Below are 144,179 nucleotides of genomic sequence, written 5' to 3' on the forward strand. Positions count from 1 at the left end.
TCTTATCATTATTAGTATTAGTATGAGTATTAGTGAAATTTGCCTACTGCTCTTTCCTTTAATAAGTAATTTGATTAAAATTAACAAAATTTCACCAGATCAAAGAGCACGTTAAGAACTCAGTTTCATTCAAGAGCCCTATTTGTTGCAACAAAAACGCTTCATGATGGTAGATGTGTATAAATTGTAAAAGTTTTGTAATAATGCACAACCAGGAGTAAACGACTAAAAGGCACATAAAAAAAATGAGTGCAGACTATTAATTTTTATGAATAATTACAAGTTTTATTTTCGAATTATTCTTTTTTTTTTTTTTTTAATATTCACAATATTCAAATTTCTCAATTTACATTTTTCACACGTTCGAGAAAAAAAAAAACGGTTTCGTTACTATTAAAACTAACCTAATACAAAGATTTTTGTTATTTTCCCAATTTTTACTGGAAAGAAACCAGAAAGACAAACGGTTTTTACCAGCAGGTTCAAAATTTCCAGTAATTTTACAACACTATTGCTAACAGGGGTGGACTGGCCATAATCAAGTACCGGCCCGATGGCCGCTGCGCCCTCCTCACATCAGTGCCTTTGCGCCCTCCCCGGGAGGGGCTAAGACCCGTCTTAGCCTCGGGAAGGCGCACAGTTTTCTCTCTGAACACATCTTTTTTTAAAAAAAAACAAAGCTACAAAATTATTTTATAAATTTGCTAGCTTTTGGCCACCTAGGGCTCCACCCCAGACCCCGGTATTTGCTCGGCCTGCGGCCTCGCTCTTTCTGTTTTCGGCGTGGGAATGCTATTAATGATATTAGATTTACCCCTAAATATATAGATTTGACTCTAATATCGGTCATTTTGAACGATTTTTACATACACCCTTACCAACCCCACTCTCCGCCCCAAATCCCAGTATTTGCTCGGCCTGGGGCCTCGCTCTTTCTGTTTTTGGCTTTGGGGATGTCATTATAATGATCTTAGGGACCCTGAAATTTATAGATTTAACTCTAATATCGGTCATTTTGGATGATTTTTATATATCAACCCTCCCACCCCCACTGCTCCGTCCCCAGATCCCGTCCTTACTCGGCCTACGGCCTTGCCCTTTCTGTTTTAGGCTTTGGTGGTACCATTAATGATCTCAGCGACTTCGAAATATATTGATTTGACTCTAATCTCGGTCATTTTTGCTTATTTTTACATGTCTCTCCCTCCCACTTCCGCCGTTAGAGGCGTTACATAAAAACAAGACTCCGTTCAAGAGTTACAGATGAACATCTGGAATCATTGTTCTTGATGAACTCAGAAAGAGACATTCTGACCAAAATAGACAACAATCTTATTATTGACAAAATGTGTGAAAAAAGGCTCCTTCAAGCATAAAACAGTGGCTACTTTCATTTTCCAGTTTTGTTTTTGAATTTCTTTTTTTCGCTAGGTAGGTATATAATTCTAAATTTACTGTTGTTAATTTGTAGTAAATGTTTCATACATACTTTTTATTAACGGTTTTAAGGACAGAATTATGAAAAATAGCATAAGCCCCAAACTTAACTCAAGTCTTCAGTTATAATTAGGCTATTAACAAATGTAGCCGAAGAATTTAAACAACTGGTGTGATTCTTGTAGTCTCAGTTACAGTGTGCAGATTTATATAGGCCTAATATACGAGGCGTGTTTTTTTTTTAAGTAAGGCCGTTTGAACGTAAGTACACAACGAAAGGTTATTTCAAAAAAAGTAAATGTATTTTCAGAAAGTACATACTTTACTCTATTTTTCGACATAGTTTCCAAGTTTGTTCAAACACTTGTCATACCTCTCAAACAAATTCAAAATACCCTGTTCATGAAAATTTGCCGCCTGCTCCGATAACCAAGAGTTCACTGCCGTCTTCACTTCGTCGTCATCATTGTAACGGTTGCCACTGAGGTGTTGTTTGAGGTGGAGGAACAGATGGTAATCGCTCGGCGCAAGATCAGGACTGTAGGGTGGGTGGTCTAAAACTTCCCAGCCAAAACTGTCCAACAAATCGCGGGTCTGACCTGCAGTGTTAGGTCTTGCATTGTCATGGAGAAGAACAATGCCCTTTGTCAGCATGCCGCGTCGTTTGTTTTGAATCGCTCTGCGCAGCTTTCACAGGGTTTGGCAGTATGCTTCTGCATTGATAGTGGTTCCTCGTTGCATGAAGTCGACCAACAAAACACCATGCCTATCCCAAAACACCGACGCCATGATTTTGCGCTGGGACAGAGTCTGTTTGGCCTTCACCTTTATAGGCGAGTGTGTGTGTCTCCATTCCATGCTCTGTTGCTTCGATTCGGGCGTGATATGCGAAACCCATGTTTCGTCTCCAGTTACGATCTGACTGAAGAAGGCGTCACCTTCTTCGTGATAACGAGTGAAGAACTTCATGGCACGCTCAATTCTTTGGTTTTTGTTGTCCTCTTTAGGAGTTTCGGGACCCAACGGGAGCACAGTTTAGGTGTTCAGAAACAATTTTGTAAGGAACTGATCTCGACACGTCAGGAAATTCGTTTGAGAGACCTGTTATTGTGAAGCGCCTGTTCTCACGAACCCTCGCTTCAACTACAGCCACCAAATCGTCTGTAATCGAAGAAGGGCGACCGGAGCGGTCCTCATCATGGACGTTGTCACGGTCATTTTTGAATTCTCGTACCCACTTAGGCACTTTGCTTGCACTCATAACAGTATCACCTTACACTTCGCAAATCTGTCGATGAATTTCTGCAGCAGACAGGTTACTTGCTGACAAAAACCGTATCACTGAGCGAACCTCACACACGGCGGGCGATTTGATAGTCTTAAACATTGTGAAAGCACAGAACACAACCGTACAGGTCAGCTACAGAGTTGAAACTGAGCACAGTTGTTCCCGAAGCATGCCGGTACACGACGCATACGCTATTTGCGGTATGCTCGCGAACTACTAGTATCTACAACAAAACGGACCTTACTTAAAAAACATGCCTCGTATTTAGTACTCAAAGTCTCTTTGTTTATGAAAATATTGAATTTGTATAATTCTATCGTGATTAACTGCAATAGCTACTTAATCTTTTGTTGTTTATTGTGTACTCATTTTCCGGGGGAAGCCCCCCGGCACTTTCTTTTATTAGCAGGGGGTATTCCATACAAGCAAAAGCCTCAGATGGACGGCGCCCTCCCAGAGTATGTGACCGCGCCCTTTTTACATAGCCAGTCCACCCCTGATTGCTAACCAAGATTGAATTTCATTTGCAAGTTCTCAGAACCCTTCCGCGTTACGAGAGGTCTACAAAGGGTGTGGTAGGGTATATAACAAAATTTAAACGTCTGAAGTATATTTTGCGATATTTATTATTGAAGTATATTGTGTGATGACTTGCGTATTTCTAAATATTAATAAAATGTTCTTGTTCGTTCAGCTACCTTATCAATTTACAGTATTTAAACTGTGTATCATGAGATCTCAGACTTGGGTGAACTAGTATTGCCTACGAGACTCGAAAAACGTCTCGTCTCGTCTCGTCTCGAAAAAGAAACGAGAATTGTCTTGTTCCTCGGCACGTCACGAATTTAAAAACGTACTTCCGATCTCGACTCTCACCTCGTTTCCGACACAAGAATTGAGACGAGAGGAGAAATGTCTCTTTCTCATGGGCAACACTACTTGTCTCTTATGCAGAACATGTTCTTTAAGAAATAGCCTAACTACAACAACTCCATTTTGATCTTGCTCCCCTTCCCGGACAAATTTTTAGGAAAATAGCCTGACGTCATTATCACATACGTAACTTTCTTTGACCATGTAGGAGAGGGAGGACTTCAAAAAGGTATAAATACAAATTATCGATGTCAGTGCTTGCTTTCATAGAAATCGTTGAAACATTTGGAAAATTTCCGTGAAAGTTATTTCTATGTCTATTGTAAGGTAAGTTGAGTTGCTGCTTCTATATAAATGCACTCTATATGCAAATTACATTAACTGAATTAAGTGAGACTCACGTCTGTTCTGAGTAAAGACCGAGTCTTTGCATGTTGCTTTATGATTAAAAGTGGAACTGCAGAAGCGAAAATGACCCTCCATAACCAACCATTGTTACGTGCTGGAACGTGATTCTGAATAAATATTATTTTCAATTGTAATGCTTTTTGTTTATTCTTAACCCTCATGTTGTTTGCCGCTAAAGAATATGTATTTTTGTTAATAGAACCCCTACATGTATATGGATGAAAAAATTAAATGTTACGTTCCACGGTTATGCCGGCTAGGCTAAAGGAGACAGTGATCATGAGTAGTGAATGAAATTGTGGAATGAAGAAAGTGGGAGGAAACGGGAGAACCCCGAGGAAACCCACGCACACGGTGTTTGTCCACCACAAAGTTCACTTGGCGAGGGTTGAGATCGAGCCCGGGACCCCAAGGACCAGAGGTGAACGCTCTACTACTGAGCCACCGCGGCCCCCAAGTATATGGATGAGAAAGTAACTTCAAACGATTGAGAATTTGTTAATTGTTAAACCAATGTAAAGTATCGTTTAAAAAGATTGGTCACTCATCTTTCCTTCAAAGACTGTATATTCTTGTAACTGTATGTACAAAATTTAATTATTTTGACTGCAAATAAATAAATCAATTGGCCAAAAAAGATATGTTTGTCCTAATAATTCTGCCTATGGATAAAAGAAAGGTGGCGTGTTGTTTGCCATGATTTTGCCACAGTATTTGAATTCCGATCTTAGTCCTCATTATCGTGAAGATTCACACACACCTGTATATAAAAAAAAAAAAAGAAGAAGAAGAAGAAGAAGGATTGCCAGACCTCTGCTTGTGATCTGCTGGATCAAGTGGTAAGTGTTCTCGCCTTAGGAAGGACAACATACAGCTCCTGAAAGAAACACAAAGCTCCACACAAATGAACACAATTAATATCACAATAACTTGGTAAATCGATATAATAGCGTTTTATCGTTGATATAATTGATATATAATATAGGCCTATGTAATTGGAGTATATATAACCTCCTGTTATATAATGTTCTGTTTCTTGTTATGCTACGCGACTAAAGAACTGGATTTTATATATTTAAAAAAAAGTAAAATAAAATATTTTTTTTTTACATCCCACGGTTATGTCGTGTATGCTAAAGCATATGATAATGATGAGAATGAATGAAAAATTGTATATTGAAGAAAGTGGGGAGAAACAGAACCCCGAGAAAACTCAACACATGGTGTTAGTCCACTTCAAAGCATTCTAGATTCTTATAGAAGTCGCCTAGGATTATGAGGCAAATATGATGTGACGTTATAGTATAGTCATCACTCTATTTCATGCTTCCGGCTGCATAAATTCTACTCAATAGTATATTAAGTTTATAGAAAGCCTGCTGCGGAATATTAGAAATGGGTTAGAAACAACAGAGAGCTATATGGCATCAACTTCGAGCTTCGTAAATTAGTATATCCTTGTGTTGCGGTTGACATTTTGTAACTTTTCCTATTTGCGACCGCCTGAACTACTAAGTATGTAGGAGCAAAGGTAGCTCAGTGGTAAAGCATTCACCTCTGGCGCTTGAGGCCTCCGGTTAGATTCCAGCTCGCGCGAAGTGGGCTTTGCGTATATCTCATTAGAAAATTAAATGAAATCTTTCAGTTTTGCGTCCTACAGTTATGCCGGCTAGGCTGATGGAGACAGCGATGATGAGAAATGAAAGCAATAGTGGAATGAATAAAGTGGAAGCGGGAAAACCCCGAGAAAACCTACGCACACGGTGTTTGTCCATCACAAAGTCCACTTGGATCGAGCAGGGATCAAACCAGGGTCACGTGCACTAGAGGTAAACGCTTTACTGCGTATATCTCAATAGAACTAGCCTATACAAACTCAATAAAACATAAAGTAATAAGCGATAGAGTACTGTATAATGTCACAATAGCAAAAACATAAATCTATTAAAATAGCTAACGGTCAAAGGATACGAAATGAAATATTCAGTAATTTAAATTTTGAGAGTAAATTAATACACTCCTAAAATACTTTGGGACAGAAACGTCTAATGAATACTAAAAAATATGGTTACAGAATAGAAGAAATAACCGTGTTTGGGACTTTTGTATTGTATGTATTCTGTTTATAAATATAATAGATCTGATTATTATAATATAGGCATCTGGCAACCCCCAGTTGATGAGTCGATTTTGTATAAATCTTTACGATTATAAGATAAATCAGACAGAACAATATCGTGGCAAACAACACCAAAATCGAGTCGTGGCAATCAATACGTAATCAAAAGAAAGTACAGTACAAGGTTTTTAAAGGGAGCTGAGTGGTCAGGGTGTTTCGTTTCTAACAAGATTGTACGTGAAGCCAAGTAGCTTACACTCAGTGTTGGGTAAAAATACGTAAAAATACGTTAAATACCTATGGGATGCTTAAAAAGTAGAAATTCTCATATTGAATTTGTAAAGTAGCCTTGCCTTGCCTGTAAATAACAAACAGGTATTACGATTTGTGTCGCGCATGATTATGTTTAAAAAAAATAATAATGTTTTATGGTGTAGAGAGAATCTCGCGGCTGAAGCCTTGGTGCCCAAAATCTCCCCTGGCCAAAACTTCGCGATCCAAATTTCACTGGATCTAAACTCGTAGAGTCAAATCTCGTACGGATAAAACTTTATCATAACAATAAAATCATAAAAGTTTCTAAGGTTAATAATAATAATAATAATAATAATATTAATAATAATAATAATAATAATAATAATAATAATAATAATAATAATAATAATAATAATAATAATAATAATAATAATAATAATAATATGCCTAATTTAGACTCTTCGGTTCAAAAAGAAAATATATATATAATCTTAAAATAAACCCAAATTAGAAAAAAATATCTTTAGAATCTATTTTAGTTAAATTATTTGGTGAGAGTGAACTGCAAGTTCCACCGGGAGTTCAAAATTGTCAAGAATCTATAAACTCCTCATTGAAAATAAGTGAAAATGTGTCAGGCTTTTCGAAAATTCAGATTTTAAGGGGAAATGAGTCAATTTCTACAGTTTTCTCTACATTTAAATCGACTTTGCCTGTGTCACCAATGTTGAAAACAGCTGAACCCTTTTATATGAATTTTCTGTCTACTGTACTGAACGCAGATTAATTTTTAAAATGCATAAAGGCGAACTTTTCTGTACTAAATACGTGTGAATTGAGAATAGTTCCTGTTCGTTATAAAATAGAATGTTAGTAGCTTGTTGTGGGCGAAAGGGTAGGGGAAGAAGACTATTCATGTCCATGTTGAATAGTGCCGGTAAAATGGAGGGATATGTGTCCGTTATAATATATATATAATCTTGCCGGGCCAAAAAATCTGTGGGTATTATGGAGTTGTACATTAATAGAAGTTTAACTGTATGAGCCAGAGATGGAGTGGGTCAGTGGGTCGGTGGGTCAAGTTTTCTGGGTGGGTCAGTGGGTCGTGGGTCAACAGCATGTGACCTACTGTGACCCACCACCCACCGTGACCCACTGCGACCCACCACCCACCATGACCCACTGCGACCCACCACCCACCATGACCCACTGCGACCCACCGACTCAGTATGATCTACCGACCCTCTCTCCTCACTGCATTGTAGAGAGTATCTTCTGAAGACTGGTAAATTTTTCTCCGTTTTACTTTCAAGACCTTCATTTCCCTTTCTTTTCCCCTTGTTTCTGTCTACTTACCTGAGGTGAGTATATCTAACCAAGTGAGAAAAGAACTTCAGGCACTTTTGGATTTTGATATTTTTAATAGTAATAATAACAATAGGAGTTACACCAGTGGTGTCCATCCCCCCTTATGTCCATGACGCACCCCTCCGCAATTGTCTATCAATAGGTGTTCTTCCATGAAAAAAAATCTTTTCGATTAATTTTTACACCCCCTCAAACGTATTTATATAGATTTTTACCCCCCCCCAAATATTTCAATGACGCAGTTTGCGTCATAGCTCCCCCTTGTGGGCACCCCTGGTTACACTACAAATTGGCTTTCGAGACCTATGGGTTTTTAGAGCTAACTACTGGAAAAATACATTTTTGAATCACTGTAATATATACATTATTTATAAAAAAATGAATGTAACTATGTGTGCCTGATCATCACGGTGAAATTGCAAAGTCAAATGAAATTACTTTTGGTATATAGTTAGGCCTTAATCCAAATTGAGATGTTATATTGCTTTTATTATAATGCATAATATCCTAAGGAGGTAGTGAGGATCCGAATTTTTGCGAAAAAAATGAGTATCTCGCAAGCCGTTAAAGTTACGGAGCTGAAATTCAGTGTATTAACTCTTAATTGAAAATAAACAGAATGTGTCTAGCATTTTTTAAAATTCTCCTTTATGTGGGGGGAGGACACTTTCTATATATGGAAAATTGGTAGTGAGTTGGTTTGTAAAAATGATCGAAAACGATCGATGTTATTTCAGAAAAAAATTTAGAAACAAAAAATACAGTGCTTGGCTTCATATATCCATTGTTTTCTGCTATAATAATTGCTGAAGCTTATGTTTATTATATGGAGCGCTCACAGCACAGGGCAATCAACCCATAAAGTTGTGAGAAAATAGGCATAAAATTTGTACTGTAAGCTTAATTACACGGAAATTTGAAGTTTGGATTGTACGCATAATTGTATGGAAAATTTTACACTTTTTTCTTTACGTTGGTCTAAATACTTTGATTTGGAACTCGACAATTCAACAAGGAAATAATTATACTATGATAATTAACTAAAATTCATCGTAATTTGGCACATGGCATACAGCAGTGTGGTAATTGAAGTTGAAGAAGGAGGGAAATTCCCATTCACCTCTAAATACTTTCCAGAAACCTCGTTACCTTTCGCTTTCTAGACGGGGGAAGGAACTTGGTAATGGTATCAAACCTTCATGTGTAATTACAAAAATTAAATTTATAAACAAATAAGAAATCATCAGTTTATCAGGCTTTAATTGATAATTTATTCACAAGATTCCCTATCAAAGGCGTGGTAGATGAAGTTTCTGTTCTACATGGGTCGACATTGCCAACTGACATGGTCGATATGGGAAAGATGTTGTATGGTGATAGAAAGATGATACTTCTTGCTGAGTATTTCAAAACTGACCAAGAAAAATCGTTATCAGACTTAAGTCTAACAAGCAGATTATCGATGAGGAGTTGCAGAATCGGGTAGAAGTATTATCAATTTCCACGATAGAGTGCGAACGGGGATTTCCCCTTATGAATTTACAGATGACATATTAGAAATAGACTAAGTGCTCAAACATTGTCTAAGTTGTTGCTCATCAATGTTAATGGCCCACTGCTAGACAAGCTCAAAGTAGACGAGCTAGTTATTTCTTGGCTGAAGGATGGACATCATTCCGCTGCGGACGATTTACCACGAAAAAGTTACCAACAGGAAATAAATCCGATTTCAGATTTGTTTTAAGGTGGAAAATTACGAGTTACGAAAATGTATACTTGTATTACTAATGGCTTATTTGTGTTATTCAACTTTGTACCTACTTTTTAGTAACTCTCTTCTTTGCTTTAGGTAAACTGCTTTTGAATAAATATTCATAATAATTGCAATTATGCATATTTGTAAATTAAGTTTAACGTGGTGTTTTAGTGATTATTACAATTATGAGCATACTTTATGGAAATGCTCTCACATAAGGTACCCGAGCACCTTTATACCCTATGAACAACTGATTTTTCAAGTCTTTTGTGAGAAAAATACTGTGAACTGAGAAACCATAACCTTTTCCATATTGTACAGGGGTATTTTCCTGCGAATAGAAGTTTCTTTTGGAATGCGTTCAGAAATTAACACTTGCAAGAATACTCTCTTAGTACAAGTATATTTTAGGCACACACTAATTTCCCCCCACCTCGAACTGTTTCAATTTCCTCACTGACAAACACTTTACCATTTTATATTGTAAAGGAGAGATCCACCGTTATTGTAACAGTGGTGCTTGAGCGATTGACTAGAAATTCAAACTCCGATTAGTGACAATTTCACAGTCTTGTTTTATTACAAGTGTAAACTCTTTAGTCAGTTCAGAAGAGGCTGTGGAACGTGTTCAGAGTTGATGACGATGGATTTTGGTGAGTCAGAGTAGGTCAAAGTGGATGAAAGTGGTTCATGGTGGGTGATGGGTCACGGTGGATGGTGGGTCATAGTGGGTCACAGTAGGTGGTGGGTCATGGTGGGCCGTGGGTCAGAGTGGGTCACGGTGGGTGGTGGGTCAGTGGGTCGTGGGTCACGGTGGGTGGTGGGTCAGTGGGTCGTGGGTCAAATTTTCATTGACCCACGCCAACTCTGGATGAGCTATTATAATAGTATAAATAGTACATACAACGATATTCGAGCACACTGAAGAAATTGCTATGGCGAAATTTTGTCCTGCGAGATTTTAGATGGAGGGGTTTTGTCTTAGGGGAGATTCCAGTTCCATTAGGTTCTGGCCAGGCAATTCTGTCTAGCGAGAATTTGACAAGACGAGATTTTTTGACCCGGGAGTTTTACTCTGAAAGTTTAGACTTTGGTTCAGTTGATGCTAGCAAGTTTGAAGAAATTGTATGTTTGGTCCTACTTTTGACTGTCTTGTTTAAAATCGTTTTCTACATCTGCGTAAAAAACTACTTTTCTACGTGACGTAAATTACTAGTAAATTACACCTAATCTATATATAAAACGTAATGAGTAAGTTATCTTGTCAATCCTGCTTACACTACAAAATTTTTAAAATTAATTAACTTATTTAGTTGCTCCTTTCGATAGGTACACTCCTTTCCTAATGTTCAAAGAATCCTAGTACTCGTTCATCGAAATCTTTTCGTTTACTAGAACGATAATGAAAACGCTTTTTCACATACAATTAGCTTTCAGTTGCTTTTTTAAAATACAGGGTGAGTCAAAAGTCCTTGGACACCTGCATAAGTTTGAAAATCGACGGGAAAAGTAAAAAGTGATGATGGGAACAGAGGTTTGATGAGGAGACTTCTGGAGTATATGTCATTCATGGCCGCCATCTTGAAATCCGCCATTTTGGATTTAAGTCAATTTTTTAAATGGGAAGGGGGGTGTATTACACATCAAATAACACTAGCTTGAGCTCAGAAATGTGGTGTAATTTGTTTTTCTTTCTATCTTGCACAGTTTAGAAGTTATTAATGTTCAAAGGTGGGAAATTACCTTGATACTGACCCAGTTCTCTCTTTGTTCCAGACGATCTAAAATGGGTCTGACACGTGAACAGAAGATCCAAATCATCCTTATATCAGGGGAACGCAGCTACCGAACATTGGCAGCTGATTACAACAGACGGCACCCAGACAGAGAACCGGTATCGCACAGCACGGTGGCTCTCACGTGATCACCAAATTCCGGGAGACGGGCTCTGTTCAAGATAGGGCACGTAGTGCGCGACCAAAGACTGCCACCAATGAGGAAACTGCAACGGCGGCTGTTGCGTCGTTTGTGAAAAGTCCTAAACGAAGTACCCGTCGCGCCTCACTAAAAATAATACAAAATATACCATTTTTCTTTTGCTTGTTTATTCATCAGTGAAAGAAGATAATGAAATGCAAGTCACCAGAATCACAGATAATACTATTCTACAACAGAAAATATGAACCTGAAGAATGTTCAGTGTTGCCATCCATAGAAATTACAGTGTTGCCAGAAAAACAATTCCCCTAAAATCTAAGTTAAGGCAGCGAGTAGAGGAACAAACTCAACTGCATTTGGTAACGTATCATATTGTTTTGGTTTCCTGTGAACTACTTTTTAAATAATAGTTGTATTTAGCTTGTAATAAACAAAATAGTTTTAACATACAGTTATTAAAACTAAATAATAATGTTAATTAAAAAGTAGTTCACAAGAAACCAAAACAACACGATACGTAATCAAATGCGGTTGAGTTCATTCCTCTATTCACTGTCTTAACTTAGATTTTAGGGAAATTGTTTTTCTGGCAACACTGTAATTTCTATGGATGGCAACACTGAACATTCTTCAGGTTCATATTTTCTGTTGTAGAATAGTATTATCTATGATTGTGATGACTTGCATTTCATTATCTCCTTTCACTGATGAATAATCAAGCAAAAGAAAAATGGTAAATTTTGTATTATTTTTAGTAAGGCAGGCTCTTAATGTTCAAAGGTGGGAAATTACCTTGATACTGACCCAGTTCTCTCTTTGCTCCAGGTGATCTAAAATGGGTCTGACACGTGAACAGAAGATCCAAATCATCTTTATATCAGGGGAACGCAGCTACCGAACAATAGCAGCTGACTACAACAGACGGCACCCAGACAGAGAACCGGTATCGCACAGCACGGTGGCTCTCACGTGATCACCAAATTCCGGGAGACGGGCTCTGTTCAAGATAGGGCACGTAGTGGGCGACCAATGAGGAAACTGCAACGGCGGTTGTTGCGTCGTTTGTGAAAAGTCCTAAACGAAGTTCCCGTCGTGTGTCCCTAGCATGTGCAATAAGCCAAACCTCCCTTGTCCGGATATTGCACGCCAATCACTGGCATCCTTACAAGCTGCACATGCAACATAAACTGAACGAGGATGACCCTGATCGCCGGTTGGAGTTCTGCATGTGGGCTACTGAACAACACGAACTGTATCCTGTGTTTGTCAAGGGCATACTGTTAAGCGATTAGGCGTATTTCACTTTGAACGGGGAGGTTAATCGACATAATTGTCGATACTGGTGTGACGCAAATCCGAACTGGGTTGACCCGAGTCGAGAACATAGTCCAGCGAAGGTGATGGTGTGGTGTGGCATATGGGACACCCGCATCATTGGGCCATTTTTAACAACACCTTAATTGCACCACAGTATCTGATGCTGCTGCAGGACCTTGTGTTCTCTGCCACACTAAACGCTGACGGCATTTTCCCATCTTATTTTCAGTACGATGGAGTCCCTCCACACTATGGACTTGGTGTCCGTGAATGGTTGGATGAACAACTGCCAGGGAAGTGGATTGGTCGCCGTGGTCCCGTGGAGTGGCCGCGCAGATCCCCTGACTTAACGCCCCTTGATATTTATCTATGGGGACATCTTAAGCAGATAGTGTATGCTGAGACAATCCGTGATTTGAGACACCTGGAGGAACGCATCCAACAAGCCTGTGACCAAATTTCAGGAGACATTTTCATCCATGTGTAGTCAGAGTGGTTGAGGCGACTACAGTTGTGCATTGCACGGGATGGACAACACGTAGAACATGTGTTGTAGCATTCAGTATCAAGGTAATTTCCCACCTTTGAACATTAATAACTTCTAAACTGTACAAGATAGGAAAAAACAAATTCCACCACTAAATTCCTGAGCTCAAGCTAGTGTTATTTGATGTGTCATACACCCCTTTCCCATAAAAAAATGACTTGAATCCAAAATGGCGGATTTCAAGATGGCGGCCATGAATTACATACACTCCAAAAGTTCCCTCATCAAACCTCTGTTCCCATCATCACTTTTTACTTTTCCGGTCGATTTTCAAACTTATGCAGGTGTCCAAGGACGTTTGACTCACCGGTCAGTCTGTATATTTATGATTATTTATCACTGTATGCTTTCGCAAAGAACGATAATAATGTGACTTACAGAGATTTCTAAAGCTAAACTCGAAACTACTGAATGGCCTTACAAACTCCAACGTTTTTACTTCTTTTCCTACGTCTACTAAGTGGTCAAGAGATTGTCGCTAGATATATTATGGTGTTATTATCATTTTACGGAGGATTCTAATTTATGGATCCCTGTCACAATCACACGGCTTCAAGAACTAATAATTAATAATTCAAATTAATAATTACAATTAATAATGCAAAAATTAGGTGCTTATTCCGGGAAAGCTTATTGAAACAGATTCGGACATGATAGAAGTATTCTTTAGCATCTCCCTCCATAAATAAATAAAGAAAAATTGTTACACATTCTCAGAACTAGTAATCAGTTATAATTTCAGGGCGTGGCCTGGGGGAGACTAAAATTTCTGAGAGTCATATTTCCTATTGTTATCAACGTGGATTCTCAGTGTTTACGTAGTATTATTTTTTAAGCTCCAGTGTATTGAAATTTTCTCTGGGTGAAATCTTCTGAAAAAATCACTGTTGGTAATTGTGAACGAATCTGCATAGAAGATTCATTTAAGATTATTGGGGGGAAAGCTGAGAAAAGTGTAATATTGTTTTGCTCCGCAGTGAATTTTGATAGCAGTATTGCAGAGCGATAGTGTATTTTTTTTTAAAAAAAATTACAAACTGATGTATAATGAAAAGAGAATAAACATTTCTAATGAGCATGGTGCTTCCCTATACGCGTACCATTGATGCCCATGTTCCCAAATTTGACTTCTATAGATATATCGCATTGACTTGACATCTAATCTTTCTCTCCAAGCGCTGCTATCGGCTGAAGGAATTCCACTCCTTTTCGCTAAGGCTCTCGCTTAGCAACAGCTCAACACTTATTGGGTCAACGTGTGGATGTGAGCTTTAGTTCGCATTTTTGCCACCGATCAAGATATTTTGGCAGAACTTTAGCAGCGTCGTGAGGCAAGCGGAAGAAAGCCCAAAATAACGGTAGTGAGAGAACCGACCATGGTGACAATACACCAACTAAAGGATCTTCGGCCTCACCTTAACCGTGGTTTTCTATAATATTAAAGACTGAGTTCATAGATACATAGTACATTAGCAAAGTTCTACATACATTTTGTAAGCATAAATAAAGCTTTTACGCAGAATGGAATAAATGCTTCTCGATCCCTTCCTGTGATTCACTTTGAAGGATGTTAATCTCATAAAATTTACAATTTAAATCAGTATGCTTTAAAAGGAATGATATGTTATTTCAAAAAATATTAATCAAAGATATTAAATTCTCTAATTAGAAAGTCTCGTAAGAAGTGACGACGCCTGATTTTATTTCTTGAGGACAGCAGACGGAGAAGCAGAAACATTTTGGGGGAGTAGCTATCTTTTTGTGCACCGGGAATAATAGTTTTATATTACTAGACTTATATACCTGGGGAGCAGAGGTAGCCATTAGGGGAAGGGGAGCCCGTCACTCTCGTTCTCTTCTAGCGTCCTAACTGTTCGTAAGCTCGTCTACGACAAAGCGCTTCATTTCCAGATTTTTTTTAAAGAACTCAATTTTCCAGTTCTTCGTATTGCCGTTCAGTAACATAGACTATGCGAAATATATTTTAGTAGGATATTGCAGTCACCAAACATTCGCGCTAAGAACGTAGCAACGATCTGCGCCACATAGGTTGAGAATCTTTTTTAGGCCTGTTATACACTGCAGGATAGATCCTAGAAAATCTCTTAGATTTTTCATAGAGTCAAAATCTCAACGTGTATGGCATCAGATCGCATGTCGTTCCCTATGTTCTGAACGATCCTATGAGATTTCTCTTGTTTAGAGAACGCTTTATTTCGGAAAGAGAATCCGTAAGATTTCGAATTATGCGACATCAGGTGAGAGAAAGTGAAAGCAAATTTGTTTTCTCCCCGCCAGCCTATGTGGGTGAAAGAGCAAAAATACTCGACATAATGAAGAGTGGTGCAGGGGCTGATGAGGTATGTTTTGCTAATTTATCTTCTGATTTTATGCCTTTTTCTTTCTTTATTTTTTTATTTTATTTATTTATTTATTTATTTATTTATTTATTATTTTTAGAGGTGTGCACTTCAACAATATAGCGCTTGGTATCAATATCAGTAAGATGTGCAGTGTAGTTACGTGTATGCAGAGCCGTAGCTAGGGGGGGGGCGAGTGGGGCGGTCGCCCCGGGCGCTGATAGCAAGGGGCGCCGAACGAGCAAGAAGAAAGAAAAAGTGTTGGAAAAGAGCAAACGACGCGGCGCCCCGTATGAGTATTGGCGCCCTACTAAATCAATATTTTTATCGGTTTGCAAAGAAATAAATTTGTTAAAAATTTTTTTGCTCGCTCCGCTCGCAATTCACACGTTTCAATAACAATCACGACAAGTTTTTACTTATTCGCTGATAGCAAGGGGCGCCGAACGAGCAAGAAGAAAGAAAAAGTGTTGGAATAAAGCAAACGACGCGGCACCCGGTATAAGTATTGGCGCCCTATTAAATCAATATTGTTGTCGGTTTGCAAAGAAATACATTTGTTAAAAATTTTCTTGCTCCGCCCGCTCGCAATTCACACGTTTCAATAAGTCACAACATTTTTTTTTTTTTTTACTTATTACTTTGATTTTTAATGACAAAATGATATACAAAGTGCCGAGTAATGACTTACATTATACGCAGGAGCGATTTCAAAATCGAAAAAGGTCAAAGTCTGAAATACGTGTTCGGCGTCGTGATGGTGATAAGTTTGCTTAGTTAATCATGCTTTTCTTTCCATTGGATAGTATCCAATCGGATTAATCACGATGGTAAGAATGAAGGTATGAAAGTGAGAGGAGTGAAGAGAGACATGCAAGCTGCTTTTTGCGCGGGAATATTAAAAATGATCGTAAACAAGGGTAATAATAACATTTTCGAACTTGTAGAATAGGGGCTTAAGGGGTCAGAACTTAACCCAATGAATTTCGTCTTTTTCAAAGGCTGATTACGAGTGATTTTTCTTTATTCCATTGACATATACAATGCTTCCAATTTAAAGGAATTTATTCGGACCATTTCTCCATCAACTACTTCTATTGCCAGGATACTTTTTCTGTCCATACGTATCTAGTTGTGTTTTGTTTTATGTATATATTATACATACAAACAATATATTTGTATTTATGTGTGTGTGTGTGTGTGTGTGTCAACGTGTATTAGTATACTTTTAATATGTTAATTAATAATAAGTAATCTTAAATTCAGAATCTTCATTCAGAATCTTAACCAATTAAGTAATTACTATAATTTCAAACTATATTTTGGATTTTAAGTACAAACATTAAACATATTCACCTCCTCGAAATTTACAAAGGCTCCCTTTTGAATTTCCATTATACTTCACCATTTTTTTAAACCGTAAAACAACTAACTCTATGTCCTATGGAATCCGGAAGTTCAATGCAGCGATCATAAAGCCTCTACAATGACTTCTATCCTTTCCTAACTGGATCCAGTTCCTACTTTGTATTACTATTTTCGCAAGATCCATCTTAATATTGTCCTCCCATCTGGGCCTAGGCTTCCTGATGAACGTTTTCCTATTGGATTTCAGTCAAAACTTTGAAAGAGTTACTACTTTCTTCCATTCTAGCTACATGACCTGCCCACCTCAGACTCTAACAATGTTTGGTAAAGGGTATAAATTATGCAATTCCTCGTTATGAAGTTTCCGCCATTGCCTATTCCCGTTCCTTTTGGGTTCGAATATTCGACTCAGGATTTTATTCTCAAATACTTTCAGTCTGCGTTCTTCCCTTAAAGTATGTGTATATTTTAAGCTTCAAATTCTTCGACGTAATTCGCGACGACAAAAGATTTTGAACTGAATAATAACACAAATTCCCTGCTTTTAGTTGACATTTCATTTCTTCGTGGATATGATTTTGATCCTAGATACTTAAAAGTATCTACTTTATCGAAAGTATTATTTGATATTTTGATGCATTCATAATTTGCAGTATTACGATCCCAGCAAAATTCCATGTATTTAGTTTTTTTCTGCATTTACTTCTAAACCTGCAAGAGTTTAATAAGGCTTCTGCATTTCTTTCAATTATTGTTCCCTATCATCTCCTATGAGATTCACATCATCAGCATACGCCATAACCTGGTGAATATCGTTTAGCTCTAGGCCCTGGTTACTATGTTTGATTTTCCTTATTGCGTACTCCACAATAAAGTTGAGTAATAATGTCGACAACGCATCTCCTCGTTTCATACCATTCTCGAGGTGGAAGCTCGAGGACAAGAATTTTCCTACTCGAACTTTATTTTGGGATTCATTTAAACATATCTTAATTATTCTAACTAGCTTTTTTGATATTCCAAATTCTGCTAAAATGTTGTAAATCTTCTTTCCTAAAAGATTTGTAAGCCTTTTAAAAATCAATAAATAATTGATGTACCGGGGTATTGCATTATCATTTCCTTTACAGTATTTGTCGAATGGTAAATATTTGATCGATAGTTCATCGATTTTGTCTAAATCTGCACTGATAGTCTCCAATAATTTCATCTGCGTATGGGGTAAGTCTTGCTAATAGACTGTTTGAGAAGATTTTATAGGATGTTGACAGAAAAGAAATGCCTCGATAATTATTACAATCTACTTTGTCGCCTTTCTTGTGAATTGGAACAAAGAATTATTCTTTCCACTCTTGTGGTAATTCCTCCTTGTTCCTGATAAGGAGAGTGGGTTTATGTATCTTGTTCCATAAGTTTTCGCCTCCAACTAAAATTAACTCAGCTGGAGTTTCATCTATACCAGGAGATTTGTGTTTCTTTAATTACTTTAGAGCCATGGTTTTGCTGTGTGCATTTCCCTTTCTCCACGAACATTAGTTTTTGGCTGCGTGTTAAGCAAATCGTAAAAGAAATCTTTCCATCTATTCAAGATGCCATCTGTATCAGTTAGAATGTTCCGTCATCTCTCTTTAAATTATATGCGCGAAGTTGATACCCTTTCTTAAATTCGGTGATGCCCTTAGTGATTATATAAGTTTCAATCTTTTTACTATTATCTTACAGTTCATTAATTTTAGCCTTCAAAAAATCGCTTTTCTTTGTTCTGTTTTGGATTTGTTTTGTGTCAACGAAATTTTATATAGTTATCTCGTTCGAATTTTGTACCCAAAGCAGTTTTGCCTGTTCTTCCCTTCTCCCCTAGTTTAATATATTTTTGGGTCGAACCATTTTTTGTTCCTACGTATTTCAGCGTACCGCATTTTTCTCTTGCTGAAATTTTACTGCTATCCCTAATTTGAACCCAAGTATCCTCAACACTAGTGCTCTTAAAACCTTCTAAAACCGAGAATCTATTCGACACTTCAATCTGATATTTCTCTATAACCTGGTTTTCCTCTACTTTCTTTAAACTAAAGCTCTTCATTTTTAGATGTAGACTATTTCCTTTATTTAAGGATAATCTCTCCCTTATTACCGCTGCTACCAGATAATAATCAATGTCACAGTCAGGTCCTATAAATGATCGAACATCAATTACGCTGGACTGTCTTTTTCTATCTACTAAAACGTGGTCAATTTGATTGTATGTTCTTCCTTCTAGCGAAGTCCACGTGTATTTATGAACATCGCAATATGGGAATCTTGTACTGTTCACAATAAGGTTTTTGATATTGCTAAGGTCACTATTCTAACGCCGTTGTCATTACTTTCGTTATGCAGATGTTTTTTTATTTTTAATTTCACATTGAAATCTCCTAATAGAATTTTCGAGTTGGACAAATACCCGTTCTATTGTTTCTTCGTAAACACTGTCTTTTATATCGTCATCCTTATCCTTTGTTAGGGCATGAAGATTTAAAACAATCATATCACACCACCAACCCGTAAGAGTAATAAAAGAAAATCTATCATTAACAAATTCAGCCCGTTTAATTGCTGGTGTTAAAGGAATCGAAATTAAAATGCTATTTGTGTGGTCATATACAGAATAAAATTACAAAAGTTTACAAATATTACTGGAAGTTAATGCGGTCACCTATTTCTAACATTTTAAAAGCACATAGTTTTTAATGTATTGACATTCCATTTCACACCGATAGTATGAAACGTTGAAATAGCTGTAAAGTTTCATAACTGTTCTCCGAGTGGATTTGCCTACAACCAAAGGTAGTTTTGTGAAGTTTTAGTCCAAAAAAGCCTCTTGAAAACAGTTCTTACTTGTAAAAGTATAGGCCTACATAATGATCGTTTTTGAATGTTGCAATGGTCTATTCAAGCAGCTTGATAAAAATTCAGCATAACATAACAAAACCTGCTTCTCTTATTAAAAAAAAAAAAAAAATATATATATATATATATATATATATAAGTTTGATATGGTAAATGTAGGGGGCGCCAAAATCTACTTCGCCCCGGGCGCCAAAATCTCTAGCTACGGCTCTGCGTGTATGGCACAAAAGGTTAGGATTTCCTACGAGATATGTCGTAACATTTTTTCTCAGATAAATCCTAAAATATTTCCTAGGACTTATCTCGTAGGATAGTTGAAACCCCTCTCCTTTTCTCGATACATAAACTCCGTGGGTCACAAAACATTCCTTCAGGGCTCACAGCGGCGAACTGAGCCTTAGATTCAGAATTGCTGGCTTTCAAATTATTTTTCTTTAAATTTAGGGTTATACACACAAATTATTTTCAGCTGGATGCCCTTTAAAGTAACAGTATGCTGCTCGCATTCTCAGCAAACTGCACAGAAAGAACAAGAAGTAGGTATAAACTTGGCATTGATAAAAACCAGTGGTAACAGGATAATAAGAATCTTGATGGCGTAATGGAAGGTTTTGCAGATTAGATACTCCAGGTAGACAATGCAGTTCCTCGTATACACTCCAACAGGTGTTTTATTCCATTCCCTTACCTCGCTCCCTCCCCTATATTGGTCTTCCCCTCTTCAAATCGTGAAACTGTCTGTCAGCGGTGCCAGATCTAGCATAATGATGCTAAATCTAGCATAATTTGCATGTCTTTAGCATCTAGCATCTTGCTTTTAGCATCTTGCCCAAATCTAGCATAATTTCAGCAAGTTTATCAAAAAGCCGCAAAACCTGGAGATAAGAAGTTGGTCGTGGGAAGAGCGGCAGAAATGTATCCTCTCCCATTGATTCATACAGTCGGTAAACCCTACAGGCAATCTTATTTTTCGAAGCAAGTGTGAAACTGCGCGGCGGTCATTCCTTTACCGGTGCCTTTAGAGAAGGGCTGAAAATGAGTTTTATTGGAGACGATAATGAAACATATAGCACACAAATGCAGGTGTCTCAAAGACCTTTTGCCATGTGTTTGACCCAGTCCACCCCAAAGATTTTTTTGTAGATCCACCGGGGGTTTTCTAATCCTTTGACTGTGAGGTCATTTTCTTTCAAAATATGTAAACAAACACTTTGCATTTATTTATACTTCATATACACCATTAAGTCTGGCAACGACAGCACTAGTTTAGTTGAGTTAAAGATTTGGTGCGTGAAGTATCGAGTTCTATCCACGCAGTCTTGCGCTCTGCGTATTTTAAGTTACGTTATCGTACCTCAACTTCGTTAAAAAAAAAAAAAAAAAAACTCCTGAATTAGTAATTATGAAGATCTAGCATAATTTGACCGAATCTAGCGTAATTTCCATCAGATTTTGGAATAATTCCGAGCTGTAAGTCTGGCAACGCTGCTGTGTCATACATCGGCCAGTTCGGAAATGACTGATGAAGATGCTCTACTGAGTGAAAGTAGTACTTGATATCTTGTAACGGAGGGATTCTTTGTCACTCATAAAAAGGATTTTCTTAGTGGAGAAAGCGAATTAATTAAAAAAGAAAAATATACAAGGACACGGATACATTAGAGGAGGATCTTACGAAACGAGCTTGGAAAACCCACTCTTTTACCTACGTTACTGCACCACGTGTTGGCATAAATTTTATATAATTTTCCATTGTGCAGAGAGAACAAAAGATAACAAGTTTAAAATATACAGTAAAAAATCGAACGAAGGATAAAGTAACTTTTCAGATTTATGAGGAAGCATATCTTTGAAACGACACAGTATATGGACTCAATAGTAGACACAATGAAAGGAACGCTAAACTCAAATCAACTCAACTTGATAGCAGACACGAGAAATCATAGGCATAGAATCCAGCCTATGATCATTGTGGAGTAATTTTTAAGTAAGATAATTTTTCTAGTAGAAAATACGAAGCCAATTTAGTATTGGGGTGAGTGGCACAAGTGGCTCAATGGTAGAGTACTTGGACGAAGTGTATATAATTCGAAGTAATTTTGTGGTGAACACTATTGCGGTCCTCAGCAATACCACTATCACGGTTCTTCTTCTTCTTCTTCTTCTTCTATTATTATTATTATTATTATTATTATTATTATTATTATTATTATTATTATTATTATTATTATTATTATTATTATTATTATTATTATTATTATTAACCTGCAAATATCGTGATACTGTACATATTTTTCTAGCCAACAGGGCATTATCGCGTGACAAAGTAAAAGATATGTGACTGATCAATTCACGTCACGCCAACACTTCGTAAGTGGCATGTACCGAGTCAACACATAGTTTTATTTAATAAATAAATAAATTATACAATAATATTACCGTTTAACGAATAAAGAATGTTCAAAGATGAGACATATAGCAATCGACAAAATGAGAGGCATGAGTGTAAAACTTCATGCGTAGTTTTCGAGGAAATTGAGTAAAACCAGTTAATTTGTAAACCTAAAAAATAGATGTTATACGATAACCTCTGGAGCTATATCTGGAGCATTAGACTGTATGCTTCAGAGACTTGAACATTATGGAAGTTAGAGAAGAAATATTTAGAGATCTTCGAAATGTGGTATTGGAGGAAGGTGGAGAAGATAAAATGGACAGAGAGAGCAACAAACGAAGATGTTTAAAAACAGATAGGAAAGAAAAGGACACTTCTAGCCAGCATCATTCGTAGGAAGGCCAATTGAATTGGACACATCTTGCGAAGAAATTGTCTTCTTGATACTGCCATAGAAGGAAAGATGGAAGGAAAGCGAGGAATAGGAAGAAGAAGAACACAACTGATCGACGATTTGAGAAACAGAAGAAAATATTGCGTGTTAAAAGAGAAAGCCGAGGATCGAAAAACGTGGATTTCCAGGCCTAAATCTAAAATTGAAAATAAAAACTCTTTAGTCCAAGGACCTGTCGAGAGACAGAATATTTAATAATAATAACTACAACAACAATAATAATACGATAACCATGCTACTTACTGAAGTGGAACAGACACTGAAATACGTAGACGCTAATTAAGCTCTTCATTATGACACTAGCAAGATAACAGTTTCTACATACCATAGTTAATGAGATACAGACTAAAATTATCATTAACTCTTAAATTTCAGTTTGTGTTTAAGTAAAGTATTGTCCAAATAAATAAATAAATAAATAAATAAAAACATATATCAGTAGAAAGATCACTCACAACTGAATAATTTTGATTTACTGGAAAAAAAAGTTTATTCTTTTATATCCTGTATACCTAGTTATGTAGCAAAATACACCGTTAACTAACAGATTTTTGTTTGTATTTTTCTAATGGGATACATATATTGTTTATGCACATACTGCTTGTAAGCTAATGCTAAATAGAATCACTGGTAAAATGAAACCTTTTCAACTGAGTTAAAACGCCCGATTTATTATTTTTTCTTATCAAAGTTGTATTTATTTTCTCTCCCCCTTTTATTCGAATCTGCAGCAGAGCAGTTCCGATAAAAAAAAAGTTATACAGAAAGTAATTAGTACTACACATTTTACCATTAAACACGAACATTTTCATAAAGTTGTCGCACATTCAATATTCTGCCAATGGTCGAATTAGAAATAAATTACTATCATACTAAGGAATAAATAAATTACTCGTATGCATAATTCTGTCTTAGGTACACTCCAATATAGTAGAGATTATATTGAAGGTGTTGGTTTACTAAAACTCCTTTATGTTTATCCCCTCTGTCCGTATGTCCGTATGTTCGTCCGGGAGACAAAAATCTCAACAAGTACTTGATAGATCACCAATATTTTGGGCAGGATGTAGTAGAGCAATACTTAGGAATAGAGGTTGTTGATTAAGGCAATATTCAAACCAAAAGTAACAGATATCAACTATTTAACGATTTCCTATTTTAATTGATCACTACAGAGCAAAAACGATAATAGATAGCGGGAAATGTTTTTTTCTGCAATCGATTAAGCGTCTCGAGATCGCCAGCCATAACTATATAAAAAAGATGGAAGTGATAGAAATCCCTACAACTCTCAGTTTCAATATTGATGTACATGCTGCGGGAATTGATTTCGAGTTCGGGGGGCGAAATTCAAAGATTTTCGGGAGATTCAAATTCAATATGAGGATAAATTATATTAAAGTTTGTAAAATTAGACTAAATTTACAGGAAAATCATATTTTCCTGGGGAATACGGATCCTCAGGACTCTGCGTACGTACCTGTTGAGTATTATAAAGTAAATATAGTAATAGATGGCGAAAGGCGGTTTTCTGCAATCAATTCTAAGCGCCCCAAGGATATAATCTATCTCTACTCTAATTTCTCTACTGAAATTAGAAGTGCTAAAAATCTACTACCACTTCTAGTTTCAATGTTAATTGAGAAAATAGCACGCCTACAAAACAAACTTCTTCATGAAATGTATATTGTAAAATTCTTGATAAGGTAGTAGGTAGAGCAATTTAGCACCAGGATTTAGTTTACTTCCTCAACCTTTTATTACAAAAGTCTTGTTAGACTATATACAAATATAACATAAATGATCACATTAATTGTGGCCCGGAGACCAATACAATGTTCTCTATGTAGTTTGTTTGGGTAAAATAGGTGTCCCAAGCTGCAGACAGCCAAGGGAAAAGATACGTGAGAGCTATAGAAAAGCTTAATGGTTATTGTTAGGACACACGATCACTACAATTGGGATCACTACAAAGTATATTACCTATAGAAGCGGGTGCGCACCCATCAGATCCCACAAACTTAGTAGCTCGACAAACATTTCTACACTTTCTTAAGAAAACTATGGTTGCTCTAGAAGAGAAATGATTGATGTACTTTAAAAGTTTGATCTTACACAACATCTATAATCTTTTCTTTTCTTATAAAAGCAATTTACTTTTATTATTTTTGCTAAGACTGTATGTGGCAGTACTTTAAAATTACTTATTGTCTTATCGAGTTTAGATAATATCAATTCAATACTACCTACACATAGTAACTACTATTGGTGAACCATCCCCAAACTTCGGACACCCCCAACATAAATTTTTGGGTGCGCGCCTGTATAGAGACAACATTAAACTGAAGGGAACTGAACCAGTGCCTTTCACATCACGGCAGTTACTCTATAACTTACCGTGAACATTTTAATACTTGCAACAGTGTTCCAAGTCATTGTCTTGAAACAAAATATTTCAATGTACTCTTATTGCATGCATTAAAAAAAAAATCACTTAACGGCGTTGAATAACTGCGCCATTTTAGCCCACTGATTTAAATAGGATATAATTTTTCTTAGAAATAAGCTGGAATTTTAATGATTTTAATTTTACTGATTTCTTCTTCAAATCTACTTAACTGTCCCTTACTTCCTGAAAATTAACTTTTATGAGGTATAATTTTAATATATAATAACTGAATTTAATTTAAGTAACATCTTATATTTACATGTAATGCAAATTCATTTTGAAAATGCAAGAAATTATTAAAACCACCATAATTAAAATTATTATACAATTCAAAATCTTCTGTTGTCTCGAATTCTGTCGAGGAGTTTCAAGCTTAAAATATATCAAACTATAATCATGCCTGTTGTGCTGTATGGTTGCGAAACACGACAGACTGGAAGTATTTGAGAATAAAATCCTAATGCAAATATTCAGACCGAAGGGGAACGGAAATAGAGAATGGCGGAAACTTCATAACGAGGAACTGCATAGTTTATACAGTTTACCAGACATTGTTCAAGTCATCAGGTCTAGGGAGGATCAAATGAGCTGATCATGTAACCAGAATGGAAGAAAGTAGGAACGCTTTCAAAGTTTTAACTGGAAACCCAATCGGAAAGCGACCATTAGGAAGACCTAGGCGCAGATGGGAAGACCATATTAAGATGGATCACACAGAAATAAGAATACAAAGTAGAAACTGGATCAAGTTGGCCAAGGACAGAAGTGAATGGAGAGCTTTCGTGAACGCGGCATTGAACCTCCGGGTTCCATAGGCCATAGAGTTGGTTAGTTAGTTATCTATGTAATTAAAATTTCAGTTCATTTCATAAAAAACAAAAACAATCTCCAATATAAATCAATGGGAAAAAGAATTTTAAAAAATATACAAGTAGTTTAGAAACACTGGCAAACAGCCTCCAGAACTGTTTATTACATTTTGGAGATAATTATAAAAACCTGAAGTTGTTTGTTTAGTTGAGGTCAATGGATACCACACAAATAAATAGACAATTAAAGTAGTGGGAATTACTAGTAGTTTACAATAGTTAATAAATAACGTTCAACTTAACGTTAAATAAGCTGAAAATAGCAACATGAGCTAAGAAAATTAGATCATACATAAATAAACATTCTTCACTGAGGTTGATCTTTTAATCTTTGTAATGGATGCCTAATGGCTTTTATGTAATTAGTGTAGTATACTTCGTTAAACAATGCTTTTAACTTTACTGCATGATGGATCCTATGAGAATACTTTGCTTTTAAAGAAAATTTTAAAATCATAACTATTGTTGGCTGACAAACATATCTTTCGAAGGTTGCTGTGTTAAGTTTAGAAGAAATTGACTTTATTCTATCAAATTTGACAACTGTGGAGTTTATAAAAGATGGTCTTAATTCCAACAGATGAATGTGGGTCGGTTATTTTAATATATTCCTGGCACTAAGGGTTCCTTGTATAGGACGTGGAAGAAGAACTGAACATGTAATCCGAGCCCAAACGAGTTCCCATTGGATTGGAACCCCGGTGTCCCGAGCCAAAATCGCTAGCGACAAATGACGAAATATCAGTTGTAGGTACGTAAGTTAAGGCCAATTACCTTTCAAATAATAATTTCATCATTCAATTTATGCTTTCATTAAAAGAAATATGTATTATTCTACCCTTAAAATGGAAGCTATGACGAGTGTATGACATGATATTGATGTTTCGTCTCTGAAAAATCATCCAATTATTCATAATTTACTTAATCAGATTTTCTAAAACTATTATTCTTCGTTTCAACTCCTTTGTTGTATGTTGAAACTAATCTCCAATGCTAATTTTCAGTCTGATCAAATTAACTTTAATAATTTTCCAGAGCCTCAAAAAACAAAGAATGTGTTTTAAAAAATATTTTATATAGCTAATCATTTTGTCTATTACTTAAACATATTGGTAATTATACTAATCACTATCTGAGGTTATTAAACATACAAACGTAAAAGTTGTATTATCTGTCAGGAAAGTAAATGTACACCTGTTTTTCGAGTCTGGCATACCTGCTCTCCATTCGTGGAGAGTATGAGAATTAAATCAATCAAATGTTTACTGAGGGGCAAAAAGAAAAGTTTAATCTGAATAAGACATTGCAGAGGGATACGAGCTGTGAATACGAATAGTGCATAGTTAAAATAAATAACGACACCGAAAGAGAAAGTCACAAACAGCTGTTAAATTTAGAAAAAAAGAGTAAAAATTGTTGAAGTGTAAACATAAAACAAAAATACAAAAAATACGCCGAAAACTAAACGTTCACTATGCCATGATCTTGGTGTAGTGGTTAAGGTGCTGGCTTACAAATGCAAAGGTCGCCAGTTCGAATCTTCGGTGAGGACATTTTTAAAAATTTTTTGTTTATAATACATGCAGCTCATGAGAGATGGTAAAAGAGGTCGTATTTAGTCTTTCGTAGCAATTATTATTGGAAAGGTTTAGTACTGATAATACTTTTTGTCTTTGCGTATTGCTTTTATTCTTTTCTTCATTTCAAAAGAGAAAAATATCCGAACAAATGCCAACAAAATTCCTCATATTTTGAATGTAAACGCCATTTGCAATTAGTAAAGAATAAAAATTGAACGTTCCGATGCAGCTGCAAAAAGTAAAAGGAAAAACATGGAAGTAAACCATACTCATGGTTATTAAAAATACAATTTCTACATGCCTTACACCTCCCGACCACGTTTCTACGTTAGCAAGTAAGAGGTTTGTGTTTAGGTTAGGCTGGTCAATACGTTTTGCAAAGGGGCCCGGGTTAGCTCTGACGCACCACAGGTGTGGGAAGGGAGCAAAACACTTTTTCTCTCTCCCTCTGTGTGTCTGTTTATCTATTTATCTGTATATATATAACGCTATTTGTGAATGCCATAACCACCCTAATTTTCAGTGGATTGAGATAAAACTTGGCACAAACATTAATTGTTGAAATATCTTCAGTTCGTTAACCAGAATAATCAGACGAAAGTGTTCAAAATCGCGGCCCTTTAAACTCTTAAAAACTTCGCCAAATTTCGCCCATAAATGGGTATTCAGAAAGTTTGAATAACTTTTCCTCTTTTACTGAAATATTTGTGTGCAGAGACTTATTGAAATATTGGACCGGATTAATCGCATAAAGAATGTTCATGCCCTTTACGCTACGGTCAGGCTTTTTTTTTTTTTTTTTTTTTTTTTTTTTGCAGGAGGGGGTTATTTTCGTATCGGAACAAGATGATTGCTAGTGATGAAATGAAATTACACATTGAAAGTGAAGTAACTTGTGAAACGTGTTATTTGAAAGAATAATATAATAAATGTGCTTTCCTCTAACACAGAGAACTGTAAATCATGTAATTCGAGTTCGGGAGCCTGAATGGCGAAGAGTGTTATTTGATTTGCTTTTTAGTAACACATTGCATTGCAAATAAAGGTAGGCAACATTAGTGGTAAGTAAAACAATAATAATAATAATAATAATAATAATAATAATAATAATAATAATAATAATAATAATAATAATAATAGGTGTTGTTTGTGGAAAGGCAATATCTTCCTCAATTCTTCTTCAAACGTAATAATTGTAACGCCATATCTCCCTTACAAACAAAATATTAGCAATTTATATCGAGAAAACGGGAAACTGTTGAGTGATGGGAGCAACGTTAGACAGTATGCACTCATAGTACTCAGAAAAATAAGCGATTTCAATGAAAAATGAACGAAGACTCATTGCCGTGGGTAGTCATGGAGCCAAGCAGAGCCCTCTTTAGGCAAAATGTCGATAACTTATATCGAGAGAACAGGAGGTGATAGTGAGATGGGACCAACGTTGGACACCGTGGACCCAAAAGGCGCATCGAAAAAATTAGGGGGGGGCGGGCACCAGCCAGCCTTACTTATTTCCACATAATAATATAAAATTATATTGTCGAAATACTCACACGAGTTAGTTAGTAATATTTCATATAATAATAATAATAATAATAATAATAATAATAATAATAATAATAATAATAATAATAATAATAATAATTATTATTATTATTATTATTATTATTATTATTATTATTATTATTATTATTATTATCGACAGCGTCTTTCCATTACGTGTGCATGTTTGACATGAAGCCAAAGAGAAGATCCATCATTCGTAGAAAGAATAAGAATAGCCAGTTACTTTAATTGTGAACAACGGCGAAAAATACGAAGAGTGTGACAACTTTAGCGAAAAGAAATAATACTTTCCCTCAAATGGATAAAAAAATCAAGCCGACATAGATTCGAACTCGCATGGACGGCGCGAACAGCCAGTTCATTGTCCACTTTTTTTCTTAACTGACTCACCGAACGTGTTTCAGTAACTTACTTATTGCTAATTTTACTTGCTTCACTCGTTTAACTTGCTTTTTCTAATAACTTATAACGACAGTGACACGAACACAGAAACATCAAGTACAGTTAAAAATCATAGATGCTCTCCCACCGGGAATCGAACCCGGGACACCATACACCAAAGGCGCACGTGCTAGCCACTAGACCAGCGGATAGGGCCCTGCTCACTCTCTGTGTCGTTAGGGATTACGACCACTGTATTGCAAGCTATCACTTCTGTGGGTTGTTTACTATGATCACATGTTTCTTCTTTGCTGGAAGAGTTAAACCTACATTCTATGTAATACATGAGGTATTTAGACCTACATCATCTTCATATATTGTAATAAAAGTGTCATGCTGGGAATAAGAAAAAGAACATTCCTTGGACAAAACGGAAACTATTGGCATCAGAAATATTTATCTACAAGGCATGCGCAGTAGTATATTTCAAAATAATTACTGTTTAGTTCATGAAACGAAGAAAGGGGTATAAAAAAGCAAATATGTCGAGTCAACGAGATCGACTAGAGTTGACAGAGGCGGAAGCAGATGTGTAGTAATGCAACAACTTCGTTAAATTGATAATTGGTTCTTTATTCTGTAGTAGATCGTATCACAACTTTACGGGAGAGCAGAGAGAGATTTACTAACGCTGTCATATAGTAAGCTTTAGTAACACGATCATACAGACACAAATGAATGTAACTATGAGTACTACAACTTGGATTTAACGAAAGCCGTTTAGATATTCAGTGATTTGCATGGTTGTATAAGACACAAAATCTTAAGACACAATACAATTCTTCATACCTCAGCTTCCGGTAACTAGATACATGCAATTTCTGGATAGATACTGAAACTGCTGTCGGATTTTAATACATGACGTATTGCAGGATACAAAATGCTTTGCATTACTTGATTGTTTGTAAATAGCTACTAGCTTAGTGTTCCAAAAGGTTGTGTATAAACTTGGGATAGTCAACTCCGGAATTATTACTTTTCAGACTCCTGAAAGTAAAACCGGACAAATTCCGGAATTCGGAAAATTCCGATTTTGGAATAATTCCGGAATTCGGAAAAATCCTGAATTTAGAAATTTCTGATTTCTTTAACATTCCGGAAAGACTTTTTTCGAAATCCGGAGTTTTTCTCAATTCCGGAATTTTCTAAATTCCGGATTCTTTCCGAGTTCCGAAATTAGTCTGAATTCCGGAGTTTAACTGAATTTCATAATTTTCCGAAATCCGGAAAGTGAAAGTTCCGCTTCCGAAAAATGAATTTATTTTGGTTAATATAAATCGTGGCGGAAATAAGTCTTTGACCAGGTAATGGCGACTTCTTTGAAAGAAGTGGGGTGTATGAGATTTCAATCTGTCATATGTAGTTTCGTGTGGAGAAAAAGCAAACTTGTGAACCAGCGGTTTAAGAACAACTCAAGTTATTAATGTAAACTTTTCCGACTTCATAAAGGAAATATGAAAGACATTTTGAATCGAAGAAATATAACATACAAGTTTGCAAGCGGAGACAAAGAAACCTTACGTAACCACACTAAAAACGAATCTTTTACCGCATAGTGATCGCGGTTGTGTGGTCAAGGTGCTTGTGCGAATGCACATTGTATGTCTTTTTTTTTTTACTTTACTTTAGGATTTAGGATTTTTGATGGCGATTGATCAGCGATAACATATGTTTTATTATATTCAGATATTTGAATACTCGGATGTTTCAATATTTAAACTATCAAATCTTCAGGAATAATAATAATAATAATAATAATAATAATAATAATAATAATAATAATAATAATAATAATAATAATAATAATAATAATAATAATAATAATAATAATAAGTATTATTATTATTATTATTATTATTATTATTATTATTATTATTATTATTATTATTATTATTATTATTATTATTATTATCTCGTAGAAGATTAAAAGCTAGGAGCTTATTATCGCTCAGGTCATACCATTACAAGCAGAAGCGTGACATTTGGAAAGAATATTTCGGTTTGGTTTAATGTTGCTCACAAGAAGAGGACTTTCTCATCTCGTTTCTAAAACAAATAGAATAACATGAGAATTAACATTCTACATTCGAGACGGGTCAAGGCTAACTCAAAATTTTCGTCTCTCTTTGGAGATGAGAATCGAGACGAGACGAAAAGTATCGTAAACATTTCCCTTCTTGTCTCGATTCTCGAAATAGTGTATGTCCATTCTGTAAGTAACACTTGGTCTGTAGACTGAATCTCATAGGCTATTTCGTTACATTATATTTCAGAGCTCATTGAATTATGCTCTGTGTAGGTATTTTGTAGCAAAGCTTTTATATTTACCTCTGCATATCCTAAAAATTAGTTTATTATACGCCTTACTGTTGCGTGATATTCAGTTATATTTATTATAGTTATTTTCCTTAAAACATACAGTAGAATACTTTCTACATGAAACTTCAATGGTACGTTGTAGTTTTAAATGTTGGTAGTTGCAGAGGTGTGTCTTGAAGCAGTAGCGTAGCCATCAGGATGTGTGTTTTTTTAGGGGGGCAAGTGCTGTTATAGGCACATATAGAAAAATTACAAACAAAAAATATATAAACATAAAAATATATAAAAAATTACAAACATCAAAGTACCAAAGTACATTATCGGACCTCTTTGGGGGGGGGGCTCCGGTCTCCCTTTCCCTACGCCACTGTCTTGAAAGTACGTAACCCTTTCCCCGAAATCTCTACTTTTAAGTAAGTTTTGCCAAATTTCAACGGCAAGTTTAAAACTTTTATTATTATTATTATTATTATTATTATTATTATTATTATTATTATTATTATTATTATTATTATTATTATTATTATTATTATATCAACACCGTGTATAATCTTTAAAAGATATACGGTTTGTATCTGAATAGTAAAAGCTAATTGACTGTCGATCTCGGTCGTCGAGAAGTCTTCAGGAGGGAAGGACATCGGTCACGTTCTGGGTTTGAGTTCCGAAGGGGCAAGTTTTCGGGCTCGAGTCAAAAATTGTTAAAAGTTATAGGCTTCAGCCAAACATGTTCAAAACAGCTGGGACCGGGTTTAGGTTTCTCAACGGCTCGAGCGGCTCGGCTTACAGCTCATTCACTATCGAACCGAACCAAGAAGTGAGCCGAGCCAACAGCTCACCCAACCGAGCCGATTTGAGCCATCGGCTTAGTTGAGCTGAATCGAAACGTGCCGATGGACTAATTTTAACTTAGCTGGCTTGAACCGGTTCACATGAGCCGAGTAGGGGACCCATCCCAACCGAGAAAGCTCGATCCATCGGCTCAATTGAGCTGAGTCGATGGCTCGTTCCAACTGAGCCGGCTCGGGTCATCGGCTCATCCCAACCGAGCCGACTCGAGCTGTTCGCTCAGTTGATACGAGCAGAGCCGGTTGATATAGCTACCCGAGTTGGTCTTTTGCTTGGGCTCAAAAATTCGACAGTGCAGGTCTCAGCCTTGATTTTAAGAACAGTATATACTTATATTGGTGATTACGACATTTGAGGCTGTCTCGTAATAATAAAAAAAAAACCCTTGTCTTCTCGTTATCTAGACGAGACGAGATACACAAAAATTGCCCCACGAGATGCACTAAAATTACGAGACGAGACGCACCCCTGTCGTGAGCAGCACTAAAAAGTATTCCACATTAGTGCTTACATTTCTCATGGCTTTCGCTTTCCAGTCTAATCAGGCCATTATTTAAAAAAGAGTTAAAACGAGCTGAACGAGCGAGCGAGCCATTATCAAACTCGACTCAACTCGAAACTCGCCCTGGAAAACAGCTTGACCTTGATCGCTACGCGGTAAACGATTCGTCTTTAGTCTGGTTACGTTAGGTTTCTTTGTCTCCGCTTGCAAACTTGTATGTTATATTTTTTCGATTCAAAATGTCTTTCGTATTTATTTTATGATGTCCGAAAAGTTTCCATTAATAACTTAAGTTTTCCTTAAACCGTTGGTTCACAAGTTTATATTTTCTCCACACGAAACTACAAATATGACAGATTGAATTCTCATACTCTCTATTTCTTTCAAAGAAGTCGCCATTACCTGATCAAAGACTTATTTCCACCACGATTCATATTAACCAAAATAAATTCATTTCTTCGAAGCGGAACTTTCACTTTCCGGATTTCGGAAAATTATGGAATTCAGTTAAACTCCATAATTCAGAAGAATTCCGGAACTCGGGAAGAATCCGGAATTTAGAAAATTCCGGAATTGGGAAAAACTCCGGATTTCGAAAAATCCGGATTGCTCCGAATTCCGGAATGTAAACGAAATCAGAAATTTCTAAATTCAAGATTTTTCCGAATTCCGGAATTATTCCAAAATCGGAATTTTCCGAATTCCGGAATTTGTCCGGTTTTACCTTCGGGAGTCCGGAAAGTAATAATTCCGGAATTGGCTATCCCTAGTTTATACACAACCTTTTGGAACACTAAGCTAGTATAGGAAAGGGGGGCAAGAGTACGCAAATTTTAATTAAACTTATATATTTTGGTAAACAATAGTTACAACGGAAAACTTTTACATGGAACACAAAACTTGAACTCTCCTTTACAAAATGTGAACTCAACTTTTATATACCTCTATTCTTAGAGGAACTAGAACTCATAAAGTGAAAACATTCATATTCGTACTCTTGCCCCTATATGTGGGGCAAGAGTACGAAATCAAAGGGGCAAGAGTTCGCACCCAAAAGAGCATTAACAATTATCACAGATGAAGGTGCCTTCTCCTTTATATGATGTGCATTGTTCATGCCACCATTCATGGCATCTTGCGCACTTGATCCAGTCTTCTATTGGTGGGTCACTGTAAATGATATTGCATAATGGACACTCGTACACTATTTCCTCACTGACCTGAGGAGTTGTAGTTAAAACTTCGGTTGTAGCTTTCCTGGTGCAAGATGATGATTGCCTTTGCTCTTTGGAGGGCGCCGTTTCGAAAGTAAGTTCTGCTTGAAAGGAGAGGATGTCAGAATCTCTGATTGACTTCGAGATTCAAGATCTACTGGTTGAGTGCTTGGTAGCAGTTGGAGGAGGACTGACAACCACCAAAGGAGTGCATGATGTAAATGGTCCACATGGGCCCCTGCTTACCTCCAGTAAAGATCTAGTTTACTGTTGAAGGTTTGGTAACCGATGAACGAGCAGCCAGCAGAGAAGTGTTTGATGTGGATAATCCGCAAGAGCTCCTGCTTGCTTCTAGTGAGAATCCAGTGTTACTGGTTGAAGATTAGGTAACAGATGAATGAGAACGAGCAACCGGCAGAAGAGTATTTGAAGTGGACAGTCCGCATGAGCTCTTGCTTGTTTCTTGTGAGGATCTAGTGTTACTGGTTGAAAGTTTGGTAACAGATGAATGACAACGAGCAACCGGAAGAAGAGAGTTTGAAGTAGACAGTCAGCATGAGCTCTTGCTTGCTTCTAGTGAGGATCTAGCGTTACTGTTTAAAGGTTTGGTAACAGATGGAGGAGGACGAGCAACTGGCAAAGGAGTGTTTGATCTGGATGCACCGCATGGGTCCCTTTTTACTTCCAGTGAATCATCCGATGAACGATTTTGGTCTCTATTCAGGTCTGATGCTTGATTTGTTGCTTCAGGAATGCTTTCGTCTTCAGACCTGGCTTCTACATTTAAGTCTATCACATCCACAATAGAAGGAAGAAAATCTTCTTCAGCGAACACATCTGGATTCAGTAGGACAACTCCAGATTCTTGAAGGCTGGATACCAATGGTTGCAGCTTTGTAGTCATCATCATCATAGGTATTCTGCCTTTATTGGCAGGTCACTTGCCGCAGCTGAGAAGCTTCCATGTTCCACGGTCCTCCGCTAACTTTTTCGTCTTCGCGTATGATCTTTCTGTTTTTATATCATCCATTAATCCTTCGCCCCCTCCCTCTCTTTCTCGCCACCATACCCTCTAGAACGTCCCTCATGATACAATATCTTCTTAGGCAATGTCTCAACCAGTTTCTCTTCCTCTTCCTAATAATATCTAAAAGTGTTCTTTTCTCGCCCACTATTTCTAACACTCTCTCATTCGTTTTCCGCTCGACCCAACTAATTCTTTCCATTCTTCTCCACACCCACATTTTGAAGGCTTCCAGTCGATTTTCATCACCTTTACGTAATGTCCACGTTTCCGCCCCATACAGTACAACACTCCACACGAAGCATTTTATGAGTCTTTTTTGTAGTAAGCCTCAGTAAACAAACTCGCAACTTGTAATAATGTGGGATGGATGATTCCTCATCCATTTATCACACACAGTTGAATACCAGGATTTTATCGGGTCAGAAAAAGGAGCGATCTAATAGTTTCAAATTATGACTGGGATTTGGTGGTAAATTCAACATCACTATCCTATTTTGCCTGCAGAAATCAATCGCTTCGATTGAAATGTAAGAGGTCTGATTGTCAACAAGTAAAAATACCATTTTCGTAACCGAATTTGATCGCACATGTTGGTGTAAATAATATAACCATTCTACGAAAAGTTGTGAGTTGATGAACCAGAATCAGATATCATTCCCACAGAACCCGGCGGCGAGCCATCAAATAATTCTTGTTTCATTCGTTTTCTGGGAAATATCTGGGGAATAAAGGAACCAGATGCACTCACCATGAAACAGTTGTTACGTTAACTCCAAAATCACTAGATACAGTTTTATTCACAACTGATTTTTAGTCGACTTTTGGAACTTTATGAGGAACCGTATTTATTCCAGTTTCGTACATGTTGTAGATATCCTGTGGAGAAAAGCCGTTTTGTCTTACAAGATCTTTTAGACAATTAAAAAAAAAAAATCAACTTGTGGCTTGCTAAATCCACGAGCTCTTCCCAGACCAGTCTTTGAAGGCTGTGGCAAAGCAATTGTTAAATGTCTACGACGGAAAGACTCTGTCCAATCTCTTTCTGCCATTCGATTCACACGGCTAAAGGATATGGGGCACCTAGTTACGTTCAGCAAAATTGTATGCCATTCTTCTTAGATCTTTTAAAGTCAATTCATAGAAGAATTGATCCAGTAATGTGATATATTGCACTAATTCGTTCTCCATTTCTTTGGTAAATAGGCCTACTGGCTTTACTGTACCTAAAGACGTTGCAGATTCTCATTCAAAAAAAAGAAAAGAAAAATCCTTAATTCTCTTTATAACAGTAATGGGAATGCATAGGATACAAGAAAAAAAATCAGATAATATTTAGACCCTTTATAAAAATATATTTCCAGCTTATTCCATCAGCTACAGAATGCTTGCCACCTACGAGGGTAACTTGAAAACTTCTCGACCTATCCTTGATGAAGCTACATATTGTCAAATGTTAGGTTAGGTTAGCTTCATATATTTTTATAGAATCCCATACCAATCATTGGACTGATACCGCCTTATTCAGAGTCGTTTTAACGTATGATTACTAAAGAACTGACTACTACAGGAAACATACGGTAGTCGAACTTTTTAGTATGGCACTAATCACGCGGCAGAACGACTCTGCATAAGGCCCATTGAAATTTATTACTGAAGACTACTGACATTTAAGATAAAAGAGGACAAAGCGTAGTATTTCTGAAACTTGAATAAAATAAGCAAGCATAACATTATTCAATAACTGCAGATGTCACTATCTCACACGTTTATCTGTTTCGAAAACTCAAACACCACCTTAGATACTGTTATGTAAGGAATGGTATTTAGAATAAAAAATTATCCCTCGTACATAAGAAAATATCAGGATTCTTAAGAATACTTAACGTTAGAGGCTACATATGGGAACCAGTATTCGTAAAGTTTGCCGTCACTCTCTATTACAACGGAATCTACATTCTTTTTGATTGTTAATTCTAAATCAAATTGGATTCTTTTTCATAGAACAGAAGGGGCAAAAGTACGCACGCGTACACTTGCCCCGTAGGTATCTGCGTACTCTTGCCCCCTCACTACACAATTGACTTTCCCGTGATGTTGTACAGCCAACTGTTGGAAGAAAGTCAATTTACTCCATCCTGTCAAACAATGGATATGTTAGAAACTAACGTTTTATAGTACTTTGAAATCGTTATAAAATTGTATAAGTTATTCATTAACTACTTATGTCCCAATATTATATCAAACTATTAGAAAAACATAAATACTAACCTAGATAGCTTGTAGTTTGCCGCAGCACACTCAAACTTGTTTAGGTTCTAGACGCCATTAACATCAAACTCCACGTGACGCATTATTGCCATACGCGAATATATTCACCTGATTTTAGGGAATCGTATCCTTACCCCCCACGTACTCTTGCCCCCCTCTACTCTAGCTGTCTACAAACAAACAAGTAATGCAAAGCATTTTGTATCCTGCAATACGTCATGTATTAAAATCCGACAGCAGTTTCAGTATCTATCCAGAAATTGCATGTATCTAGTTACTGGAAGCTGAGGTATGAAGAATTGTATTGTGTCTTAAGTTTTTGTGTCTTATACAACCATGCAAATCACTGAAAATCTAAACGGCTTTCGTTAAATCCAAGTTGTAGTACTCACAGTTACATCCATTTGTGTCTGTATGATCGTGTTACTAAAGCTTACTATATGACAGCGTTAGTAAATCTCTCTCTGCTCTCCCGTAAAGTTGTGATACGATCTACTACAGAATAAAGAACCAATTATCAATTTAACGAAGTTGTTGCATTACTACACATCTGCTTCCGCCTCTGTCAACTCTAGTCGATCTCGTTGACTCGACATATTTGCCTTTTTATACCCCTTTCTTCGTTTACTGAACTAAACAGTAACTATTCTGAAATATACTACTGCGCATGCCTTGTAGATAAATATTTCTGATGCCAATAGTTTCCGTTTTGTCCAAGGAATGTTCTTTTTCTTATTCCCAGCATGACACTTTTATTACATTATATGAAGATGATGTAGGTCTAAATACCTCATGTATTACATAGAATGTAGGTTTAACTCTTCCAGCAAAGAAGAAACATGTGATCATAGTATACAACCCACAGAAGTGATAGCTTGCAATACAGTGGTCGTAATCCCTAACGACACAGAAACTGAGCAGTGCCCTACCCGCTGGTCTAGTGGCTAGCACGTGCGTCTTTGGTGTATGGTGTCCCGGGTTCGATTCCCGGCGGGAGAGCATCATGATTTTTAATTGTCCTTGATGTTTCTGTGTTCGTGTCACTGTCGTTATAAGTTATTAGAAAAAGCAAGTTAAACGAGTGAAGCAAGTAAAATTAGCAATAAGTAAGTTACTGAAACACGTTCGGTGAGTCAGTTAAAAAAAAAAAAAAAAGTGGACAATGAGCTGGCTGTTCGCACCGTCCATGCGAGTTCGAATCTATCTCGCCTTTATTTTTTATCCAATTGAGAGAAAATATTGTTTCTTTTCGCTAAGGGTACTCTTTTCGTATTTTTCGCCGTTGTTCACAATTAAAGTAACTGGCTATTCTTATTCTTTCTACGAATGATGGATCTTCTCTTTGGTTTCATGTCAAACATGCACACATAATGAGAAAACACTGTCGATAATAATAATAATAATAATAATAATAATAATAATAATAATAATAATAATAATAATAATAATAATAATAATATGAAATATTACTAGCTAACTCGTGTGTGTATTTCGACAATATAATTTTATATTATTATGTGGAAATAAGTAAGGCTGGCTGGTGCCCGCCCCCCTAATTTTTTCGATGCGCCTTATGGGTCCACGGTGTCCAACGTTGGTTGGTCCTGTTCTCTCGATATAAGTTATCGACATTTTGCCTAAAGAGGGCTCTGCTTGGCTCCATGACTACCCACGGCAATGACTCTTCGTTCATTTTTCATTGAAATCGCTTATTTTTCTGAGTACTATGAGTGCATACTGTCCAACGTTGCTCCCATCACTCAACAGTTTCCTGTTCTCTCGATATAAATTGCTAATATTTTGTTTGTAAGAGAGATATGGCGTTACAATTATTACGTTTGAAGAAGAATTGAGGAAGATATTGCCTTTCCACAAACAACACCTATTATTTTTATTATTATTATTATTATTATTATTATTATTATTATTATTATTATTATTATTATTATTATTGTTTTACTTACCACTAATGTTGCCTACCTTTATTTGCAATGCAATGTGTTACTAAAAAGCAAACCAAATAACACTCCTCGCCATTCAGGCTCCCGAACTCGAATTACATAATTTACAGTTCTCTGTGTTAGAGGAAAGCACATTTATTATATTATTCTTTCAAATAACACGTTTCACAAGTTACTTCACTTTCAATGTGTAATTTCATTTCATCACTAGCAATCATCTTGTTCCGATACGAAAATAACCCCCTCCTGCAAAAAAAAAAAAAAAAAAAAAAGTCTGACCGTAGCGTAAAGGGCATGAACATTCTTTATGCGATTAATCGAGTCCAATATTTCAATAAGTCTCTGCACACAAATATTTCAGTAAAAGAGGAAAAGTTATTCAAACTTGCTGAATACCCATTTATGGGCGAAATTTGGCGAAGTTTTTAAGAGTTTAAAGGGCCGCGATTTTGAACACTTTCGTCTGATTATTCTGGTTAACGAACTGAAGATATTTAAACAATTAATGTTTGTGCCAAGTTTTATTTCAATCCACTGAAAATTAGGGTGGTTATGGCATTCACAAATAGCGTTATATATATATACAGATAAATAAATAAACAGACACACAGAGGGAGAGAGAAAAAGTGTTTTGCTCCCTTCCCACACCTGTGGTGCGTCAGAGCTAACCCGGGCCCCTTTGCAAAACGTATTGACCAGCCTAACCTAAACACAAACCTCTTACTTGCTAACGTAGAAACGTGGTCGGGAGGTGTAAGGCATGTAGAAATTGTATTTTTAATAACCATGAGTATGGTTTACTTCCATGTTTTTCCTTTTACTTTTTGCAGCTACATCGGAACGTTCAATTTTTATTCTTTACTAATTGCAAATGGCATTTACATTCAAAATATGAGGAATTTTGGTGGCGTTTGTTCGGATATTTTTCTCTTTTGAAATGAAGAAAAGAATAAAAGCAATACGCAAAGACAAAAAGTATTATCAGTACTAAACCTTTCCAATAATAATTGCTACGAAAGACTAAATACGACCTCTTTTACCATCTCTCATGAGCTGCATGTATTATAAACAAAAAAAATTTAAAAATGTCCTCACCTAAAATTCGAACTGGCGACCTTTGCATTTGTAAGCCAGCACCTTAACCACTACACTAAGATCATGGCATGGTGAACATTTAGTTTTCGGCGTATTTGTTGTGTTTGTGTTTTATGTTCCCACTTCAACAATTTTTACTCTTTTTTCTAAGTTTAACAGCTGTTTGTGGCTTTCCCTTTCGGTGTCGTCCTTTATTTTAACTATGCACTATTCATATTCACAGCTTGTGTCCCTCTGCAATGTCTTATTCAGATTAAACTTTTCTTTTTGCCCCTCAGTAAACATTTGATTGATTTAATTCTCATACTCTCCACGGATGGAGAGCAGGAATGCCAGACTCGAAAAGGAGGTGTACATTTACTTTCCTGACAGATAATACATGCATACTATGTTTTTAAAATGGCACCCGCGGACTACCGAGCACTATTCTACAAGTGAAAATAAAGTGAAATATCTATCTATCTATCTATATATATATATATATATATATATATATATATATATATATATATATATATATATATATATATATATATATATATATATATATATATATATATATATATATATATATATATATATATAAAATTGTGCGGTACCTTTTAGGTCTTCGACTGGAGATGCGAATTGTAGTGTGGCAACGTCGCAGATATAGAACTATAGAGCGCATCTACCAACTCATCAAATAGTCGTATTGATTCTTTCCAGTTGGCTGATAAAGTCGATAGACGTTGACACTAGCACTTATTAGCGTAACAATCGATATAACTGCTTGATGAATTCGTACAGTAATGCTAATGGTTCCAAGTTAATCTGTGACTTTGCGACATAGTGAAGCTTTTGATTTCCTGTAGCGGCTGAAGGAGGCCCCGGCGATTATACCATCATGTAGCATTTTGCTTTATTTTGACTTGTAGAATAGCGCTCTGTTGTCCGTGGTTACCATTTTTAGAACATCCTATATATATCTATATATAGAGTTATTGAACTATACCAACAAACATGTGATTCCGCACATCAAATTAAGAAAAAATGTTGTATAGACCTATGAGGAAAAGTCCACACTTCCAGAGCTAGGCCTGTCCAAATTCGTGGCTCAGTGGTAGAACCTCTGATGCATGGGGTCCCTGGTTCGATCCCAGCTAGCGCCACGTGGACTTTGTGGTGGACAAACAGCGTGTTTATGGGTTTCCTCGGGGTTCTCTCGTTTCCTCCCCCTTTCTTCATTCCACCATTTCATTCATTTCTCATCATCACCATCTCCTTTAACCTACACGGCATAACGGCGGGATGTAAAACTCAAAGATTTCATTTCATTTCATAGAAGTAACACGAGTACTTCTAACAATGACACGCATACTACTACTGGCCAAAATGGTAATGTGTAGTTTTCGAAAAAAAATGTAAAAAAACACTCAATTTGTATACCTAAAAATTGGTAGTGTAGGAGAACCTGACTAAATATTGTCCAAACCTATACATCGCATCGAACTGAACAAGATAAATTCTTATAGAAGTGGCTAAATTCCAGTAGCGGATCTAGAATGTAAAAACTGGGGGGGGGGGGAACAGCCAGTATCCAGACTATGATAGGTATATATAAACTTTCAAAAAATATAAATAACAGCTTAAATTATTTTGTCACTGAAAAACTGGGGAGCCTAGGCCTCCCGGCCCTGGCCTAGATTTGCCACTGCTAAATTCTTACGTGTATTCTTCTAGGTAGCAAAATATAGGCTAATGTTATCTAGTAGATTGCAACTATTGCTATTTGACTTTTCACAGTGGCGACACATACACTCATTTACGCATATATTAATTGTAATGCTTGCTTTACATAGAAGCGGAAAGTGGTATTCCTCGTGAAGAAATCACCAACAGAGAAACAAAATGACATTTAAATGTTACCTATACTGGAAAATTGTTATTTATGGCTAATTACTTACTTAACTTCCTTTGCACAAGTATCGTATGAGTCTGAAATATGGATAGGATATATAGGTATTGTGCATGTTAGTTCCTAAGGGATTGTTTGAACTAATCATGACAAGTGCTAATTTTCGAGTTATACAGCTTTAAATTTCATCGTCCTTCATTTTCAGCACCTTACAATAAACATGGAAAGAATGCATTTTCCATAATCTATTTATTAGATATTTCTTGCTATGGTTATTTTTGAGGTCATAACTTTTTCATAATCGTGTTGCGTATATATGCAATAATCCTTCTGACATACCGACTTATTCTTTATCGAAACTGAGTTATACAAGTACTGAACATGCCTATATTGTCCACTCATATGTACACTCTTGTTCAAAAAAAAAAAAAAAATCTTGATCACCCACCTTGCTTTAAAAGGCTATAGACCCTACTCTTTGAACTATACATAGAATATTCTAATACCTTCGCTGTAAATAAAAGTCTCAATTGTCCGAAGAAAATCCAGATTTGTTTGGTTTAACTTCGACTGTGAGTAAAAATACAGAGCTTTCCAAAGAGAGGTGGATGACTAGGTTTTTCTTTTTCTTAACAAGACTATATTGAAGTAATTTGTACACATACTACTATTACGTGACGCCTTTCTTCCTTCCCCGTTCCCAGGGACGTACGGAAGGGGGGGGGGACACGGGGGTCCGGACCCCCCCCGAAATTTCGACTTTTTAAAAATTTAGCCTAATTTTAGGGGCAATTTTAGCAATTTTAATATAAAATAGCTTCATATTTAGTTTGAACCCCCCCCGAAATAAATTCCTGGGTACGCTACTGCCCGTTCCCATGCAATTCTTGCGTCTTAGAGTCCATATTTTTGTCTCTGATTCCAATGCGACAAATGCTATCATCTAGACTAATCTTTACTAATAACGTAATAATGTGTGTCTGTCATCAATTTGTCAAATAGAAAGAGATGAGCTAGAACTGACAAAATTTCGTACACTGATGGATCTCCACCATATCTAATCCTGTATGAAGCCTTTTTTTAAAATTCCGATACGGGAGAGGAAAATTATAGGGGTCAAAATTTATTCATAAAGGAAGATGATAAATACCCGAGACGCCGGATGTTAGTGTCAAAATTTTAGTTTTCGGTGTCACTGAGGTGAATAATAACATCCCCGATCCCCTTCAAGTCCAATTTTAGTCCCCATCGACGTAGGGGATTGAGGTCGGGAAAAATAGCATGTCCAAGATGTAAATATACTTTTTGGTATTTATATATTTCACTCATATTTACAGGAATATGAAAGGCGTCTTCCTTATCTATTTATACTCTTTATTTCACTGATTTCTTTAGCTTCAGATATGATATATTGTATAAACCTAATTCTCACCGTACGAAGAACGAGCATTTCAGCTAGTTTTTAAATATATAAGTTGTAATTAACAATTTCCGAGATTTATTGCTCAATGCTTGCAAATAATAGTTAGAAAAAATACCTTTAATGCTTTACAAATACAAATACGTAGCTGTGATTATTGGCAAATACAATCGGTTTTGCGGCAAATTATTACATTTTCAGCTCACACAGTAACTTTTACCTCTGATTCTGGTTTGGTTTCGAGTTCATTGTCCCTTTTCAATATCGAGTTTATAATTTGACATAAATCCACAGGGTGCCAATCCAAGAGGAGGAACGACCAGTACCACCTGAAGCTTGCTTGTTGCTATGTATTTATATTAAAATCCTTATTGATGTATTGTTAGATGATATCTGATAACACTGAATGCCCTACATTCCCCAAAGTTTTAGAAATAGTATAGAAAATATAGAAATAGGCACCGCTGCGTAAATCCACAGCTTAATATGGGATCTGAATAGCATGTGCTTCTACCGGAAATTGACCTGGTCTTTCGAATCGAAGGCGAAAATACTAACCATTTAGCTGCAATGCGAATGATAATTTTGAAAAAAAGGCAGCTTAAGCATAAGTCTGCTCAATTCAACAATTGTCGACATATTTTACTTTAAATCTCAAAACACAACACATTATGTATGTGCTATATTATCTTTCAGCAAGCTACAAGCATCCTTTCCCTTCCGCACAATTAATACAAACAAAAGTCAATCTCGCACTACTTTATATATTTTTAAGTGGTTTTTAAAAAAGTCAAGACAATTTTTCCATCCCTTATAACATGAAGATTGGGATGTCTTCAGTTAGGTGGAGAATTACTTCTTCCTTTAATTAATGGCATGAAGTAGAAGGATTTCCGGTATACGAAGGTTAAAGTTTGTAAGAGGTCATTGTAGCCTGAACTAGTCTCTTGAAATAAATCATACAATAGCATCTTGTGAGTGAGTAAAAAGAAATTAGTTTTCTCTTTGCTAAAAGTAAATTGTAAAATGAAACCACAATGTGAATGATATAGTTCAACGATCGTGCAAGAACTGTACATGTAGACCAAAATGTGTCTCGTCATGATGTATACTCATTATGCACTTTCAAGGAAATGCTACACACACAACACAAGAAAAAGAAATTTAGCCGTAGGCAGTATCGGATAAAAAAAAAGGAAAACAATGTTGGTAATACGTGATGTAAGAAGTCTGGATAATTGTGACTATGTGTAGTGGGAGAAGGCACTGAAGGATAAGCAAGAAGCAATGCGGCAAATGGAATTTCTGCTCAAAAAAGGAGGTGAAGGTGAACGACTTATGGCCTTCCGAAACAACACTTTACTATACACACACTCACACAGATACGTACTTATTATGCAGAGACAACAGGTAAAGTCACACAACACGCTCTTTAGCGGTAACCTTCGAATGTAAAGTGCCGTACCTTGGGCCAATCTTATTCTCGTAATCAAGAACTGATCCATCCGCCTTCAGTCTGGAGGAAGATACAGAACGGGCAACGGTTTACACAACCATCTACAACTACAAGCAGATTAAGAACTGAAGCATGTTTATTTTTGTTTTTCAATACATTACTTTGAACTAGTGTATGTGATTGAGTGATTGGTAGAGATTTTGGTGACAATACTATTTTTTACATTTTGAATAACAATATGAGGAAGTATCCCGTTCTAGGACTTCCGAAACTTGAATGAGAATTAAGGAATTGACAAAATTCAGTCCTTATAAGGTGTACTACTATTATTGTGCAATATACTAGAAAACTTTTTGTGTTTTTCGTGATTCCAGTGCAAACTCATGCAGTTAGTTAACTTCAAGATATACAAAAGTTCGTTGGTTTTAGTTCAAAGTAAGGCAAAAGATAATTAAGTTTTGAAATACACTTTAATTTGTTTGTAAAACATCACAAAATCCAAGGTTTTTAATGGATAAAATATTACATCGATAAAATCCGGTTTGAAATTGATCTATAGCCCACTGCTAATTATCTGCAGAAAGCAGTTTCTGTCCATGTTATCAATATTTCAATAACAAAATGGTAAACACAACAGACTCTTCTGAAGAACACTACAACCCAACAATTCGTCTATGCGAAGTTGAAAGACCCTCATCTGGGTCAAGTGGATTTCATCTGAGCAGAACAAAATGGGACCCATATCCATGGGTGACAGGTGTCGACCCTGGTTCCCCAGCTGAACAAGCGGGCCTTCAACCTGGTGATTGTGTTCTGGAAGTGAATGGAGAGGATGTGCTAGGTGAACGGATCAATGAGGTGGGATCAAAAGTGAAATCAAGAGAAGACCGTGTACAGCTTTTGCTTTGGAATGCGGGAGCAGACCCTCAATGCAGTCCAGAGGTAAGAAAAATTCCTTATGTTGTTATATTTTTCATTTCAACTTCTTGCTCCATGATAACCAGTGTGTCTTTCAGGAGTATTTTTTTTTTGGGGGGGGGAGTGGCTTTTCTTCTCTGGAGTTGAATAAGCGCTCTTTTCCTCAGACCTAAGATAAATTATATTACGATAACATGTCACTCTTGTGCAGGGGACGTTCTTGCATCAAACAGTGATCAATATGTCCTTCCTTCAGTCAACTGTATTAAAGTTCGCATTCGGATTCTTAATTTTCAATTTTCTTTATGGAATTATGTCTCAACATAGCTTCCTAATATTTGGTCTTACCACCACCATCTGGGACACAATTTCTCAGTGGTAGAGCCCTTACCTGTGGTGTATGGGGTTCCTGGTTCGTTTCCTGACCAAGGAAGTTTGTGGTGGATAAACATTGTGTCTGTGGGTTTTCTAAGGGAACTCGTACTTCCACATTCTCATTCCACCAATTCTTCCATCATCATTCACTTGCTTAATCATTGTTTCCCTTAACCTAAAAGGCACAATCGTGAGACGTTAAATTGAGACTTCATTTCTTTGGTAAGCTGAGTTTAAGTGATTAAGATTTTAAGACTCAATTTTTCAACATCAATTTCGTTAATACAACAAGTATACAACTATACAAATACAAAGTGGTATTTTGTGTGTGAAAGGAAAATGTGATCAGCTCTTGAATTCTATCCGTGATCTTTCTCTTTCCAAGGACAGACAGTGACTCTTTAAACCATGGGATCCAGGATCTAGTATACTGTTTATGATTAAAACAACTGGATTGTTACGGAGAAAATAGCTAATTTGTAATACAATTATATTTGAGCGGCTCGGGAAAACACAATGGTACGTCACATTTTCTAATTTTCGAGTAAACTGGGAAAGAAGGTTCAACATTTCCCTCCAACTCAATCCAATGACATATAACAAACTAGTTTCCCCTAATATAAATAGGTATATTTCCGAAATTCAACTACCTACATACTGTTCTATGGTTCAATCCTAACCAATTCCACTAATAACTCAATTTTGCCGGGTCCCCTGCCCCCGCCAAGTGAACTTTGTTGTGGACAAACACCGTGTGCGTGGGTTTTCTTGGGGTTATCCCGTTTCCTTCCACTTTCTTCATTCCACCATTTCATTCATTACTCATCATCACCGTCTCCTTTACCTTACCGGCATAACCGTGGGACGTAAAACTCAAAAATTTCATTTCATTTTTTCAATTTTGACGGGAGTGGCGCTTACCGTTATGCTCGGTCGAACTGCTCATTTATAATGAAATCTCGAAAAGTTGCTATAGGATAGAACAAATAGGGTTTTAGACCAAAGTTTCTCTTCAAGCAATTTTCGCAAAAAACATTTTCTCAGTATCTTGGATATTTAATTTTTAGAGAAAAAAGTTTCTAATTCATTGATGTCTATACTAGAACTTTGAAATAATGTCACTACAAAATAAGACCATGAAACTCTTGTTCTAATATCTTGATAGTTAAATTCGAATTCTGCTTAAAGTGGAATTCGAAACCATTACTCAGGCTTTTTATATGTGCCAAATACCTTCCACCAGGAATCAAATCCAGGACCTAAGAACAGAAAGCACATGCTTTAGCCATTTGGTTACGAAGAGCTCTCAGATTTGTTTTAATTTTAATGTTCTATCTGGTACTGAGGTTATCTACGGTTTAACGTAAACCATATTGTACTAGCACCGCGAATCGATCTTAAATCTACATTTAGCCACGAGGAAGTTCTTGAGGATAAAAACAAAACAAAACATATATTTCAGTTATTTACAGCCAATGAGGTTGATATCTATTTATTTACCCGATCTAGTCGTATCTTTATATATAAAGAAGTAATAATTTCTTTAAAAATTCCGGAACGGATCGCTTTGCACTGCAGTGGATCAAGTCAGATCGAATCTGACCGAACAAGGAGGACTATTCAGATGTGACATCATCATATTATAAGTCTTATGAACTCATGTGACATTTAAGTATTGACAGAATTAGAAGTAGTTACAGATATCAATTTGTAAGTTTTGACAGAATTTTAAAAAAATAATGGTAATATAGTATAAAGAAATTTCACACAATTAATCTTTTCTCGATTAATTCATATATTCCTCTCATGGTGTGTTAGTATTTTGTATCTTGATTTTGTGGGTTTTCCCGGGCTTCTCCCGTTTCCTCCCAGTTTTTTCATTCCACCATTTCATTCATCTCTCATCATCACCGTCTCCTTTAGCCTAACGGACATAACCGTGGGACGTAAAACTTAAAGATTTCATTAAATTTAATATGATTACAAGAAGGAAAGTTTAATTTTTTGTGGATTGGTTTGGTTTGGACTACATCTCACCCATATTTTAGTGTACATGTTTTAATTCATCAAAACAATATCACAACACTCATTAGATGTTCATATCATATTTATAGGATAAAGGACATGACAATTTCACTAGTATTGCTCCAAAAGATGGCTTGGACACCCACATAGTATGAAATGAATACTCTTAAATTGGACATTCAGTAAATTACTAAGAATAAAACATTTCGAATTTTTAAAATTAATTTTGATTGTGAATACGGTATCAATTTGATATTATATGCATATACTATACAGGATCTATATAAAAAAGTAATGAGACAATTTTTTTTTCTGAAGCGGCTGTGTCATGGTGCTCGGACAAGGCGGGTCCGATGGAGGGGCAAGTAAGCTTCGAAACGCACCTAAAATTTAGCATCAGTCGCCTGCAAGCTTCCGTGCGGTTGGTATCGTGGTTTAAAACTCGGCCAAACTTTAAAATATAACATTTTATCGAACAGCGCTACGCTTTAAATTCTGTGTGGGACTCGAAAAAACGTTGGCTGAAGTGTGTCGACAAGGGACCTATTTGGAAGTATTTTCATCATTTGTAGCGATATCTTCAATACAGTTTGTTCCCTGAATTTGGTCTCCGTACTTTTTATAAAAACCCTGTACATTATGACAATGTCCCTACGTCCAATGGTACCTATGTATCCATCGAATATCCAATTAATGAATCAAATATGAATTGACTTGAATTGATTTTACTTAGTTGACAACATGCGAATGTCTGATACTATTAAAATAACTCATCGAACGTCTCTGCATTGCGAACAGAATAGGCTTTTTATTTGGACCATTTACTTATTGGTTATAATTTAATAACAAATAAATATTTATATGTAACAACATTTGAAATGTGAAGCTAGACTCACAGTCCTCTGGGTGATAACAGTTCACTTACTTTTAAGGTTTCAATGGAAAACAATGAATTGAATCACAGGTTATCAGATCTGTTACTCACAGTATTTGTGACTACTCTCACGTTTATGCTCTTTAGGCTAAAGGAGACAGGTGATGAATAAAAGTGAATGAAGTATTTAGTGAAATGAGAATGTGGGTGAAACGAGATAATCTCGTGAAAATCCACGGACACGAAATCACAAACTCACTTGACTTGGGATCGAAGCAGAGACTCCTAGTGCCAAAGGAGAGAACTCTACCACTGAGCCACCCTGTACGCCAAAAACTCGAGGAAAGAGGCTGTTTATGTAAAGCTAAGAGTCCAGACAGTCCGTACATTTCAAAGGAAACCGTGGAAAGAAAAGAGCTTATCCGTGCAGGAGGTGCGCAACACATTTATTTATTAATTTAACAATCACCAGATACAGCTCGGAGGTCATTTTATACTGGATCTAACAGTAGCAATATTAATGGAAAAATTTAGGAAGGTATCGGCCAGGGCCTGTTTAGTAAGTACCATCCCGGTGTTTGGCTGGTAGGACTGAGGGAAACCCCAACCAGGATGGTCAGAAGCGGGAATCGAACCTACGACCTCCCGAATACGAAGCCACTTGAGCTAGAGAGTATGTGACATGATGTGTAAAATTTTATTCCTTACTATAGCCTACTATTTATTGTTTCAGTTGTGATTGTAAGATATAACAGTGTAATATAGTGTTTTGAAATCGACTCCAAATTTTTGAATCACTCTGTATTGTATAGAAAGCATATACGTACAATACTTTACTATTTATATATTAGTAACTGATCAGTTAAGTATATACCATATTAATGAAAGTATGTATATGTGTGTGTGGCCTTGATGCATACAAAACACAATTTCCCACTAATCCCCATGCTTTATAGTATTTTATTAGGTAATAATACTTAATCTATTTGTTTTTATCTGAACCTAACATATATAAGTTATCTCGTAGCATTTTCTCAGATATTTCTTCCGCATCATGAGGTCAAACAGTTTATGAACCTCACGTGTTTGTACACATGATTTTTTTATGCTGTTTACCTGTTGATAACTCAGAGGAGGCGATGAACTGCAACTTAAGAAGCAAAACAGATACTCTTGATAGGGAATTTGATTGATTTGGTATTGTTAAGTTTTTATTTGCTCACCTTAGAGTTAACTTTTCGATCAGTGGAATATATTTCTTGTGACGTTAATATTTCTTTTGTTTTACTTTACTTTACTTTTTTTTAAAGAAAAAAAAAACAGTAGATTGTATTTATAAAGTGCAAATGATTTCAATTGGTTCAAATATATATTTCACAAAGTGGTCTGATTGCTATTTTTGAACTTGTTCTTGATTCACACGATAGTCTGATTGTAATTAGTTGGAATCGTTTTCTTGATTCACATTGTAAGCTTCATGTTCATCATAAGCAGTATTGCCAATTTAGGAATTTTGACGCAAACAAAATCTAGCGATTTGATAATATATTTTAGAGACAAGATTTGTTTCGTTTACCATTGTTACACTAGGGATTTAGCGACTTTTGAAATGTCGTACAGCAAATAAACTAGCATTATTTCTATTTAAATTAAGGTTTCTAGCGACTTTTCGCAGTACGTTTAGTGACATTATTGTTAACGTTGTTGGTAACACTAAATAAGTTCTTCATGCTCTTCATTGGCAGTGGTAGACTCTTAATTTTTGCTTTTGACTTAAAAACTTTCTTTAACATAGTCCATTAATTGTAGTCTCCTTACTTCTCAAATAACGTTTTTACCTGCTTATTTTCCTCTATCTTGTTATTGCCAATATTTATCTTCTTTCCTCAACTTTCGCTAACGGTTCCTTAATGAGTTTTAGTTTCACTCGGGAAACTTCGTCCATTCTTCTTCATACCGATTTTAAACCTCCTAGTCACTTTGCATCAGTTTCTCGTAATGTGAACACTTCTGCCCCGTACAGTACAGTACATCACATGAAGCATAAGTTCTTTTGATAAGTTCTTTTCCGCAACTATCTATTTAATGACAAACAAATTTCGATTCTTTTATTCGCAAAGAATTCTTCCACCATTCCTCCTAAGCTTTTATTTCCTGTTCACATTTCAGGTCTTCAGTATAATGCTATATATCTAGATATGTACAGATGTACTTATTTTCTTCGAATGTTAAAGTTTGACACTGCTCTCTTTGTTTCAATCAGCATTACTTTCGTCTTTTTACTTCCTAATTTAATTCCGTTTTCTTCAGAACTATTTCTCACACATTCTAATATTCTGTTTATTTTCGACTCATTTTTCACAATAATATTATGTGGAAAGTGAATAAGCTTATTTTTCTTATTGACAACCGAAATATAATCTTTCCTAGAGGCTGGGCTGTTGCGAGGTCCTGTAATAGAGCTCTTTTGGAGATGAAATGGGATCAGGTTCAGTATTTTCAATAAGACTTACGCTCATGAATCTCATTGAGGCTCACGCTAACTCAGACTCACACTTGCTCGAGCTATGGCTTGCTATCTTCAATGAGACTTACACTCCGTTGATCTATCACTCATTAACCTCATTGAATTCATGCTCACTAAAATCACGGCACGCTATCCGCAGTGAGGCTTTCGCTTGCTCGGATTCAGGCTCAGGCTGGCTATCTTTTCATAGCGCTCATGCTCAATTATCGAACTCCAGGCCATCTTTGTAGAAAAGGGCTTATAGCGTGAGGGTTAATCTTATCTGATGGTCTATACATGCGCCTCTCTGTCCGTCCCATCCATTTTCAACTTACAAACTATACAAGTACAATGAAATTACAAGGATCATGTAGGTAGTTGGGTTTGAGACAAAGGCTTTCACGTGCTTCACCTCTGCCATATCTTTTTAGCAGTGCACACATATCAAACATATCGATGTGCGTTATAGAAGATGATTTCACTGCATACTGCATAGTTTAGCTTTTGTGCAGAAATGTATTTATATAATTGGATTGCAAATAGCTTATGTCGTTGGCTAGTTTGATAATATCATCATCATTGATATTTTGTCATTACTGGAAGTCACTTGCCACAGCTGAGAAGCTTTCATGTACCATAGTGTTCAGCTAACGTTTTCATCTTCACGTACGATTTTTCTGTTTTGAAACAGTTTATCAACCGTAAAGTCCTTCGTTCCCTCTTTCTTTTTTGCCACCATACCCTCTAGTAGGTCCCTCATGATACTGCTTCTTCTCAGCAAATGTCCCAACCAGCTTCTTGTTTTCTTTCAATTACATCTAAAATTGATATTTGATCCTCCACTATTTCTAACATAATCTCATTCGTTTTCTGCACGACTAAGCTAATTTTCTTCATTCTTCTCCATACCCACATTTCGAAAGCGTTCAGTTTTTTCTTAAATCGCTTTTGCGTAATGTTTATGTTTCTGTTCCATACAGTACAATACTCCACACGAAGCACTTTATGAGTCTTTATCTCTACTCTTAATTCAAAGTCCTACAAAACACTTTTCTTGTTCCTAAAGGCTCCTTTCGCGATTCCTATTTTTGCTTTTATTTCATGTTTGCACTTCAAGTCATCACTACCCAGGTATTAGAAACTAATTACCTGTTTTTTCTTCCCTCGTACTTTAATATTTGACACCGACCGCTTTGTTCCAATCACCATGGCTTTTGTCATTCTTTTCACAGTCCTTCCTCAAGTTTTCTAACATCTTATTCATTTTCTTTTCAGATTCTACACAGACATCATATCATTTGCAAACCGTAAACAGCTAATCATTCTACCTTCTACCAAAGTACTGTCTTCATTATGCAAACTCTTTCTCGCTGTCTCTTCTAGATAGATATTAAATAACGTCGGCTTGCACTCTCCTCTGTCATTCCTTCCCCTATTCTAACACATTCTTGTTGGTTCATATGTAAGATTCTTATGGGTATTCGATTTTTCCATTCCAAACCAACCTTCTTTAGAACTTCCAACAACAATTCCCGGTTCAAACGGTCAAAAGACTTTTCTAGCCCAGTAAATACAACGTACTATGATAATATAACTTTTTAATATTATTATTGGTGTGATTTTCCCATTACAAAGATATCCCAATTTGTATGAGCTTTATCCGACCTCATGCACGGCAAACTAACTGAAACTTGTGGTGACTCGTTCAATTCCCGGTGAGAGCTCATGTGGTTTGAATCGAGGACTGTAGGGCCAAAAAATGTTTGTACGGAAGAAAATAGACGGTCGCCGAATAATTTGTAAAAAAGTTCTCTAAGGCGAAAATACAAGCGGAAAAGCAAATAAACCGTCAGAGCGTGATAGAAGGCTTTTGGAATTTAACTTAAATTTTGTATGTGGGATAAACTGACTTTTGCGCCAACTTGTACCTTGTATCCATTTACCACGCATTGGTGTAAAAGCAAGACATTCATTTTATAATTTAAAATGGAATTGACCGACATATAATCCAACCAGAAATAGTATCCAAGTCGCTTTCGCTGAAGGCGAGAACGATAACCATTGGACATGAGGATACCGTATAACTTGAATACGTGGTATTTTGACTCGAATCCACTGATAATAATTACCAGGTTTTCTTCCTTCAAGTATTTATGTCACCATTCCATGGTTATCTACATAGGTCAATGATAATATAATACATTTATGTAGCAAAAAGTACCGTAGTTACACAGATAAATGTTAACAAAAAGCTTTCTAATATACTGCATATCGCTTTTCTTGTCCACCACCTCCATAGTAATATTGATACTCTTAACCTGTTCCTAGAGAAGTAGTTTAAACTTCAACGCACATTTAACTTAGTGGTATACTGGAATATGATCAATACATTGGTTACTAATCTAATTTGTATTAATATTGTGAAATTCAAGGTTACAGATAATACTAAATACTATATAAAAAACATGTTCAGCGGTATTGCATAATTTATTTATTGGAAAGTAGCTCTCTATTATAATTATAGAAGAAATAATGCTTATGTTTTCAAAGGTTTGTTCAATCTATAGTAACTACCAAGATTGTGTATCTGGACTTCCATCTACATACAAAAGATTTCCTTCCACTTATAACGATGCTACAACAGTTCGATTTGTTAAAATCGTACAGCATAGGCCATATAAAAAGATTACACACACGTATCAATCACATGAAAACATTATATTTGGCAATAAGTGTTAATAGCGATACAATAATGTTATACACATCTTTATTATATGATGTTTTGCTGAGTTTTATCTCTTGATAATTATTTAAAAACAAATACATGATAACAAAACTGTTACCATGGTAACCGGATCACTGTCGTGACAGTCAGTAAACAAACATTTCCACCTAGCGACCGAAAAACATTTAATGACTATAAACACTTCCACATTATATAACACTATAATATTACTATAACATATTACTATAACATTTCACTATTAAAATGCTACTATAGCAATAAAAACGCCTGAACTCCAACTTGTAACACTGGATTTCAAACCTTTGATTTACGGTTATTTGTGACTTCACGTTTAATAAAGACAAATATTTTAAAGTACGTGTACTTTAAATAAATTATTCAAATACATCTTTTCTATAACGTTTATGTTTTAAAATTATTGTTTAAAGCCTTTGTGCTTTAATAAACCTCCAAAATCAATGAAAATGAATCGTGCTGTCATCTTTGGAGTTCTTTTAAACTATATGTTCGTGGACGTTTATATGTTTGTGGCCAATCCTTTCGACAATGAGATATCGAAAACTACAGGTTCTAGAAAGATGACGTTTTCACTGATCAATTGCAAATTTTGCATAGATTGTCCAGTTCTAATTGAAAAAACATGACCATTATTTCTTTATTACATTTTTACGGGTACACTGGAAGTGTTGAAATTTAAAAAAAAAAAACTAAAGCATGATATCCTATGCATTATACATTACAACGCCACATAGTTGTATATAGGGTTGTATATATATATATATATATATATATATATATATATATATATATATATATATCAGGCGTTTGTTTCATGACCAAATAATAATGAAAAAGGAAGGATAACCATTTCTCCAGTCTAACATGAATCTTTATTTTTGGAGTGTTTTACCCAATGAACACCATATATCACTGATATTATAATTAATTGTGTATGTAATGTATTTGCTTATTACATACTGCATGCAAGAAGAAAGAAAACACTGATCATACATGAATTAAAAATTCCAACCGCAAGTAGGCTCAAATCTTGCAAATGGTGCGAGAGATTGCAAAGGTAATCGAAAAATCTCCAATTTACGGTATATTTTGCCGATTTTTATCAACACGTCTTTCACTTGTGTCTGTAAAGGGACATGTATAGATGTGAGGAATAACAGAGATATTTATGCTCATCTGTGAATAATGCGCTGTGTAGAGAGCGCAGGTTCAACTAGTCTATATATTAAAATACTAGGTTTATATGTTTATCCGCAATCCTTTCGACAATGAGATTTCAAAAACCACAAGTGCTAGAAACGTGCAGTTCTCACTGGTCGATTCCAAATTTTGTGTAGATTCTCCAGTTCTCATCCAAATTTTTAAAAATCATGTCGTTATTGTTCTATTCAACATTTTAGGGCCCATTTTGAGCCCGTAAGATTAATATTCCTGCAGCCTAATCTACGTTATTACGCAACCAGTAGAGAAGTTAAGTATGGCGGGTTGACGGACATTGCAGGCGCTTTGCTTAAATCTGAATGGCAAAACCTATTGCATGCTGTGAACTTCAAAGACCTCAAGAAGCACAATGAGGCGTACTTGGACAGACTTGGATTTATTAGGGAAAAAAATACATGATATCATGTTACTTCTACAAAATTGCTACAAACTCAATCCAACATCTACCTATACATAGCAATTCACTTGCTTTGTGAGTCTCCTATCCTTTACTTCTGTGAGTAAGGAGACATGCACAGTGGAAAGGAGATTGATTCATGATCATAACAGAACGATGCGCTGAGTAGACAGCGCAGTTTTAGCTAGTCTATATATTAAAATGCTAGGTTTCTATGTTTGTCTCCAATCCTTTAGACAATGAGATCTCGAAAACGACAAGTGCTAGGAACGTGCCGTTTTCGCTGGTCGATTCCAAATTTTGTGTAGATTGGCCAGTTCTAATTGAATATTTAAAAAACATGACGGTATATATTTCTTTATTACATTTTTAGGGATACACTGGAAGTGTTGAATTAAAAAAAAGCATATCCTACGAGTTATATATTCCAACAGCACATAGTTGTATACGGGAGCTATATATCTTTTAGGCGATTGTTTCATGGCCAAATGATAATGAAAAACAAAGGAAAATCATTTCTCCAGTCTAAGATGAATCTCTATTGTTTGGAGTGTTTTGCCCAATGAACACCATATATTACTGACATTATAATTAATTGTGTATGTAATGTATTTGCTTATTACATACTGCATGTAAGAAGAAAGAAAACACCGATCATATATGAATTACAAACTCCAACTGGAAATGAGCTCAAATCTTGCAAACGTTTCGAGATATTGAAAAAAATAATCGAAGTAAATATCTCCTTTATGATACCCTTTACCGATTTTTATCAAGACGTCCTTCACTTGTGTCTGTAAAGGGATATGTACAGATGTGAAGAATGCCAGGGAGATTCATGCTCATATGTGAATAATGCGCTGTGTAGAGAGCGCAGGTTCATTTAGTACTTAATATAAGCTTTTCAGCCAAATTAAGTACGAGCTCAGGATAAAATTACACATTGTATTTGTTCCTATACCCAGTAGTGTTTGTGCGTTTGTGCATGTGGATCAAATGCGGTTGTAGATATAAAAGTATTTTGTAATCATGGCTTCACGTATCACCACTACTATTACTATCAGACTTTCAAACTATGCTATGTAGTCTTATAGAACAGTTTTGTCCGTTCGTCTGTTGACAGGTATCAGAGCAAAAAATAGTAAGAAATAACGGAATACGGTTTTCAGCAATCGATTCAGCGTCTCAAGGATAGATTCTATTTCCTCCGATAACACTCAATTCAAACCGGAAGAGGTTCAAATTAGTCATTTCCGGTTTCAATGTTTATCGCCATAAAATGAAAACGATAACAGATACTGATAAGCTGTTTATTGCAAACGATTCTGCGTCTGAAATCAAAATACCCTGATTATCTAAAACACTAAACCGAAAGTAATTCAAATATACTATTTCTTCCGGTTTTAATACTGATTTCTGTAGAGATCAAACAGTAAATGCTATCAAAATACGTTTCTTTTTTTGCTGTCAATTCACCGTCCCAAGAATAGATTCTATCTTCCTCGTTAACCTTCTATTCAAACCGGAAGTAGTTCAAGTTCTCCATATCCGATTTCATCTTTTATTGCCATAGAAAGAAAACGTAACAGATAGCGAGGTGAACAAATCAACGTAAGAAGGTAAGATATCATGACTATCAAGAACACTCTAACAAAACAGTAAGTGGTTCATATTGACTATTATTTTCGGTTTCAATACCGGTTTTAATGTTTATCACATAGAACGAAAACGGTTACAGATAATATGAAGCTATTTTTTTTTTCAATAGATTCAGGCCCCAAGAGGTTTCATCTCCACCCTTACGTTAGCTCTCTTTTCAAACCGGAAGTGGTTGAAATAAAATGATTTTTGGTTTCAGCCTTTATTACTATAAAACAAAAACAATAAGTGATAGCCAGCAATGGCTTCTTGATATGGGTTCGACGTCCGTGGAGCAGGTTCTATCTTTGATCTTATTACTCCTTTAGACATACAACCAGTACCTACAGATGCACTACTTCAAATTTGAATCTTTCAATTTTACGTCCCACGTTTATGCCGATTAGACTAAAGAAGACGGTGATGATGAGTAATGAATGAAATGGTGGGATGAAGAAAGTGGGAGGAAACGGGAGAACCCCTAGAAAACCCACGCACACGGTGTTTGTCCACCACAAAGTTCACTTGGCGGAGGCTGGATCGAACCCGGGACCCGTAGCACCAGAGGTGAACGCTCTACCACTGAGCCACCGCGGCCCTACTTCAAATTTGAGTATTGAATTCACATAGTTTGGAAATCTTAATTTCACACTGTAAAACGATACTCACTTGATATTACTATTACACTGTCATATCATACTTTTACAGTAGTTTGCTGACCGAGTGAATGGTAAGATAACGCCGAACTTTTGTCATTTGAAACGTTGTATAAATGAAACAAGTGTCATTCGTTTCACACTATGAAATTCTAGATTTACAAATTATTGGGAGCGAGCCGGAAGTGGTTATTATAATGTGTGTGATGAAGACAATGACAAACTGCCGAAACAATGACAGAAATTATTAACATGTAGATATTGATTTGGCGACATTTTATTATTTATTTTCAGTTATGTACAGCGCAGAGGTGCTACACATCACTTGAGTTACAACTTTTGCCCGAATCATCCAGATTTGGGTCTCGCTTCTCAGAGCCGGTGTGACCCGGTGACTTTAAAGATCCGATGATCGGAAGAAATTGAAATAGCAACTCTATAGCATTACTGTAGAATTTTATAGTGGATTAATGATTACCACTACTCGATTTCTAATACTCACGCGTTTGATTCCCTGTATGACACTTCTTAATCAATGTGTCATGTCTGGATTATTTCGAATATCAATTTCATGTTTACTCCTTTTCCCATGCTGAGAAAATAATGTAGCGGTTTTGATATATATATTTTTTATATTAAAGATAGACAAAATATTTTGGGGCTTAGCGGCATTTCTTACATTCTACAAGACAATTTTTACAGGCTCGCTCGACTAAATTCTGACGACTACTTTTCTTTTCCGTGTTTCACGTGTTTATACTCTGATAGACTTTGCAGTTATCTTTCAGTGCAATGCTTTGACACACACACACACACACACACACAACAGAGAGAGAAAGAAAATCATAGATTTATTGAGAAGAAATGCAGAAATAACTTAATCATGTTCGTTAGAATTACATTAGCAGTCTTATAATACTCTCTATGTGTCTATTAACAATCTTATAATACGTCACGCCGTCCCCCGTGCCTATCTTTACCCATTGTAATTTTTAGGAAGTGAGCGCCATAGATATTTTAGAAAGTGGGGGAACGGCATCCACCTGCGTTTCCCACAGTTTTACCCCTGTGTATGACGATATTTCGTCATTTCCGGATCACGGGACTGTCTGGGTCTATCCGAAACACGGATCAGAGCGGGTCAGGGACTATCCGGATGATTGGGGTCGGTAGGCCACGGGTCACAAGTTGACTCAGCAAATTTGAAAATCCAATACAGTACCGAAAATGATACTGTATATATATATATTTCACTTTATCTTATAAAACGAAGTTGTAAATGTATAAAGACTGACAGGGAACTTCTTAGAGCGATGAACTCATATTGGAAACATAATGTTTCAGTCGTTTTGCTCTGATACATTTACAGACGGACCAAGATTTCCCATACTTGCGTGTAGCATAGTTTGGGAGCAGTGATGATTTTAGGGGTGACCTGAGAGGGGGGTTTCTCCAGAGCTACCAAATTCCCTCCGGGAGCATATATCTTATTGTGCTTAATGTGGATTTCCAGCATACAGAAAGTATTTGCAGTACTACTTTTCACTCCAGTTCATTCAATCCCTCTCCCAGCAGAAAATCTGAAGTCATCACTGTTTAGGAGTCTGTAAGGTGAATATTTGTTAGGGAGTTTACAGTAGCATACTTTCTATTAGAATATTTTCAAAAGAAACCTTGAACTTAATTTTCAGTATCTTGCCTTTCCCAAAGAATACAGTACGTACATTTTATTCTTTTATTTATCAGTTGCCATAGTACTTCAACAATTTATTAAATTAGGCAACACTTTTAATCTTTAAAAAATGTGTGAAAGGAAAAAAGAATACTTGAAGTGATATTTTAAACAACCAAAGATAAATAAGTTTTTTCTCCATTTACAGAAAGCGAAGTTCTAGTACTTTTACAAGTACCAACGAAACTTTTGAAAGTACAAACTCATATTATTTATGTATGCATACATATATCTGATTGAGTAAAAATGTTATCTATAACAAGGTTGATTATCGAAGTTATTGTCGAATAACGTAAGAAAAAATCATTTGAAAATGTTCTTTGGACTTGCATTTATTACAATAGTTGGTACTCGATATATTGTAAGTAAAAGGACCTACTTTCACTTAAATTACATCATTATTTACTATCTCTGGTGATAGGGGCTAAGTATGTATTGTAGCCAAATGATGAAAGCTATGAATATATAAAACAATCATTTTTCAAAAATAGATTTTTTTACGTCAATCGTCAATCTGAAGTATCCATGTACTAAGCAGTGATTTGCAAATTATTTTCTTGTATGCTAATGGAGATTTGCTATGAGGAGATGACAACAGTGCTGTACTTGTTCATATAACTCTTAACAACGAATAGTATGTTTTCTCTTAATATTTCACTATAAGATTACTCTATGTTAAAAAAAAAAGAAAAAAATATGTTAGATCTTGGAATAACTATTGTCCATAGTACTTTTTGTTCTTCAGAAATAGGTTGTTAAAGACAGTATCCAGAGATGGCCAAATTTTTCGAAATTTCGAAATTTTTACGAATTCCGAAATTTTTCTGAAATCTGGAATTTTTCTGAACTTCAGAATTTTCTAAATTCCGGAATTTTTCCGACTTTATTTTCCAGATTCCTTACATACAAGGTAAATGTAAAATGAGCTTTCTCTTTAGGGATTTGGGAACCGTTTAAAACTAAGTAAATAAATAAAGGTACAAAAAATCTTATATTTTAAAACCTTTAACACTTTAACAAGTAATTTACGACGTGACCGAAACGTAACGTAAATATTATAAAACGCAGTTGTGCGTTATTTCTTAATTTTACTCAATAGTACTTGATACAGAAGATCGTTTCAGGTTTATGGTAACGAATTCGATCGCTAGGTAGCAACAAATCTGAACACGCCAGAGAAGTTATTGCAGGTAGTTCGAAAGTCATGTATGTTGACTTGCAGGAAGAACGGTTATTGTGTGTTAAGTGATCATGTGCTCCGCAGTGATAGCTATTTGAGTGGACTACATTTGAGTTAGTAATAGCGAAATCAGTAAACAGTGTATGATAAAATGTTTCTGTGCGTCAATGGAAGAGATCAATGCTGTGTTGAATCGTAACAAAACGGGAATCTATTATTGCCCAGCTCTTCAATTTGAGCATCGTAAACATCGGAAGTCGGAGTGTACTCCCGATATGATGCCAAAGTCTGTTGTTTGGTGAGACATGAGAACCCACTGCCTCAAAGAACAGTAGGATGTGCAGTACAACGTTCTCCGTGATCGTACATCTGACAAAAAGAAACTAATTTTTATGGCAATAAAAATGTCATTCGTTGCCAGAATGATGGAGCTGATTGTACCTGTTGTTATTTGATTTCTCCTAAGAGCGACGTATACTCTTTTCACTTACACACATATTACTTGTAATACACAATAATTATGCAATATCATTCATAGACTCTTATGCTTCTGACCTCTTTCCACCTTCTATGAAAGTTCCACTTTCTTGTCTAAAGTTGCGTTGAGTCAGAGGAACGGTCTTTGTCTTGGGAAGGGAAAACAGTCTTGGTGCCCAAATATATCAAGAATTGTCCTTCTAATCTTAGACTTAGTGAAACTGTATATAAGTATTAATTTAGTATATTTGATTCGGCTTTCAACTTACAATAAACTTGAAAACAGTGTTGATTTAGAACATGTCCATTCACATATTATATTAGGAATGAGTAGAAGTGCCCGCTCTAGGCACGAGAGAATAAATGTAATAAATATAAAACAGGAAGTTTGACCACTTTTACTCTTTAGAAGCGGAATTTTCGAACGAAAACACCGAAATACGTACTCGTTATACGTTGATATGAATAAACCTTACAGAGAAATTTGAATATTATCGAAATGACTCTTTCCCGCTTATGGTCAGTTTTCGAAAGCTCTGAAACATGCGTTTCCTTATTTTCAATGAAAAGTTTATATGGCGAGTTTCATTTCCCTAGCTTCAGTGATTCGCAAAATGCTGAATTCTTTGCATAAAATGTGAATCCCTCTTTGTTCTGAGGATGCGTGTTTCAAAAAAAAATCTTTTCTCGAGTTTTGCTTATGTGACAACTGGAGTATTTTGTCCAAATTTTACGTTTCCACTACAATAGTAGCACTTGGGGAATGATGAGTGAGTCACTTCTATTCTTTTATTTAATAGTATATATCAGTGGTTTCCAACCTTGTTCGCCTGGCGACCCCCTTGGTCACTGCATACCTCATGGCCCCTTGCTTGCTGCTTGTTGCTCTGATATATTTTTTTCAAATGCATAATTGAATTCTCAAATATTTAATAATAATAATAATAATAATAATAATAATAATAATAATAATAATAATAATAATAATAATAATAATAATAATAATAATAATAGGTATCCTAATTATCATAGGTTCTTACTTTGTACGCCATTGTCTTTAGAATAACGCAGGCTTTTGAATGATGTCCTACGCATGTGATTTGATCCATAAATTTGGAGAAATTCGGGAAAATTCTGAAATTTTCCTTTACAAAGGTGTATTTCAATTTAGGCAGGCGTATTGGAATCGCAGTGTCAGATGCTGTACCTGCATGAAAGATACTACATGTCGTACATATCCTAGGTTATGTATTTGCCAACTTGCATTCAAGGACGATAAGTAATTATGAAGATATAGTAAGTTTTCGAACCAAGGACAATATTGTTTATAGCAAATATGTTTTTTTCAGAGAGCGAGGACAAAAGGAGGGATAGCCTTATGTGTAAGATCGGTTGCAGAACACGCACTTACAATGTAATTAAGGGTTTGTAAATAGCAGTCAAATAAAAACACCTTATTCTGATCACATATTGGTCAACTGATTTTAGAAGAGATAAACTTCCTTATTCGTAAGTTGTATTAAGTGAAGACATGTACAGCAAAGAATCTTACTTAAAAGCCATTATTACAAGGTAATTTATTGTGAATGATGTTTCAAACACGGGGAAAGCTTGGTACATCAGTATTTAGTGGTATTTCTAATTACAATGATCTGATATAAACACATTTAAAGTTTATAATATAGCGCAATATAGCACTAGGTATGTGTAAAAGAATACCTAGTTCATTGTCTTGTGTTCTTCCTATGGGTTTCTGTGATGCGAAAAAAATATCCTCCCTCACTCTTTCTTGCTTCCTTCTCTCTCTGACAAGTCATATTTGCTGTAATAAAATTGTCATTGGTTTGGAAAGTTATTATATCTTCATAACTACTAACCGTCTTTTAATGTAAATTGACAACAAATACATAATCTAGGACATGTAGGATTTTTAGGAGTATCTTTCGTGCAGGTACAGTGCTAGACGTTGGGGCCCCGGTAATTGTACCTAAATAAAATATATATCTTTTTAAAGGAACATTTCTCCCACATTTATGGATCATCTCATGTCTGTGGGATCTCATTTAGAAACATACATTATTCTAAAGGTAATTATGTCCTAAGCATGAACTTATAATAATTAGGGTGCAACAAGGAGCTTATTGGGTATATTTCTTATATTTCAAAATGTCGCAATATATTCTGAAAACAAAAATTGTATCTTCACGATTATCAACTGTACTTCAATAAAACTGGGACTGAAATATAGTCCGAAATACGAAATAATGTTTGGGAAGGTTAGGTATAGATACTTCACGTTGGGGCACTCAAATAGTTAAAGAACATATTTTTCCTGCAAAGTTTTCTCCAATTTTATCGATTTTCCCCAAAACTATGGATCGTAAGGTATTATTCACAAGCACGAATCATTACAAAAATATTAATGTACTATCATGAATCTAAGATAATTAGGGTAGCAGCAGAAACTTTCTAAGTGACAGTCTAAAATTTCCTTTTTACAAAAGAACACGATTTTCAAAATGTTGTTACTATTACTGGCATTATTTTTATATCGGGAGGCATCAAAACTAAGTTTAAGTTCGTTTCTAGGAGCTCAAAAACCATAAGGAATACCTAGTATCGTAAAAAAAAAAAAAAAAAGAAAAAGAAAAAGAAAAAAGAAAAGTCGACAGGTATAAAGGTAACAAAGAAAGTTATGTCGCTTTTTGTGGAGGCCTGTGTTCAATTGGCCCTCACACCGTGAGTTGAATGCAAATGGATATAAGGCGAAGGTCTAGGTATATCCAACATACTACCTGATTGTCGCAGCTCAGTTATACCGTAAACTTTCGTAAGGACAGAGTGAACATGGGACCTCCACAGAGTGTCATAAAGGCGTGTATGCTGTACGAGTTCAAACTAGGGTCAAACGCCCCTGCAGCGAGGCGGAAGATATGCCAGGCCTTTGGTCTGAGGATGTCGGACAGTGCAGCGGTGGTTTAACAAGTTTAAAGACGATGATGAAACACTCGAAGACACACCACATGCCAGAAGACAAACATATGTACAAAATGAAGATCTTCAGGCAGCAGTTGAGGCGAACAGTGGCCATGCATGTGAGGAACTGGGACTACAATTTAGTGTGAGTGGAGAAACCATTCAACAGCACCTCCATCAACTTGGAAAGCACTACAAGTTGGGTCGATGAGTTCCACATGATTTGACTCCTGGCCAGAAGGCAACGCGAGCAGACAGCTATGTTTCTTTGCTGTCTCGTCTGAGAAAGGAGCCATTTCTGGACAGAGTGTTGACATGTGATGAGAAGTGGGTCCTGTACGAAGCTCCATCATTGGTTAGCATCCCATGAACCTGTTCCAAAACAGCCGAAACCAGAACTGCACCAGAAGAAGGTTCTCCTGTGTGTTTGGTGGACTGCTCACGGCATCGTGCATCGGGAACTGCTACCAGCTGGTCAGACCATGAACGCAACTGTGTACTGTCATCAGTTGAGCGTATTCAAGAAAAACTCAAAGCCCTGGAGACAGCACTTCTGAATCGCAAAGGGCTCCGTTGTACAGTACAACGCTAAGCTCCACGTGGCCTAGATGACCCAGAACACCATTCTACGCCTTGGATGTGAAACAATATTGCATCCACCATACTTCCCGGATATTGCACCGTCCGATTATAACCTGTTCCATTCCTTGGGTAATCATCTTAGAGGACGCCAGTTTAAATCTCTAGTAGAGGTGCAAAATGCACTTGATACCTTCTTCGCTTCACGGCCCACCAAGTTCTACAGCGATGGAGTCCATGACCTTCAAGAAAGTTGCCAAAAGTTCGTCGATGCTGATGGCGACTACTTTTGATTTTCGAGGTACGTCTTAGGTCACATATCGATGTTCGAAGGTGGTAGGTGAAAAATCGACAGAACTTATTTTGGTTACCATTATATGGATGTGTTTCAGCAGAACAGAAACTGTCAGATTGGCTACAAACGACATTCTTTTTAACGGTTTTGTCAGAACTTACATAGAAAAATTTACCCTTAAGCATGTAATTCTGTTCAGTTTAATATGATTATATATATATATATATATATATATATATATATATATATATATATATTATTTCGTTCAACTCTAATAAAGTTGTGGACTTTTATATATTTACAGCCATCAGTCAAACATGTTTTAGTGTGTGTCACTTTGTAGTTTTATCCAGATCTTCTCGAATTAAGACTAAAAGTTTCCTGTCACATAAGGAAGTATGTCAATGAAATATAACAGTTCCCCAAATTTTACGTTTTATGCATTTAATTAATCGCAAATAATGCCATTATGATTGAACTTCTTACTTTATACAGTACAATTGTAATCATGTTAATTATGATAATTAACTACAGTACAATCTCACAAGGATATAAAAATTAGTCATTTTATTATTTACATAACTGAGTTGAATGTGTAAATGTAGTCATTATGAGAAAACCGGTAGGATAAGACCACTATTGTCATTATGGAAGCACCTAAACGTTTACTTCATATAATATATAACTTACCTTTCACACTCAAGTATGATATTAGCCCATAAGGTTTTCTGGAAATTTCGTTTTACATAAATATGACTGTTTACAAATCCGAGAAGGATTGGATTACAAGATAGTGAGGGAGAGGAAGGGAGAGAGGAATATTGCTCAAGAAACCGCACATCAAAAGACATTCGAGGGACAGAACCATTACACAGAAAAATATATACGGTAGTGATGGCTTTACTTGTTGTGATGCAATGTTTCTTACGCTTCTGGCAATGTTGGACCTTCACAACATCTCCACTGGGTCAAATCAAATTACCTTTTTAATAGTGAGCGGTCACATAATACATACACACAAGTAGTCAATGCAAGGCCAAGCACCTTTAAAAATACACTGATTAACCTTCATTGGCCACAAACAACATTTCACTTCCTAGTTTATTATGTTTTCATTTTGTATAATGTACATGTGTACAACATTGTTTTTTTTTTTTTAAAAAAACTGTTAAATAATATTATATACTTTATTATTAGTAGTGGTGGGAGTAATAGTAGTGTCCTTCACTCTGTTTTGTTATGGCGAGAACATCTATTCAAAATATTGTCAATATCCAACTTACGTAAAGTCATGGGTAATATTGTTAAATCTGGTATTTTTACGAACAACAGCTTAACCAGGGTTAAGTCTTATTGTAGTTCTAATTTCTGACCGCTCACAAGCTTTTCTTTCTTCAGGATTTACCAAGGAGAGGTATACTAGTATGTATATATTTATGCCATAATATGATAAAAGTATTTAATTTGCTTCTCGAAGTTGTATGTATTGCATCCAAAAAATCCAAGGAGGACAAATATTATGTCTTTAGTCCTACCAAATGTCTGAATGTTTTCAGACTTTAACTATTTTCTATTTCAGGAGATCGTAGTAACCCGTCCGATTATCACATTTGTGTGATATAATAAAGGAATTCCTCGTTAGGTATTTTGCGAACTCGACAAGTTTTGATTTCCTATAAAGGTCATTCTGGTAAAATATTTTAAAGTTACAGTATGAATGGAAGGTACTTTCTTAAATTGAAACCGAATCTAGACAGCACCATTACATCTAATGGGTGTTCATGTTCACAGGGCATTCAATTGCATTAGAAGTAGATGTCTTATGCATATCTAGTGGATATTAGTGAATATACTTTTTTACGTCTATTGATGTTACGCTTGGATATTTATAAGATGGCTTCCAAATGAATGTCCCACAATATAACTTGCATTAAAGGAACAAGAAACTACTCACGAACACAACATATTGTAATGTTGATTGTTTGTTTGTTTGTTTGATCGTCCTCTTGTAGCATAAAGTTCAAGAATATATGAGATGAAATATGTCGCAGTATCAAAAATAAATAAACAAAAATATCCACCCACATTATATAAAAATAATCCATAACATGATTGAAATGTATCTTAGTGATAGAGCGCTCAACTCTGGTGTATGAGATCCTTGGTTCGATCCCAGCTTGCGCCAAATGGGCTTTATGATGGATAATCCCAGTCGCGTATGATGGACAACCCCCCCCCCCGGTTTTCTCAGGATTCTCTTTTTTTTTCATTCAACCATTTCGTTTATTATCATCATCATAGTCTTCCTTAGACTCGAAGTTTAATTGTGGGACGTTAAACTAAAAAAAAAAAAAAAAAAAGATTGGAGATATATTTTAGCCTCTATACTTGTATATACTTGGGTATATCCCGAGCAGTGACCATTTTCGAACTTCCATTGCTGAATGATACTACGCAACAATATATGAAATCCAGTAAAATGTGTCAACTAATCTCAAATTTGATTTATTTCTCTATGAACATAACGAACTATTTCTCTTTCCGATTAGAAATGTATAAAAACAAATGTGTGTATATGTATTTGTTTGCCCATTATACAAATCTATACTATCGACCTGCCATTTCAAAGTAATTTTATCGAAGAGACTATAGTTTGGAAGAAATCATAGGCTACATAGAGTTTTCTGGTTCATATCCTAAGGGAGAAAGGGGGGAATTCAAAGAGGAAGAGATGGTTTAAATTTTATGTAAAAATTAGAATATTTCACAAATTTCCCATATTAGGAAGATAAAACTACGTATAAAACCTCATTTCTAAAATCAATCTTACATACGCATATGATTTCCCAATTTGAAAAAAAAAAAATACTGTGAGGGCAAGACATTCCTAGTGAGTGGAAAATGGGTGTCATTGAAAAAATTAAAAATGACAAATATTAGTATCGAATTAAGGGCCGCTGAGGTGAATAATGACAATTCTGGCACCATACAAGTTCAAATTCAGTCCGTGTTGGCATGGTATGGGGAGATAAGAAGGAGTGGAAAATAAAATGTCCAAACTGACCGAGATTAGTGTCAAGTCCTTGGTTTTCGGAATCGCTGAGATGAATGGTGACACTTTTAATGGCATTTAACTAGAGATATACTTGAACCTGAACCCACAAAGTGGGGGTGATGTATACGTATATTTCCTGAAAGCTTGGGTCAAGGTAAGATCAAAACCGGTTACCAAAATTGGGGTGGTCTCAAGCATTCCGCTTGAGAGCAACACGTTACTCACTTTTATTAAAATCTTTAAGTCTGTCCATAAAGTTCTTTGCAACTCCGAAAAATCTGAAACGGTGAAAGAGATATGAAAACAGAAAATCATGTCTTTCATCATTTCGAAAGTACAACGTATCAAAGTAAAATAAATTGTCTCAGGGTCCCAGACGGGGTACAACTGAAAATTGTTAAATGGAAAGGGGAGTCAACTTGCATATCGCATGAAAGTTGATGTTAAATAAAAGAAGATAAATTAAGTCACGACTCTCTATGATAAGCCTGTGCAAAATAACGGTGGGTCAAAATATCAACACAATCTTCATTGCAAAGTCTATGGCCACTCGTATGAGTTTGAAACGGTGGGATAGATGCAGAAACAAAAATACGGATATGTCATTATTTCAAAAGTATAATGATTCAAAGTAAAAAAATGTTCCAGGGTCCCACTCAGGGTCCCAGACGGGGTCCAACTCAAAATGTTGAAATGGAAAAGGGTTCAAGTTGAGTATCGTATGAAAGCTTATGTTAAGCGAAAGAAGAGGAAACAAGTCTCGATTCTTGATGATAAGCCTATGAAAAATGGCGGTAAGTCAAAATGTCAGCACAAGCTTCATTAAAAAGTCTATGACCATTCCTCTTAATCTGAAACAGTGAAACAGGTGTCCCAGTTTCAACTGCAGGATCCCAGACCGGGTCCAAGTCAAAAGTTTCACATGCCAAGGGGGGAGGGGTAAATAAGCATATAATGTAAAAGCACGTGTTAAATAATACAGAATTGGACATTGAACAAGTCTCGACTGTCGATATGCATTGCAAAATGGCAGCGGGTCATTTACTTTAATACATTCTAGTTTTTCTTTTTGTTTTGTTTTTACACCTATCTCACCGTTTCAGATTAATAGGAGTGGCCATAGACTTTTCCTTCAAGAGTCGACACTTGTTTCTTCTTCTTTCACTTAACATAAGCTTTCATACGTTACTCAACTTGAACCCCTTTCCATTTCAACATTTTGAGCTGGGCCTAGTGTTGTAAAAAAACGGTTTTTTTTCTGTGAAGTTTTCTTTCAATAAAAAACATCGTTCTTTTTCATGTTTTTTTTTCAAATTTCTGTTTTTTTTTCTGGCAACTATTATTTATTGATTTACGTTGCAGATTATTGAAATAATCAACAGAACTTGAGTCGAAGCCCTCGTAACTTACAAATCTTTTGTTTCTTTATACGTATATACTAGCAAAATTGTGTGATTATTCCTTTCGGCCCCAGGTCATTTTTGGAGTTTTCCTACATTTCCAGTTAGTGACTTATTGCTCAAAAACCATTCATTCGATTGATATGGTTAAGGCCTTATTTTTTGGAAAATAGATGTGACTATTTTTTGGTGTAAGTTGCATTGCAGTGTTGCCAATGGGTAGGAAATTATTGAGGGAAATGTAGGGGTGAAAATTTACAAAAAAATCCCTAACCGAATTTCAATTTTTTTTGTATCTAGTACCACTCCTGCTATATCGGTTCAAATCACCAAAAAGAATCTTTGGTGTGTTGACAAGGTACAGTGAAATCCTGTAGTCGTTTGCTTCCATCCAAAGAGAGCAAGAAAAAATTCTGTCATACACATGAAATTTTGACACTTTTTACGCCTCACAAGCAAAAATCAAATATGCCGGGGCTACAACTTCTCTAATTATCCTATGGAAACTTTTTATGATGCGTTCTGTAGGGCAAAGAGGAAGCTTTCAGGTAGTGGTACGTTTGTTTCAATGTAGCCAGTAAGAGGGTAATATTAGAGGGGAAAAGGGAATTTTTTCCGAATTTTTCACCTAAAAGCGGGAATTAATTGTTTTGGCTGGAAACACTGCCATCAGACAGACGAAAACTATCTAAAAATAAACCTTAGTACTCCAAGAATATATCCTACAAGTATCATGGCGACATATAACAAAGTAAGCATGAAATTTTAAAAAAAATCTCATTCTACCTCAGAAATTCACCATTTTCTTACCACTTACAGAACATGGTTTATTATAAACCTCAACTGTATTTTCCCTAATTATTCTAGTGAAACTTTTTATGGTGCACTGCTTAGGCTAAGAATGAGGCTCCTAGACACTGCTACGTTTGTTCGAATGTAGCCAACAAGAAGGAAATAATAGAAATAAAAAAGGGATTTTTTTCCAAAATTTGCCCCTAAAATCTGGAATTAAAATTTTCTGTATCTGGCAACACTGCTATCAGACACACACAAACTATCTTAAAATAAGATTTGGTATCCCTCTAATATATCCTACAAGTAGTATGACATCTAATAAAGTAAGCATGTCAATAAAAAATATCTCATTCTACCTTTAAAAAAATCAGTTATCTTCCCAATTAGAGAACAAGGTCTACTGTAAACCTCAACTGTACTTCCCCTAATTATCCTATTGAAACTTTCTATAGTGCGTTGTGTAGAGCAAAGACGAGACTTCCAGATACTGGTACGTTTGGTCCGATATAGCCAACAAGAGGGAAATAATAGAGACAAAACAGATATTTTTTCCAAAATTTCCCCCTAAAATCTGGAATTAAAATTTTCTGTATCTGGTAATACTGCTACCAGACAGACGTAAACTATCTTAAATTAAACATTGGTACACCACTAATATATTCTACAAGTGTTATGACGATATTTAAGGAACAAAACTTGTAATTACCAAAAATATATTACGGTAAACAGAAAAGTAGGGAAAAATTAGAAAAATCAAGGGTTAGAACCTAAATATGAATTCTTCGTGCGTTCCCTAATTATCCCATTGTAACGATCTGAACTTGCGTTTCTTAAGTAAGGACAAATGTTCGATTGGCGTAAGTTGACTTGCACTCGGACGTATAGGTACGGATTTATAAATAAAAATTTCTAATTTTTGCCCAAATTTAGGAAAATTTTAATTTCCCTAATTGGCAACACTGCGCGCAGGCCCGTCCAATTGATGTCATCAGCTAGGTATCCATCCGAGGTATCTACTTGGCAAGTCTTAAGGAGGTCTTTCTACAACGAAGGAAGCTACAGGGAAAAAGTAGTAAAGGAAATTTGTAATCAGAAAATTCTCGCATTTTTGGCTGGGGTGAAATTTGAGAAGGAAATTCGACACCAGAAGAAAAAAATTAATATAATAAACTATAGTCCAACCATATTTTGCAAGAATAATATCCCGATATCTTAATTAGTGTCCACACAGGAGTGGATTAAACAAATGACACACCCGTGTGTGCCACTTTGGCCACCTGGGCCACTGAGTATACATTTGATTACATTTTGTTTTACTACTAACTCGTGTTGTTGTTGTCGTTATAGTCTCGACTAATAATACTACCGTAGTTGTAAATAATAACTTTATAAGGAAAATTTTCTCCTTTTTACATCTTAGTTCCAACACTGTTGGTGAGAAATGCAGGGTGTTTCAAAATGAATTTTGGGGTTTTAAGTCTTCGTAGTACTTATTACATTTTACGTACAATTATAAACAATGCATCAAGTAAAAGAGCACCTCAAACAGTCTTTGCTACAAGTGTTCAATGTGAGATTCATTCGTCACACGGCACACATCTAGTCGATAGGCGAGAAAGGCCCATAAACTTTCCGCCATATGGCACAAAATACATTCAATTTAGGAGAGTCTCGTTTCAAGTGTACCATCTCCTGAGGATTTGCTGACGGCCAGATACAAACATTATGAGTGTTCACATTAGCTCTTAGGTGAAATGTTGATTTACCACTGAAGACGACACGATCCAGAAAATCTTCATTGTTATGCAGCAATATTTCACTTGCGAAATTGGCATGTAAACCGTAGTCTGTAGACTTTAGACCTGTAGCAACTGCAAACGATAAGGATGTAGTTGCAAGTGTCTCCTTAATATTCTTCACACAGACCGTTGCATTGTACAGATTCAGTCTTTATTAAAACACAAAAAACTTTCTGCTCTCCAGTTTACATCTTTGCTGCTTGCTGTTTCTAACGGCAGACAGAAGAAACAATGCATGTACATGCGTGCGTACAAAACTGTTTGAGTTGTTCTTTCATTTTATATAATATTTATAATTGTAAGTTAATTGTAATAGATACTACAAAGTTTCAAAACCCTAATATTAATTTTGAAACATCCTGCATTGCTTCAATTTGAGTCATCCTATATTCGTGTCTTTTATATACATATCATCAGGGCCGGTCCTAGTCAATTTGTCACCCCATGCAATGGCATAATTTGCCGCCTCCCCCTTTCTCCAGAAAGAACAAATCTTAAAAGTCATGATTTTAAGTATGCTACTCCAGCATGAACAACAAAGGTGAGGGTAAGTGCAGTTGCACTCAGAAAGGCTTAACCCTTATCCGGGCAAGACATTTTTGTAACGTAAACGGGCAACCGGGGCCTGTGAGGCCCAGTGTCACTTACTGTTCAGACTAGTCTAGAATGTACCGGTATATATTTTTGTCAAGTAGCGAAACTTCGTGTCACGCTTTTGTAAGCCGACCAAGCAGAATAGCAAATCCGGTCCAGACATTTTTGTAACGTAAACGGGCAACCGGGGTCTGTCAGGCCCAGTATATATTTTAAGTGCAGAACACTCAAAATTCAATGTCTGTTGCCGCATACTGTTCCGACTAAAGGTCACAATAGTCACGTGTTCAATATATAATTATGTGACAATTTGATCTAATATTTGACAGGAATTTCACTAAAGTTATACGGGGCCTCCTAGGCGCCGGTTGCCCGGTTACGTCAGGAAAAGATTTTCAAATTTAAAAAAAAAAAAAGCTTTACCAACTCGATATGTTCATGATTTTAACTTCGACGAAAGATAGAAGAATTCAGTATTTTATGTCTTCTAAATATGTATGGTTATTGAGAAATTTTAGAAAAATGAAGCTACTGGGCCTGGGAGGCCTCGGTTGCCCGGATAAGGGTTAAATACTCACTAAAAATGCAATCCCATTGTGTGTGTGTGTTTTTTAAATATTAATCTATTATGTTAGTGAAACATAAGGCAAACACACCTGCAGAGGATAGATGGTAATCCTTTTTATAGAATTCACTATCGAGCTTCAATCTCAATGTATCAGTTTGCAATTCCAGTGCAACTAGTTCTTTTATCTTTATTTCTTGATGTCTCTTCTATATCTGTTAACATTTTCTTAAAAACTTGTTTCTATCTTCAATGATAAGGAACTTGTTTCTGACAAAAACAAGACTAGTTGTCATGTCAAAACTGTGATAATTTACTAAATGGAACAGATATTCACTACTATTCGAGAATTGAATTCTTGCATTTGGCAACAATCAAGCAATTTGTGCTCGGATTTATTCGACTATTTGCTTTAGCATTGTCCATGTGGCCTTAAACTAATGCATCCTAAACATAATTTATGAATGTAGTATTCAAATAGAAGGTCAGCTTAGTAAATGCAACTACCATCATCATAAAGTCTGTTTCCAACAAGAAATATTTAATTTAAATAATATACTTATGACAGATTTTGCCGGACCATCCAAACTTGCCACTCCATGCAAATGCACGTTTTGCATATATGGTAGAGCCGGCTCTGCATATCATATGTATCTAGTCGACAAATTATTTATATATGACATTTAGAAAAATACTATTAGGCAAATTAGCATTAGTTTTTATCTTTAGACAAGTTATATGAATTTTATACTGTTCGTGACATTATTTTCGTACTTATTAAAGACCTGCTTTCACGAAAAAACAAAATTTAATTTCTACTTTTATTTCTTAGTTGATATTGATGAAAACTGCTGAAACCCGAATTGTTAATAGGTATGGTATTCATGTAAATTGTAAAATATTTGTAGCGTATCAGTATCTAGCGTTTAATTTATGTTGCATTTTACGGTGATTATACCTACATAAAAATATTTAATACTTAAATAGACGTAAGATGCATTAGAAATGACTATTTGAAAAAAAACGAAATTTAGAAAAAAAACGAGAGGCAATGTTTTTTTCTAAAAAAAACGTACATTTCTGAAAAAAACGAACGGTTTTTTTTTTATTTACAACACTAGCTGGGCCCCGTCTGAGATCCTGCGAGGGACCCTGGAACTTTTTTCTTTTTAACTTTGAATTATTATACTTTTGAAATAATGACATATCCGTATTTTTCTTTCTACACCTATCCCACCGTTTCAGATTCATACGACTGGCCATAGACTTTGCAATGAAGATTGTGTTGATATTTTGACCCACTGTTATTTTGCACAGGCTTATCATAGGGAGTCGCAACTTGATTTATCTTTTTTTATTTAACATCGACTTTTCATACGATATGCAAGTTGACCCCCCCCCCCTTTCCATTTAAAAATTTTGAGTTGGGCCCCCGTCTGGGACCCTGCGGGCGAGCCTGGGACAATTTATTTTACTTTGATACGTTGTACTTTCGAAATGATGAAAGACATGATTTTCTGTTTTCATATCTGTCTCACCGTTTCAAATTTTTCGGGGTTGCAACGAACTTTATAGACATGCTTAAAGATTTTAATAAAAATGAGTAACGTGCTGCTCTCAAGCGGAATGCTTGAGAGCTCCCCAATTTTGGTAACTGCTTTTGATCTTATCTTGACTTTTCAGGATATATACACTCCTACTTTGTGGGTTCAGGTTCAAGTAAATCCAGGGTAAGTCCAAGTTCAGGCCTCATCGGCATGGTATTGGGTGAGAAGGAGTGAAAAATAAGTTGCCTAAACTGAGCGAGATTAGTGTGCAATCCAGGGGTAAAAGTGGATCTGAAAAGGTGGGGGGACGGTAAGTAGCGGCATGACGTCACACCGTTCCCGCTGTCTATCTTTACCCATTGTAATTTTTTAGGAACTGTGGGAACGTAGTACATATATTTTCGAGGTGGTAGAATGGCGCGCCCCGCATTCACCCGCACTTTTACCCCTGGTGCAATCCATAGTTTTCGGATCGCTAACCTGAATGGTGACAGTCCCATGACATAAGAACAAGTTTACTGAAGGACGTGTATGTCAGTTGTGCTGGAATTGACAGGGGCAACACCAAGTGATTGCCAAATCAATTCAATGAAGGTTTTACTTACAGCATATACTTCATAGTGTATGACTGCCATATAGAGATGCTAATCAACTATTTATGAACATCCAATGAATGCCCAATGATGTTAGGGTACGATCTTTTCCCTCATTTAAACCGGAAGACTGCTTTTTGATAAACGCTGTCACGGCTGTCTTTTTTCAGTTTCTCGCAAAACTCACAAAATTAGCCTAGAGATGTGATAAAGTATAATTGTGATCTAAATGTATTAACAAATAAAAACAAAGTAAACGTGTTAATAAAATGTGAATCGGAATATTCCATTTTCTGATAATTTTATAACAGGATTAAATTTACTACTTACCAATTTCATTGAATGTGGCGTGACTTTATCTAAATTAACTGTTCAGCTTATCTCTTCCTTCCTCTTACAAGCAAGGCGGATAATCCTCACATATTGATTTTTAACAGCAATTTGCGAAACAAGTTAATTTTACATCGCAATTTATAATTTTTGTATAACATTTTCGACAGTAATGGAAATTATTTATTTATTTTACTGTTTTACACGGACGCGTATGATAGAAGCAAAACAAATAAAAAGTAATGACAATCTTGACATTGCATTGTATCGATACATATTCTCTAAGATAGTGGCTGATTTTTTAATGTGTTCATATTGAACTTTTTATTAAGTGCTGAATCAGGCCCGTAGCCAGGGAGGCGCTAGAGGGGGCACTGCCCCTCTGAATTATGTTTTGCCCCCTCTAAAATAATGCTGAACAGAATTTTTAAACTGACTTAAAAACCAGTGAAGTTCTTGCAATTATATTTATCAAATTAATTCAATCGCGAATTCTACTCACTTCTGTGTAAAATTACATTTTTCTTGCTAGATGCACCAAACATCTTCCATTGCCTTTACCCATTTCATGAAGTTCAAACCGTACCCTATTATTGCTATCATGACAAGCATCGAAGGACATCAAGTGCACTTCCAAATAACAGTATCATAGTCCACAAAGTTAGTTATGAATATTAATAAACTATAGTGTCTCGCTTATTTTGGAAGGTAGAAAATTGAGTGCAAACGTTAAATAAAGCATATACCTGTACCTCTATTTTGTATTGATATAATCTAAAATTGATGTAACATAATTTTGTTCTAATGTTTAAAAAATAAATACTTCAGTTTTAACTACTAATATGAAACAAAGAATCTCGCAAAGAGCTTACATTAAACACACAAAAATTTACAGTTTCGATAATTCAAAAATAAATACAGATTCTGTAAATAAATAAATGTACGATTTTATGGTGTTCTTTGATGTCTTATCATTGTTCCCTCAGCCTTCATTTCTGCCCCCCCCCCTCTAATAAATCAGGTTGGCTATGGGCCTGTGCTGAATCCTTTAAGAAACGGGGAATTGGCACTGCGCAGCCCACGAAGTGATCCTACATCGGAAAATGATCATTAGGAAGACCTAGGCGGAGGAATGAGTACAATATTAAGATGGACCTCGCAGAAATACGAATACCAAATAGAAACTGTATTCAGTTGGCAATGGACAGAAATCAATGGAGAGTTTGTGTGAATGCTGCATTAAATCTCTGCGTTCTATAGAACACACAATTACATGCGCAATCTTTTACCTGCCTGAAGCTAATAATGTCGCTATGTGCGCAATCATTTACCTACCTGATGCTAATAATGTCGCTATGTGCGCTATCATTTACCTGCCTGAAGCTAATAGGTGTTGCTACTTGCGGGATTATTATGTGTAACGACGTTCTTTAATTAGAAAATATGCATTAGAAAATATGGTACGTAGTTTAGTGGGGTGGTTGGTGGGCAAACTTAAAAATAAAAATAATAATTTTTTAAATGTAAACAATTAGAGCTTTTAGTAAGCATGATTTTAACCAATGGTGTATAGTAGGCCGAAGGTTTGTGTGCAAACAACTAGTTTATTTAGAAAAATATAATTTGAAATATATTTTAAATATGATTTTATCCTAATGAAAATGGTGCTTTAAGAAAATATTAATTTTCCGTTTAAATTATATTTTTAGTTTCAAATCCAGTTTCTGCATAGCAATAGCGATCATATTAATATAATCACTGCGCAAAATGGATGGTGGAAGATACAAATCATGGTTGTTATCATATAATAAATAAGTCAGAAAAACAACTGATACATCCATCATTTCTATGACATTCATCTTCATACAAAACTGCAGCTAGCTATCTCTAGTTACAAGTGTTGAAAGCAGTTTTATGTAGATTACGCTAGATAATACTAAAAATATCGTAGAATGTGCTAAAAAAATGTCTATTTCTATTGACATGTTATTTCAACTAGTCATTGAAAAAATAATTGTATTTTGCTATACTTATTCAGGGTGTATGGTACTGTACTTACTACTTGGCTTTTCTTTTTTTCCTCTCCAGGTGTTAATCTACTTTTCAATAAGCTTACCTTTAGATCTGTAACATTTTAAAACAATGAGCATTATACAGAGTGGTTGAGTTTTGGTAGGTACAATGGAATGATTTTTTAAAAATGTATGAAACGTTCAAGTTCTATACATGAAACAATATGGTACACTAGTTTCTATAATAATCTGGGAACAGCCTCAGATTATTTCCAGATTGTCAGAATGAGATACTCCAGTTCGTCCAGCATATATAGCTTGGTAATATAAATCTCCTCCTTCGCTCCCCCCCCTCAAAAAAAAGAAACGACCAAAGAAGATTCTTGATGGCCATTCATGTGGATCACAACGGCCCAGCCAATGTTCCTCAAATTCGCTTAGTCACTCACGTACATTCTTCGCAATATAAAGAGCACAACCTTCTATGGAGATGAGATTGTCGATGATATCCCAGATGGACACAACAGGCCGAAATTCTTGGAGAATTGACTCCATTTGCATGGGTCGTGAGATATCATGGTGGTGCACACAATGTGAGTCAGAGGACCCTCACAACAAACTGCCCCTCCATGATCCTATGGCTCACGGGAAACATCTAGACAGATATATATCATTTGGGCCGACTAATTAGCAGAACAAAGACCATAAGTTCAACTAGATCCATTGTTCCCCCCCCCCCCTTCCCATGGGAGAGCACGAAAACAGTAAAAAATCGATTGGGGAAAATATATTTAAATTCTTGCGTTCATCTCGCACGATTAACTCTATCATCGCCAAGAACATCTTCGTTGGTATATATATAGAGAGACTGCAGTGTTGAAGCTAATGGTAGGCAGTAGATTTTTTTAAGAAATGAAAACTATTTCTGTCTCAGACACAGTGATAACGATGTGGATGTATTGTAGAGCTGCAGGTGAGCGGAGATATCCGGTGTGTATTTGCACTCGTCACACACGACTCACAGCTGACATTCTGGGAAATAATAAGCCATACATTCCGCTCGCTTCTGGTCTTCATTTAAAGCGTAGTACATTCATAACTAACATCGTTAATTCTGTTCTTCAACCTTACCTCGACACTTTGCTAAGAACCGTATCTTCCAGAGGATAACGCGCATCTATATATCATCAGGCCAACCTAGCATACTCCACTTGGTATACACCTTCTATTCTAGACGGCTAGGTCTCCCGATTTAAACCCTATCGATTATGTGTGTGTATGGTTTTGTTTATTTTTTATTATTTCATGTCCACTTAAAGGATTAGGAATTACATTTCTAGGCATCTATGGCCATGTTAGTCCGTCACGTGTGAGGGATGACGTCTCTCGGCGATCGCACTATCCGAGGAAAGGGAAAGAAGGAATCGACCTGGGATGTACATGTTAGGTACTATGCCTGCATTTGCCTGGTATAAGTGAGAAAAACCTAATTCAGGATGGCTGGCATGAAAAAGGTTTTACACTTTTCCGACCGAGTGTCCCCAGTGGGTATCGAACCCAGGACCGTATTTAAGTAGTTTACTATGTAATAATTATAATAATAATAATAATAATAATAATAATAATAATAATAATAATAATAATAATAATAATAATAATAATAATAACTGCTGAATCATGAATTGCTATGCAAGCAGTTTGCTATGTAAAAATTATATCTGTTTTGTTTCGTATCTTAAAGAAACATTGTTTCTTGTGGCTGTATTAAATTGGAGAGCTAAAACACTACAGACCGAGAAAATTCTGTTAGTATGTGAAGTGGACTAAAAAAATCTACATGTGTAGGATATACCACGTAAAAACGTTAAAAATGTTAAAGGTTGCGTTAGAACTAATTCAAGGTTTACGGAACATGATTGTAAATCAATCGTTAATCGTTAAACAACGAGCAATAAACAACAGAAGAAAGAGGTTATCAAACAACGTAATTAACTGTATACGATAAGAAGAAAACATTTGTAAACCATTAAATACCGAAGTGCAATCAAGTTATTAGGTTCAAGGATTTTGAAACACATAATACTATTCATAATACTATACGTACGTACACAGGGCCTAAAGTTTTCCTGGAAACATTATTTTACTAAACAAGATAAATAAAGTTGTTACGATTTTGAGTTAATGAATAGCTCTTTTAAAAGCTTGATTTTTATTTGGTACGGTCTGACATATTAATTAGAAAAAGCTCGTTTGAATAATAATGAAGTATTCACAGTATTGCTAACTATCTATTTTAATTGGGAAACCACGTGGGATCTAAGTGAATAATATTTATTTTCGGTGTTAACTTGCTATCTTCAAGCTATCTACTACCGAGGGGATTCGTGAAGGCATCTTACTCGGGTACATGCTGCGTACAATTTAGAAGATGATAAATTTGGTAACTTGAGAGAAGACTTTCTTAATAATAATAATAATAATAATAATAATAATAATAATAATAATAATAATAATAATAATAATAATAATAATAATAATAATAATAATAATACCGAGGAAGATCAAAATCGAAATCTAACGGGGATACATTGGAACAATATTTTTGCTGAAAGACATGCACTTCCAACATGTAATCGCAAGTTGATTTATCATAGCTCTGGAGTGGCAGTTGTTCAACTCCGGTTATGAGGGTGGAGGAGCGACAAAATTCTCCTGAAATATTCATGAAAGAGGCATAATTTGGATTGGAGAACAAAATCGTGGGGAAAAGTGTCTATGAGAGTACCCCAGAAGGAGGCTTTATATTGTTGATGTAACATTTTCTAATTCTACTCAAACTGAACGACAAGTTTTGTAAAAGGTCGTTGCCAGACTTATCAATAATAGGTATCTAAAAAAAAAAAATCAAAATTATTCTTAAGTGATATTTTTACGTAGGATTTTTCATAAGAATGTTTCTAATTGCGATGTTTTGTATTTAGCAACGAACAAATATTCGAGAAAAGAGAATCAAATCCAAGTGGAGTAAGTGAATTTCCTATGTTAATAGTATGAGCATTCTCGGGAAAACTTCTTGCATTGCTACCAGTGTTTGTAATTTCCATTTATTCGGGAAATTTCCAGTCAACTGACAAACTGGGTTACTACGTTTCCCGCTCAATGCCAGGGGTTGTCTTTTGTTCTTTGTATTTTGTCATAGACAGGTGACCTATGTAGAATGCTTTTCTATGTTCAAAAACAAAAATTTTGTAGTTAGTTCATGATCCAAATACTAAATACGTGGGCAGTACAACCTGAATTCAACATGTCTACAAATTCTATGACAAAATACCGCTAGTTTTTACAATGTTTTAATTAGGTTAGGTTTCTGTTTGTTAGGATCAAATCTTGCGACTTAAAATTTCACTCCCTCCAATATAATTAGAGGTCTTAAATTTTCTATACAGATACGTAAAACCGATTACACAACAATATTTTCACATAGTTTTCACAGTAGCTTATCATTTTACTGTAACAGTAATTGATTAAGAATAATTGAAGCGCTTGAAGGATAAAGGTGGTATGTAACAAATTGAATATGATGAGAAAATTGACTTTACAACTTTGTCCGTTAACATACCACCTTCATCGTTTCTAAATATCTGCACTAGGACGAGGACTCACCAAATAATGTGTTAGGTCGTATGAGTAGCATAGAACACGTGCATGAACAGCCAGAATGCAATATTTCGAAAAATGTAACATACACCTTTATCCTCCATGCGCTTCAATTATCGAACGCCTGCTGCTTTTAAATACAACACAAAGTCCAGAATTAGTCGTTCTGTTGACCTTATATCAAGAAGTTAAAAGATTTTTGTTTTCGTAGTAAGAGGAAAGAAACTATTGTCATTCATAATATAATTTAAAATATTGAATAAAAGTTAAAAAAAAAGATTATAAACAGGTAAAAATAGTTTTTAAAACAATGCTTTTTTAAAAAAAACACTAAAAACAAGAAAATATTTTGGTGAGATAATTCAATGTTATTGTCTTAACAAAAATTTAGAAAAATGCTCTTAAATGAAGTAATGGGCCTAACACTAAAAATATTTTGCGCAATTGAATGTTCACACAAACTGTTTCACTCGTATAGGAAACCACTTTAAGTGATGTTTCTATTATTCCTCTATTATTCATTAAAAAAAAAAAAAACTTTAGCGAGATTGCCCAATGTCTTGAGTGTTAGTCTCCTTTTTTTTTTTTTTTTACCCATTTCCCGCTTCCTTTTAGAGTATTTTATGAAAGAGTTGTTTTGATTTTAATTTTTTTTAATGGTTAGTTTTTTTTATTTATTGATAATGGCTATTTAAAAGCTAATACAGCTTGAATATTTGTACGACATACCTATTCACACTAATCGATTCATAATCTAAAAAGGGCCGCGGCGGCTCAGCGGTAGAGCGTGCATGGGGTCCCGGGTTCGATCCCAGCTCCCGCGAAGTGAACTTTGTGGTGCACAAACACCGTGTGCAAGATTTCTTTAGGATTCTCCCACTTTCTTCATTCCACCATTTCATTCATTTCTCATCATCACCTTCTCCTTTTGCCTAGCCGGTATGACCATGGAATGTAAAACTCAAAGTTTTCATTTCATTTCATATAATCTAAAAATTCGATGATATCGTTCCAATCGGAGGCTCTAGCTTCACTGCACATATTCCAAACACCATTATTCAAAACTAGTCTTCCTGAAGAAGATAGTCCAGGAAATTTGATTAGGTTAGAAATGTTTTCTATTCCTTCCTTTTCTATTCTTTTCTCCGTTTTATTGTACGCTTTTTTGTTTTCTGTCTCATTTTACGTTTTGTTCCTTGTCAAAATTCAAAGTAACATGCCCCACCGTGGATATGCACATATTATAAATAATATTAGTAGATAATACTTAAATAAGGCCCCAATATCGAGCACTCTTATTTCCTCTTAGTTTAACTGAATTTGCAACTGATGATTTAAGTAGATTTAAATTAAGGAGATGATCTTTGTAGATTGAAAAGAAGGTAAGTAGGTCACAGAATGTAAGAAAAGGAACAAGTAAAGCTTTAAAAATATAACTTTAAAAAATGGTGCCACTAGTTAAGTTGAATGTTCCTTGATTAGTTAAAAAAGAATTGAATTTGACTGAACAGTAGCGTATCACTTTAATTAAATTGTGATCTGTCTCCTCCTTCAACATTGTCATCCTTTTCCAGATTAGTTTCAGCAGAACGGAGACCCAGACCTGGTCATTTCCTAGAACCTGGAAAAAGGAAGACTTTTAAGGGAACTGAATAAAACTAAGGTTTATCGATTGCTCTTAGTAAAAGGTAGAAGGAAATTAGAGACATACATTTCATTCTATCTCCTGGTATTTCTACAGTTTTTCCTAAAAATTCTCGATTTCGCTGTTTGTTAAATTTTGTTACAAAATGCCCCTAGATTAGGGAAATTTAGCTCAAGCTACAAACACTTCGTTAAGTGTCTATGATTTACTAAATAAGTAGTGTTGCCCACGAGACGTCTTGTAAATTTACTAGAAGTATCGTCTTGTCTTGATTCTCGAACAATTCTTTCTCGTTTCATCTCGATTCTCCAAAACTTTTCACGTCTCGCCTCATTTTATAAATTTATTTTGCTCACGTCATTTTGTAAATTGATGCACAAAATTTATGCCCTGATTATTTTCTTCATTTCACCTAAAAATAATCAGAATCCTTCCGCGTCAGGAATGATCCATAAAGGGTATAATACGACAATGCATATACCATATTTATCATTTGACTATATTCTGTAATCATTTGCATATCTTTAAAGATTGATACAACCTCTTCATTGTCTTCGTACAATCACTTTATTACGAAATGCATTAGAGAAGGAATGAGCCTGGCAACACTGTGCAGAAACCGACAACGTTGCTACCTCCATAGTCACATGAAACCTTTGAAATTTTAGAGTTCAACTTCCCACAATTATACCCTATAGGCTAAGGGAGACAGAAGATTAAAGCAAATGAATGATGATGATGGAAGAATTGGTGGATGAGGATGTGGGAGGAAACGGAATTATCCCGAGAACGTTGTCCGCCACAAACTCATTTGTCCGGGATTGAACCAGATACCTCACGCACTAAAAGTAAGCATTCTACCACTGATGGAAGTTAAGATAACCCTTGTCGTTGACTCAGTATAAATTTGAACTTGCTCAAGTTGCTACACGATTGTTGAGAGCGTCTGAAATGGTGTTTGTGATATCGTAACGAAAATTGACCGGTAAAGGTTTGAGGAACGTGCTATTAATTTTGTGTAAAGCTTGTCTAATCCGGTACTGTGACTTATGAAAAGTTACAAAGGGCTTATGGAGAACATTCCTTATCAAGGACACAATGTTCAGATGGCACAAGTCCTTTTTAGGAGACCGAGAACAAATGGAAGAGGAACCGTGAACCTGAAGACCTTCAACCTCAAAAATGAAGGATAATGTGGAAAGAGTGAAGTCTCGTGTGAGAACAGCTCGTCGATTCACCGTGCGGATGAATAGTGATGCGTTAAATTTGAACATATTTACCGTCCATGAAACACAGGACTTGAAAATGAGAAAAGAAAAGAAATGAAATCTTTAGTTTTACGTCCCACGGTTATGTCGGTCAGGCTAAAGGAGACGGTGATGATGAGAAATGAATGAAATGGTGGAATGAAGAAAGTGGGAGGAAACGGGAGAACTCCGAGAAAACACACGAGCACGGTGTTTGTCCACCACAAAGTCCACACTGCGTGAGCTGGGATCGAACCAGGGACCCAAAGCACTCTACCACTGAGCCATCCCGCCCCCTTGAACACGAGAAAAGTGTGCACCAAGATGGTTCCAAAGAACCTCCATGTCAGATGGCTGTCTCCATCGATTAATTTTTGGCTTCCAAAAAAATCACTCTTGGAGTTCATTAGCCTTTCTATTCGCCAGATTTCAATCCCTGTGACTTTAAAAAAAAATCCCCTAGCTCAAAACCCACTTGAAAGGCTGCCTTTCCGGTACTTTGGATAATATCCAAAAGAGTGTAAGGGACAAGCTTAATGGTAGTAGAACCCTTCCAGCATTGCTATGAATCCCTCGCTGTGTAGCTTCACAAGGGGACTGTTTTGAAGGGAACTGTGTGAGAATAATAAAATTCATTATTAACAGAAAATCGATCTCATTACTTTTCTATCACACCCATGATAGTTTTTTATAATGCAGTATGAGCCCTGTTACACAAAAAGAGTTTGAGACCTAAGACTTGGAAAAATTAGGAGTTTCCACGAGAACTCGTAAAATTTCTAGTCTGCAAAACGAGACAAGAATTGTTGTGTTTATCGTCTCGTCTCGAATTTTGAAAGTTAATTCTCATTTCTTGGGCAACACTGCAAGTAAGTCATTAATTTATCCCGTAAACCTTTATGCGACAAATAGTCTCCTATTCGCTGATTAGATAAAACTAGTCTGAAATATTATTAGGTACATTAAAACTCTGAATCTCTTGTGGTGCTAACAATGTGTTCTTCGATATAATTGCATTAACGTGTTATAATACTAGTATTCATGTTATAGTGCTTCCTCTTTTGTCATAAGGATAACAAGGAAAAATAATGGAAAGTGACTTAAGTAGAGGAAGTTTTCTTTAAAAAAGGTCTTTTTGTCGTTATTTCTTTCCTCCTTTCTTGATGTTTATTTCGTAATTACATTTAACTGCTTTTTAGTTCTAAAAATGAGTTCCACCTCAAGTGTATAATATTCAATGAGACACTGTTGCCATGCATAAAGGAAGTCGGAGTATTGAGTACGGAAAATATATTGTGGATTAGCTGTCCTTGAGTAGTCAATTTTGAATTCTATATTCCTATATGTAGAAATACCTATACACGTTAGAAAATAAAGAGAAATTCAAGTTTAAACTTTATAATACAAAATGAAATTAAAGAGCATCACAATATTTCCATTTGTATTAGGTACTATAGTGCTGCCAAAATGTCTTGAGCTGTTGCAAAAATGCGAACTAAGGCTCACACCCTCGCGTTGAGTCAATGAGGGTTCAGTTGTTGCTAAGCGAGAGAGCCTTAGCGAAAGGAAGTGGGAGCTTCAGCCGATAGCAGCGTTCGGAACGGAAGACGAGGTGTCAAGTCATTGTGATATATCTTATAGCGCTGCATTTTTAGTTACGTCAAACTATAACTCTTTTAATAAAAAGGCTATTTTGAAACACTTGAACAACATTGTAGTCGGAGAGCCACTGTCTTGGACAAGAGAGTATGTTGGAGAACGGTCGACACTGCAAAAGGCTGTTCTTGCATTATAGCACCACCCGCTCTATATAGAGAGCGAGCGAGAGGAGGGTGATTCCAGCGGGTGGTGATTATAGTCTGTACACTCTCCAACAACATTGAATTCGAGGCCCGGTAGTAGTTTGGATCCCACAGTACTATAGTAATTGAGAAGATTCGTGAAGCCTATGCTCTACACGAATTATAGAATGCTTTCCGTCACGTGTGATGCATCGGAAGAATTCGGTATAATTCGTGGAGCCCGTTCTGAAAAGTGAAACAGTAGAAGTGAGGCTATGGCGGAGCGAAAAAAGGAACAATACTTAAGAACTATACACGAAGACTAATAATTACACTAGGCAACAAATTGATTTTTTTTTTTTTTTTGTAACTGGAATGATAGTATCTGTTCTTTACTAATTTGGGATCGCTGAATTCAATGGTGTATTTAGAAATTTTCTATCACGTCACATTTCTGAGTTACAGAATATGCCAGTTTCCATATCCCATATAGACTCACTATATACTGAGCATCATGTATTGGGATAGTAAAGAAGTAAATCATTCTTTCCTGCACCGAAACTGCGAAGACACACTAGAGAAATTAGTTTTACGAGGCACTTACTTGTTACTGGTGGAAATAAACCCCTGATGATCTTCTTTTGTGTGTAGGAACCCCCTGCACAAAACCCAACAGTACTCGCCCATCATTGAAGCATCCCATCTGCCTTGGTACCGGCGTTCCATTTGTGACATTTCTTGGTGGAATTGCTCTCCGTGTTCATCACTCACGTTACACAAGTTTGGAGGGAAAAAGTCTAAGTGAGAATCAAGGAAATGTAGCTTCAATGACATGTGACAGCCTAGAACTTGATAGGTTGCTATCAAATCATCGACAAACTGTACATAGTGAGGACTCCTGTATTTCCCTAGGAAACAGTCACATAATGCAGCAAATGCATTTCATGCAGCGACTTCAAAATCTTTCATTCTATTTTCAAAACCTGGGTCATGAAGTAATTTCCTTATCTGAGGGCCAGTAAAAATCCCTGCTGCAACCTTTGCTTCACTTAAGTTGGGGAATTTTTCCCTTAAGTACTTGAAAGTTACGCTCTCCTTGTCCAGAGCCTTCACTCATTAAACCAAGTTTAATGTGCAGTGGGGGAAGTAAGATTTGGTTAGCATCAATCAGTGGAAGATGTTGTATATTTTGCTCACCAATTCTGTATTGCTCACGCTTAGGCCAAACCCTTTGTACATAGTGGTTTGCAGTGTCTCGGCTGTTCCACAAACACACACACACACACACACACACAAAAAAAAAAAAAAAAAAAACTATACAGTACTTTGTGTAACCTCCTTGCAAACCCTGGAGGATGGCTACTACTTTAAGATCACAACACACTTAAAAGAGTTGTATTTTATGGCAGACAGCACTTCATCCATAGTTTGATACGACTCTTTCATACCTACTGCGTGGGCAATATGTACGGCCACTGATTGCCGTTATGCGGAAGCACTGCCTTTAAACTCAACTTAGAGGCATCAATAAACAGACGCCATTGCATTGGGTTATGTTCAATTCAAAGTGTATGGAACAGTCTATTCACATCGGTACAAACACACATTGAATTCTCCATCCAATAGAACTGTGCGAATTCCTTCTCTCGATCCCTGTACAGTAAAATAGACGTGCCTGGTGCTAAAAGATGCCACTGTTGTAGCCTAGACCCAAGTATCTGGGCCTCATTTTTTGTCAAATTCAGGTCTCGCACTAAGTCATTAAGTTCAGGTTGCTGAATGAGGTGAGGCAACTGGTCATTTTCAAATTTCCATTCTGATAAAGAATCACTTTCACTTTTGTTGCTACAATCCTCACTTTCAGTCACTGTGCGTGATGGTGCCGAAGGGATGAGCAAATCCGGCCCGTGCTGTACCGGTTTCATTGCTGACATGACGTCGGCATACACAATGGAATGTTTATTTTTACTGGAATAACCTGAAACACTAGTCAGACAAAAGTAACAATCCGTTGTGTGGTCTTTCGGTTCACGCCAAATCATGGGCACTCCGAACTTCATTGCTCGCTTCTTTCCTTTCATCCACTCAGTGTTACCACACATGATGCACAACACACACGAGGTGCCCATGATTTATCTTGATCTAGCCTAGGGGACAATCAAAATATGCTTTGTATGCTGTCCGTATCAGTTGCGAAATTTGTTTCCTCTGTGATTTTGGTGTAAACTTACCACACACGTAACAGAAGCAGTTTGGATTTGTAACACGAGTTTACGGTTCCGTGCTGTAGCCATTGAGTTTCAACTTGACTATATTTTTATCCAAAAACCACAGAAACAAAATATTATATTCACAACACGCTGTCCAATACAACTACGTAAAGCAAATGAATTGCAGCAACTATACTTCCACCACTATAAAAGACAAATAACACAACAATCACGAGAAACTCCCATCGGTTTATTTATCACGGGCTCCGTTTGAAGATCTAGCTGACTGATATACGCTACATGTTTTTCTTTTTCTTTAGTTCAGCAGTGTTGCCAGCAATATAAATAAAAAAATCGGCCGCAACGTAGCACCGGAAGTGACGTCACGAGTAACTCGAAAATGGCACGTGCTGGAAAATTTTGCGTTACGAATTTGGATTCAGCGCATCGGAATTAGTAAAGAACACGTATTAGCACCGCAGTTACAAAATGTCTGTCACCTAGTGTTATTCGTACTAAATGGTAATAATAAAAATAATAATAGCAAAAATATAAAACAACAATAACAACAAATTGAAACGTAGCGGCAATCCGACAACACTGCACTCTAATATATTCTCCGTATAGCACGAGAAATGACACTGGCAAAATTTCAAAGGTGGGAGTTGACGACGGGAACACCCTCGTGTTCTATTGAATGCTGACATTGGTAAATCTAGGTCAAGCTTCACGACTCATCGCGATCACTACTTTGGTATAATAGATAACTAAGGACTTCATCAACTTTCTAAAACAAATTACTGCAAAATATAAATCAAACCCTCCAATAAAATATAACCAGGAAAATATTGAAAATTGATTTCTTTTTTTAAAAAAAAAGAAAAAAGAGAGAAGAATTTGAAGCTATATTAATCTGTCAACACTGCACAAAGGCTAGAAGTGTTTATGTTTCAGCAACTCATAACGTTCTAGTCTTCCAGTTCCAGCAAGAGCGCCAAGGCTAAACAAATGAAGGCTAAAAGTATTTGTGTCGCTATGTATATTATATGTGAATACATCCGCATATGAAATATTAAATCGTGCTCTCAGACACGTAATGTTTCTCCTGTACTTGAGAAACTTTTTGTGTTAAGTTTTCCTCTTTTCATCTTCGTTGCAAAGAAAGAAGCTATTTTAGGATTCCAATACAAAACTGCTCTTTCTTCCAAGGATTTTATGTCTGTTTTTCACCTGTCCAAGTAGCGAATGTAAATTATTGGACAGGCAGGGTCAAAACAAAAGAACAGCTGGGTAGTAGTGAAATAAATTTACGCACTTACTATTCAAAAGGCCTAACGCTTTTTTTTTTTTTTTTTTTCAAAAATATCAAGTTACGCAAGGTCTAGAAGATTATTTAAAACCTATATCCAAAGAACGCAAATTGTAATGACAGCTTTATTATGCCAATTCCGTTATAGTTGTCTGGATGACATGTTTTTAGCTTAGAGGTTGTCTAGCTCCCAATTGAGACTAATTTGGTCATCATAATTATATATTCAAGAAGTCGTAAAGAAAAACAACAACAACAACAAAGAAACAATACTAAGGCAAACGTACTTTTGCGTTTAGGAATAATTACAACCAAACACTAAGAATAAAACAAAATTTTCAAGAGACGTCAAAAGAAAGGTACTTACTGTAAATAAATACTGTATTTGTTTTCTGCTAGTGCAATAGATTTAGACCAGATATTTTTTTCAGTACCTTCGCTAATCTCATCCCATCATTTTTTTAATTTTCTTGGATAAATTAAAGACAATGGAGATCATCAAAAATTCAGAAAGTGAACCAAATATTATTTGTAAAATACTGTTACATAAAATTACCAATGTTGTGAGACCCAGAGTTCCTTATGCAGAGTCGTTTTGACGTATGATTATAGCGTCATACAAAGGCCTGACTATTGCAGGAAACATATGTTAGTCGAACTCTTTTGTATGACACTAATCACGCGTTAGAATGACTCTGCATAAGGCCCAGAATGTTTAAATATACAGTAACTATTGAGTAAGAATTGTGGTTTCATTAAGTACAAACCTGTTAAAAATAATACTGCACTACAAGAGTAAGCAGAAGATTTGCTAGAAATAAATATAAATTATTGAGAATATGGTTATTAGGTTATTATTATTATTATTATTATTATTATTATTATTATTATTATTATTATTATTATTATTATTATTATTATTATTTATTGAAGATTTGATATTTCAAGGCTGCATCTGAAGTTCAAAATGGATCAGTCAAAAATCACATATGACTAACGAGGGGAAGAAAGGGGGAACACGAAGTGTGTAAGGTTTACGAAGGGGGCAAAGTATACAAAGTTGGAAACCACTGATTTAAGTAATTATGTGATATTTTCAAGTAGATAATCGAAATGTGGAACAAGAGCGCGCTAGACAATGTTATTTTGCATGAGGTATCGTTATCACGAGTCACCTAGTAGCTTTCCGTTTGCAACTATTTAGAAACGCAAAAATAAATGCTAATTTTTCTAAATGGCTGGAAATCGAAAGCAATAAGTGAATCGTGATAACGGTATCTCATGTAAAATAATATTTTCTAGATACCTCTTGTTCCACTTTTCGATTACCTTTTATGTATTTGAAGATATCACATAATTACTGTAAAATTAGCTTATTTTAATTTCGCAGTGACTGGCTGACTGACTGACTGATCAATTCCCAGGCCAAACTGCTTAAGCTAGAAACTTTAAATTTGGACAGAACATCGAATTTGTCATGTAAGGTCTCACTAAGGAAGGATTTTTGAAAATTTGATTAGTAGAAGAGAAAAAGGGATAGAAATTATTGTCTTAAAATGTTCATATCTCGGAATCTCTGAGTGTTAGAGACATGAAATTGGTATATGGACTTCTCGTTTACAATAAAATGCGGGAGTCTGGGGGCAAAGCCCAAGCTAGCCGAAAGTTAATATATCTGTGTATGTGTGAATTCATAAATAAGTTCCATCTCTGTCCTTACCTCTTTATTAAAGCCGGAAGTGGTAGAGCACTTGTGACCTCATTATTCACCCCCATAGTGAAAAAAATACAATAAAATTGTTACTTGGTAACGAGAAACGTCTTTTTATACACATTCAGCGTACCAACAATAAGACTTCATTTCCGCTTCTATTTCTCTATTGAAACCGGACGCAATAGATCTATGAATTTCGGTTTCGATACTGGATTCATTAAATTTAGAAGCCTACTGTAATTTCACAATAAATACAAGAATTTGGTCTAACATTCTGTTTTAGAACCCGACTATTGGTCACTGCTAATTATTCTGTTCCTTCTATAATTCTGAATAAAACAAGATTTCCCATTTATTCCATGTAAGATTGTTATGTTTACTCATCTGGTGCCAATGACTCGGCCAACTGTGTATGTATTAATAAACATTGTCAACAGAGCCTTAAGTGAACACAAGGAATGCATTACATGTAACGTATGTTTGTTCACTTGTTCATGAGAGCATTGAACGTTTAAACCAACAAGGTATATACAAAGTGGCGGAACTAGAAAAAAACATGAGATGAACACTTCCGTGGCAACGAAATTTGGTTGATGTGTGCTTGAGTTCCTCAAGTGACAGTGAGCCTAATTTTCTGTATTTTTAACTGTAGATAGATAAAATGCAACCCTCTAAACAACTTTGCTTTAAAGCACTCTTGGGTCATTTTTCTGTTTGACGTAACCTATAGTGTATTATTGTACGCACTTACAAGGTATCTCAGGTCAGGACTGCGTGTTTCTATGCCAAGAATGCAGGTAGTGTACAGCTTCTCTTTCAATCTTATTTTATTTCGAACATTTCATTGAGATATTACCATTAGCGTAATAAATCGGAGCTTCATCACGTTCGAAGCATATGTGTCCAAGAAATCTCATATGCTCCAATTATGGTAGTCTCAAGTTTCGGACATAGTAAGATAATCATGTTGATTCATGCTAAGTTCATCCTCCCATTTCTGAATTTCAGTAAATAATTTAGAATGCCAAAAATATAGAAAGTGAACCGGGTAGTATGTATAAAATGATATTAAGCACTGTTTCCAAATCTTTTGTTATAGATCAGGAATTTGAATGCGCAGTTTGAAGTCGTAATTGCTTTGTGTTTAGAAGGTCTTGAAAACAATAATCAGGTTATGTAACAGCATTTTACAGATAATATTTGGTTCACTTTCTAAATTTTCGATGATCCCCACTTTCTTTACGTTATTCTCTATTTTTTTTTTTTTTTTTTTTTTTTTTTGGTTTTAAATGCTGATGATATTAGCGAAGATCTTCAAAAATATATGTGAAGTGGTAAATTCAAATTACCTTTTCACTGCCCCCATTAAAATAACTCCAGCTACGCTATGGTGTGCAACTGTCAGGAGCCCGCTTTATTTAATCGTACAATAATTAAGAAATTTCTTTGTTTGCTGTCTAAGCACTTAAATTTAACATTTTAAAACAAAATAAGTTTCGTTTCAGAACGTGAAACTATGATAAACTTCTTCTGAACTATGCGAATTGAACACTCAAACTTGTAATCATGTGCGACCTTAGCTTTTGCGGAGTCTAGGGCGCGCAAGCCCCGAGGAGCCCTTTGCCGGTACAACGACACAATATCAAAAGTAAAAGTGTCCTCTGAGAGAATAACACCTGTCAAAATATCTACAAGCAAATATAGAGTTATTCACAATTTCAGCAGTGCTTGTTTACAAATTAGAATATTGTAGGGAGTTGCTAAACACAAACGATGCCTCGTGTACAATCAAGAATAATAAGGTAGTACTTGTGCTTTAGTTAACTTTTAGTATATTTTTCTTTTTGCTTGCCATGAGTTTTATGATTTATTTTGAATATATTTGTTCCGAGATAGTAATCACTCATCTCCTTGTTAGTCATTTAGCGTAAAGTTGCATCAAATTGAAACAGTATATTTGACTAAATTCGAAACATTACCATCAAATTTTCTCTATGACTACTGACTGCTAAGTTGTCTGAAACATTGTAAATTATGTAATGTCCTCTCTTTCTGGATTGCTTGTATTTGTTGGCTGATGATATGCCAGATCACAAAGTAATTAATTTCATCAGCTTTGCAGATTGTAGACTGCAGATAAGTTGCACCACGCAGGAAAGCCACACCAGGAGAAGAAAACACAAAGCATTATAACATATCAGGAATACTTGTGGTTGCAAATCTACTTAAGATGAAAATAAAATACTTCAACCAACTTTTGACACAACGGATCACTTTTTATTTAGCTCCAATTAGGTTAAGGGGCGTATGCAATTTCTAATACGAATTATGATTAAATATTAACAGGTGAGGCGCTTAAGATACACTTAAGAAAATGCGTGACATACAAATCATGTTTATATTCGTTATTGGCTATCAATTGCCTAAGGAGAATCATCATTTACTCAATATATATATATATATATATATATATATATATATATATATATATATATATATATATATATATATATATATATATATATATAATTATTATATATATAATTTACAATGTTTCAGACAACTTAGATAATTATCTAACACTATTATTTCGTATCTTTATTCAATTATTCACTTCATCAAATATTTATATCAATTATAATTAATAATCTTCGTCGCAGAATATCTCATAGATGATCTCCGTTGACAACATAAAACACATCAGATATCAATTTAAAACCTCTGCATTATACTCGTACAATATAATCCGCACCTGAGAATCGACATTACAGACTGCTACCGCCATGCGTTTGAGCTAATTCAGAATTTGGTATAAATTTCCTGATATGACATGCATCAAACGTGATTATAAGAGGGAAGGAATATATTCCATTCACGGAATCCTTACGGATTCCGGACGTTTAAATTTAGCTGGACATTATTTAAGCTATATTACGTCCAGAAACAATATATAAAATTTGCCACTTTAGAAGGGAACACATCAACCACCTATTTCTCTATATACCGAATCTTGTATTGTCTTGTCTTCTGCACCGGGTAATAACCAACTTGTGCCATAAATGCTCAAATAATATTGTTATGAGTTAAATAATATGTTTGTAAAGTTTATATTATTTGTACGAAATCGTGCAAATGGCGGAATCCCCCATTTGCATTTTTTGGCCGACTAACTAGTCGAAGTGCCTGTAATATGTAGTATAAAGTTTATATAAGTATATATTGTTCGTAAGTTAAATAATTCGTTAGTGGAAAGAAAAAATATGTAAAAAGAACAATTAGTCAAATCCGAGAAAAAGTAAAAATGTCATAATCAGGTAAGAGATTGTCAAATTCGGGATGGAGTTCCAACGGGAAGAGGAGGGCCTGTTACCCAAATGACCAGGGTGAAAATATTGAATAAAGTGAAAAATAAATTATATGAATATGTGTAAGTTAAATGTAATTGTGTGTAAATGTTTTCATGATCAAATGTGATGCGTGTAAATGGTATCAGATGAAAATTTTCCACTTTAAACACTTCCTCTTCGGCAGCTCACTATTCGAGATGTTTACACTGTCACGATCACCGCGGAACCTTCTACCGAATCTTTTTTTTTTTTTTTTTTTTTTAACATAACAAGATCAAACTTCAACTGTCAAAGAAGAAGAATAAAAACAGGCATTAATTTCACTATCAATTTTGCCAACATTTCAATAGTGCAGATAAATTTTATGTCATCTTTTAGTTGAAGATCAGTTTGGTAAGAATAATCGTACAAACAGAGAAATAACACAAAACGCTGTAATGGATCAAACCGGTCCATTACAATTATATGAAGTATTCTAGTTCTCTCTCTAAAATATATCTGCAGCGCTCTTCTTCTCTAATTAGAATTTGGGATAGGCAGATGATAGTTGTTTTACGTTTCAGTGCTTTTTTCGAGATCGAATAACCTGAATATACACTCTTTGTGGCTGTAAATTTTTTGTGTTGTTTTCATGATGCTTCACATACTCTCGCACATGCTTCGTTTCATGTATTCCCTCCGTTGAACTGAAACATTTGTGATCAAAAATAAATAAGCTACACGCAAAGCGGAATACAGAACTTTTAAGTTCGGAATATGTTAATCAACGTCTATCTTGTGTTTCACTAGCCAAAATTCTCGTGAAAAATTCTGTAAAATGCTGCACACTTTCACTTAATTAAAAGAAATTAAAATTACTTTTTGTGTATAAAATCAGAAAGGTAAATCACTATAACAACCAGGACCCGATTAGCCTCATGTCAGAAGATTAAATCCAGTAATTAAAGTTTGCATACCATTCCTTTACGTCACTATGATTGAGGATACAGCTTCGAAGCTGACAACAAAATTTTGTAAAAATGAGAAAAATAACAGATCCAAATTTGCAAGGTGAACTATATTCAATTAAAAAAAAACTTAATCCTCCCCGGCGGGGAATCGAACCCCGGTCTCCCGCGTGACAGGCGGGGATACTAACCACTATACTACCGAGGACTTCGTAATAAGTTCTTGTCTCTAGAGTAAATCCGATAACTAAAGTATCACCACTTTACGTCACTGTGATTGAGGATAGAGCTCCGAGACTGATAACAAAATCTTCCAAAAATTATAAAGATAACAGATCCATATTTGTAAGGTAAACTATAACCGATATAGTGTCTTGTGTAGGCATTCAGTTCCGATTGATGGATGGATGGTAGGATATTGAGTCATATTTTCAGAAGAATAAAAGTCAGACACCGAACTCATCCGATTAGGATCAAATTTCGCATGATGATAGACGTTGATCGACTGTATAAGCGTGTGAAATACTATGATGTGCAGGCTTTTTGTTCCTGAGTTGCAGTGGCGGTTCTAGAAGGTAAAAACTGGGGGGGAGGGGGCTACCAGAGCCCAGACTATGACAGGTATATCATGATTTTACTATAAACTTTCAAAAATATATAAATAATACCTCAAATTATTTTTGTCACCCAAAAAACTGGTTGGCTACGTCCCCGGCCCTGGGTTAGATCCGCCACTGCTGAGTTCTGGGCGGTTCTAATTTTGCTTCAGGTTTTCGAGAAAAAAATCAACCAAATTAATTCGATATGAATCAGGCTTCACATCAGGGGCGGATCCAGGGGGGGCGATCGGGGCGATCTCCCCCCCAGAAGAGGAAACTTTCTAATTTTATATATATAAATAAAACCCATCCCAAAGTTTGGAGCCCTTAAAAGTAGCAGTATGACATCATCCTACCGCCCCCCCCCAGAAGTCGGACCTGCATCCGCCCCTGCTTCACATGGTGATATTCCTTGATCTTGTATAGAAGTATGTGATATATAGGCCTACTTTTGTGCAGGGATTAGGTTGCTAAGTTACGCCTAAATCTTTAAATCAATACATTGGACGTAATAAGATTGTAATAAATACAGTACTGTGTAAGTAGCAATTAGAGCTGGTTTGAAAAAAAAAAAAACTAAAGAACATTTTTTTTTTTTTTTTTTTTTTTACGACTATGCGTATTTCACTTGTATTTTATTTTAATGCGAATCCATATTGGGTGGCATTTTTGACTACTCAACAGTTACTTGATATAATTTTGTTTATTGGGTATTAGGATTTTTAGGCTTTTCTGTTTCATTATGGTTTACTTACGGGAAGATTAAGTAAAAGGCTACATAGACACAATCTTCGTAGTTTGAGGAAAATTTCCCAAATCTAGAGAAATTTCATAGGTAAATTTAGCAAATAGGGAAAAAAGGGAATTTTTCGATAAAACGTGAAAATCCAGGAACATTCTCGCGCTGACTGATTGACCAAAATAAATGTTTAAATTTTTCTTTGTTCTACAGAAATGAAGCGATACAATAGCATAATTTGTGTGTGTCTGTTCAAAGTAGCATAATTTTGCACCTATTGTTGTATAGGTTTATTTGTGTGTATTTTTTTAAAGTGGAAGAAAATGTAAAAAAAAAAAAAAAAAAAAAAAAAAAGCAAAAATTAATAAAACAAATATGAGTGGCACTTACTTTAATGTAGCTAAATTAATCTTATCACATAACTTTTATCATTGAACACTGAACAAACTAGGGAAAATTTGATAAGAAAAGGGAAACATTTTGTCTCAGTCGAGTGAAATTTTCTTAAGGAAACCTACGAACACTGCCTTGACATACTGTAATACTGTAGAACAGCGTACCTGAAGGGAACAGCGCATGTGCTGTTGTTATTTATTTATAGTGTGTAGTGTCTCCTAATCACTTGACATGAATAAATACTGTAAGTTACTTATACAGCTCGTATACGATAAAGGCAGGGCCGGATTTCCCAATAGGCCCGGTAGGCCCGGGCCTATGGGCGCAAGCTCCCAGGGGCGCATGGCCGAGAGAAAAAAATAAAAAATATCTAGAAATAAAAATAAATAGCCATAACAACATATTTTTTGAATTGATTAAAAAAATCAGGCTAATAAAGCATTCTTTATTTATTTATTTATTTATTTATTTATTTATTTTTTTTTACTTATTTGCCCAAATGGCTAAATTGATCAAAACCAAAGTTATTCACCAATCCTTTATTAATACATTAACGGTATTTTGTTAAGCCCAGAACCAAGTAAATTCCTCAAAAACTTGCAATGATAAAATTGCATCGTGGAGTGGTGTTTAAGGAATTAACATATAGGCCTGATATAATTTTTTAATAAAGGTTTTTAGGAAAGTAACTTTAACCAGACTAGGGGGCGGAAAAAATTATTGGGCCTAGGGGCGCCAAAATGCTAAATCCGGCCCTGGATACAGGTTAGTTTAGGAATATAATCAGGAAAAAATAATAAAATAAGAAAGTTTCTACCTACACATTGCTACTCTAAACACTTTGATTTAGCTATGTTGTTCACGTATTTTAAAGAATAAATATTTAATACAATATTAACTACCGTGCTTTGTATGTTATCTATGTTGAAATTGAATTAAAACTTTTTTTTTTGTTATTTTAGGACCTCTGTTGCGGACCAATGCCAGCAAATTTGGAAAGACTTTCAGCTTGCCTGAGGTGCATTTTGTCTGTCCTTGAGTGCCCAGTTTGTTTGGATACAATTCCTCCTCCAGCTCATCAGTGTGGGAACGGCCATTTGATATGTATCAAGTGTCGCGTACGTACTGAACGGTGCCCAATTTGTCGTGTTCGTTTTTCTAGAGGTCGCAGTCTTTTGGCAGACAAAATTTTTCAATCGATGACGGAAGCGTTCAACTTAAAGGAAGAACAAGAAGAGATCAAGAAGACAAAATTAAGGGAAAAGCTGTTTGGCAAGAAGAAACAATCAACAACAACTCCAATACCGAAGACAGTGGACAATGGTAATCAAAAGAGTTCAAATGGTTTTCACATAGCAATAACACCTCCAAAGAATAAATTTCTAACAAGAATCATGGGTAAATCTTCGTCAGTTGAAAATTTGTCTACAAATGTTACATTATCATCCCTTCCTCGACCAGTTTCCAATGAATTTATTAACGAACTTGATTTATCCACAAATTTGAAGGCAAAATCTTTTTCCACCAGTGAGATATGCCGAACAGACAGTCCTGCAAATAGCCGACCAGTTTCGCGAACTCCATCCATTATGTCCAATAAAAGCACCCAAGGATTGCTGGGAGTCCCAACATTTCCCAAAAGACCAGCATCCTATCACGGTTCTTCCGAATCTCTCAACTCAAAAATTTACAATGATTTCTATTACCAGCAGGATTTTCAACAAGAAGACGGTTCCTTGTACCACTGTCCTTACGAACAAGAATGTCCTAGCCTTGTTAAAGCGTGCGGTATTCTAAGGCATATTCAGGAATATCATGAAGGACCCCTTATTCAATACTTTAAACCAAAAGTCAATATTACCCTACCTTTGCCAGAAAATGATACCTCTTTGATTTCTATTTGCATGGACGGTGATTTGTTTTTCTTCAAAATTGTGGAAGATTTAACTTCTGAGGGAGATTTCCTGGTTTGGTTATGGCTTCTTGGGAGTAAGAAGGATGCAGATTGTTTTATTTTAGCGTTAACTATTTATCAAGAAGGAAATGCCGATGATAAAGTTACGTTTGAACATAATGTCTTATCGTTATCTTCAACTTCTTGGACAGATGTTATCAAACTAAAGAAGTGTCTGGTTGTTACGAAAGAAAAATTGATGGAAGTATTTCCAAATTATGAGAATGGCCAATTGTTGAATGTAGTTGCAGAAGTGAAAATGGCTAATGACGATGTATTTTCGGGCAAGGAGGAGTGAAAAAATAAATGTCGTAATTGAATCTGTATAATGTGCGTGAGTATTAATGATTTGAAAACAAAAATGTGATTTGAAATTAAAGATAAGAAGTACAGAAAATGTCATTTTTTTTGGTCTGAAGCTAGAACGAATTATTGTATGTATTACACTATTAGTGTAGAGCCATAGTAATCTATATATAAAATGTGCACGTTATAGGCAAATTCTTTTGGTGGTGATTTTTGTAGTTTTAGAAATGTTCTTAATTAAATCTTAGAGATTTCAAAATAGATTCTAGTTACAAAATGAAGCACAATATAAGAATGGGTATGCAAGAAATTTAATAATTTGAAGTCAAATAACACTGTCAATATTGTTATAGAACAAATATTTTATAATATAAACATTGTACAAATATATTGGTATAAATATATTGATATAAATGTGAATACCGTATATTTTGATATAAATACGAGGAATGTTGGGAAAGTCATGTCTATGGCGGGCTAACAAGAAAACCAATGAGCTTTAAAAAAACTGTTATCATTTTTCAATGTAATCACCTTCCTGTTCTACACATCGTCTCCATTTGGTTCCAAGTGACTCAATACCTTCAACATAAAAATATTTTTCCTTGGAGTCAAAGAACTGAATCACAACATTCATTACCTGCTTGTTGCTTGAAAATCGCTGTTTCCTGAGGTATTTTTTTTTTTCAAATGACGAAACAGATAATAATCTCTTGGGGCTAAGTCAGGACTGTAGGTGGATGGAGAAGTTGAGTCATTCCTTGTTCTGTGATAGCAGGCTACGCAACATGAGATGCATGTGCAGACGCATCATTATGAAGAAGCAAAATGCGACGATTTGCACCTTTGCGTCGTTTATTCTGAACTGCTCGGCTTAAATCTTCAAGTGTTTTTTTTTTTTTTTTTTTTGTGCAAAATAATGTCTTTCCTGTCCCAGAAAACAATTACCATAAAATTGCCAGCCGGTTTCTTTGCCCTGATTTTTTTTTTTTTTTTTTTTTTTTGAGTTGGTGATCCCTGATACTTCCACTGCATGGACTCTTGTTTAGATTGTGGGTGATACCAGTAAGTCTATGTTTCATCCCCTGTCACTACATGCTGGTAGAAATATTTATTTCCTTCCATAAAATCCAAATTTTCCTGACACATTTTCACACAAGTTTGCTTCTGCACAACGTCCAAATTGTGCGGAACCATCTGGAACAGACCTTTGTGAGCCTAAGGTGTTCGTGTGGAATATCCCAAATACTATGAATATCAATCTTTACTTCCTCCGTTATTTCTCTAATCTTTTTTTGATCGATCGGACATGACCAATTTCTGTACAATTTCCACGACTTCAGGTAAAGTTGCTGTTTTTGGTCGACCACTCTTAGGCTCATCTTCGACGTTTGTTTTACCACATTTAAATAAACTTATCCATCGTATTACTTGTCGATGCTGCAGCGCATCATTGCCATACACTTCCACTAAGTTTTGATGAATTTCATTTACACATGCCCTTACGAAAGAAAAAACGAACCACATATCTCTGTTCTAAATTAGTGTTTTCTGGAGTTTGCTCAACTTGTGCACCCTGTGGAGGCTCTGGTGACCCGGTCGCTTGACATTTTCCCTTGAAATCTTTGTCCACTTTCTTAAATATGCTTGCCTTTTATAGCCAGGTTGCTTTAATTCGCTTAAAAAAGAAAATAGAGGTAATTAGACATGACTTTCCCAACACCCCTCGTATATGTGTGTTACAGTACAAAATGTTTTATATGCAGGTCTTGACAAAGAGATATAAGTAAAAATTCACTTAGAATTGAGGTATGGACTCAGTGGCGGCGATTGGACGTTAAAAGTGGGGGCAAGACATTATCTGAATAGAAAATATTTGTATATCAATGTTAGTTTTTCTGGTTGTTTCTAAAACTTTATTTGACGAAAGGTTGTATAACTAATAGAATACTATATTTTCCAGTTAAAATACCGTATATCGTGTTTCATATTTTATTAAGTAAATTGACAAGAGCAACGCAACTAGGCACTAGCCCTTTGTAATCTTAAACAACGAACGCGTAAGAAGAGATTTGATTCCTTGCTCATGAACATCTTAAAATTCTGCCTGCAAAATTGTGTGGTCAGATGTATTTAATAAGAAATTTACAAAACAAATAAATAGAAAGGATAATATTAATCATAGAAATGAATAATGAGCCTTGTTTTGTAGAAGTTATATTGAAACTGGTAATTAATGAACAACTTATATTTTTAATTTTTCACATGCCATTAAATGTATATTATTATTCTTAGAAAATGAAAGACAGTAAATACTACAACCACATGCTACGACATTTAAAGAAATACGCAGTTGCAATGTTAATAGCTTTGAATTGCAATTAAAACGCAATTCCTGCAGCTTTCTTAACTCCACGAAAAGACAAATAACCAATACGTACTCACCAAATGGCAAAGATTATATGGCACCATTTTTTCTATGAACCAATAATACCTACAAAAACTTTACATTTCCAAATTAAACTATATACACTAAGAGGTCATTTTAAAAAAGTGTGGGGGAGGCAACTGCTCACTCTTGCCCTCTAATCGCCGCCCCTGTATGGATTGTTAGTTAGATATTCATTAAATGCAACTAGCAAAGAAATATGAGTAAAAGCATAGATCTTGTCAGTTACACGTAATTTCAAACAATGAAACACTCCTTCTGGATTTACATTAATTAATTAAGAGATCTTTTCCTCATTAACAGGTAATAAAAAAAAAAGCATTTTGACATCTTAGTCTTTTTGTTCAACCCGCACCACCACACTTTGTGTGTCTAAACGTCACAAAAAATTACTAGTGTAATTGATGAATTCGTATGATAACTTGTTTGTGTGATGAAGGGAAAAAAAGCTAGAAAGTATCGTTTGGTAATGGTAACATACTTCTTTATAAGAGATACCATACTCGAAGGAGGAAATTAGGTTACAGTTATAGTTTTTAATTGAGACCTTGAAGACTTAAGATAATACATTTACAAACGAGAAATACTATAACAAAAAATGTTTTTTTCTTTTATATTTGTAACTAGCAGCGTTCACCCCGCTTCGCTGCGGTCACCCCGGAACGCAATAAACTTTGTTACTTAGATAATTTTTACTTTTTCGCTTTCAAGTGATATGATAAAAACCATAGAAGATTGCATTAAATGTTAACATTATATCGCCTGTCATTTATGTTAACCCGCCCCGCTTCGCTGCGGTCACCCCGGAAGTTTTCGCTTTCAAGTGATATGATAAAAACCATAGTAGATTGCAGTAAATGTTAACATTATATCGCCTGTCATTTATGTTAACCCGCCGAGTGACACGGTCATGCGGGTTGCATATAAATACGTTTATTTTTACCTATGATGAACTAACAAAGGATTTGTACGTTATGGACACTTGAATGGTCAATTATCTCAAGACACTGGTAATTAAAAATTAAAGTGATATGATAAAAACCATCTAGGGTCCAAATCCTAATAACCCCCCAAAAATAAAAGAAATTGGTTCAGCCGTATTAGCGTGATGAGGTAACAAAGGATTTGTGCGTTCTCTTTTATATATATAGATTGTTGAAAATAAATTATACTATCAAGTTTACTGAGCGGCCAACGAAATATCACTGAAACGAAATTCATATTTTGTGTATAGCTGCTAGAACTTTTTTCTTTAATCAATATCTGCTTATTTTCAATTTGCTTTTATATTTATTGTTGCACTATCAATTTCACTATAACAAATTTTAATATTGCACTATATACTATAAGAAATTTTAAAAAACAATTATATTAATTACTATTATCAGTGGCGTATTTAGGGGGGTGGCTTCCGGGCTTAAGCCCCCCACGAAATCTTACTTAGTATAGTAAAGTAAATGAAATATCTTGCAGAATTTTCACATTTCCAGGCAAAGGCCCCCCTGAAAGTTAGCAAAGCCCCTCCCGAAACAAAATCGTAAATACGCCACTGACTATTATGCTATGTAAAGTATTAAAATATGTATAAAAATGCAAGTAATATTTTAGAAAATTATTATTTGTATATTTATTTGCAAATCGTTTTCATGGTGAAGAATAACAACCTATGTATGAAGTTGCATTATTACACTGGCATTTTAAAACTCCAAAGAAAAAATAAATATTTTTGCAAAGTAAATAACCACTCAGTTTTCATTTCATTAAAATGATATTGAATAACAACTTTTGTTTCTTATAATTAAATATCACTCCATATTGTTTAGGGTTGTCATATTTTAAAACTAGAAAAGCGGGAGATTCTAAACCGTAAGTACTCATGTGAAGTTGGTTATTACAAATACTGACCTGTGATCCTTCTTACTTTCTTTCTCTTTTCTTTTTTCTTTTTCTTTTTTTGTTAATTGACACTTCCAATGTATTTTTCTAACGAGACTCAAGTAAATCAATTTTAGTTTTTGCCATTAATGTTTTATTAAGTTCAACAAATGTGAGTCTAGTATCGTAAAGTAAGTATTAAGTAAGTAATAGAATAAGATAATTGTGAGGATATCTGAAAGGCAAGTTTTCAAAAAAAAAAAAAAAAAAAAAAAAAAAGCAAGTGATATATGGCAGATATTGTTCAAACGGTTTTTTCCCTAAGAAACAGAAAATAATCTCTAAATATTTATCATAAGAGAGGTAAAACACTGTGCATTAGAGAAAATCTCTTATTAGCAAAGGGCTCTGCGCACGCGCACTGGGCAAATAGCTCACAGCCTGAGCCTGAGCGCGAGTCCAAATTTAACTTAATCGGAATTGAAATTGACACAGAAATGTAGCGATTTACGTTGAATAGAACAACAAGGTCGTATAGACTTTATCAACAAGGTTGTATTAGATTTTTCTCCAATCCCAAAAAGCGGGTGATTTTTCGTGATTAAGATATGTTAAGCGGGGGACGAATATAGGACCTGAATGAAAGTCGGGTGGTACCCGCTAAAATCGGGTAATATGGCAACCCTAATATTGTTAGAGAAAAATGCTGAAAACTTATTGAATTTCTGTTAACGTGAGGTTTCTTTTAAACTCCGGTTAAAATTTTCCCTCTTCTTGCAAAGGAACAGGTCAAAAAACAGTACTCTATCGGCGCACGGAGTGGACTGCAATTTTATTGTCCCCAGGAGTCGTGAGTTGCTCCTTCCTCCCCACTTACAACTTTAATGTTGCTTGCTAAAGACAAAAGTCGGCGTACTAGCTAATTAAACTAATTTAATTACTTTTTAGCACACCAAAGTACCTTTACACTGTACTTACAGGTGCAAAGTTTACAATACTGGTACTTACAAAGGACCGGTTGATGCCAAGAGACTTAAGTCTAGAAAATGATTTTGTAAATAGTAAAATATAAGACCACAAAATACATAGTTATCGTTTTGGTTGCGAACATAGCAGAAGTATGAATTATACATGAGGTATTGAACTTCAAATTTCTCTCCTACAAAATTTCAATTTTGAATTTTCATGTAGACTTTTAAGCGGCCTAACGCAATTTCTGAGCAGCGAAATCTGAAATGGCATCAAAATAAATTCCATCTGCCAATTGTCTTCCAGTCTACAAAATTGCTAAATTAGTCAACCTCGTCTGAGGTATAGAAAATATTAAGTAAGTCTTAATTAGCTTTAACATAGTGTTAAGACAAAAAGAAAAAGAAAAGAAAGAAAAAGAAAAAAGGAAAAGAAACTACTTACAGTGTTGTTGGCAATCTTCCTCACAATTAAGGTTAATCCTATATTTAATAATAATAATAATAATAATAATAATAATAATAATAATAATAATAATAATAATAATAATAATAATAATAATAATAAAAATAATAATAAAAGATTCGATTAAATACTCATACTTCATATTTATTACTTTACTTAGTACTAAGCACCTCCGTTCTGTATCGTAGCCTTATGTACTTGTTTTGTATTCTTTATAAGACAACTGCCAGTAATTGATTTGTAATAGTAATTACAAACAATGATCATTTTCTTCTTAACAGAGAATCCACTGTATCAATAAATAAATAACATAAACAGTGGTGGAAGTGAGGCGGTATGCGGTGGGATGCCATACCACCTCTGGTTTTTCAATGACGAAGGCATACCGCCTCTGCATTTTTAGTATTCAAGACATACCGTCACTGGAGAGTATATGCTAAATACTTTTAATAAATCCAAATTTATACTCAGTAATTGAAGAATAGCTTTGCACGTAAAAAGATTTTATTTCTTACCTGGAAATAATTTCTAACTTGACAAACCGACATTTTTGTTATGTTTAACTAACTTTTTGGTTTTAAAATGAGGTGTCTCCAAAGAAGCTTATCTACTTTATATTTTGATGTGTCATATTGTATTTTTTCTTTTGTATATGTGTGTGTCGCGTTACCTTAATTCATATAAATGTCGTGTTTTGAGTATGAGCGGGTTTAGGGATAGTCTGCTATGGGGGCGATTCTTCCGGGGGTTTGCAATACCCCTCAGTAGAGTGGCGGTCCGGGAATTTTCCTGCAAGAAATTGTTAATTTAAAAACTCGGTTTTTGAGCATTCTCGTGTGTAATTCTCTATAATGATGCGGCATAAGGAAATTTTAAAAAAAATGTCTTTTTCTTTCTTTCTTTTTTTCGTTTCTTTTCGTTTCTTTTCTTTTCTTTCTTTCTTTCTTTTTCTTTTTTCTTTTCTTTTCTTTTTCTTTTTTTTTTAGAAAGTCGTTGGCGAAGGATCAAAGTCTCTTCACGCCCCTCTTCCATAACAAAAGAGAAGCTCACTAGTGGTTTTCACTCATTATGTAAATAGAAATGCAATCTTTTAGGCAACATACCCTCACTGCATTTCAACATTTAGATAGCTGGAATGTCGAGTCAAAATCGTAATAAAACATACCGCCTCTGGTTTTTTTCAACTTCGAACACTGAACATAAATATAAAAATTAAAAAGTAATAAGGAGCAGCGTCATAGTGGATACAATCCGAAAGTTCAAGTTAGAATATTCCCCTTCACCCTTCATTCTCCACTCAAAAACTTCGGTAAGATAAATTAATCTTTGAAATTAGAGAATTGAATATTCAAGCCTAGATTTATCGGGTAGAAAGTCAGTTTCGTTTCAGCGTTGTATTCCTCGGACATAGTATTTTCATCTTGAGCATTGTACTAACCCGCTGAACCCAAAGGCACTGCGGGTAGCCTATCAAGCAAGGATGATACCCATACTTACTCTTATGGAGGAACCAATTTTCGATTGTCCGTATCTTGGGATCAACTGGATGGATCATGTCCATGAACGAATTCGATTCCTAAGATTTAATTAACACTCTTAAATCCTGACCAAATTTTATGGTGATCCAATCTTGAAATTTTCTCTCTCCCAGGCTGCCACACGGACAGAGTAAATATACGGTGTATAAAAGAGTTTGAGTATACACAGAACTTCTTAAAAATCGGCTCTCTACAGAAGCACGCGTAAGCGTTAAGTATTAGTGTTTCTCCAATATTTCAGTGTTTTTGATTCTGCTCAGAAGTCAACTGCAATAAACTAATCAATCATTAACTAGTTTTATTTTAATTTTAAGTTACAATAATCTTGTGTTTCAAGTACAATGGAAAATATTGCTTCAGAAGAACATATTGAAGAAGAGAGACCGTTACTTCTATTATGAGAATCTGGTGTTTAACGTCCTTCCTTGCCACGATTCTTTTCTTTCTCTTTTTCTTTTTCTGAAACCGAATATACCAGCTCTATGATTTAATTCTTATATTCTATCAAAAATGTGTATATTGATGATTGGCAGAAATTGACAGAAAAGCTGGGTAAGAGCCATCACTCTTTTCTTTCTCTCTCTTTTTTTTTTTCAAAAGATAAATTATTTATGATCAAGAGTATCATTTCAGTTCTTATTTACTGGGGGAGGGGAGAAGATTCTCTACCCACATATATGCGTATTTATCCTGTCCTTGTTTACTACTTAAAATTTGAAGTTTTATTAATAGTTGTAATAGAATTGTACATTTTTCATTAATGTATTACTATGCTATTGATAGAAACAAATCTCAAAGTTAGGGACGGCAATTGCAAGACCGAGATCAAGACCAGGACCAGAGTCTCGATGCAAGATCATCAAGACCATATGCAGAAATCGCACAAGACCAACCTGCAAGAGCCTTGCACACGTAAATTTATAAATAGTTAGTCAGCTAAACATAAAACATGCATGTGTCCTGCAATTGTGCGAGACATTTTATACAATTTACATAATTACTTTCTAGACTTCCATGCTTTGCTCAATACAGTAGACTCCGGATTATCCGACTCGCGACTATATGGCCTCCGTACTATCCGGTTTAGTTCCAGAAAAAAAAAAAAAAAAAAAAAAACTGGATATTCGCAACAAAATGAGGAATAATTTCTTGAACGACCTACTCAACTTCAGTTTTCATGAAAACACGACTTTATCACAGAAGCAGCCATTTATGAAAGAGTTTTTCAAACAAAAAAGTAATAACTTTCTACTCTTTGTTTTTCTTTCTTAGACATATCTTTTCATTATTTTTTATTCATTTATTAACGAGAAGTAAATTAAGCTTAAGGTGGATCACTACCCGGAAGTCAGTGCATATTTTAGCTCATTCCCTTAACTACTGCGCAATGAAACGTTATATAATTATAAATATTGTACTATAAGATAGTTATGTTTCAGCTACAAAACAGGACACTGATTCATTTGAGTGTACCTTCTGATATCGAAAAAGGCAACAAATACAAGAAAATATTTAATTCATTTTACAATGACCACACAAGATGGCACTTGCTGTTAGATCTTACTAGAACCTCTCAGTTTTATGATATGTTTATTTGTATGTGTAAAGCACTTTAAAATAACGATCTTATTACGAAATAGATATATTGTTTGATCGTTTTGCGTGTTATGTTTCACATTTTATTTAAATATTAATTTATATTTAAGGAAATAGATTTTGAGAAGAAACTTGTGCAGAACGCCATAATGCGTTGTTGCCAAATTTGTACGTTTTCCGTGCTAGTCACAATAAGAAAATTCATGTATTCTAGCGTTGCAGTTCGAGAAGCGGAACTTTGTGAATTGAGGTAAGGGTCGAAAACCAATTTCTGCAGTAAGTATCCAAGTAGAATTCCATGATTACTTTCTTTATCTGACATCAGTAAACACTCGAGACTATCTGGCAACGCCGCACTATTCAAGCAGCGTTTAGCACAACACCGAGAACTAGTGATCCACCTTAAATAACTTTTTAAGGATTAGAGCAACGTTTTATGTTAATACTAGCTGAAAGGGCTGTTTTTCGCACTTGGAGATTAGGTTTATGAAAAATAATTGAATCCACTCCCCCCTTAGGATGCGTATTTCAATGATAGTGTAATGATAAAAAATACAGAATGTACTCTATTTTTCCCATACATTTTGAAACACTTTACTCGCCCAGAATACACCCTTTAATCACAATGAAAAGATAAAAAAAAAAAAAAAAAAAAAAAAACAGTTTGAGTTGAGTACTAATTGTATTGTATAACGCGCTTTTGTTACAGTTCCAAAAGTAATTTTCAAACTGTCAACCCTTTTCCCGACCTCGAAAACTATCAATTCGACACTATTCTCAGTATTTTTTGACATTTTATTTTTCAATTCTCTCCCTTTCCCCTACTGCTGGTGGGGCGAACTTGGATTTAAAAGGCATTGGAAGCGTCATTCTTCATTTGAGCGACCCCGAAAACTATATATTGCACAGGAATATAGGTCGTTACGGATTATTTTTACATATCACTTTTTTCAACTCTCACCCCTTAGGCTGCGTTACTCTCACAATATTTTTTTTTCTAGATTGTAATTCATATCTACCAAATTTGGTTGAAATTGCTCCGGACTTCCAGAGTTACGCTGACATATACATTTATGCATATACATCCGTTGAATTCTTTAATGGATACAAGGTAAAAATCGAATTTTTAAACCTCCTGTTTGAACAATTCAATTTTTAATACAAGAATGTTTAGTGTTGGATAGACTACAAACAGGAGAGTGGAGTTAGAATTTGTTTTGAGTCATCCAGATGCAGTCGCACGGAGAGTGACAAAAAAACACAATATATCTAATGATGAAGAAGATCATAAAAAAACAAGATTGGAGACGAAAGATCTTGCATCGTTTGGCCTAATCCTCGTTTCGCCTAACCAATTATCTGACACTTTTATGATAGATTAAAGATAAGCTTTATGTCCGCCATGTTAAGCGAAATAAGGATACTCGTTTGGCCTAATCCTCGTTTCGCCTAAAATGCTGGACTATAAAAAACTCGTGGAGATAAAACTGGAGGGAAATTTTTCGAAAAAAAAAAATATTTCCTACTATGTGAAGAACTGAGAAATACAGATGCAAAACCAGTTAAATCCCTCTTCCATATTCAGTTTCATAAACTGTTAAATCCAAAACCTGCAAACAACCTAATGAGAAAAGCAGAATCAAACCCGGTTAATTCCATATTTCAAACAATTTGTACTGTATAGGATTAGTTTAGTAATCAGAATATTTATTGCAACTCTTCATAAATCATTCGAAATTTTATTTGGCAGAATTTGAAGTGTGTGCTTTCATTATTTTTGTTTTGACTGAAAATTGAAAAAAAAGAAAGTGAAATCTTTAGTTTTACGTCCCACGATTATGCCGGTTAGGTTAAAGGAGACGGTGATGATGAGAAATGAGTGAAATGGTGGAATGAAGAAAGTGGGAGGAAACGGGAGAACCCCGAGAAAGCCCACGAGCACCATTTCACCTCCACCACAAAGTCCACATGGCACGAGCTGGGATCGAACCAGGGACCCCAAGCACCGGAGGTGAACGCTCTACTACTGAGCCAACGCGCACCCTGGACTGAAAATGGAGACACTATAAGTCTTAACCAAACTGTTCGTGAAACTTTTCTGTGCTTATTTGCTTTTCTTTAATAATTACTAGACAAATGCACGCAAAATCGAAAGAAAACGATACTCTAAGCAGCGATGATCATAATTTTGTTATCAGACAACACCAAAATTGTCTAAAGAACGTACAAGACGCATGAAAAACTGGAAACGAAATGTAGTCAAAAGACAAGGTGAGTGGACTATCTATGGTTAAAAGTCGTTTGTTTTGTATTTCAGGGTAACTCTTTACTTTGAACAGAATATTGTTGGATTAGGTTCTTCTCTAAACGATCTCTTCAGCTTCAGCAGAACCCCTTTCTTAAAATGTCTCGTGTCAATATCATTGAAAATTATAACATGCTTCTGGTACACCACGTTAAAAAATTTTGCCACTTATTTACCATTTCTGATTCTCTTTCTGCCACTGTTTTGCTCAAACTCAACATTTGCACATTTTGTTTTGCTATATTTCAAATTCATATATTGGGATAATTGACAAATTAATATTCACACTATGTTAGTCCATAAAAGGTTACAAACTCTTCCAAAATATAGTCATGCAGTTTAGAAATGTATACGGATAGGTATAATTAACTCCGCTTGTAGTTACGAAGGGTTTGACGATTGAAAGCAGCTCAAAGCTCACGTTTTACAAAGAGGTTTTTGAGGAATAGAAAACCGAGAAAATGGTGATGCACCAGAGGACGACGACGATATGGATTTCCATTTAGTAGATGATGATGGAGAGGAGGTTACATAATTCAATTTTTTGCACATTTGGATCAATTGTTTTCAATTTAGAACAAAATAAATGTAGCATTTATGTATCCATATTCATTTGTACGAACCTTGTGCAATGTATAGTTGATAATACATTCACCTCCCCCAATATTTTAGTAGGCATAATACTGATTTCTGACTCTGACTCCCTTTCTTTTTGATAGGTTTTGTATCTTGAGCCTCAACAAAAATGGCCGCTCGTCCAGATGCAAAAGCTATTATTTCCATTTACATACCCAAAACCTGTTAAATCCAAACTATTTTCTTTAATAACGCAATTCACAGACTAGTGTGATTATACAGCTTTCGACAGACCAACACTCACATTATTGTATTTTTTTTAATGTTTTCTAGTTTCTAATGTTATTTTACAATTATGACGTGTTTAAACAGTTTTTCTCGATTTGCCACAAATTTTAAAATGTGAATTTATCGGGTTTTGCTAGTCACCTACTCATATATATTCGTATATACCCATGGTCCTAGTAAATACATAAAGGAGTTTTGGTAATCCTAACTCCTCGAAAATAGTGAATATAATATTAATCTATATATTTTGCATTTCTTAATTCTTTATATACTAGGGAATTTACTCTTATATAAATTCCTTCTAGTTGAATTTCCACGATTTTTTCTTATTGTCCGCTATTTTAGGCGTAAGGAGGATTAGGCCAAACGAGGATCCTTTTTCGCCTAAAATGGCGGACACAAATCTTATCATTTATCTGTCATAAAAGTGTCAGATAATTGGTTAGGCGAAACGAGGATTAGGCCAAACGTGGCGACACGGAGACGAAACAGCGTGTACCAATCTCATCTGTTAAGCTTTCGAAATGATTGAAAATTTTGAATGTGACGATTTATTCTTATAATAATATGATGTATGGAATGACAATCAAGTGTTGCTCATAAAGTATTACACATAATAAATGAAATTGAAGATTTTGTTGGTAATGTTAAAACAATCAGTTCAAACCAAACTACTCGTAGGAACAAAGCATTTTTTTTTTTTTTTTTTTGGATAATTCGAATGTTTTCCGTGTCCTCTGGGACTTGCACTTGGAATTAAAAAGATTCTGCTTTGGATATATATATATTTTTTTTCTTTCCATCGTGATTGCTTAGTAATATATTAACTCTAGAACATTCACAGGTACGTGGAAATTTGTTAGTTTTTCGGAATTCTTACTTTGTAGAATGGAAAGTCAAATAAAATATTAAATAGTAAAAAGCATTAAATTCAAAAATCTATGTTGAATATAAATACATAAATAAATAGTACACGCAACTGCACTACACTTTCTCGCTTCAATATCTTGAATTTAATCCTATTATCCTGCAGATATTACTGAAACAATTATAAGTAAAATAAGATCCAAATTATAAGCTGTTTGAAAAAAACTTTGTCGAAAAAAATACTTTGCAGTCAAAAATAAACTACCTCTTGTTGATTTTCATGAGAAATTACTTATATTATATATTAGGCTTACTAATAAAATATTTGTTTATGAAATGTAAACAAAACCGCATATCATATTTGTGAGAATTATTTTTAAAAAACTCACCCCAAGAATAAACTACTCCTTGTGGCTATTTTCATAAGTGATTTACGCAATCTTAATGAAATATTAATGACGGATTATTAATGAAATATTTATTTACGAAATATTAACAAAATTATGAGTCGTAATTCAGAAAATCCTCCGGAAAGAAAATACCCCAAAAGCAAAATACCCATCCGGACTATTTCAAGACTAATGATTTACAGGTGATCGCGGTGACTCAGAGATTGAGCGTTCACCTCTGGTGCTTGGGGACCCGGGTTCGATCCCAACCCCTGCCAAGCGAACCTTGTGGTGGGCAAACATCTTGTGCGTGGGTTTCCTCGGGGTCCTCCCGTTTCCTTCCACTTTCTTCGTTCTACCATTTCATTCATTTTTGATCATCACCGTCTCCTTTAGCTTTGCCGACATAACTGTGGTGGGACGTAAAACTCAAAGATTTCATTTTTTAAAATGATTAATATTATATTGTCATGTAATTAATGAACCATTTATTCATAAAATATGAAGAAATTTATTAATCTTTTTTTGAGAAAATCATCCGAAAAAATTCACCCCCAAGAGTAAAGTAGTCGTTGTGGATTTTTTAATTTTCTTATTTTTATTATTATTAGTATTAAATTTTAGCAATTTAATTTAAAATACTAACATAGATACCCCCGGTGACTCACTAGTACAGAGCTAATTTCTTTCACGTGTGGTTCCTGGGTCGATCCCAGCTCTGCTAAATAGGCTTTATAGCGGACAAACACAGGGTGAGTGGGTTTTCTCGGGGTTCTCCTATTTCTTTTCAGTTTCGTTATTTCACAATTATCATCCATATTGTCATCACAATCTCTTGAGCCTCGGTGCATGATCGTGGGACGTTAAAAACCAATGCCATAGATAGCACATAAAAATGTATAATTTACTTAATACTAGAAAATATAACAGAGAAAAACAGAAACGAAATGTATTGATCAGTACAAAGGATTTGTCTTCAACAACGCAACAATTTATAAAAGCAATCTCCCAAAAAGGTTTTCAATATTTGGATCTATAGCATATGGTAAAATTAGTGGCGTATTTAGGGAGGGTGGCTATCGGGCTCAAGCCCTCCGAAATAAATTTGTTATATGTAAAACTTCATTAAAATTTGTCGTCACCCAAAAGGAAAAAAATAAGTGCTTATTCAAGTGTTGTGCATAGTCCCCCCGAAACAAAATCCTAAATACTCCACTGAATCAATATTATGTAACACCATTTTAATTTCTGAAGTAGAACAGTTCTTAGATTAAGTCTTCGAAAACAGGTAGAAATGCAACAGAATATTCATTGCCGACCTACTTTTTCACTTCATGCAGAACTTCCAAGATTTATGGGACTTTTTAACACTTTTTTATTTTCTAATCTTGGTGTTTGAGGTCTTTCATTGCTATCACAGATAACTGCCAATCTTTCCATGGAGACCAAAACATGATTTCAATGGGCAGATGTACTCTTTCTTTGTTGATGTAAAATTTCACAAGTTAATCAACCAAGTTTGCGTAAGATAAAATCTTTCTAATAGCACACGCTCTCCTAATGGTTTTTTTTTTTTATTGAAAACGCCTTGATAGTTGCAACATTCGGCGATATACTAAAAATATAATTCCTCTCTTGTCTGTCCATTTATTACAGTTCTTAGCACTGATGTCAATGACAGATTATATAGCTTATGCTTGGTCACAAGTATAGCCTTCTTCATATGATCTAATGTTTTCCCTACTAGAAATTTCGCTATCTTCTGTATCATTTGATAAGTGATTCTTGTCACAAATATTCAAAATATAGTCAATGCAATCGAGAATGTAATGCCATTATACACTAGACAAACGAACACTCTTCTTTTCGTGACACTTAGTACAGATTGTAACCGTTACGTAGAAACCATAACAATTATATTACAGTAACGAAAGAATGTGAACAATTAACAATACTGCAGAAATTTCAGAAAACTTGCTATAGACAAAGTTATAAATGAGAGCCATCCGCTGGCCAACCAGAAAAATGATTCCTCTGAGAATATAATTTTAGAAACGATTTTTTATCTTCTTTCCTGATTCAATTTAATAGTATTAAACCAATTTGTCGAATTTTGTGGACTAATAGTTATGCCATTAAATATATAACTCATGATATCAGAAATGGCCCATGGTATGTAAATTACGCATATATATATATATATATATATAATATAGATATATATATATATATGTACCGTATTTCTTCGAACATAAGGCGCACCTTTTTGTCAGCTTTTAGACGTCCAAAATTCAGGTGCGCCTTAGATTCGATGGCGTCCTGGATTCGATGTATACTGCAGTATAGGGCCTACATATATATTCATTGCACGTAGGTGACAACATAGAATCTACTGCAGTCTTTAATAGTGGTAGTTACAACTAATTTGCTTAAAATTGGTTGTATTACAACAATGACAGACTGGACAAAATGATAATCGCTCATGAACAATGAATATTTCGTTTTACTGATAAGAAAATGCTTGTCGAAATAGGAATGTATTTGTATATTATTTCTGCGCCTTAGATTCGAAACTTTTTGTAAATGAGTTTAAATGAGATGAAATTTCAGGTGCGTCTTAGATTCGATGGCGCCTTATATTCGAAGAAATACAATATATATATATATATATATATATATATATATATATATATATATATATATATATATATATATATATATATATATATATATATATATATATATATATATATATATATATATATATATATATATATATATATATATATATATATATATATATATGTATATACACAGTAAACCCCCGTTAACACGAATTCCAAGGGAGTGAAAAATCAGGAGTTCGTGTTAAAAAAATTCGTGTTAACCGGGGACCCAAATTTTATTATTCGAATACATTTTCTCCATACATACGCACTACAGTATACAGACTATACATACCACTACAGTTTATTATGTATGTCATAGAAAACACTAGAGATGGTATCGAGACGAGACTGAGTGGTCTTGGTCTCCTCTCGGTTCCAAATTCGAGACAAGACCAAGACTATTCTCCGTCTTGATACCATCCACAGAATTGTATCGAGACGAGACTGAGAGTTTCGGTCTCGTCTCGATTTCGAAAAGCACGACTCGGTCTCAAATTCGAGTTAAGATCGAGATCGAGACTATTTTCGGTCTCGGTATTATCCTCTGAAAAGTGAATACAGTACAGTGAGTTTATTATTATATCTTCCAAGATTTAAAAAAAAAAGTTTCCACGCAGAAAATCGAGATTTAGTTATAAAATTGATAACTCCGCTAGCAGGTTGGGTACCGCTGGTAACGGAAAGGTATTTATGACTGCTGTCACCAGTTTGGAGTTGCAGGGGAGAGAATATATTTTGTCTCGAGCTGTCGCCAGCAGCTCGTCTGCCAAGCACCTGCATGTTCAGCGCTTGACGGAGGACAGAATGAACACCTCATAAGAGAGGAAAGATAGCTGTTTCTGGTTTTTCTCCTATTTACAAGGCAATTTTCGTCTGTATAAATACTGTATGACAAAAACCGATCTGGAATGAAATCTGAAATAAGAAAAATAATCCAAAAATAAACAAACAAACAAACAAACAAAAAAAGGATTGAAAGTTCGGGTTAAATGAAAACCTTTACTGAGTCAAGGGACTAAAAATTAGTTCGTAATTCGTGCTAACCGAAATTCGTGTTAACCGATAAAACTTCCTATAAGATAACGTACAGCGATGCCGGGACCGAAATTTTGTTTGTCCTAACCGAGTGTTCGGCTTAAGCGAGTTCGTGTTAACGAGGTTATACTGTATATATATATATATATATATATACACTACATTGCCGAAAATCGGTACAAACAAAAACTATGTTTTAAACATACCAATAGAGGATGTAACGGAATACTAAACTGTATAAAGCAAATTTCAGGAAAAATTTCTAATGGGTCATTCTTTTTTTTTTTTACTCATGTTGTGCTTCTAAGGTTAATGAAATGTTTAATAAGATTAATGAAATATTTAACAAGGTTAGTGAAATGTTTAATAAGATTAATGAAATGTTTAACAAGGTTAGTGAAATGTTTAATAAGATTAATGAAATGTTTAATAAGATTAATGAAATGTTTAATAAGATTAATGAAATGTTTAATAAGGTTAATGAAATGTTTAATAAGATTAATGAAATGTTTAATAAGGTTAATGAAATGTTTAATAGGATTAATGAAATGTTTAATAAGGTTAATGAAATGTTTAATAAGATTAATGAAATGTTTAATAAGGTTAATGAAATGTTTAATAAGATTAATGAAATGTTTAATAAGGTTAATGAAATGTTTAAATGTTAATAAGGTTAATGGACTTATTAAATATGAACAAAATCGCCTCAACGTTTTTGAGAAAATCGTTCGAGAAAAACACCCCAAGAGTAAACTACTCCTGAAATTTTCCCAGAGAAATTACCTATACTACACTATGAAGTATTGATGTGTGAAATATTAACAAAATGTCAACAAACAAATGATTAAGGCAAATGAACGATGGTGGAAGAATCAACGGAATTATGTGGGAGGGAACGGGAGTATCCCGAAAAAAAAACACGAACACGATGTCCACTGGAAACTTACTTGATCGGTTATCGAACCAGGAACCCCACACAAGTAAGTGCTCTACCACTGAGCCACTGTGGCCGCAATACGTTAAACAGTTCGGTCTCTAGGTGAATGAACACATTTATACTGGGACGAACGGTAAATGAATAGGCAGATGGACATCGAAAAATCAGCTTTTTGGCTTGTACGGACAATGAAACATGTAAATCTATTGGAATCTCGAATTCTTCTTCTTCTTCTTCTCATTATTATTATTATTATTATTATTATTAATTTAATTATTTATTTATTTATTTTCACATTGCCTCCCCTATTGTCGCTCGAAAGTAATAAACGAAAGCTTACTGTGATGGTTTTGTATGATGCTGCTTTACTGTAGCACAACCTGTGTGGCGAAGTAGTTTATTATATGCACAGAGGGCAGCAGGTTTCTTCAGGAAGAGAAAGAGTGTTCGTAAGCGCCTGCCATCTACCAGTCATTACACAAACTTTTATTTGGAAAATATTAGGTACTGATTTACAAATGAAATAATATTAAAATCAGTGACTTTATAATACAATGATAATAATAATGCATCAATATTTCTTTATTCGTAAACAATAAACTTTACAGGCAGTGATAGGAATATAGCGTGTTGTCAATATACAACAACATAAGGATTATTATTTTTAGTTTGACGTCTATTATCAGCATCGGGCAGCAGTCAAGCATAGGTATATTATTTCAATATAGTTAGAGCTTATTAGGATTGTGAATTTATAATGTTAGATTGTAAGTAAGATTGTAATGTTAGTACTACGTACGCTACTCCACAAAATAACTTTTGAATTATGTTTTTTGCCATAGATTGCTAGAGCAATTATCATGGAGTCCATCCACTAACATTTTTATGGATAACAGTGACTTATCAGTGGTTATCTATATTCATTTTCTACTATTGAAACAAAGGTACACATCGAGGTGTAATGGAGACGGTGATGATGGTAATGAATGAAATGATGAAGGTGAGAGGAAACGGGGGAAACCCGGGAAAACCCACGCAGACGGTGTTCGACCATCACAAAGTCTATTTGACAATATTGAACGCACAACGGTTATTCAGATTTTACTTTAAATTGTAGCTTTGTCTTGTGTTATGTAATTTACTGCTGATAAAAAGGCGTAAATAAATATCAATCAATCAATTTATTTATTTATTTTTAGTTTGACGTCCGGCAGATATGACCTTTAGGCTGACAATTAATGAACAATAATAAAATAATTGTTGCTGGAATGAGACAGAAGAAAATGAAATGATATGAAATATTTCAGTTGACTGTCCCACAATATGCCCTTTTAGGCTAAGGGAGAAGATGATAAAGGCAAGTGAATGATGATGGAAGAATTGGTGGAATGAGAAACTGGGAGGAAACGGAGGTATCCCGAGAAACCACACGGACACGGTGTTGTCCACCACAAATTTGCCTGGCCGGGATCGAACTAAGGATCCCACGCACCAGAGATAAGCGCTCTAGCACTGAGTCACCGTGCCCCTCGTAGATAAAAGAAGAAACTGGGATAATATTTTAGAAAAATTTTCTTCTTCTGACATTATGCTTCTACCACAAACTTACATGAAACAGTGAACTTTTGTATATGAAATACGTTATCTCTGAGTCACTTCATACTCTTGAAAATACTGCGTTTAATACATTTAAAATACCCAGAAGCGTACACGATGCGAACTATTTTAGTTCTTTGACGAGAAACATAACAGTGATTCATGACAAGCGTAACAAATACAAGTATCTTATACAATACTTAACCCAGTATTCTTTTAGGCAACTTTCGGAAGTCTCTGCCCCCCTCAGAACTCCCCCCGTACTATGAAAAACTAAAATGCTAGTGCCAATATAACAAAATATTGTTCCAGTGGAACATCTCGTATTTTGATTTTACCAATCCCGGACAAAATTTGCTAGAAGAAAACAGCTTTACCCTTATCAAGAAAGTAGGAATGACATTTTCTTCTGTTGTCTCTCAAATTATTTCCTAGTTTACCCTGTCTATATAAATTATAGTTACTTATCAAAGTAAGTCGAACTTGACTCTGCTCAAATCCATAACTAGTCGGTGAGAGTTAAAACATTTCTTAGTTGCAAATCTCTAACAAACAGTACCTATGTTGCAACAAATTCTCATATAAGTCGTTAAATTTTTACAGAAAGTATGCTATGGTATGTTTTGGTGTCGAAATTTTCATTAAAGTATTAATTTTTAAATCGTTAGAAATATGTGGCCAAAATATACGAAAATTAAAAGATGAAAGAAAAGAAAGAAAGTAACAGAGATTTGCATTAATAGCCTTATACGCTCTTAAACATGTGAACATGCACGTGTGCAACAATAAAAATCGCCATTGCAATCTTAAATTTATGATGAGGTTTCCAGTAATCATTCCTCAAGGATATTATGGTATCGATTATCAATTCCTTTAGTCATACATCTAGTCATGGATGGCTTTTATTATTACTGTGCAAAATATATTGATTGTGTCTATAATAGTTTTTTTTCCTTATAAACTGGCTTTGTTGTCCACAAGCTGTATCAATCTAATATGAGCTTGAATCTCCTTTCCAGTTTCTCACTATAGCTGTACATGTTCTTTCACAGATAAAAGTGAAACGATTTATGATGGAAGTGAATTGCTATAGAGAGATATACATATAAATGTGACATTTTAATATATAGATATTAGGGCGAATTTGTAACTGACTTTGAGAAGTAATAGCTGGTATCAAATGGAAATATTATTTTAATATAAATCCTTATCGCGAGTACGCCTCATTCTGCTCTACAGGTCTTTGAAGTTACCGGCATGGAAAGGTTTTGTCATCCAGAGTACAGAAAAGCGCCTGCAATGTTCGTCAACCCGCTATACGTTATTCTTGTGCTGGTTGCCCAACACAAGGATATCAACCTTAGGAACGCCCTAGCAACAATGTTAATCTTAAACTGCCCGTAAGTCGTTAAAAAGAAAAAAATACGGTAGTTTTTAAAAATAAATGAGAACTGGCAAATTATACAAAATTTGGAAGCGCCCAGCGGAAACAACACGTATCTAGAACTTATGGTTTCCCAGATCTCATTGTCGAAAGGAATTGGTCACAAACATATAAACATAGCACTTTAATACATAAATGGATAACAAAAGCTAAATGAATCAAATTCTCAATTAAATATACAATGTCCCTTGCTTTTTATACAATTCGTAAATTTGCTATTGTCTCTTCTGAAGTCTATTACAGTCTACGGGAATGCTTCCAAAGACCGAAAATTCCACGAGTGTCAATAAATCGTATAGCGGAGTAATGCCCTAGCTGAATATGAGCATAAAGTACAAAGTTATGGAAAATATTGTTACCAGTTCAATTAACTGCAATTAATTGTGATTATGGGGTAGTTACAATATTCATTTTAAAATATATACATAACATACTGTTTCTTTTGCAATGAAATGGAATAAATTTTCCAGTTTTATGTCCTATGTTTATTCCGTTTAGGCTAAAGGAAAAGGATGATTAATGGAAGTGAATGTTTACGAAATAATTGGTGAAATTAGAATGTAGGAGGCAATTAGAGAACGCCAAGAAAACTCACGGATACGATGTTGTTCACCACAAACTTGGTGAACCAGGGATCCATCGTACCAGAGATGTCCTCTTCTTTTCGGTTCTTTTATTTAAATCTTCAAAATTGCACTATAATGGACAATCACTCTTATAAAAATAATTCAGACAATTTAAAATCACAAACTTGCAAACAAAGCTTCCATTGGTAATTAATGCGTTCAGTGCTCAAGATTTTGGACACACACACACACACACACACACACACACACACACACACACACACACATATATATATATATATATATATATATATATATATATATATATATATATATATATATATATATATATATATATATATATATATAATCTTGAAGATCTCGATTTGAATTTTTTTTAGAACTTAGAAAATTCATGTCCAGATATTGTGAATAACTCTTATGATGTAAATCACAACTTTGGTACGATAGAACTCTTCCCGAATGACACAACTACGACTAAATGATAATAATATTGAATCTCATCACGACTGCTAAATCATTATTCTTTGAACTTTTGAATAATGCATTACGTCACTACATTATAAAATCTTATACACGTTAAAGATTAATATCTTCGTATAAAGCTCTCTCAAAAAATCTAAAAGAGTCGTTTAGAAGTTGTCTACTAGGCAAGAATTGAGGTTGTTTCGTCTAAAAAATAATATCGTGGAAACGATGTCTCGTATTGGAAACATAAATATGTTTTTAGAGGAATAGCTCTATCTGATCTCCCCTGGAAAATCCTATCAGTGTCATTAAAATTACTTTCTTTTTCGCGTCATTCAGCTTAAACATATCCACATCATTCATTGTTGTCACAAGAGCTCCCTCGTAACTAAGCGGTTAGCGTACTCGCCTTTGTCATGGGAGATCCGGGTTCGATTCCTGGTGGGAGCTCATGTGGTTCGGATTCCACGTTACGCTGTAGATCCACGTGTCACATAGCCTCGCAGCTGAAAGAGACCTTCAACTGAAAATCAATCAATCATTGTGGTCACAAGTATATCTTCTCATTCAACTTACGGAAAGTTGTCTAAGATAATTCTTAATTTGAGCTCTAGCATTAATTAGTTTCAACAATTTTGACAAGATACATTCTATTTAGAATATCAGTACAGGCGTGACTTTAAATTGTTGTGGGTAAGAAAACTAAATTTTGTGTTCTAACGCATTTTATGATACATAGAGAATATTAAAAATTAAATGCTAAATCTCCAAGATGTGTCGTGTAAATTAGATTGATGGGTGTAGTCATGTTGCTCCGATTTGTAAGCATATTGTTACAAATGTTGATTCCTTGATGTCACACCTAGTACTTATGGAAAAGTGCCATACCATCTTATGCCTCATAAAATTATCTTTGAAACCATAATTTTGTATTGGACAATAAATAATTTGGTTTGTCACTGACTTCAATTCTGTTTTAATAGATAATAGTAACGTTTCCGTAACGCTTTTTATTATTTTCTGCGTTTTAGAGGCTTTTCTATTATTTTTTGTTCTTTAGTACTTTTTAAATATCTCTTAACATTTTTTCTAAGTTTTTATTAATTCTTTTTAACCTCTGGCCATATGATTGACTAGCAAAGACAAAACAGATTTCTTTGACATTAATTACGTAAGACAGACATTTATTATGAAGAATTTCTTTCTAAATATTTTAATTCAGAAAATTTACATATTTTTCCTGCAAAATTACCACGCTTACCAAAGATAAGTTTAATACTCGCGTTTCACACACTGATATATGTGTTTTAAGCAACACTGTCTGTTACCTTACGAGATATTTGACTCGCAATTTCCTAATTTCTTTTATTAAACTGTCCTTCTTGCTTGTGGAAAAAAAAAAAGAAACTTCCTGCAAATGTCTCCGATAAATGAAACGCATTATTTTCACTTCATTTTTCATACAAAATTATATTGTAACTTGATTAGAAACAAATATTTTAAAATTGCTTATTTAGGATCCAGTGAATTACACAGAAGAAATAATTCAATTCACATAATCATTTAGTAAATAATATTAATTCTTAGTCCAGGAATTTTCAGTGGGAATGAAAAATATTTTTAAAATTTTTCCACGTTACGTTATTGACGATAGAAGTTATTAATACTATTTCAGGTTAAAAGTGATTTTATAGGTGCATCTCGAGTTCGTAACTTGTATAATCTCGTAATAAGATGGATTTTCTAAGAGTACATGTATAAGAAATCCACTTTTGTCGTTGTATCTGCAATAATAATAATTATTATTTTTTGTAGTTGTTGTAGTAGTACAGTCATAAGTTTGAAGAAACACTTCTATTGCTTAGGACAACTTTGGAACTATTGGGTCGTGTAAACATAAGAATATATTAACTTGTATCATTAAATTAAAAAAGAAATTAGCCTTGCAAATGGTCAAGCTAGTTTGGGTTAAAATAGAACGTAGCTCACTAGTCAAGGCTATTTCTTTGTTACAGTCTAATGGTGCGTTTTCAAAGAAGAATTCAACCAAACAGAAATCTATTTTTAAAAAGAAGTAAAGGAATAAGTTAAAGAGAGAATAAATATCCATGTAGATTATGGTCTTTCCTGTTTGAAAGACAAAACAAGATACTGTATTTATTGATAAAAAGTATCTTCAAGGTTAATGTATTAAGACAATATTAATTATTATGTGCATGTATTAATAATATAAATGGTGAATACGTTACAGCATTGTTTGTTTCTTCGCCTTTAGTGCTCAATAGCAGGTTGATAGATAACGGGAAAATACTTTTTCTATATATGGTATTATGCTAATTATTTGACATGACAGGATTATTATGGATAGCTTACATCAGAAAGAAAAAAAAAGAGAAGAGTGCTAAAATAAGGCAAATAAAAGGTACGGACTATCTTACAAAACTTTCTCGCTCTAATTTCCTAAACTAAATCATGATATGCTGCAATTATTACTGAAACTCTTATTTGTGAATTACGAACAAAATTATAAGATATTTTCGGTAACCTTCCTCCAAGAACAATCTCACCCTCAAAAAAGTAAACAACCCTTTGTACAATTTTCATTACAAACGGCTTATGTCATGTATTGGGGTTATTAATGAATTATTGTTTATGACATACAGTGGACTCACACTTAATCAACTATCACGGGATCGGTCCCTGGTTGGATGATGGAAAAATTGGTTAAAGCGAAAATCACCATTTCAAGGCTTTCAGCTAAATGTATTATAATTCAATAAATTTAACTTCCAAAATCAGAAGTTTTTACCATAAGCTGCTCCTGCTTGTGACACTCCGTCGAACGGAATACGATAAATTGAATAAAGCCTATTAGACTAGTTATCATAAAAAGCACATGTTTATTTGCGGTGTCGTCGAAACAATATGAAGACAAAACCATAGACTCGTAGTGAATAGTTAGTTTGTTTATTGCTGTACAGTGTGTTGTTGTGGAGCACCAAACGCAGCTAGGAATAAAAATGATTTTCTTGGAAGATGGATGGTTAAGCCGACAAACGTTTCAAGAGTGACCAGTTAATAGATAATCCATTGTATAAACAAAATCGCCTGAGTTGTTTTTGAGAAAATTGGTAAGAACTCATTCTCAAGAGTAAACTTACATTCAAAAGTGACTTTTTTTGTGTGTGGCGAGGCGGCACGCTGAGATCATGAAACGAGTAAATCCATTGAAATTGAAATATCGGATTCAAATTTTTCATGATCATCATACTTTCTGTTCTATCGTCATTTGAAAATGAAAAAAGGATGTTATTTCTCTAAACTATTTTGACAATTGGACTCTAATTGAAAACAACTCGAAATAAATTAGTACGTATATAAGGAAAAAGTTTTCAGTTGTTTTACTTAACTGCAATAAGCATATCTAAATTGCGCATGTCTCTTTTTGGAGATATAGCATTTAAGCAGACGCCAAAACTTCTTTCCACATCCACAGAGAGCAGTGGGGAAAAGTGACAACTCACTCCAAATTTCAACTCTGTTCGTAGATGTTGCAAATTTGTAAATTCGACAACATTCGGATTCTCCTGAAGACTAACCTCAAGCTTTTTGGGGGGGCGGGGGGGGGGAAACAATGCAACTGTTGGGTCACGGAAACGGACCGCTATTCCTTTTATATATATGCGTTTTTCTTTCAAATTTTTAATGGCAGCCATAACTTGTAACCATTGATACAGAATAGTTTTGACTGCGAGTCATGCATCATCTCCAGTTGAAGAAGTTGGTACATCTTGAAAATTGCGCGTATGTCGTTTGGATTCAGAAAAAAAAGCATAAAGTATTTAATTTGTCAAAAAATATCACACAAAACACGGAGCAGTGAATGCATGATGACCAGGTAATTTGGAATAAAATTTTGTCAGTGAAAAGAAAGGCGAAAATGAAAAATGGGATACGCGAAAAAAAGAGAAAAAGTGCTGAAAAATTATCTGTATTTCCAATTGGAAGGAATATTGACGTATCGAGTACTTTCCTAAGGTTCGTTTTTACTCAAAAGAAAAAAAAAAGCACACACCTAAAAATCCCAACTCTAGATATAACCATCCTTCCTTCATTGTATACCAAGTTCAGTCAGTTCAGTCAGACTCGCTATTCTCAAAGAGATTTGGACTAGTTACATCTTGCACTCACTAAGGATTCAGGCTCGCTATTCTCAGTGACATTTGCGTTCACTAGGGGCTTGCACACGCTTGGACTTGGACTCTTTTACGACTAAAGTCTAACCTTTACTACGTGAATAATAATAATCCTTTTAAAGACAAAAATTAAAAATTGTAACTGTTTGTAGTGGGTTTGATAATGGCTGAAAGGAACAGCAGTACTTTCTCAATGTCAGCTGCAAGTGAATTGCGGTAAAAATTTATATTTTACACGATACTGTATATTAAAAAGTTTCCCTCCTTGTCAAGATAAGCGATTTATTTTCCCCTTTTCTGTTTTGTCTATAAGGTTATCTGGATTTTTTTAAAAAAAAGAAAACCAAAAGGAGTCGAAATAGTAAATTTAATTTTTGTTATAGCGAGTACACAATTGAAACATATTCCGACACAATCTATCACATATAATAAATAACTACTATGGTAATAATGAAAAGATCGCATATATTAAAGCTATGAGCCTATATAGCTGCTTTGATAGGGGGAAATAATAGATCAGTAAAAAATGGTGAAAAGGATGTGAAATGTTTGTGGTTTATATACATTGTATCCACAGTTAGTACAACTTACGATTACATATTATGTCTTTAATAAGTTCCGTATATTGTACTAAATGACGTAGATCATTTTTCCGTCTTTCCTTTTTTACTTTCGAAAGTAATTACACCACTATTTTTCATGATTTCTGATATCACGAAATAGAAAGATGAAAGAAGAGAAACCAAACAAGCAAAGGCCTGTAAACAACATAACTATAGACAATACGTAATTGTAGCATACTTTCACTAATAACAAGTCTAGCGTTTATAAGCGGCGATGAACAATCGCATTATTTGGTAACATAAATAAGTCGTATACAAGTACACTGCCTAATAATAACACATACACGTCGATGTCAGGAGTCGTCCAACCGTGACGATATTCTTTTGTCTTTTTTTTTTCTTTTTAATGCAACACAGTACTACTACCTTGCTATATTTTGACACATCGGACGGACAATGCAATTATTGATGATTGGTAACAATCTCTACTTCGATTGAACTGTTGGACTTTCGAAACAATAATAATTTAATATTATAAAGAACAGGTTATCTCGAAGAATAGACTCATTTTAATATGTAACCTAATCCATTAACCCAAATAGAGCAGGTATTATGGTAATAAAACTAACTCTGTTGCCTATGGAACCCGAAAGTTCAATACTGCGTTCACAAAAGCACTCGATTGGCTTCTGTCCTTAGTCAACTGCATCTGGTTTCGACTTTGTATTTCCAGTTAAATTCATCTTAATTTTTGTCCTGACACCTACGCCTAAGTCTTCCTAATAGTCTTTTTCCGACTAGCTTAAATTTTGGAAACGTTCTATTTTCTTCCATTCTGGCTACATCACCTGCCCACCGGAGCCCAATTGATGATCCTTACAATGTTAGGTAAACCGTGTAAATTATGCAGTACCTTGTTATGACGTTCACGCCCTTCCCCATTCCTGTCCCTCTTTGGTTTAAATGTTTGATTCAGAATTTGATTTTCAAATATTTTCAGTCTGCGTTCTTTCCTTAAAGTAAGCCATCATGTTTCACAACAATTGAAATTTTAGAATTCTTCGACAGAATTCGTGTAGACAAAAGGGTTTGTTTGAACTGAACAGTAACATGAATCCCTTGCTTTAATCGAAATACACACACACACACACACACACACACACACACACACACACATATATATATATATATATATATATATATATATATATATATATATATATATATATATATATATATATATATATATATATATATATATATATTGTTTTGGCCTGTTAATGTTGATTTCAGATATTTGAATGTGTAAGAGAGAAAAAATGTATGTGGAATACGTAAAAACGTAGGTTACATGTGTAAATCCTGTAGTTTTGGACTTAACTTACGACTATCCTGCAGCAATCGTATAACTAAAAGCGTATGTTTATTATTCTTTCCGTATAAGTGTTCTATGTATACGTAGTTTCCTTATAAAAGAAAGAACTGGTAGACGGTAAGGATCTCACGTACATACAGACGTATAACATACAGCCGACTTATGTAACATACGTAGGCCTATACGTATGTAATATATGGAAGACTGTTAGATGTCAGTCATCCTGCAGCGGAATTACGTAATATCTAAGCGGGAAAAACGCAGTATGTATCTAGTATATGGATAATGTATGATCCGTTTAGACTTCTGTAGTAATCATGTTATGATTTCTGTATATTTGTATAATATACCGCTGTCCGGATAACGGATTTTTCTCTAGGTCTACTTTTTCGAAGGTATTACATGATTTGTATCAGTGTACGTACCAAGGTGGAGAGCAGTCCGTCAAACCAAGTTATCTGGCTACAGCATTCAGTGTGTATATTTATACGAAGCAACTGAGCAATTTTTCGAACACACATATTTTTTTTTTCTCATGAAGATAGTGCAGCAAAAATTGCATCACTAACCTACATCAGATTATGATGATGATTGTGAGTTTAACATTCCTTTCAGCAGTGAGGCTATATGGGACGGGACCTACTGATTAACGTGGTATCCGAACCACATGAGTTACCGCCTGGAATCGAACCCAGGTCTTCGACGCCAAAGGCGCGTACGCTAACCGCTTAGCCACAAAGGAACTCTGCATCAGAACATGTCCTTTGTAAAATTTCTGTTTTATTTCAAATGATTTACGAGATATGGGGTCATAAAGTACTTTTTAAAAAAACTCAAACTTTGACTTTCAGTCACTTATCAAAGATATAGGCCATGTATATATCTTCCTGTACACATGGAAACTGTTTAGCACAGATGTAGATCTATGATACAAGTAAAAGAAAAATTCCGAAAAAGAGAAAATCCCTCCTCCAAGCAGGAAAACTGAGGGGCAAGACCATAATTACGTCACTTGATTCAAAACCTATAGGGTACTTTCTGTACAAATATAAATTTGAAATTTGGCACAAATATAGGATTTACGATGCAAGTAAAGGATAAAATCCGGAAATTTGAAATTTCCTTCTCTAAGGGGTAAAATTAGGTTGCAAGAGCAAAACTACATATTATAGCTATGTTACTTGATCCAAAGACTGTAGGCATTTTCTGTAGACATGAAAACTTAGAATTTGGCACAAATGTAGAATTGGTGACACAAATAAATTTTTAAATCCTTTGGAAGTTTTCCTCGGAGAAGGAAAAATTAGGGAAAAGGGCAAAATTACATATAGTCCCCTCACTGTGATATAAGTAAAGGAAAAATCCGAAAACTAGAAACTTCCCCCTTATCATAATCATTTGGAAACACCCTGTATACTATATGTTTCCAGGCGTTTGCGTTCAGTCCGACTTTTTCCATATGAGCACTACAGGGTACAAAACCATAGACAAGATGCTTTTCACTAGGCGACACTTTTTTTTTTAAACCCTTATCTCAGTTCATTATTTAGCCTGTATACTAGGACTGTATACTAGTTCATTATTAGGCCTGTATTTCCACAATAAACTAATTGTGAAAATTCTATTTTAGCTCAAAATCTTAAAAGGTCACCGATTATTACTTAACCATCGTTCAGTTGGATCTATTGTTTGTATTTAACATTAAACGTGAGAGAAGAAAAGTATTCCACGATTACTATTACTTATAACATTTGTTCATTTGACACACAGATACCATTAGATTTGCCACTTAAATACAACGTGCTAGTTTTAGTAACGACTTACAAACATACAGCGGACGCGTGCCAAGGACGAACATATACTTCTATATTGGGATATAATATAGAGTGTTTACTTCATCACACTACATATACAAATATATTTGCACATATGATGCCTTTATACATGCACTGGTCATTATACATTATTTGCCATGTGTTCGCTTTGAATTTCTGAATAGTTTAAAATACAAGTACGTTATTCAAATGCCATCTCGTTGCATAATAAGGCCAACATTGACAGAGAAATACGAATAACATTCATTGCTCGTTCATGCAGTCTTTCGTTGAATGCTGCAACAGACAGTAAACAGACGGAACAACAACTTAACGAAAGCATTTTAAAACTCTATATTCAGTCATAAGGAGTATCTGCAATGTCAAATGTTTAAAAAGCATCTTCTGTCATTTGCAAAAGATAGTATAGTCCTACATATAGTCTGTATGACATTTAAAAACTTACCTTCTTTTTAGCTTCCCATATAAGCTGCTGGAGCTTATAGTTTCACTCCTGATCTAGTTGTGTGTGTGTGTGTATGTGTATGCATTTATATATGTATGTGTGTGCACTTTATTTCTCGATAACTACTGTCCGGATCTGAACCAAATTTAGAGGGCAAATAACCCATATCCGAATGAATAAAAAATACTATATTTGGTGGCCGGCCTCGGCCTGGGACAGGCTCGGCTTGCCTTGTATGTGGTACTTTATTTCTCAGTAACTACTGACAGAATCTGATCTAAATTCGATGGGAAAGTAGCCTATCGCGTAAGAACTAAAGATCGTTTTGGTGGCCAGGCTCGGCTCGACAACAGGTTGTGCGTTCCACAGCTTTGCACACTGGGAGTTTCTCCTGGTGGTATTTATTAACTTTTCTTTTCCTTTTACAAATTCAATCTGTAAAACATCCACAAATTTGCTTAGTTATTACTATCTAGCAGCGTTTGTAGTTTGAGGGAAATTTCTATGTTGGCTGAGTGTATTTTTTTGTAAAAAGAAGTGAAGGAAAAAGTGAACACAATAGAAGCACAATAAATAAATAAAACACAAAATAAATAAATAAAACAAACGTGGTTGGTTGGCACTTCCCTTGATATAACGTAGTTAATTTTATCATATAATTTCTGTCATAGAATTACACAATCTACGAATACTGCTATTAATTACTGACAATTAACTTCATGCGGGAGATCAAGTAGAGACTAAGCTGTTCTAGACGGGGGCATGACCTCTTCAGAAGAAGAGACTTTTATACACCATACGGTAAGAAGTCTATCTGCCAATTGAGCTGCCCAGATTCGATTCCAAGGTGAGCGGGAATATTTTCTCAGTTTCCACTAGTTCCTATGTAGCTCACCAGGCACGTAGCCAGGATTTCGTGAAGGTAGAGGGGTCCGAGACATGAAATACTGTGGTCATCACACAAGGGGCTCGATTATTCTAAACTATTTTACTGGAACATATATTGGTTTGTTTAACCAGGATTTCGTATCGGGGGGGGGGGGGGAGGCGTGACATGAAATTCTGGAGGACCAGGAGCTCTATCAATCTAAACTACTTTACTATCAACATATATTAGTTTGTTAGGACAATAAAATGAGGATATTTTGGTAAGGATTTTAATAACAAACTATGAAGAAATCTCGAGTAAAATAATTAAAAAATTCATTGAAAAATATTTTTACAATATTTATGTACTTCCTCTGTTCTTTCAAATATAACTATTTTCCTTTCATTATGATCTCAACTATTATAAAAATACATATTCACTATCATAAAAAGTACGTACTCAATAATGTCATGAAAAATATTTTACAATATCTGCGTTCTTCTCTCTGTTGAATCAAATGTTAACAGAACTTTCTTTCCACATAAATTTTTGTTTTTATTATTCCATCAATTACTGTCTGTTTCAAATGATAGTTTAAAGGAGCAGTAGAAAGTTGTTTTTGAAATAACATATTTGATACTGGAAGGATGCGATGACGAAAATTATGCTAAAAAATGTCCACGGTGTTACACAACGGCGCAATGGTTTTGGAAGCTTGAAATCTCAATGACTAGTAGTAGAAATTTTGAGAATTCCGTAACTTTTCTAGAAATTTTAAATTGCCTGACTCTTCCAGGATATCTCGCTCACCTCGCCACCATGTATTGCAAGTAATGCAAATCTCCTCATAAGAAAGAGTAACGAAAAGCTTCTGGTAGTTTTTATTTTTAACGCTGATCCTTCTTTTTCTCATTTCATTTTGTTTCATCCTTCCTTAATTTTTTTCATTTCTGGTCTCGAAGGGGGGGATCCGGACCCCCCGGACACCCCGGACCCCTTCCTTGGCTACGTGCCTGAGCTCACGTAGTGGTAACTCTATCATCTCCTGTATGTGTCAAAGTGTAGAAAGTATGGCTCCTCCTTATCTCCACCTGGCTCTTAGGTCTACTATAGCCTGTACCGGAAAATAGCATCCTTTATTCCTTTAGCATACCAATATTAAGACATAAAAGAGGATAAACTCTGCTAAGGCAGTAAAGAAGATCAGGTCTAAAAGTTTCAATTTTGCCCGGTAGATGTCAACCGATGGAAGATGTTTGCTTCCATCTAACGGTGAATTGTGTATCTTCTACTACTTCTGTTTTAGTAGTAGAAAATAAGATATGAAAGTCACTGTTATACGTGAGGAGTTGCTTACAGATTGACTCCATTTACAAAGTCGGTCGAGACATTCACTCTAGCTAGACCTTCGGTGGTGGATCTAGACATGGGTCGAGGAACCTAGGCCCCCAATCTTTTAGTGACAAAAATAATTTAAGCTATTATTTATATATTTTTGGAAGTTTATAGTAATCTCATAATATACCTACTATAGTCTGAATTCTGGGTGCCCCTCCCCAGTTTTCACCTTCTAGATCCGCCTCTGTAGACTCTATATGTTACAAAAAACAGAATTAAAAAAAAATCATTCAAGAGCTATTGTGTGGAGTAACGTACTTACATGCATATGTAAGAAAATTACGACCTTACAAGTAGTGGTCCTAATAAACGACATCCAACTGACAAGTTCTTCCCTTCTTACTTGTAGCTAATCTTCTAACATTGACCTTAAAACATGACAATAGTAAATTGTATTCTGTGACGAGTTTTCAAGCCATACTTTGGAGCTTTCTGTATACATGATCTCAGGGTTGATAATCACTAAGGATACTTGCCTCGGGATAAAAATCTGAGTAATGATTCCGACGTAATTTTCAGTAACAATAGCTCTCGTTTCATATAGCCTCAGTGCTAAAGAAACATTAATCTATTCGTTAAGGCAATCATGTTCAACAAACCAATCAATCAAATGTTCAGTTTAAGAGGAAAGAGGAGTGTCTACAGCTAGTGTGGATTAAAAACTTAGATTTAACATGGAGTATAGGGCCTATACTTTTTTCGTTATATATTTCGGATCTATTAAGTTTTCTGAAAAAAGAAAAAATGACAATGTAAACGATAGATATTCTCCCATATGTTAATGCTGTAACCTATGGAAGCTTCATAGGCATATTGAAGTTGTAATTTAATATATCGATTCCTTTATAAAGTTGTCGAGGGTACTAGTCATTGAACTCTGTGATACTGAATTAATGAGTAGTTCCTATTTTTCTACTTCATTCAAACATTACTATGAAAAGTAAAGATTGAAAGATTAAGTTAACCAGGGGCGTCATTTAGGGGCAGGAGGGTGCAATTTCCCCTCCCCCCAGATTTTGACGAAAACATATAGTTTAATCGATTTTCTACTAATATACTAGTACAAAACGTGAAAGTATTATGTCGGTGGTGCTCTTGCCTCCTTCAAGCGAAGTCCGAAATGACGCCACTGAAGTTAAAGTTAGATTACAGCAGACAGACAATAAATGTGAATAAATGATTGTTGAAAAATTGATGGATTACTGAAGATAGTGGAAAGAAACAGCAGAACTTAGATAAAACTTACGTAAAGAATGTTCTTTATCACACACTCACAGGGTCATGGACTTAATCAGGGATCCTTTGAACCGGTAGTAAACGCTCTACCCAGAACTACTGTGAGCCCATAATATGATAAAAGTTCATCCTGAATCATTGGTTTGAAAGGAGCACTCAACGTCAAATTAATATACGTAGATATCAGCTGAATGCTCAAAGGAACTTCGCAACACCTTCAGAACGAAATTTGTAGTTTGATTTATACAAAGTTACAAGGGCAAAGTGAAAAGTTCTCGGCCTTGTAATGTAACGCTGTGGTTTTTTTTTTTTAGGTTTAAAATGTACTTACTTTTTTACGTAATCCCCTTTTAGGTCAATACACTTTGTCTAATGTTTTTTCCAGTGAATAGATTTCATCCTTGGAGTACAATTTTGGAAAGTCTGCAAAATTCTCATCTATTCCTACCATAACCTCCTCACTGAACTCGAAATGTTTTCCAGCCACAGCTTTCTTTAGATGTGGGAATAGGTGGAGATCACAAGATGTCATATCTGGTGAATAGGATGGATGTTCTAACAATTCGCAATTCAAATCCCTCAGTTTTCCCATTACTAAAGCACCCATTGTCTTGTTGTGATGAAAGATGATCACACACCTTTTCATCAAGTTGAGTAAAGAAGACTTGCGTAGTAATCCCCCGTTATTGTTTCGTAATTTACAAGATAATCAAGTAGAACAATTCCTTTTTTATCCCAGAAAACATTGACCATAATCTTTCTCCTTTTCGGCACAGTACCACGGGCTTCCACTTACTGCTTTGATTTTTGTTTTGTTTCTGCCATGTAGTGGTGGACCCACAGTAACAAATTAGCGCAGTTTTAAAACGGTCTAAACCTGTTGAAAAATTCATTTCCGCATTTATTTTGGGTAAGCATTCAACAAATGCGGCACCTATATTTCATAAAGCTTTCTCATATTTAATTTCATATAAAATGTGGCATACCCTTTCTTCTGATATGCCCATGGTGTCAACTATTTCATTAATCACTGATCGTCCAATACCATCTTGTGCGCTTTCTTGGTGTTCTCATAAGTGATTGCAGTTTTGAGACGTCATTCACGTAGATCATTTTCAAGAGAAATAAGACTATCATTCAATTCAGCCGCCAATTTTGTTAATTGTTGAAAATGAAGGAGCAGATTCCTTTTAAACATTTACTAACTTTGATTGTATTTCCGTTGGCAATAAATGGTTTAAATCAAAGACATTTTTTTACTTATGACTATACGGTTTTCAGTTCATACATTCGAACGAAACATGTACAATACGTCTACTTTCTAAAGCCATATAAACCGAATATTCAGTAGATCAAGTTGATACTTGTCTACGTTATTGCGAAACTGCACCAATATAACAAAAACAATATTATACTGATATCTAGGCTATCTTTGTGCAAGGCCGGGAAATGTTCACCTTACACTCATAAATCTACATTTTCTTCATTATTTATACTTTGCATTATTAGTTTTACTTCAAATGTAGCCACATAGTTGGATCTTAGTGAATATGATGATGATAGAAATTAAAACCATTCAAAACATGAAAACCAATTGAATTTTATTCCAATTTTCTTAGACAAATATAGACTAAACTGCGTCTTGCAGAAGTTCTTAATTGTCCATAGCAGAAGTCCTCATAATTATCTTGCTCTATTCATCACACATGAAATATGTTGATAATAAACTATATATATATATATATATATATATATATATATATATATATATATATATATATATATATATATATATATATATATATATATATATATATAGGGCGGATCCAAGGGGGATATATTCTCGTTGTGCCTACTTCCCGTTCTGCCTACAGACCCTCCAGCACTTTAAAGAAAATATTTTTAATTATCTTATCTCTAGGCAGAACGGTAATTCCCGTTGTGCCTACTTCCCGTTCTGCCTACTCTTTCGAGACGGGGAATTATGTGCAGGGAGGAATTTTTGTAGGGAATATTTCTTTAGTATTTCTAAAAGCTTCTGTAAAAACAACCACCACCTCTACAAGTTTCATCATACATGGAAAATTGGTTGACTCAGTTGCAAGAATGTTAGACATTGTATGTGAAACAAACATTAAAAAAAAAAAAAAAAAAAAAAAAAAAAAAGATCTAATATCAAGCAATTTCAGAACAAAATTTTATTTGGGTTTCCAGTAGTTTACCTCCAGCATGCTAAGACTTGCAGTACTAAAAAATGCCACAGTTCACATCCCCAAGACATGTCTGGCCAACTATTAAACAAACAACGCAAGAGGATGCATAAGGCGGCCTTTAAAAAGAGTGTTTGTCTCCATCATATCTCTTTCCTCGAATTGATTGATTCAGTTGCCAGTAACCCGTTTGACATTGTATCTGAAACGAACACGAAACAGACTTACTTCGGGCTAATATCAATTCATTTCACAACCGAATTTTAATCGGTTTTCCAGTAGTTTATCTCCAGCATACTAAGGCTTGCAGTACTAAAAAGTGCCACAATTCACATCCTCAAGACATGTTCGGCCTCGATCTCAGAACTTTCACTTTTCGAAGCCGTCAGGTGTTCTGAACGCTGATTGGCTACCGGTGAACACAGTAGCCAATCACCTTCAAGAGTACCAAACTGAAACAAAATCTTATAAATCCCTTTCCCTCCCCGATTATCTGACCTTTTGATTTGAGTTGAAACTCTACAAAAACATTCAATTATGATATTTGTATTTTGTATTCCTGCTATTTACATTGACAATATAAATATGAGAATAGAAGTATGTATGATATTGTGGCATATAGTATAGAATCACGTATAGAAGACAAATCAGCTGATAAGGTGATGCCGAAAAAGTAATTTTAATGTAGGAGACTAAGACCCTTTCTTAAGGGCCCCCTTATGGAGACGGTGAAGATGAGAAATGAATGAAATAGTGGAAAGTAGGAGAAAACGGTAGAACACCGAGAAAACCAACGCACACGGTGTTTGTCCACCACAAAGCTCACCTGGCTCGAGCTGGGATCGAACCATGGACCCCATGCACCAGAGGTGAACGCTCTACCCCTGAGCCATTGCGGTCCCATTTTTTTCTTTTTTTACAATATAAGTACGACATATTGCGTGTAATACAGAATCATGTATAGAGGACAAAGCACCTGATCATATATAGAGGTGATGCCGGAAAAAGATCTGTGATGTAGAAGACAAAGGCTTTTTTTAGAAAAAGAAAAGAGACCGAATTATGCATCTTCTTGCATTGTTTGTTTAATATATGGCCAAATATATTTTGAGGATGTGAACTGTAGCACCTATTACGTACTGCGAGCCTTAGAATGTTGGAGATGAACTACTGGAAAACTGAATAAAATTTTGTTGTGAAATGACTTGATATTAGACCGAAATAAGTTTATTTTCTTGTAACTGAATCAATTAATTTTCCATTTCTCTGTAAGTATTAAAAAAACACATCTCTACTAAAGTAGACGTGAATAACGCTGCTAATAACAAAACTATACCTAGTCATTTTTTCTGAGAAGAGCAAGTAAGATAACATTTAAAATATATGATGAAATTTAAAGGAATAGTTATTCTTCTTACAGAATCTATTAGAATTACTAAAGAAAAAATCCCTAGAAAAGATCCCTCCCTGCACAGAATTCCCCGTCTCGAAAGAGTAGGCAGAACGGGAAGTAGGCACAACGGGAATTACCGTTCTGCCTACAGATAAGATCATTAAAAATATTTTCTACAAAGTGCTGGAGGGCCTGTAGGCATAACGGGAAGTAGGCACAACGGGAAGACACCCACTTAAGTATACACTAGATAAAATTGACTTCAATCCTGTTTTACACTGGACAAAGCGGCGAACTATGGTTTAGCCCCTCCCTTGATCATATCCTGGATCCGCCACTATATATATATAAGAGATAAATATGATATTTCTTTTCATTTTGAATAAATACATTTGATTCTAAATTACTTGCAAATAGATTTTTTTAATGTCCCACGATTATGCAGTGAGGTTAAGAAAGATAATCATAGATGGATTATGATTGTAGAATGGTGAAAGTGGAAATTGGAGAACCCTGAGGAAACCTACGCACACGGTCTTTCTCCACCACAAAATTCACTTGGTGGAAGCTGAAATCGAAACAGGAATCCCATGCAACAGTGGTGGATTGCAAATAGATGATTATATTCTTATACTTGGACTTATAATTACTCGTATATTGAATTTACATATATAAATCTCAAGAAACTTTAGAACATGATTTAACATACAGGAGTACAACTGATTAACTAATGTATAAACAATTTAGTTAACTGTGTCAAGAATAAATGCTAATACAGAGCAGGTTTAATTGATTGATTTCATGTCTTGTTACACAAGAGCACAAGATGTTTACGTACTCGAAAATGAAACATGTAGCCACTTTTTAGTGTTAAAGGATAATGCGATAAAGCGGAAGTGATTCTTTTTTTGATTAACAATTGAACACTTGTTTCAAGAGAAAACTAATACAAATAATTTTAATATTTACTCAAGTAGTAAAAACAATTATGATAAAAGGATTTAAAGCATCGAATTTCTTATTACTTAGACCGTAATAATACTTTGCTAATAATGAATATCGTTTAACAACTATTGGAAAAAAGAACTAAACTATCTTTGCCTTTTCATTTGATTTCTTCACTGTGCAAATACTTAAAAATCTCATGATGCACTCCTAATTAATTTAGAATCATCTCAGTTAGAAGTCAGATTCTCTTGTTACCTTTTAGAAATTTCTCCTTACTGGATTAAGTTAGTCATGCTCAATAGAGACATTTCTCTTTTTTAGGAGTCAAAAAATATCAAATTTCTGAATGAAAAATCGAGGACAAACAGCTTCGTTGCCTACGTCTCTATTAAAAATTTAACCAATCAAATGAATGAATGAATGAAGAGAGATAGCATATGCAAATAAAAACATAGAGTTAGATGAATGAATTTGTTAAGACAAGATTTTGTCTATAGGCAGATTATGAATATTTAGTAATAAGATTTAGATTGAAGATAGATTGTTCAGACAAGATTATAATGAAGATATTTGCGTATCTGTATTATGCCCATACTATTTTTGTTTATTGATTTACATTTATAATTTCTATGATACTTCAGTGTGGTGCGGCTCAAAAAACTCATGTGAGCCTGTTGGATTTCTATATTGAAGTTGCAGACATTATCAGAACACTGTTCAGATTTAAACAAAAAAAAAAAAAAAAGTTAATGGTTAAGTGATTGGCAACACTGTCCGGACGTCACAGTCTCTCAATGTTGTGTGGAACCAAAGAAGAATACATCATATGTAGCTACGCACTGCAGTACGTACAATAACAACATATGTTTTTCTTTGTTGACCTCTAGTGTCCTACACCGGAAGCACGGTGAAGAATGTCTTAAGGTAGTCTTGCGTTTTTAGTTTCAGTACGTGCCTTGTTTCCAAAATATTAAAATTTATGTTATTCTGTGTTCTTTCATGCGAGTATCTTGTATAGTACGAGTACGAAGTTCTGTAATGTTTTACAGGCAGTCTGGTGCCTTCAGTGAGTCATGAACTGACGTGATGATTCGGGGAGTGCCCTCCTTCAGTCCTGGAACAAAGCCAGTTTAACCAACCATTAAAAGCAATCAAGCGATTTATGTTATGGTAGATGGTACACAGAATGTTTCACTAGGCAGAAAAATAATTGACATGATTATTCTGAACCTGTGTAAATCAGTGCAGCTGATTGATTTCTTACGTTGTGATCCACAAGGATCACTTCTTGGGCAGTTTCCATTTCTAGTCTGTATAAAATGCATTCTTTTTCAAAATAATATATTTGTTGTACAAGATTGAAGTTAATTTTGTAACAATATTTTCAAGCATTTACAATGAATTTCATATTTACCATCTTACTGAGGTTTAGCTTCACTTTCTACGCTAAGGCTATATGAGACGTGAATCTACAACTTAACGTGGAATCCGAATCACATGAGCTCCCGTTGGGAATCGAACCCGGGTCCTCCGCCTTCTGAGATTTAATGACATGAGTAGACCACTTAAATCAGAGTGTTAATTACTCGTACGACTTAAAACACGTAGAAACTACAAAAGAACCAAATAATAGGTGTGTTATTAAATTATTGAGTAAAATAAATAAATACATAAAGTAAAATAAAATATAATTAAATTAAAAAAATCAGTACAATTTAAAATGAAGCTAAACTATAATAACGTTACTGTATCTTTGACATAATAGTAATGTAGCATGGATCTACTTCCTACTACAGTGAAACCTCTGAATAACGGACACCAATGGGACATGAATGTTTGTCCGTTACTGAAAGGTGTCCGTTACAGAGAGGTTACAGAAATTTAATTTTTCACAACGGTAGTTGTATGCAGTAATATACAGGAAATACATTATGTATGAGCTTAAATACATAAAATTCAATATGAAAGTACTCTATTTACTACGTATTTGAATTACTGGGAGGGATGAAGGAGAAATTCATTTCTGTTAAATAATGTTTGGATATATTCCTACATGGGAGGGAAAGCGTTTTTCATTTATTTCAAATTCTCAGAACCTTCTCAAAAGATGTGTTAGGAACCAACTAACCAGTTAAACTCTTTTGTTTAGCGAAAAAGGCATGCTTTTTCCTTTACAAGGGTAATAAGACTCATTAGCAAGTGTCCTCTGAGAATCCTCGGTACAGTTACGGAAAAACATGTGTGTGAGAGAATGTGTTTGTGTACCGGCGCGGTAGGTTCGTTGGTGGAATGGATGAAAAGGTAAGTTATTAAGAGTGCATATATTTATTGACCCAGCCCCAATCACAATGAATATTCTCTTGGAGAAAGTGAAAAAAGAAGCCTGAAAAATCCTAACCCACATTTGTTCCAGTATAATAAGTAAAAGAAAAATGTTGCTTTTCCAAAAAAGTAAGAGAGGAAATATTGTTCGTTGAAAATGTTATTGTAAAACAATGTTTGTTTTGCTATCTATGGAACTGTCTGGAAAGATGCAAGGTTCAGAGAAAAAAGGACTAAATTTGTTAGGGAAGGGAAGATCTTTCGCATAGAATTCTTGGCCATACGACTGACCCTGCATGAGTGTTATTGCTTATTGAAGATTTTCTAGGATACACTTGTGGGGAAAAGACTTTTTTGTCTACTGTAATATCTCGCGGAACCGAGAATACCTGTCCGTTATGAAGAGGTTATTGAAACGTTGGGGGGGGGGGGGAGGGAGAACTGTCCGCGTCTGAGAGTGTCCGTAAAAGGGAGGCTTTTGTTCCGTAAGGGAACATATATTTTTGCCGGGACAAACAAACCTGTCCGTATTATAGAGGTGTTCGTTATTGAGAGATGTCCGTTAAGGGAGGTTTCACTGTACAATATTTCACTTCGGTTACGAAAGTTAGCTCAGGATAGTTGAACGTAAAGAAAGCATATTTTAATTATGTTATTCTAGGTTGAGGTTACCATATGTCCGCCTTTTCCGAGCCTTGTCCCTGGAGTTTCACAGTTTTTAAAGGAAAATCCATGTGCTTTGCGACTGAAGTTGAAATATGTCTCGGGATTCACTGGAAACATGCTGTAACCTAAGGTTAGGTTATACTAGTTTGTACATATTTCCCATGGAAGTGGGCCGTCGCTGGACGAATAACGCTTTAACTTTTAAATTCATATAATGTATTCACAAGCACATTATTATTTTTGGTTTCCACTGCCAAGCTGCAACTATAGTTGAATATTTTTCTCCTATTCAGTTAACTATATAAACTGTTCTTTTTTAATACCTCATCCTTTGGCGCGGAGTCCCGTGCTCGATTCCCAGCGGGAGCTCATTTGGTTTAGATTCCAACTAAGCGGTAGTTCCATGTCTCATATTGCCTCACTGTTAAACAAGACGCTAAATTCAAATCAAATTTAACACTTCATCCCCGTTCTGTATGTTATTTCTGTTGCTCCAGACTCACTTTAGTGTTCAAAACAAAGGAAATTTCGGTAAAATAGAAGAAAACAGTAGTTTCCGCAAAGCAAGAGCTCCAGCTTGTGTACCAACCCTTTGCTGACAATAATACGGTAAAGCATATTAATAAATGTGAAAACTATTACATATGTCAGCTTCCATTATTTTTGTAGATTAGCCTTCGTTATAAGAATGTAAGTTCTACAATATAATTAACGTATATCTTGTTACAACAGTGCACAGTGCACACCCAGCTCTCTTTCATAAATATCTATTTTCGATTTTCAAAAAAAAAAAAAAAAAAAAAAAAAAAAAAAACTATTTTTTTCCGAAACAATCAATAACCAATGAAACACAAGTGTCTGGTTTTATTTTGTGGCGAAATTTTAAAGTAATACATCTTTACGTTTTTTTTTTTTTTTCAAATGAACAATTTTCCTTCAAGACAATCAATAACCAGCGAAAAACAAATGATTTGCTTGGAATTTGAATCAAAAATTGAAAGTGAAGGATCAGTGTAAAGTTGTCTCTCAACTTTCTTTTATAAATATTTTTTTGTTTCCCAAAATAAGCTATATTTCTTCAAAACAATCAATACCAAACGGTTGGGTTGGGTTTTGTGTCGAAATTTGAAAGGAGGAGAGACAGTGTGAAGTTTGGCTTCCAACATTATTTGTAAATACCCCTTTATTTATTTTTTCAAAAGAAACGAATTTTTCTTTGAAACAATCAAAAACAAACAAAATGTAAACGATTGGCATCGGTTTTGAAAGGAAATTTGAAAGTGGGTGGCCTGTGTGAGATTCCCCCCAACTTTAGTTTGTAACTTTCTCTTTATGTTTATCGAAACAAATGATTTTTTCTTCAAAACAACCAATTACAAGCGATCAGAAAGGATTTTGAATCAAAAATTGAAAGTGGAGGCAGTGTGAAGTTGGCATCTCCAACTTTATTTTGTAAACATTTCTTTATGTATTTTGAAAGAAACAACTTTTCTTCAAAACAATTAATAACAAACGAAAAATGAACGACGAAGTTGGGTTTTGTGTCGAAATTTGAAAGTTGGAGACTTAGTGTGAAGTAGCTTCTTTTTTCTTACTTCTACCTTTTTCTCTTTTTCTTACTTTTTTTGGTAAGTATCTCTTTATATTTGTCGGAAATAAATCTATTTTTTCTTCAAAACAATCAATAATAAATGATTGGCTCGGGTTTTGAATCAAAAATTGAAAGTAAAGGAAAAGTTAAGTTCTCCCCCTTGTAAACATCTCTTTATATTTATCCAAACAAACTATTGTTTTTTCAAAACAATCAATAACAAACAAAAAGCAAACGA

At 35.1% G+C, this 144,179-nt stretch overlaps 1 protein-coding gene and 1 non-coding gene across 2 annotated transcripts; one reads left to right on the forward strand and one right to left on the reverse strand.

Annotated features, from left to right (window-relative positions):
- Nucleotides 1–45,646: 45,646 nt before the first annotated feature.
- On the forward strand, nt 45,647–104,645 carry LOC145668383 (uncharacterized). Its single transcript, XM_081736172.1, has 2 exons — nt 45,647–46,630; nt 99,545–104,645. The coding sequence occupies exons 1-2, from the start codon at nt 46,310–46,312 to the stop codon at nt 100,832–100,834; spliced, it is 1,611 nt and encodes a 536-aa protein (XP_081592298.1). The 5' UTR covers nt 45,647–46,309; the 3' UTR covers nt 100,835–104,645.
- On the reverse strand, nt 96,985–97,056 carry TRNAD-GUC (transfer RNA aspartic acid (anticodon GUC)). Its single transcript has one exon. It is a non-coding gene; the product is annotated as a tRNA-Asp (tRNA).
- Nucleotides 104,646–144,179: the final 39,534 nt, after the last annotated feature.

Source organism: Thermobia domestica, chromosome 13 (genome assembly GCF_964235325.1).
Source record: "Thermobia domestica chromosome 13, izTheDome1.hap1.1, whole genome shotgun sequence".
In the NCBI taxonomy this organism is placed as follows: Eukaryota; Metazoa; Arthropoda; class Insecta; order Zygentoma; family Lepismatidae; genus Thermobia; species Thermobia domestica.

Coding starts and splice junctions, on each gene's coding strand:
- LOC145668383 (XM_081736172.1), top strand. CDS start 46,310: ATGGTAAACACAACAGACTCTTCTGAAGAACACTACAACCCAACAATT. Junction 46,631..99,544: donor ACCCTCAATGCAGTCCAGAG/GTAAGAAAAATT, acceptor TTGTTATTTTAG/GACCTCTGTTGCGGACCAAT.